Source organism: Papio anubis, chromosome 19, assembly GCF_008728515.1.
Source record: "Papio anubis isolate 15944 chromosome 19, Panubis1.0, whole genome shotgun sequence".
Classification (NCBI taxonomy): domain Eukaryota; kingdom Metazoa; phylum Chordata; class Mammalia; order Primates; family Cercopithecidae; genus Papio; species Papio anubis.
The window spans coordinates 66,204,170-66,348,348 of record NC_044994.1 but is presented as its reverse complement, the minus strand read 5'-3'; the positions used below and the strand labels follow the sequence as shown (position 1 = coordinate 66,348,348).

General features: G+C 42.6%; 2 protein-coding genes across 3 annotated transcripts; one reads left to right on the top strand and one right to left on the bottom strand.

The window, feature by feature from the left end:
- Window positions 1-38,116: 38,116 nt before the first annotated feature.
- Window positions 38,117-47,812, bottom strand: TIMM21 (translocase of inner mitochondrial membrane 21). Its single transcript, XM_003914481.3, has 6 exons — window positions 47,202-47,812; window positions 41,372-41,434; window positions 41,176-41,273; window positions 38,886-38,959; window positions 38,697-38,802; window positions 38,117-38,597 (listed from the first exon to the last, which is right to left on the bottom strand). The coding sequence occupies exons 1-6, from the start codon at window positions 47,500-47,502 to the stop codon at window positions 38,493-38,495; spliced, it is 747 nt and encodes a 248-aa protein (XP_003914530.1). The 5' UTR covers window positions 47,503-47,812; the 3' UTR covers window positions 38,117-38,492.
- Window positions 47,813-48,430: 618 nt separating this feature from the next.
- FBXO15 (F-box protein 15) lies at window positions 48,431-125,630 on the top strand. 2 transcript variants are annotated; one of them, XM_003914480.4, is made up of 10 exons: window positions 48,431-48,640; window positions 55,988-56,098; window positions 60,398-60,502; window positions 65,840-66,082; window positions 66,879-67,088; window positions 70,413-70,539; window positions 71,945-72,027; window positions 73,012-73,154; window positions 115,819-115,943; window positions 125,268-125,630. In XM_003914480.4, exons 1-10 carry the CDS (start codon window positions 48,525-48,527, stop codon window positions 125,535-125,537), a joined length of 1,533 nt encoding a protein of 510 aa, XP_003914529.1. In that variant the 5' UTR covers window positions 48,431-48,524; the 3' UTR covers window positions 125,538-125,630. The 2 variants fall into 2 exon arrangements, with proteins under 2 accessions (XP_003914529.1, XP_009191173.1); XM_009192909.3 differs by lacking the exon at window positions 66,879-67,088.
- The last annotated feature ends 18,549 nt before the right edge of the window (window positions 125,631-144,179 follow it).

Below are 144,179 nucleotides of genomic sequence, written 5' to 3'. Positions count from 1 at the left end.
CACCATGCCTATGGGGTCGCCCTGCTCTGCAAGGAGCAGGACCTCTGCTGCTGCTGTGCACGGCGGCTTCAGTAAAAGTTGCTGTCTGACACCACTGGCTTGCCCTTGAATTCTTTCCTGGGTGAAGCCTAGAACCTTCCCGGGGTAAGCCCCAACTTTGGGCTCACCTACCATGTATCACATGACTAAACTGATACAAGTGAAGAAAAATATTAAATAACTATATAATAAAAAAGGAAAATATGAAGCAATCAAAATATTCATTGCAATACAAAAGTATGAGTTGTCGTCAAAGTAGCTTTCCTGAGAGTATGGCTTTTCCAATATTTGAATTTATTCTTATAAAAATAGGAGAGTTGCCAACCCAAATTTATTATTAGCTTCCTGAAATAAGAACTCCGTATACACTAGCACCGTTCTATTTTTAGTGTCTAAATTCTTGGTTTTAGTAACCTTTAATAACTCATGTGGTGTTCCATAAAACTGAAACTCTTTAGAATATCATGTTACATACTCATAAGAAATAAGGATGAAGGTTGCATTATTAGGTCTCTTAAAGATCTCAAAGCTGGGAGCTCTTGGTCCGTAACAGATGATGGATTCCACTGTGAGGATTTACGACCTTCCTCAATAAATCTGATCATGTATTTCCTCTGTTAACAACTCCTCTGTCTCCCAAAGGGTAAAATCTGGGTGGAGGGTGGTGGAGGGGGGTGGCAGAGTAGGGGTGATGGAAGACGGGTGGTAGAGGGGGGATGATGGGGGGGTGGAGGGGACAGTAGTGCGTGTGACCTTCCTTGTCTGTGTGCCTCTTGGAGTAGCCACTGCACACTAATGCTGTTTGCCAGGCTCAGTTGGAGAATGCTTGTCCTAGATTCTCCTATATTCTTTACATGCCGGCCAACGTGGTGGGAGATTTGATGTTGCTGAAAAATAGCTTTTCAAATGCTACCCTCTACTTTTTTCATATTTATTACACACTAATTGGCATAGAATACAATGCCTGATGTGAATATAGAATATGCATTGAATGAACAGCTGTTGCTTTGCTTTTGCTACCCCCATGTGTTCATGGTTTTTTCTTGTGAAAAGCTAAAGAAAATAAAGCCTTTGATTTATTTTATGTGCTGTTAAAAGTCAAAATAATAGTAGTCCGTATGCTTTGAAGTCTACGATAATAGCACCTTTTCCAGTATTTCATGCAACTTGTGAAATTGCAGCTGACAAGGAGGTAGATGGTAGTAAATGCAACACTCTGTGTCCCTGGTGTGGTGACTGTGACATTCCGTGGAAACCTAGGAGCTTTAAGTCTGTACTCTTTTTCTGACATTTTATTTACCTCCAAGAATTTATTCAATAGTACATTTTTCCCTCATTTTCTTCTCTCATAGGTTTCAGTTTTTTAAATTTTCTAAGTTTTATTTTCTGACATCTGAGAAGTATTTTGTCTTAGAAATAGTGACATAAAAATAGGCAAGAAGCATCTAAATTTTAACAGCATCTATCATTCTGATGAAAATTATGTAACTGTAAACAATTGCTACATTTCTGCATTATTATGTAATATATCAAACTTATTTATATGCAGTTCTTACATTGTGGGTTATCATGGCAAACAAATATATTATTGCACAGTAATAATAAATGTCACAGTGAAAGAAATAGAAGGCTTAAATTGTCATCTCAGCAATACCATTCTGGTAAATACCCATAAGGAATACAATGGCAAACATTAACTTTATCAAGTGATCTAAAAGCAGTAGGAGTTCCTTTTTATTTATTTATTTTTATTTTTGAGAGATGGAGGCTTGCTCTGTTGCCCAGGCTGGAGTGCAGTGGTGCGATCTTGGCTGACTGCAACCTCTGCCTCCCAGGTTCAAGCTATTCTCCTTCCTCAGCTTCTGAAGTAGCTGGGATTACAGGCGTGTGCCACCATGCCCAGCTAATTTTTGTATTTTTTAGTGGAGACGGGGTTTCACTATATGATGGCCAGGCTGGTCTTGAACTCCTGACCTCAGGTGATCTGTCCACCTCGGCCTCCCAAAGTGCTGGGATTATAGGCATGAGCCACTGTGCCTGGCTGGGGGTTCCTTTTTAAATTTTAAAATGTTTGCTGATCAGTACATCAGCTAGAATAGCAGCTCTTGTTTAGAAACGTGGGCAATTTTAGATCTTATTATACCAATAAAACATTTTGATGATCATTAAAATATTTTGCTGATCAAATCTTTTGATTTGCCAAAGTTATCTTTTGTGACTTGAAGCAGAACTTTTCTCTTTATATATGTATGTATATATTGTATACCAATCCTTTTAGAATAATATGCTTTATTTCTATCGTCAGAAAGTTGTCATAATACATTAATTTTTTGTGAAAACAACACCTTTTACTGCCATCTGCCAGAAAACTGTTATAAATATTGTAAAATGCCATCTTTGGGGTTAACAAAATGATAATAATAATATTAAAAATTATCGTAATGACAAGGTGGCGCCTAAGAGGCATGGTGCCTCCAGGTATGGCGCCTGAGCATACAGGGCAGAGGCCACACGCCCTGCAGCCTGCGCCGCTCACTGTGTGCCTGGCACCAGCTCCCTTCCCTCCGCCTTTGGACAGGCCGCACCTCCCACCTGAAATGTCCTCTTTCTGCCACCCACATTGCCCCGCTCCTTCTCGCACACGCAGCTTGGCTGTCGGCACCCTGTCTGTGTTTACTCCCCTGCCCGCCCTGGGGAATGTGTCACACTGGGTGGTAGCTGCCAGGTGCCCAACTGTTGCCCACACTGTAACGTGCAGTTTCCTCCATGATGGAGACTGAGTCTTTCTCGGCTTCCTATTCCCTGGGCCTAACCGAAAGCCTGGTGCAAAGTAGGAACTCAAAGTTCGTGGAATGAAGGAAGGAAATTTTAGTCTATGGCATCACTAGAAAGAACTTTACTTCCTTATTGATTAATGGCTTTTATTATTAGTTATTTTCACCATTTTTGAGGGTGTTGGTGTTTAGCCTCTTAGTCTTCTCTGATTGTGAAATGTTTTCCTTGATTTTGATTGTTAGAATTGCAACTATATGTTTTTAAAATTGAGCCATCCATCGCCGGGCACAGTGGCTCACACCTGTAATCCCAGCACTTTGGGAGGCTGAGGTAGGTGGATCACCAGGTCAGGAGTTCGAGACCAGTCTGGCCAACACAGTGAAACCTCATCTCTACTAAAAATACAAAAAATTAGCCAGGCGTGGTGGCAGGTGCCTGTTGTCCCAGCTACTTAGAAGGCTGAGGCAGGAGAATGGCGTGAACCCAGGAGGTGGAGGTTGCAGTGGGCCGAGATCACCCCATTGCACTCCAGCCCAGGCAGCAGTGCGAGACTCCATCTCAAAAAAAAAAAAAAAAAAAAAAAAAAAGCCATCCATTGAGGGTGAGGAAGAGCATGGCCTGGGAGGATCAGCTAACCTGGGCTACTTGCTGAGTAACCTGGAACAGCCACTCCACCAGATCTCTGAATCTCAGCTTCCTCCTTGGACAGAGGGAGACATTAATAGCACATCTCAAAGGGCCCTGTGGTTGCACAGGGAGAGTTTAAATTAGTGGAAAAGCTCTGGCTGGTATTTCTGTTGCTGCTTCTTCTATTATGATGATGAGTTAAATAGCATAGAATGATGACTTCATAATTATTTCCACATCAAGAATTCTATGATCTTGGAAATAGAAGCATTATATTCCCCCGGCCCCATGACCCCAGTTTTGGATGATTTACAATTGACTCTTTGGAGTAGAGCATGTGTGTTTGTGTTAGATATTAGAGATGTGTGTGTGTGCGCGTGTGTGTGCATGTGTGTGTGCATGTGTGCATGTGTGTGCGTGTGTGTTTGTCTTGGGTATTAGAGATGTGTGTGTGTGCATGTGTGCATGTGTATGCGTGTGCACGCATGTGTGTGCGCACGTGTGTGCGTGTGTGCGTGCGTGTGTGCGTGTGTGTGCGCGTGTGCGTGTGTGTGCGTGCGTGTGTGCATGTGTGTGCGTGTGTATGTATGTGACAGAGACACAGAGACAAAGCATTTTTGCAGGTATACATGCTAAAATGGTTGCTGAAGCAATCAGAAGAGTCCTGAGAGGAGAGGTCATCCAAGGAAGGCACTTCTTGAAACATAGATTTGAAAGTTGGAATGAGTTTTCTGTTTAAAATGATAAGAGGGTGCTCAGTCTGGCTGGAGGCCTGGTGTTCTGGGGTGGAGAAGGCAGCTCTCTCCTGCATGGAGAAGGCGCGTGAATGTGCTGGCTGGATCGTAGCTGACTCCGAGACAGAGTATTGTGGGAAACAGACGATTATGTAGGGGAGAAGGAGTTAGAGAATGTTAGAAGTATGAGATAAAGGGTTGCAAATTGACTTTGAGAGGCAATTCGGTACCACGGCATATTTCTGAGCAGGGTAATAACGTACTCAAAAGGAAAATAAGCAAGTTGTTTGTTTTGGGAACCACTGGAAAATGCTTAAAGTTTATAGATTCGATTCTAACCATACTAAAAATTTTCAACTCCTTAAGCTCAACAAATAATGACTGTTTGAACCTGAGAGTAGTCCTTAAAGGTAACTCTCTTTTTGTAGGAAATACTTTGTTTTGTTGCATACTCAGAAGTAGGTTGAACAGTGGAAAATAACATATTGCAGAGAATTTAAACAAAATGCTTGACTTGCCAGAGACTGCATCACAAATCAGAATTGCAACTTAATTTTTACCTAACAAGAACCAATTAGGGACTCCTCACAGAAGATAAGGAGGCAAACTGTGAAATTTGCAAAGGAGGCTCTTGGACAAGTAGCTGGGCTGGTAATTAGGATGCTTCACTGTTCCTCTGAGTCATTACCCACGGGAGTCTGTCCAGGAATTTTAAATCTTTGCCGGAGGTGCAGCAGAGGGGCAGGCGGACTGTGATTTCTTTAGTAGCTTCTGTCTGACTTCATGGTTTTAAATGGGGGAATGATGGTCTAATTTACACTTTAAAAGCCTCCCTTCCAATGCTGTGTGGAGAACAGACAGAGAGGCAGGACCAGGCAGGCAGGACCAGAGGTGCCCTCTTGCTGCAGACAAAGCGTGTTGGTGGTTTGGTCCAGAGAGGTCACAGTGGAGATGCCAGAGGCATGTGAACCAGAGCAACTGCATCTTAAATAGGAGCTGGGAAAAATGAGGCCGAAATCTACTGGGCTGCATTCCCAGATGGTTAAGGCATTCTAAGTCACAGGATGAGAAGGGAGGTCAGCACAAAATACAAGTTATAAAGACCTTGCTGATAAAACAACTTGCAGTAAAGAAGCTGGCTAAAATCCACCAAAACCGAAATGGCAACGAGAGTGACCTCCGGTTGTCCTCACTGCTACACTCCCACCAGCGCCGTGACAGTTTACAAATGCCATGGCAATGTCAGGAAGTTACCCTATATGGTCTAAAAGGGGGAGACATAAAAAATCCACCCCTTGTTTAGTATATCACCGAGAAATAACCATAAAAATGGGCAACCAGCAGCCCTCGGGGCTGCTCTGTCTATGGAGTAGCCATTCTTTCATTCTTTTACTTTCTTAGTAAATTCGCTTTCACTTCACACCGTGGACTCGCCCTGAATTCTTTCTTGTGCAAGATCTAAGAAGCCTCTCTTGGGGTCTGGATTGGGACCCCTTTCCTGTAACAGAGATAATGAGACAGGAAGAGATTTGGAAGGTACAACTGGTAAAACTTGTGGAAATGTTAGATCTGAAGTAGAAACAGGGAGGATGGTGGTACCACTTCTCAAGGTGGGGAAGGCCGGAGGAGGGAAGTTCCTGAGTGAGAGAAATTCAATGTTTTGCTTTGCATGTACAAAGATTGAAGATGCCCATTAGATATCCAAGCAGAGATGTCATATAATCTGCTGTTAAAGGCAGCCTCAGTGCTGAAGGTAAGTCATATATTGATGTTATTAAAAGACACAGGACCAAAACAGAGTGTGTAGACAAAGAAGAGAGAGGGCTTTGGGCCAAGGCATGAAGTTTTTCAGCCTTTAAGGTTCAGAGAGAAGAGAATAAAGCAGCCAGAGTGATGAAGAAGGACAGTAGAGAGGTAGGAGGAGGCCGTGAGGGTAGCATCCTGGAGGCCAAGAGCATATGGCATCTCAAGAAGTTGTCACCAGCCTCTGTCACCACTAGTAGATCAAGTATAATGTGGGCAGACAGGTGATAACTGGATTTCACTACACAGAGGGTGCTGGTGACCATAACAGGAGAGTTTGGGGACAGGAATGGCAAGGAAAGAAAACTGAATGGGGCTGGACGCAGTGGCTCATGCCTGTAATTCCAGCACTTTGGGAGGCCAAGGCAGGAGGATAGCTTGAGGCCAGGAGTTCAAAATCAGCCTAGGCAACAGAGTGAGACCCCCTCTGTACAAAAACTTTTTTAAAAAAATTAGCTGAGTGTAGTGGTGCATAATAGTCCCAGCTACTTGGGAGACGGAGGCAGGAGGATTGTTTGAGCCAGGAGGTTGAGGCTGCAGTGAACCGTCATTCAGCCACCGTACTCCAGCCTGGGTGACAGAGTGAGACCCTGTCAAAAACAAACAAAAACAAACACCTAAATAGAGTGGGTCAAGAAGAGCAGGGACTGGGGAATAATTTTATTTAAGCTAGATGATAGGCACATGGGTGTTTATTATAACATTTTTATATGCCTTAAGATTTCATGATGAAATAGTTTGAAGACAAATAATGTATCACTTATTCTAAAACATTTTTAAAAAATATGTGGAATTCTAAGGGTTAAGATTAATTTAAAATGTATAATGTGAATTTTATATCAACCAGACAGTAAGAGGAGGAACAGAGGGAAAGAGGTAAAGTGGCAAGGAGGAGAGAGGAAGGGAGGCCGGGAAGTGAAGATGTGGGAAGAGCACTGTTATCTACTCTGGCAGAAGAAAAATAAGTCTGGAGCCTGGGTGGGGAGGGCCACGAGTGATTTATTTATCTATTTACTTATTTACTTAAGAGATGAGGTCTTGCTCTATTGCCCAGGCTGGAGTGCAATGCTGAGATCATGGCTCACTGTAACCTCGAACTGCTGGGCTCAAGGGATCCTCTTGCTTTGGCCTCCCAAAGTGCTGGGATTACAGGTATGAGCCACCTCACCTGGCCTGATTTTGTTAAAAAACATAAATGTGCAGAGGTGGTGCAGCTGGGATAAAGGAAAAGCGCATCGTTAAGAGTTTCAACACCCTTAATATATAACGAGATGCTCTGCCTTGAAGCTTGTGCCAATTGCGACTCTCACCTGTAGAAAATCTGCATCTGTTTCATGACTCACCGTTAACAGCCTTGAGTAAATGCTCTAAAACAATCAAAATAAGCCAAAAGAGGCAGGAAAGGAGAGACACAGGAATTAAAAACAGAGGAGGCAAATAGGAAGGCTGGAGTGGATGTATTAATGTAAGATAAAGTCCATTTCAAAGTGAAATGAATCATGAGCGACAAATAAGCACTTCATAATGAGGAAGGAAGGCATAGCAATCATAAATGTATATGTGCTCCATAACAGAGCTTCAAAATCCATGAGGCAAAAATGACAGAATTAAAGAGAGAGGTACACACTACCACCGTCATGATTTGAGGTTTTAATATTCCTCTCTCAAACAGTGATAGAGTAACTGGACCAAAGTCCAGCAGAGATGCGGCAGATCTCAACAGCATGGTCAGCACCTTGGCCTATGTAACATTTGCATCAATTGTGAAAGTGATGAGGATGGGTTCTGGCCCCCGTGGTACAGCCACAGCCTGGGCTGTGTTCTACAATCGCTGCTCTAGGACTTTGCATGGACTGCTTTCCCACTGGGTGCCTTGATTTTTCTATCTGTAAAGTAAAATGATAATGGTGCCGACATCATCTGTTTTAAAAAATATTGTATGAGATGATGCATAAAAAGCAAGTCAGCATAACAGCTGACCTGTATTAAATGTTCAACATATGCTGTTTATTGCTGTAGAATCAGTTAGACAGCATTTGGTTACCTGGCAGAATCCTGTGGAAACACAGTCTTGCCCAAGCCTCACTCCGAGTTGCTTCCAAACTTTTTCGTGTTTCCTGCTGTTTCAGTTTCCCTTCCAATCCCAGGATGAGCTCATGATCCTTCCAGTATTTGAAAGCAGCCCTAGTGATACAGGAGTTGAAAGGAAATGATTTAGGCAAATAGTGAGGTAGGAGTGTCCTCAGTAAGGTTTTCTTTTTAATGAAAAGCAGCCCTCAAATCATTTCTTTTCTACCAAAGAGCAGCCTTTAAAATCAAGCTGCAGACATAGATAAGCAAGCTGGAAGCTTGCACAGGTGAATACTGGCAGCTGTGCCAATAGGAAAAGTCTACCTGGGGGGCAGGTACGTTCAACACAGGGGCTCCATCTTCCCTTTTCTTTGTCAACCACATGTACAATAAGGAACAGACAACGTGGTGCTGGCCCGGTAGAGAACCCATCTGCATAATAAAAGATTAAGGTGGGGTGGCCAGCTTCTTTGCACACTGTGTAAATAGCATATCTGGTCCAACCAGTCTTTGGGTCCTATGTAAATCAGACACTACCTCTTCAAGGCAGTCGTAAAACCCGGTGCACTTTGCCGTGGACCAGAAGTCCCACTTGGAGGCCCGTCTCTCTCTGCAAGAGAGAGAGCTATTCTCTTTTCTCTTTCTTTCGCCTGTTAAACCTCTGCTCTAAACTCACTTCTAGTGTGTCCATGTCCTTGATTCCCTTTGCGTGACACAACGAACTTCTGGTATTTACCTCAGACAATGACGCTGCTTCACTAGGTGCCCGAGGCCAAACCTCAAAAATTCCAGTTTACCTACATTTACTGTCCCACACAGGAGGGCATGCAATTTTCACCTTTCCCACCCCCGCTTGGTTCTCATGGGCCTCAAAGGGGCCCTAAACTACAGCCCCGCTTTGAGACCCTTGGAGAATTTTCCAATGCCTTTGACAAAGGTGAGATGGCAGCTGCTCCCGGCACCACCTGGGATACCCGTCAAACCTGCATTTTCCACCTTTTGTGTTATTGGAACTTTAAAAATTAATACCTCTGTATGATTAATGCCTCTGTATGATTATTAATATTGTCCTAGAATATATAAATTATAATTAAATGTAGTTAAGGGTCTTGCTCTTGAAAAGAAACTGAGATGAATGTTTGGTGAATGGAGGAATCCTCCTGTGTCGCAAATCTTTTCTCCCTAACTGGCACATTTGTATTTTCTCCCTAATTGGCACATTCGTATTTCTTTAGAGAAGAACAGTGAATAAAAGAGGTAAATAAAGCAAAGTAAATTGCCCTTTTCAAGTCTGCCAGCTGTCAACACCCCCGAAGAGCGTTTTCTTCCTGTTGTAAGAATCAAGGCTCATAGGTATGTGCTAAAGGGTAATGAGGCAAGTTAAGATCTTCTGAAATACTGCTAGTGAAATTTAGCCCCTTGTCACCAAAGACTTACACAAACCTAAAGCCATTTCCCTTCATTAAAAAACATGAGCAGTGAAACCTACTACATTGGCTTTCTGGAAACCAAAGAAAAGGACCTTGCTAAATTTCTGTAAGACAAACAATACCTTGTAGACCGACCTTCTTAAGTCAGATGGCAGCTTTAGGGGGTGAGCCTGGAACCTTTCTCTGAAGTGGTGGTGGGCAGAGAATAATGTAGGGAAATGGAAAGGTCCTAGCCCCGAAAAACCTCCCTACCCACTGGCTTGTGTCTTCTAGATCACATTCTAAGCTCCTGTACTTTGGAGATCTGAATTTCCCAACACACACACTATGGGCTTCTTAAATGGAACTCTCAACAAACTGCAACAGAAAGATGGTTAATGAGTAAGGTGGAACTTATTAAAGAGAAAGAGGCATAATTACAGTTTGAAGACAGGTTTAAAAATTAAAGCCGATAGGTTGTAGTGGAAATAAAATAGAAATTTTAAACATTTTAATTAAATTGTTTAAATTAAATTACTTCTTTCCATTTTAATTAACTTTAATCAACATAATGTGACATTATGAGCTTTTAAAAAAAGGTTTTCCCTGATTTCCTCGGGAAACGTGGCCTAAGGAGTATGATGGCACTGCCTCTCCGGGTCCTGTGTGCTCCCACTGCCTGAGTCACGGTTCTCTCCAGCGTCATTCTCCACCCCTCCAGGCAGTGCTCTTGGAGGAAACGCATTCCTTATATCGGGCCTCTCAATGATATCACGACAAAGGAACTGGCATAAAGAAACTTTTGATGGTCTCATTGCAGTAACTTGAGCTTAAAAAGAAAATGATGCTAGTTCAGGTAAGGTCAGTTTTTGAAGACCTGTGAATTTGTAAGGATGCTTGGGAAAGAAAAGCTAATCTCAAATGTACCAAAAAGGAATGTGAATGTATTAGGGTGTGCCTACTTTTTATTGGTGTTAATAAGTAGAGGAATGTTAGTGTACACATGTGTCGGGTTCACTCTCTTAAGTTCATGTCTACTACACAGATATGCTCTTGTTTCCTCTGTGTAAGACGAGAGCAAGGAGTAGAAGGGATTGAATTGCCCAGTGAAAGGAGGATCTGTGTGTAGAATAGGAAGGGCTGGCCAAGAATGGGAGGGAGGTGGACAGGTGGAGACAGAAGGGAAGAGGTGGGGGGCAGGTTGGGGAGAGGAGGGGAGAAGTGGGGTGGAGGAGAGTTGATGATGATGCTGGCGATGACATGATGATGACCAGACATGAATGATGCGTAAAAGATGATGCAGATACACGGTCGATCATCCAAAGACCAAGGTCAATTTGCCGATGACGATGCGGCAGATCCACCAGATGATGATGATGATGCAGACCATACCGTGATGATGACATGCCGGATCATATCAGTAAAACACGATGATGATGCAAAGACCGTATACCAGACATGATGGCGATGCGTAAGGTCAATTTGTCGATGTGATGATAGCGTAAAAGACCATATCAAAGATGATGATGCAGACGTAACATTATGATAGCAAAGATCATACCAGATGATGAGATGTGATAACATGACATGCAGATGATGATGATAACCGACATTAATGAAAGATAATGAACATAAAAATCAACGTAATATGAGATGTGGAACATGATGAGGATGGGGAGAGGGAGAGGAGTGGTGGAGGACCTGTGGGGAAGATACAGGGAGAGGCAGGGGAGAGGAGCAGGGGAGTTGGAGGGAGCTGGTGCAGGGGGAGGCACAGCCTCCAGGAGCCTGGGCACTCAGGAGGATGCAGCACAGAGGCACCAGGTGAGCCTCCTGGTTGATGGACCAGCTGATTGTCTTAAGCAGAAAGTCATTGGTGCAGACCGTCTCCTGGGAGAAAACCTTTCTAAGTTATCATATTCATTGTAATGAGAGGTGAATCAGGCACGGGTTGAGGCGTGAGTGCAGCTGAACCAAGCTTAGGGGCAAATCTTTCCTGGGAGAAAGCTCCAGATGCATAAGCTAACCCTCATGTAGAGCAGCCGCTGACCCAGGCCCCAGGGCTGGAGGGTCCTGTAGAGCCCCTGCGAGTCTGCCCCCTGGAGAGCCCAGCCCGGCCCTGGGGAGGATGGCTCAGAAGCAGGTGCCAGGGTGTCTGCCCGTGGCCCTGAGCTGAGGCTCAGCAGCCCAGGAGACCCCCCTGCTTTCCTACCCTGGGTCGCCTTCCTCTCCTTTCCTGTCTTGCTTCCCAGCCCTTCCTGGCATTTTCTGGAATCACCTCCCCAGTAGCCTAAGCGTCTGCTTCTGGAGGAGCTCACATGGAGGGCCTTGGCGACTGACAGGTGATGTAGAAGAGCAGGAGGGCGTCTGGCTCGGGCTTGAAGGGCATCGCCTGGCCCGTGTGCTTGGGAGCACTGCCCAAGGTGAACCTACGAGGCCCCAAGCAGGGCTGCTGTGTGCTGGCTGGGTCTTCTGATACCTGTGCCTGTGATGATCACAGTAGCATGATTAGGTCAGATGGACCGAGGAAAGTGAGAGGCAGAAGGCCTTCAAGTGAGGTTGTGGGCAGTTCCTAGCCCAGAGCCCATGAAGAAGATGGTGATGGAGGCTCACAGACCTCCTCATGAGGTCGGCCTCCCTGCAGGGGGATCAGTCCTGCGACAGCCATCCCACCCCTGTCCAGTGGCCCCACCGGATGATAGCGTTTGCAGTGAGGCATTTTCCCTGGGTATCAGTCATGTGCAGGGGACAGAAAGGAGATTTATATGAAATTAAGAAGAGGAATGGACAGAGCCCGATAGACTGAGACTGCCGCGTCGGGGCAAGCCCTTCATCTGAAGAACGTAAAGACGCTGGCCCCGCAGGGAACGGCCGCTCTCTGATGGGCATCGCGTTCCACTTCCCACCTTCTAATTTTTCAGTCTTTTTATGACTCTCTGCCATCTGGTCTCAAAAGCTGAAGAACATTTGTGTACAGATGAGAATTTTCCTCCAGCGAGGCAGAACAGACAGCAGGCTGTAAATATTTTATACTTTCCAGGATCATTTTCTTTCAGAGTATTAAGAATTCATGCCAACATTTGAGAATGGATCGCGGGAGGAATGCCATGCTGAGTGGAACGCTTGCTGTGGACAAAGATGGAGAGAAAGAGCTCGAATACATTCAGAGCTGAGATTTCACAGCGCTGCCACAGTCTTTAATTAAATGTGGTCGACTCACCTACCCACTAACACACATTTTAACTGTCCCACACGGATTGCTTTTTTAGAAAAAACAATTTTTAAAAAACAATCTCCAACTTACAGGAAAATTGCAAGTGCAGTATAAAAACCTTTTTTCCTACATGACCTGGAAATAAACTGCTGATATGATCCTACATTACTTCCACATCCTTTAGTGTGTACTTTCTACAAACGAGGACATTCTCCTACTTGATGAGCCGAATTGGGCCTCCTCTGTGAAATTTATATGTTGAATGTTGACGTTCTCCTCACTAGTACCTCAGAATGTGGCTGTATTTACAGATAGTGCCTTAAAGAAGAAATGAAGGAAAAATGAGATCATTAGGATGTGCCCTAATCTAATCTGATGGGTGTCCTTAAAATAAGGAGATTAGAAAACAGTCATGCAGAGAGGGCCGACCATGTGTGGCCACAGTAAGAAAACGGCTTTGGTTTTATAACCTAACAAAATTTATGGTACAGTAGAGAAGCGTAAATCGATCTTTGCTCCAAGGATATAGCCATCTGAACCGACAATTCTATGAGTTTTACAATTCTTAGGGCAAGTATGTGTGACTTTTTTGCTGCCTTCAAGTATAAAAAGGTCTTGCTACCTTAAAATCCTTTTCTTGACTCTCCCAAACACTCCTGGGGTCTGTCCCTTCTGGTTCCTCCTGTTGGTTGCCTAACTTGTTGGGAAGGTGATCTTGCAGCTGATGTGGATTTTCACCCACCATCCCTCATGACGCCGCTTCGTCTGCTCCATGAACGTGCCCCTTATGGTCTCCAGGAATGCCCCCTTTGTTCTTCAATTCTGGATGCCTCTGAAGCAGAAGCCACTGCTTTCCTGTCACTGCACAATGCCACTCGTGTTTTGGTTTCTGTGTTAGTTGACTGTGGTTGCTGTAACACTTGATCGGGAGCTGGGTGGCTTAACACAGTAGACATTTATTCTCCCACAGTTCTGGAGGCCAGAAGTGCAAAATCAAGGGGTTGGCAGAGTGCTTCCCTCTGGAGGCTGCAGGCTGGGGGATCCTTCCTTGGTTCTTTCCAGTTTCTGTGGCTCCAGGCACCCTTGGTGTCCCTGGCTTGTGGCAGCATCGCTCCAGTCTCTGCCTTCATCTTCCTGTGGTTGTCTTTCATCCGTGTGTCCTTTTCTGTCTCTTCTAAGGATGCTCCTGTTGGATTTTGGGTCCCTCCAATGCAGTATGATCTCCTATCCGGCCTTACTTTGGTTACATCTGCAAAAACCCTATTTTCAATTAAGGTCACGTTCTGAGGTTTCAGGAGAACTTGAATTTGGTGGGGACAAGATTTGACTCACGGAAGCGTCTATGTGGAGGCTTGTGTCTGATGCTCCATGTATGTGGCCAGTGCTGGATTAGGGTGTCTGTCAGACTGTTGCTCTCGACCCAGTGTCACACCCTGAGTCATGCCCTTCTTCATGGCTTCCAGCACTGGATAGTCCAAGTACGTGTCTGAATGACACACAGTTCTCAGTCTCTAGTACTGAACCGCGCAGAACCCAGTACTGTCGGCCGCCGGTCCCACATGCCAGCACACCTGACCCTGGAATCAGGCACGTCTAATGCAAACGTGTGTTCACTCTGTCCCTCCAGCCTCACCAGCCAAGCCCATGTCCCAGCTTCTCACTGTGTCAGAGGCATCTTTCACTCTTGCAACTTCCAGGCTAAGCTTCTTAGTGTCATTTATGATGTGGCCACTTGAGAATTTACGGCAGTGAAAGAAACAGTGGGCCCTGTAATGGGCTGATTGAGAAAGGAAATCATGAGGAGACTTCCTTCTTAAGGTAGATTCCTTTTGGGTAAATTATGAAGATAGCTCAGAGTTACTAAAGAATGTATGCTTATAAATGATTATATTGTTCATAGCTTCAGTTAAAAATAATTTTAATTTTTGCGACTCTTCAAGTATTTAAAAACGAAGACAAATGGCTATCACCAACTTGTAGGTATGCCAATTATAGAGGGTAAATAATAAGAAAGGAAGATAGATTTTTTTAGTGGTCTTTAATAAAATAGAAGGGAAACGAAGGGCTTGCTTTTCCTTTAAAAGCAGTTAAATGCTGCATTGGTGGTGCTGAGATTCTCCTCAATTTCTCATTTTTACATTACTCTTTTGCATTTTGACATGGTGTGGGTCACATGTGTTAGGCTCTCCCTGAAAAATAACATTGAATTCTTGTTGTCACACATTTCCACTGTGTAGAAAAATGTGGCATTTAATTCTCAAAGTGCATTCTTAGTGAATGTGAATGGTTACTTTAGAGCAAGGGCTGGGTGACAGCACCACAGCTCATGTTTATTGAGCCTTGAATATTCCAGAGATCATGCTGGGCTGGGGATGAGTGTTTGCCTCTGACTCTGTCTCTGTATCACTGAGGGGTAAACTGATACTCAGAGGCTGAGCAAAATTATCCACGTCCCTCAACAAAGTCAGTGGCAGAACGAGGATTTCATTCCTGGGTCCATCTAGCTCTATAGCTATGCCCCTAACTACTTAACTATAACGATAGAAAACATTTTCAAATCATAGTGGAATACTACTGTGACTTTCAAAGTACTATTAAGATTTCTCAGGCCGGGCGCGGTGGCTCACGCCTATAATCCCAGCACTTTGGGAGGCTGAGGCGGGCGGATCATGAGATCAGGAGATTGAGACCATCCTGGCTAACACGATGAAGCCCCGTCTCTACTAAAAAAAGAAATACAAAAAAAAATTAGCTAGGCATGGTGATGGGCGCCTGTAGTCCCAGCTACTCGGGAGGCTGAGGCAGGAGAATGGCATGAACCCGGGAGGTAGAGCTTGCAGTGAGCCCAGAAAGCACCACTGCACTCCAGCCTGGGCAACAGAGCGAGACTCCGTCTCAAAAAAAAAAAAGATTTATCAGAAGACTTCTTTCCTTAAAGAGTGGAAATGTAGGTTACCTAATAATTTCTACAACGTTCCTGCAACCATGCCTAGAAGAAAAGCCACACGGAGGTGACACCTTCCTCCCTCTGCCTCCTGGTTAGCTCAGCCCTCATGGTCTCAGGTCCAGCACCCTGGACAATGAGGTGAGGTCGGAGCTGTCTGACCTCTGGCTCCACTGTGCTTCAGAGACTGGGGAGCCGATGTTCTCTCACATGGGAAGCAATCAGAGGGAAAGACGAGAAAGGACTCTGACGAGGAAAACCATAATAATGAATAAAGGTGGAGGGGCAGATAATGATAATAAAAGTTATATGCAGAGTACACTGTATGAGAAAAGATTTCCAAGCATAAAGAAACGATTTCTCCTTTCGGTGATAAATCCAGATCATAACTTTTAAAACGTAGTGAAACTCCATGACAAGGTTTTAAAACAGACATACAGAGTAGCTTTACTACTTCCCCAAATAGTTCTGCTCAATATAATTTCAAACAAGGTATTTGAATTAGATGTTTTCAAAATGCTTCAGAGCTAGGGATTTATTTCCTTTTTGCCATGGAAATTATTTTGACCCAAAGACAGAATCTAATTAAGCTAAACCGTTCAAGTACACTAAACAATTAAGTCTTCCTTTTCGTTCTGAAAATGTGTTCAAATTTGAAGACTGGTCTCCTATAAATTGTAATGAACTCTGACTTCCTATGAATACTTTTTCATGTCATAATTTCTATAAAGAACCATAGACTGTTCCAAAGTCCATTTCAGGTAAGCGGAACAATCGCATCTGAGATTTCTCTAGGGCAATAATGTCAAAAGGAGTTCACAGCAGCCTCTATAAGGGGCATTAAGGTGAACAGAGACCCAAATTATATTTTGAATAGGAAATAATCTGCACTTTCAACCTTGAGCGGGTGGTGACTGTAGCTATAACAGACTGAATCCCTTCGGTTCCTCCTAACCAAGGCTCCTAATGTCTCCTCAGATATCACAGAGCTCCATATTCATGAATATCATCATCTCTGCCTTTATAGTTTTCAGGAAGAAAAAAAAGAAATGGCTCTGCGAATGGCAAGGTTGTTTGTAGTACTTTGTTAGTTACAGCCCACTCTATTCTCAGCACTTAGCTCGCAATGGCTTTTCCACACTCAGAGCACAGCAGAGGCTGAGCTGGAGGGAGGCAGCCTGGAAACCTTGCTGTCACCTTCGCTGGCCACTGTCCTCCGGCACACACGGAGCCCAGCAGAAGCTGCATTAAGGACATCTTTCTTTGCTCTCACCGGGTAGAGTCAAATCATTTACCTCTGCAGCAGGTTAAATGTCTTCCCAAAGCGGAGCCGCCTTCTGTGTGCCCACGTTTATTAAATTACCGCAGATGTCGTGTGAACAGATGGCCGCGCCCCTGAGAGGCGAGGCTGCGAGGGAGAGGGCCCTGCAGCGGGGGCTCTGGAGAAGGAGCTGCTCACTGGCAGCCCTGGCGGCATCTTTCCCATTCTCACCGCTGCATGTTTACTGAATCCTTGCAAAGGCCCTTGTCCCCAGAAAAAGGTCAGCAGAATTAGAGAGCCGGGACCAGCAGCAGGAAACCCTCAGAGAACAAAGTGGTGGCTGAAGTCATAAGATCCGAGCGTGGAGGTGTCCTCCTAGCCAGCTGTTCCCAATCACCGTGTGACTTGAGGAATTCACTAAAAGTAATCAACTCTTGGGCCCTGTCATGGAGTAAAGGGTGCTCCCTCCCCATATGTCTATGTCCTAATATCCAGACCCTGTGAACGTGAGCTTATTTGGAAAGGGTCTTTTGAGATGTAATTAAATGGATGATCTTGAGATGGGTCATCCTGGACTATGTGGGTGGGCCCTAAATCCAATGACAGTTGTCCTTAGAAGAGAGGCGATGGTGAGACACCCAGAGAGAAGGCTCTGCAAGGAGGGAGGGAGGCCGAGATTGCAAGGAGGCACCAGAAGCTGGGAGAGGCAGGAGGGACTCTTTCCTGGAACCTGCAGAGCGAGCGCCGCCCTGAGGACACCTTGCTGTCAGACTTGTGTGCTCCGGACCCGCCAGCAATAAACCTCTTGTAAGCCAGGCTGTGGTTGGTTGTTTCAGCAGCTGCAGGAGACAAACGCAGATCCTGGCCCGGGGCCTCCTGAAATGCAGTTTTAGGAAGCTCTAAAGTGCTTCTGAGGATCAGATAGACCAAGATATACCCTCCGTGTCACTGATCAGGATTAGAGGTTTTTGACGCCTGCTGCATATCAAATTACCTGGGAAGCTTTGAAATTACTCGGGATGTTCAGGGTGTACCTGCAGAAGTCCTGACTCAGGCGACCTGGGGCGGATGATTCTAATCACAGGACGTTTGAGACCCACCTCAGATGTTAACAAGCTAAGATGTGGATCTTCTTGTCCCTCGAGTGGAGGGGTTGGTTCCTGCTGACTCCACAGCTGCTGGTGCTGGAGGCGGCCACTGTCCTTTGCCTCCAGGGCACTGCCCACATTGCACTCTCCCACTTTCCTGCCCTTTCTCCACGGGCTTCCACCTTTTCTTTTAAATGGAGGCATTATTACAGAACACCCAGATCTTAGATATACGGCCTTGAGTTGTGGCAGCTGTGTGTGTTTGTACAACTCCACGAGATGGCAGGATCTCCACCAAGGATCTTCCAAGGATTTCCACCCTGGAAGATCTCCTCCGTTTAGTTCTCCCAGCCCACAAAGCAAACAACTTTACGACTTCTATCACTGCACATGACTTCTGTTTGTTCCCTTAAGGTGACAGTTTTTTTTTTCTGACTGTTTTACGACTTCTTTATTTTGGCTTTCATCAATGGGCGCCTGACGTGCCTAGCTCTTGTTTTCTTTGTTTGTATATCTCACTGAGCTCCTTGGATTTGTGGGTTGTTGTTTTTCATCGAGTTTGGAATGGACTTTGGCCACAATGTCTTCAAGAATTGTTTTTTCTCCCCATTTTCGATTGATGCTCTCCTTCTGGGTCTCTGATATTTTTGTCTTTAAAGTATCAATTCTGGCCTGGCACGGTGGATTACCCTTGTAATCCCAGCACTTTGGGTGGCCAAGGCGGATGGATCACTTGAGGCCAGGAGTTGAAGAGCAGCCTGGTCAACATAGTGAAACTCCATCTCTATTAATAATATGGAAATTAGCCGGGCATGGTGGTGCATGCCTGTAGTCCCAGCTATTTGGGAAGCTGAGGCAGGAGAATTGCTTGAACCTGGCAGGCGGAGGTTGCAGTGAGCCGAGATTGCACTTCTGCACTCCAGCCTGGGCAATACAGTGAGACTTTATCTCAAAAAAAAAAAAAAAAAAAACCAGACAATAAATAAAGTATCAAAAGTATTAATTCTATGCTAAAAAGCCCCGAATCGGATGTCTCCATTCCTGTTCTTTCTTCTGAGTTCTAAGCTTGCTGCTGAATGCCAGTGGTCTGTGTGTTAGAAGTGTTTCAAATTCCCTAACTGAACTTGTAATTTTACTCCCCACGCCCACCCCCCTTTCTGTGTTACCAGCTTCTATTACCACTTTGAGGCCATTATTCTCCTCACATATAAAGTTGTACGCATTAAGGCAGCACTTTCCAAATGCTGTTCCTTGTGGAATTGCTTCTTGAGGTGTGAATAAATATTCTCTGTGTGTGTATCTGTGTGTTTCTGTGAGAGGAAATTCTCTCTTCAAATAACTTTGAGACCACCTTCATCCTAACTCCCCACTTAGATATTGACTGTTATAAGTTTTTTCAGTGAACTTAGACATCCTGCAGTTGAGAAGTGTTTTTAACTTAAAAGTTAAAGTGTCATTTCATATTTTTAAAAAATTATTTTACCATAAAATTGTTTCTTAAAAATAGGAAGTCTGATAAAATCCATGGAGCAAATTTTGGAAAATATTACCACAGGGCCATCTTTGGCTAACTTTTCTTCTCCATGTACATCTGGTCGGTTTCCAATCCTCCGCATCCTACTTACCAACATCTCCCAATCCTGCTTCTGCCTCATGTCCCTATTCACTTCCGCAGCCTGGCCGTTAAGCTTCCGTCACCTCTCAGGCCTAGGGCATCCTCTCTGAGCTAGCTCCTCTCTTTTTAACTTCTCACCTTTTAAATCCAGTTTTCGCCAGGTGCAGTGACTCACGTCTATAACCCCAGCACTTTGGAAGACCGAGGCAGGTGGATCATGAGGTCAGGAGTTCAAGACCAGCCTGACCAACATGGTGAAACCCCGTCTCTACTAAAAGTACAAAAATTAGCCAGACGTGGTGGTGGGTGCCTGTAATCCCAGCTACTCAGGAGACTGAGGCAGGAGAATCGCTTGAACCCAGGAGGTGGAGGTTGCAGTGAGCCGAGATCACGCCACTGTGCTCTAGCCTGGGTGACAGAGTGAGACTCGGTCTCAAAACATAAAATAAAATAAAATAAATCCAGTTTTTACTTGGCTGGCAGAGTGATCTTGAACACAAGTCAGTCTCTTAAAAACTTTCGATGGCTACCCATCACACAAGGAAGGAAACCCAGTCTCCTCAGCAAAGGATCAAGTATTTGTCACGCTCAGCGTTTCCTCACCACCCCCGCCCCGCACCCAAGGCTGTGGCACCCCAGTGGGAGCCCTCCATGAGGAAAAGGAAGCAGGAAGCCAGTTTCAGGCAGGGTGGAGTTACAGGCCGGGAGGCGAGGCTGGCAGAGGAGCATCCTTGGGACCACAGAGCTGGGCGGGGAAGAGAGATGAAAGCACCCTCCGTAGACTGGAGCCCAAGCCAGGTGCTGAGAGAAACAGTGTAGTGAGTGCAGCTGGGAGGATTGGGAGGACTGGGTGAGGAAAGGAGGAGGAACCAGGGAGGAGGACAGGGCTGAGAGCACCGAGCAGGAAGTGGACTTGGCCACAAGGAAAGGAGGGCTGGCATTGCCAGGCTTTCCCTTGAGCGGGTTCTGACCCTCTCCTCAGGATGCAGGAGGTGGTGGCCAGGTGGGACCTTCCTCACCCCATCCTCACTGCTTCCCTACAAGGTGCAGTGATGGCTTAGAGCCTGTTTCTGGGCCCCTGTGCACAGGAACACCTGAAGCCTTCCCCAGTCCTGCCCTTAGAATGAATTAGCTCCCTCTTCTCTGATCTCAGCACTCGCCTTATTTTTGGCATGTTGTCCTGTGTTGTTGATATTTTTGTTCCCCCCATGGGAGCTCGCCACAGGGCCAGGTGAGACCATTGGGATTTGCCCGGTGAGATCCTCCTCTTGCTCGCAGCGTCTTCCTGAGTGTGCGGCGTGTGCAGGCGTGGTGGGAAGATCCACGCTACGGAGTTAGTACTTTCCCCGAGGAATAGATTGCACCCTTTCCTTCACTCCAGTCTTTCTTAGAACTTTACATGCCATTAATTCTCAGAAAGAATTACAAGATCAGCACTATCATTATCCCATTTATAGATAAGGCAGTAGGCAATTTACGGAGAAGTAAAGTAAATGATCTGTCACAGTGATAGAATTCAGACTTGATACAGTTAAAGCTGTCTGAATTCTGAGCCCAAATGCTCAATTGTGAAGCTGTATTGCTCAAGAGAAGAAAAGTTGATTGAGTCTCTGGACCTGCTTACTGCAAACAAAAAAAGTGAAAATATGAGGAGCTGGTCTGAGAATGAGATGGGGTCCTGGTATTAACATTAGAAAGATCGGGGAGGGGGTGGGGAGCTCTCTGTGGGCCTGAGCTGACCTGAGGAAAGGGCACCTTTCTCACTTGATGCTTCTCCCAATCCACGAGACTCCTCCTTACCTTTAATGATCCAGTGACACCTAAAAGGTTCACTTTGCTGATTTTAAACCAAGAAGAAAGGATATCAACACCTGTCGACATGGTTGTGTTTAGGGCCTGTTTAAGGCACTAGTCTTTATTATAGCTTTTATTACAGTCTGAGAGAATATGGAGATGAGGAAACAGAGGAGTGGGGACAGCAGAGAGAGGAGGGAGGGACATCAGAGAGACAGAGAAGCACGAGAGAAAGGGCACAAATGGCCAGGCATGGTGGCTCACGCCTGTAATCCCAGCACCTTGGGAGGCCAACGTAGATGGATCACCTCAGGTCAGGAGTTCAAGACCAGCCTGGCCAACATGGTGAAATCCCTTCTCTACTAAAAATACAAAAAATTTGCTGGGCATGGTGGTGGGTGCTTGTAATCCCAGTTACTCGGGAGGCTGAGGCAGGAGAATTGCTTGAACTCGAGAGGCAGAGGTTGCAGTGAGCCGAGATCGCACCATTGGACTTCAGCCTGAGCAATAAGAGTGAGACTCTGTTTCAAAAAATAAAAAAAGAAAAGGGAAAGGGCACAAACAAGGGCTGTAACCTGGGGACACTGAGGCTTGATGGGCTTCCAATGAGAGTTAGCCAGAAGCTGAGTCCCGCCGTTTCCTTGGGACATGAGCTTCTGTGTGAGGTCACCTGGATTTTGAAGCGTTTCATGTTGTTTAACTGCTGATCAGAACTCTCCACACACTGAAACACCAGTTCTCTTGTTGAGACTCTAGAAGTCTGTGGGTGCCCTTCGCACAGGAGAAATGCAAGCTGCCCCCATGAAAAACGTCCTCAGAGTTGCAACCACAGGGGCCAAGTCAAGAACACTTCAAAGACTGGATGCAATCCAGCCAAGAGGTTGGCTCGTCCCCTCAGCCAGCTCTCCCCTGTGCTACCAGAAGGAGAGCCTCGCAGAGCTGCGGCAGGCGGCGTTGGCATGGATGAGAAACTTCTACATGGGTCTTGGTGAATGCATTGGCATTCCTGGATGAAATACATTAAAAATGAAATAAATCCATATTCATAACAAATAATGACACAGTCACCTTTGATAGGGTAAAAATGAACACTTTTGTAATCCTTTGATATGAAAAATAATGAGCCTATGAAGATTCAATTACATTATTTGCAGCTACTTGAAGCATATTCTTTTTATCTCATTTCTTGTATCTATAGGCTAAATACAAATCGATATCAATGCTGATGATGTTTAGCTTAATAAGTTTATGTCTTTTATCTGAATTATTCCTAAATAAAATTGACAGCAGTATTCACAGCTTATAACACAGAGCAGCCAGTGGCTTCCAGAAAAAGTATAGGTAATTCTCATCATCTTGTCAGAGACAAGGGGTCTGTTGGGTTCATCTAGAAATCAAGACATATTCCTTTAGAGGCTTCCCCATGGGCAGTAAGCTATTTGCCTCACTTGTCATTTATTTGTTGATAGCATTTACATGTCTTTGAAACAATGCTGACAACTTTGCCTAAATAAATGAACATTCCCATGTCCATTCTCAGGTGGCCAGAACAGTCAGTGGACATGAGCAATACGTTCTCATAAATGTGACTCATGTTTGGACTAAGTATCATCATTGACCAGATCATTTTGTCCTTCTCCCCATTTGTTGTGTCACTCTCCCATGATGTTATAATACCCATCAAATAATCGTGACTGTCAGCAATAAATGTAGCAACTGACAGCAGCTGCAAGGAATGAAATCAGGATTGTCCACGCGATGAATTTGACCTTTTCAACTAGGCTTTAATTTTGGTATGCTTTTCCCCCCTTTTTATAAATTACTCAGATCTCAAGGTAATAAGCATGTAAAGTAAAACCTGTTAAACATCTTATGCTGTATTAACCATTCCTTTAACTGTTTTTAAACAAATTCCATGTTCATCACAAATTCCAGAAAAAGCAGAGAGTGTAGAAAAAGAGGAGAGAGAGGGACATTTTATAATTTTTAGGAGATGTCGGTATTATGATTATAAACCAGAAAAGCACAGACTAATCTTTTCCTAGGCTGGATGAGAAGTCTGGAAATAGGATGTTGGTGGTAAAAGGGGAAGAGTGCCTTAGGAAGGGTCTTGGGGAAATTTGGGGAGTACCTTTCTTCCAAGCTACACACAGCCAACTGTTGGTAGCACTGTATTCCACACAGCGAGAAGCATGGTGGGGCCAAGATGCTACTCTGGAAGGTCAACAGCTAAGTGCAGAATATCTCATGCGAACGATTGAAAGCAAATGGTGACTCTCAGCTATGTAGGAGCTTCTCATGTAAATGGCTGCGCCACCCCCACTGCAGAATAAATGTGTTATCATGAAAACATTCTCTTCTAAACATGAACAAAATCTGTAGGGTCAAATCAATAGATTCCCATTAAAGCATTTACTGTGGTTCTAGTAACTATTTGATCAGAATATCCTTCTTTTTTGGCATTTTTGTTTTGTCGTATTATAAAGTAAGTGGTCTTACAAGGTGATTGTTCCATAACCATTTTTTTTTTTTTTTTTTTTTGCTGCCTTATTCCACCCTGAACAGCAGCATATGTGTTTCTCCTGCCAACCCTGCTCCTCATGGTGATTCAGCCTTCTAGAGGCATTAGATTTATGTTGCTAATGCAAGACCATTTTTGTGTGCAACGGGACACATCCGCCATTTTTGCAGCCCTTGATGTCTCATGGCTGGCCCTCCAGGAATTTGGTAGCTTTCTCAGTCACTTTTTGAATAACGCATTGCTTGGGTATTAGAACTATAGGTACTTATAAGGTTTAGATTTAACACTTTTTTTTCTTTTATTCCTGAGAACGTATTAACATTCAAATACTGTAGTAACTGGAGGTACAGGAGTTAAAATGATACCTTCTCTATGTACAATGTAAAAGGAAGGCAAGAAACACACCGACAGTTACGGGGTAACCAGGTGCCAGCTACTGCTGAAGCTCCTTCCCTACGGCCTCATATGGTCCTTACAAAATCCCTAAGAAGTAGGTATTACTGACCTCATTTAAGAGATGGGGAAACTGAAATGTAGGGAGGTAAAAAAAAACCAAAAAACAAAACAACAACAACAACAACAACAAAAAACATGAAAGGCAACATTAGGTGATGTGTAAACACTCAGGATTTGAAAATCAGACGGGCCTGGGTTTTGATCCCCGGTTCCAGGCCGTGTATGGTAAGATGACCTCGGGCCACACACTGCTGTAGCAGATGCTTTTGGTTGCCTCCCAAGGGGTGATCTCCCACAAGGTGGGTCGATATTTCAATCCTGGAACCTGCGGATATTATCTTCTATGGTACAGCATGTGCTTAAGTTAAGGATCTTGAGAGGATACATTCGTCCTGGGTTATGTGGGTGGGCCCTAAATTCTAGGGCATGTATTTTTGTAAGACAGACGCACAGAAGAGAAGACAAGTACGGAGGAGATTATGATGTGAAGATGGAGGCAGAGACTGGGGTGATGCGGCCGCAAGCCTCGGAATGCCTGGAGCCACCACATGCTCCAAGAGGCAAGAAAGGACCCTCCCCTGGAGCCTCCCTCGGGAGCCGGGTCCAGCTGACACTTTGGTTTTTGGACTTGTTACTTCCAGAGCTGTGAGATAACAAACTGTTGTCTTAAGCCACCCAGTTTGTAGAAATGTGTTATGGTAGCTGCAGAGAACGGACACACCCATTTCCCACCCGTTCCCAGCTTCTTTCTGGTCACAGGTCCTCAGTGCTCTTCATGCATCCCTCCTCAGGGAAGCTGCTGTCCTCTCCAGCCCAGACGTAGTGTCTGACTAGTCTAAGACAACCATAGACGCCTTATTTTCATCACTCGTGAGGACTGAGGGCAGAGACACTTGGCAGTGTTCTTGCTCCTGACCCTTGGGGAGAGGCCAGATGACAGGGCTGGCTTCTGGAAAAGGTTTTATCAGTCAACCTAAGGGCAATCTAAGAAGGTGCCAGGTCAAAGTCAGGCAGGTCTGCAAAGTGGGGTCCCCAGAGCAACATGGAGCAAGACAAAGGGGATGCTGGGAAGAATTGGAGCTGGGTTGGTCTGGGGAAGCCGGTGGCAGTGGGAGAGGTGGAAGACTAATATGGTTTGGGTATTTGTCCCCCAAATCTCATGCTGCAATATAATCCCCAGAGTTGGAAGTGGGGTCTGGTGGGAGGTGTTTGGGTCATGGGGGTGGATACCGCATGGCTTGGTGCTGTCCTTGTGATAGTGAGTTCGGTTGTTTAAGTGTGTGGCACCTCCCATCCTCCTCTTGTTCCTGCTCCCGTCATGTGATACGATGGCTCCCCCTACACCTTCCACCATGAGTGAAAGCTCCCTGAGGCCTTCCCAGAAGCCAAGCAGATGCTGGCACTGTGCTTCCTATAAAGCCTGCAGAACCATGAACCAATCAAACTCCTTTTCTTTATAAATTACCCAGTCTTAGGTATTTCTCTTCTTTTTTTCGATTTTTATTTTCAGTTCAGGGGTACATGTGCGGGTTTGTTACACAGGTAAACTTGTGTCATGGGGGTTTGTTTTACAGATTATTTCATCACCCAGGGATTATGCTAGTACCCATTAGTTATTTTTCCTGATCCTCTCCCTCCTCCCACCCTCCGTGATAGGCCCCAGTATGTGTTGTTTATAGCAACACAAGAAGGGCCTAAAACAGGGGCTGACCCAGGACAATATCTCATCTGAGGGTCGGGGGCCGAGGGTGGGTGTCTAAGCAGGTTTGATCTGATGAGCTCCAAATGGAAGGAGCAGCCAAGGATTTGAACCAGAACATTCATTCAAAGTAGACACAAATATGGGACTCTCAGCCCTCACGGTCCTGCACTGTGGCACCATCGTGATCCTTTTAAATAGATTCCAGCATGGAGGGTGAGGGTGAAGTTTTACTTGTCCTCCCATTTGTTATATGATAGATATTTTTTAGAAAATTCAATTATCATTCCTATAGACATATTACTTCCCAAATTTTTAAATAAATTAAATGGAGAGATCATAGAAAATCCCAAAAGGGCTTTCCATGGATGTTGATGAAAATAATGCTAAATATTATGTTAAAGTAAAGAGCTAACATTAGCTAGAGTATTTCTGAACAAGAAGAGTAGGGAGAGTAGATTCCTTTTAGTAGGTATCAGTACCTACTATGAAGCTATGTAGTAAATAGATTAGTGCAGTATTGGTATTAGCAAAAATTAACCAATAGAATGAAAGAGAGCCCAAAAGTAGACCTATACACATACAGGATTTCAGTGTATGACAGACATAGATGTCATTTCAGTAAATGCAGGTGGAATGCATGGTCATCCATACGGAAAACATAAAGTTGGATCACTACTTCATACTCTTAAAAGAAAAATAATCAGCTCCAGATGAATTAAGGACTTAATATCAAAAACAAAACTTAAAATGGTTAATAGACAATGGAGACGAATATCCTTTCAATCTTGGTTTAGATTCCTTACACAAAAACTGGAGAAAGAGTACCTACATAAGACACATTACTTTTTACTTTAAAAGAAAAGATACTCTTGATCTTGACTTTATTAGTGTTAAAAACATTTGATCATCCAAAGATACCACATATAAAGCAAAATAGCAAGTTTAAAACTTGGAGATAGTGTTTTATGCACACAACCAATGGAATATTACTATCAAATACACAAAAACCCTCTTACAAGTTAATAAGAAAATAGAGGCCAGGCACAGTGGCTTATACCTGTAATTCCAACACTTTGGGAGGCCGAGGTGGGTGGATCACTTGAGGTGGGGAGTTTGAGACCAGCCTGGCTAACATAGTGAAACCCGTCTCTACTGAAAGTACAAAAATTATCAGGGAGTGGTAGTGGGCACCTGTAATCCCAGCTACTTGGGAGGCAGAGGCAGGAGAATCGCTTGAGCCTGGGAGGAGGAGGTTGCAGTGAGCCCTGATCATGCCACTGCACTCCCGCCTGGGCAACAGAGTGAGACATGGTCTCAAAAAACCAAAAAAACACACAAACAAGAAAATGGAAAAATACCAATAAAAGGACATGCAAAAGACATGAACAGGCATTTGTCCAGAAGAAGGAACACATAAACCATATAAAAATGTTCATTAATGATTAGTGAATGGCAGTCAAGACCACAAAGAGACACCGCTTACACCATGTGGCTGGCAAATATGAACAAGACTGACAGTCACAGGGCAAGGCAGGATGCGACACCACAGGGTTTCTTACAATGCACGGCTGGAAGTCGTGTTGTTATAATCACTTACAACTTCTTAAAGCTGGCTGCCGTAACAGAATACCACAGGCTTGGGGGCTTAAACAACAGATGTTTATTTTCCCACAGTCCTGGAGGCTGAAAGTCCAAGATCAAGGTATCAGCACGGTGGGTTTCTCCTGAGATCTCTCCTCGGCTTGCAGACGTCCACCTTCTTGCAGTGTCCTCACGTGCTCTTTCCTCTGCGAACACCTCCCTGGTGTCTCTGTGGGCCCGGATTTCCTTTCATTAGAAGGACAAATCAGATTGGATGGGGGCTCTCCACCCCCGAAAGGCCTCATTTTAACTTAATCACCCTTTTAAAAGCCCTATCCTCAAATTCGGCTACATTCAGAGGTGCTGGAGTTGGGAGGCTTCATCACAGGGATTTTGGAGGCCAGAGGGAGACATAGTTCAGTCTGTAACAGGGGGCGTCAGCCTCTGCTACCCTTAGCTTTCCCATCGCTTCTTTCTGTGGTTCTGTCCTTACTTCCTTTCTGGCCTGTCCATCCGTCCAGCTGTCTACGATCTGTGCATCTCGCCTGTCCATCCCTGTCATCCACCTGTCCCTCCTCTCCTGTGCAGGCTCCTCTTCTTCTCCTTGGCCCTCGGCATCACTGTCCCTCAGCTTTCAGCCTGCTTTGCTCTCCTTCCTCATCTCACATTAGGGAGAGTCATTACCATTCACTCTCCCTAGTCACATTCTGAACAAAAGGCATTCCAGGAAACAAAGCATCCGGGTGCCACTGCACAGCGACAGTGACATTCTGCTTAGGTGCAATCCAGCTTCCCCGTTTCCTGGCTCTGTGACCAGCCTGTGCATCAGTTACTTCATAGGTAAAGCTGGACTGCTGGCAGTAGCTAGGAGTTGTCAGGAATGTGAAACCGGCTGGTATTTTTGTGGTACTTAGAACAATGACTGGCATGTTGTGAGGGTTACATGGGAGTTTGTTAAATAAATACATAAAACCGCGAGAAACTCCTTACCTCATGTTTAACTAGCAAGTTCATTTCAACCGTAGGGCTTCAGCGGAAGAGTGCCAGCTGCTTCCTTGTGCAGCCCTGAGTGCTGTGTTCTCCAGGTCCGTGCTCAATCAGTACTTGTTAACTTGGTAACAAATTACGAGATTTGTTTAAAATGCGCTTATACTCTATTAATTATCACTGATACAGAAATAAGTTGTAAGTGGGAAGACAACTATTCCACTTGGCTCATGGTTCTTTTGCGCAGTTTCTAATAAGATAAAAAAGAAAACAATCTTTCAAAAGAGCCTGGATGGGGAGTGTGGAAAGGCAACCTTGCTGCAACAGGGATGAATTGCAGGGGCTCGGGCGGCCTCCAGCCCCGCTGCCTGTGAGTTTATCCTTAAGCTCATTGATCTCATAGCTTGAGCCGAGGTGAGCACTGCCTGTTTCTGCTTTGGGTCTAGCTTGGCACCCTGATTTCATGGCAACACTCATATTTCTCTAGGCAGTGGCAGAAAGAGAGGAGCTGCTCCTCATGCCGCAGGCTCACCTTGCCAGTTCCTTTCTGTCCGTCTCTCTGTCAGCATCCCCTGCATCCCAGCAGCTGCTCACCCCTCCTAACCACAGCCAGGGTGAGGGCAATGGTAGCAGCCACCCCTTCCGGCCTCTGCTCTGCTCTTTCAGGGCCAGCGACCTCTGTCTGGCCTTGGGCCCGTACTCGCCTCCAGCAGGCAGAGGCTGGCTGCCCGCCTCGGCTCCTCCAGATCTGTCAGGCCTGCGGCTCCACCCCTCACTTTCAAGGGCAGAAAAGGGCCTGGATTTTTCTGAGGTCTGGAAGGGACAAGATTGAGGATGCTAACACTGAACATGGAGGATCCCTGCATGCTGGATCTCTGAAGACGAGGCTCCCATCCAATCAGTGGGAGGCACTACGGTCTCGAACCAGGTCACACAAATCTTTGTGCCTGATCTGATATCTGATTCCTAGGAAGAGAAGGCCACCTTCTGTAGAGGGGGCAGGAGGATGAAAGGACACTTTCTGTTTTGTCTCATAAATGGAGGCATATTTAGTGTACTTAGACTAGCATTATGGCAGAGGAACGGATGGAAATTACAGAAATTTTGAAAGAATCATAGGAGTCAAAGATTAATTGGCAATACATGTTTAAAAATACAGAAGGTTTAAAGAACAATCTAGGGATCTTAAGCCTGGGGAGGGAAGGAGTGGATGGCAATGGTGACTGCGGGCTATGGAAATCACTAAGAACCTGGGGGAGCTGGAGCTGGTTGTAGGGGGATGGTGAGTGCAGGGCTGGGTGTGTGGAAGCTGAGGTGACAGTAGGACTTGTCACATGGAGACTGAACCTGCCCAGCTGCAGAGGCAATGCTCAGAAAGCTCGAGGCTGGTAATGCAGATTTGGGTGTTACCCCAAAAACATGGCAACAGAAACTGCGACAGCCAAGAGTCAGTCACATGAGGCAGAGTTCACCTGGATGATGGTCAGTTATGGATACGGCCCCACGCTGTCATATCTGCAACTAGTACCTTTCCAAGAAACAGCACAGACACAAATAGAACTAAGTATTCCAAGGGCTATATTTATGATTACCAAGCCTTAGTTTTCTGAGAATTTGGAATTCATTTATTTATTTATATATTTATTTATTATATGGTGCCTTAGGGTTCTCCAGAGAAACAGAACTAATAGGATATAAAGAGCTGTACAGAAAGAGGCTCGGCATGGGAATTGGCTCACACAGTTATGGAGGCTGTGCATCCCAGGCTCGGTCACCTGCAAGCAGGAAAGCCGGTGGTGTTGGTTTCAGTTCCACTCTGAAGCCCTGAGAAGCGGAGGAGCCCAGTCTGAGTCGGATGTCCCAAGAACTGGGAGCACGCATGTCTGGGAGCGGGAGGAGATGAACGTCCCAGCTCCAGCAGAGCGCAACTTCTCCCCCTGCCTTTGTGCTCTATTCCAGCCGTCAAAGGACTGCACAGTGGTGAGGGTGGGTCTTCTTTACAGTCCATTGATTCAAATGCCAACCTCTTCTGGAAACGCCCTCACACACACACACCCAGAAATATTGCTTTACCAGCTCTCTGAGCACGCCTTAGCTCAGTCAGGTTAACGTATAAAATTAACCATCATCTACGGAAAGAATCTTTTGATTTTTGTCTTTTTTCAGGATTAAAACCATGTTGGGACTCTCCCAGAAATAAGGTATGGCCTCTCCTCCCACCATTGTTGTATGTAAGAACCATCTTCGAAATGCGCGTATGTTCTCAGAAGACGTTTGCAAAGGATTTCAGTACAGGTTGTTAAAGAAAGAATTATTCATGACTTTAAGGAAGACATTGTTCAAAGGGGGCCGTGATGATAGGAACAGGGACCACTTCAATGGGGTCTTGCAGTTGGGGAGAGATTGGACTCAGCTCCAACAAGAAGTGGCGATTTATGGCCAAGGACAGGATGGGAGTCAGTGGATGGAAAATCACTACGAGGAGACAGCACGGATAAGCGGGTTCTGGCTGAAATTATGACTGTTTGGGAAGGCAGGCCAGGGTGCTCAGATACCAAGAGTGGGGGATTTTTGCTAAGCTGACTTGGCAGGATTCCTGCTCACAGCGGATTCTACAAGGACAGAGGGAAGCCTAGGCTTAAGGCTAGTCAATCACAGGACTCAGAGGAATTCAGCTAAAGTTTTGGTTGAAGGAGAGTCTTCATCAAAGTAAAGCTGAGACGGCAATGATTATGGTCATGACTTGCCATTTTATGTTTCTAAACAGGGTAGTTCTGCCTTGGAATTATCACAGTAAAGGCAGTCTGTGGATTCAGCCCCTGGTGTTGACTTGGCCTGTGCTTTTCAACCTTGAAATAGCTGAGCCAAGGCCTCAGCCATGCTGGGTTCAGTGGGAGGGAGCACAGTTCAGCCCAGGGCTTTATGAATATGCTACAGAGGGCTTGTCATCAGCTTCTCTTATGTGACAGGCCAAGTGTTCCCCACCTCCATGATGGGTACTGCACATCCGGGCAGGAAGGACAGCAAGTGTCCATTTCCTTGCGGTTCTCCTACGGTCTGTAACCACTCCATTTCATTGGCAAATTGTATGTTCTATCTATGATACCAGAGGATGGGAGGTGCTGTAGGGGCTGAACTAAAATGGTATCAGGAAAGGTCCGTTCCAGACCCCTGGAATGAAGCGCCTAGCAGGCAGGAAGCCCTCGCTCTTGTTCCAGGTCAGGTGGCACTAAAAGCAGCAGGCTGAATGCATGCGTGAGAACTCGTTTCCGGTTAGTGCTTGGGATGTTTTCAAGAACCCCTGGAGTCCCAGGCTCCCCATCAGTAAAACTGGGCTGCCTGGTCAGCCCCCCAGGGCTGTGATGACAGCAGGTAAGGTCTGGTGAGCAGGGCTTTCCCACATAGATGGCCGGAGGACTGTGGGCGATGGGGCTGGCTATCTTTTGTGCTCCATAAATGTACTGTCAATAATTATGGGCTACCAAAACATGTCTCGAGGACCTAATTTTTATGTGGAAGTTTATGGAATCCTGTAGAAGACTTTTGAAAATGCAACTGAGGGACGGAGAAACCTTACCCATAAAAACACCACTTCCATCACCGCTCTGGTAAGAAAGGAATATTCAGGTGGCCCAATGTTAAACATTAAGAAAATTCCAAGTAGCTGGGAATGTCTACTACCAAAACAGACACAACAGTCTTCAAACAACCCATCACTAGAACCTCTGAAAGTAAGGGTATAGAGGAGGGAACCCAGGGAGGGGCCCCTGTCCAGAAACTGGACCGTGGTGGGAGGACCGGCAGAACGGTGGAGCCTGACTTCCCAATCAGGCCTTTGTGAACCGGATTCAGCTTTCTCAGGACCACTGGCGATCACTGAGCATCAGGGCACAATCAGCTCCTGGGCAGCGAGGAGGACAGACACGCGGGAGCGATTTGGGGCAGATGGTGATTTCGGAGATGACTCTGATTTCCTAGCCGACAGCAGCTGTGAGCAGCAGACAAAGACAGGGCGGGGGAATGGGAGTAGCAAGTGGACTAAAAACCAGTTTAAGGAGAATGGAGGAAAAAATGTGTCACCAAAATTGTGAGGTTAGAAACAATTTAGGATATAGAAAGAAAAACATGAGTGAAAGAAACAAACGTAACGATGCTATAGTAGGGAAAAAGAACAGAAAGCAGGATTTTCACAGATCTGTATATTAATGCATAGACTTTGGGAAGACTTAAGAATTTCATGTAATGAGGCTAATAAAACCTAAGGCTGTGAGCAGGCTGAAGGATACACTCAGGTTTGGAACATAAGCCTGGGATGGCAAGCAGTGTAATGTACCCATGCTAACATTTATGAAATACTTGGTGTGTATAAGGTATAACTTGTATGCAGGTGTGTAGATCCAAGTTTTCAGGGTCCAAGGGTTAGACAGGTTTTGGAGTCTTCCATAAGAAAGGAAATAATTATAAACCTGAAATTAAGTACTGGGCTTGGGAATCTGTGAAAATGAGGGGCCCCAAAACTTAAGTTTTGTGACCTTCTGGGTAACTCACCCCCCGTAGTGAAAGGTATATAGTAACAGAATGAACAGCCAGCAACCCACCACACCGCGTAAGAACTTGTCCAAGATGAACCCCTGGGAAACTCACTGTCATCCTCCTACCTCCTCACCAGAAACAAACATTCTCCGGAAGCCTCAGCTTACCTTTCCCTTGCATTTCTTCACAGGGTTTTGACACATACGTATGTATCTCCAAAGAGTAGTTATTTAGCTCCGTATTTCTGAACTCTATATAAATTCTGTCAGAATACCTATTTAATCTTGCGATCTGCCTTTTTTGCTCGAAGTGTTGGTTAGATTCATTGGTGCTGGCAAATGCAGCTATTAGCTCCTTTTCCCTTGCTTGTCGAAACAAACCACACCTGTGAAACTCACGTTAAGTCAGAACTCTCGCCTCAACTTGCACGGTCCCATGGCAACCGAAATTGGGCATCACAATTTTTTTCCACCAATCTTTTGTCAAAACTTGCCAGTTTTTGTTCTTACATATGTTATACTCGGCTCCAGGGCCACGGGCAAGAGTTCTTCTATGGTGAACACCCAGGGGAGGAAATTCTGCATCATGGAGAATCTGCAGCTTCAACTTTTCTGAATAATGCCACGTTGGCCAGCCAGGTGGTTCCACGAATATACGTCCTACCAGCAGGGGATGAGAGCTCCCTCTGCTCCATCCACTGTTTTATTGATTTAAAGTTTCTTACCAATCTGGCAGATGAAAACTAGTAACCCATTCTGCATTTTCTTGATTTTAGTGAGATTGAAAGTATTTTTGGAAGTGTATTAGCTTCACGTTTTCCTCTTTACTGAAATGGTCTTTTGCCCATTAGGGCAGCTTTTCCCCCTTTTTTGGGGGCTCCTTTGTGTGTCTGAAAGTGATGTTTTCTTGGCTTTGTGTTCTTTAAAGTTTCTCTTTCGTGGCATTTTTTTTTTTTTTTTTCTGATAAAGTTGTTGATTTTAAAAATCAAACTTTTTCTTTATGGTTTCTAATTTTGTGTCTTATTTAAGAAATCCTTTCCAAAATGTCATAAGGATCTTCTCCTGTCTAGTTTTGCAAGCGTAAAGGTTTTACTTTTCCTGGAATGGACTCTTGTGTGGTGTGGGGTAGAGACTGACTTTCATTTTCTCCCACATGGATACGTGATTGTCTCAGCACTATTTGTTGAACACTGAACCCTTTCCATGGCACTGTAACGTAACCTCTGACACATAACTAGTCTCCACAAGTGCGTAGCCTGTTCTGGGGTCTCTCTTTTGTTCCGTTTGTTCCACTGTCTCAGTTGTCTATCGATGCATGAATGCCTTGCTGCGCTGATTACTGGCGCTTTCTAGGAAGTGCAGATACCTGGTTGGGGAAGTATCTCTGCCTCGAGCTTCCATAAGGTGTGCATTCTTCAAAGAAACAGGTCAGCTCGGAGTAGCCCAGCAGGCTCACCAAGATCAGTCCAGCAACCTGCCTCACCCATTCCTACACCTGCGAGCCCTGCGTGAGCGGATGGCACAGCTATGCAGACCAGCATCATCACTCGCTTTCTGTGGTATCTCACGCTGGCCACTGTTCCCTAGTCAGTTTCCTCCCTTCTCCTTCAGGGCTTCTTCCAAGCTTTCATCTTTCTCTTTAAGTCCCAACGCCACCCTGCCTTGCCACTCAGCTGACGACACACAGAGGCTGACCAGCTGGGCTCGGCTGCCAATGCGTCATCTTTCCACAAACTCCTCTGCCTGAGCTGCTCTCCTGCCTCCGGTCAGCTCTGCTCTGAGTCGAACCTGCCAAGACCTTACTCCACTATTCTCTTTGATCTTCCATGGGTTTCCAACCTCTCCTCCATGGCCTCCCTTCCTTTAGCACATTCCCCATTTCTTTCATCTTTAACAAAAATATAAATCAAACCAATTTACAACTCAAAACAAAAAATAAAATCCTTTCCTCAGAATCTGCTAACCATTACAGGGTAAGAGGGGATTGCAAGATGGTGCTGGCCAGATGACCCCAACACACGGCAAGCCTGCCTCAACTGGCCAGCGTGCTCTCCCCGGGGAATGCCATTGCCCCCTCGGCTCCAGCTACTTCCTCTCTGCAGGCCACTCCTAATCTCCTCCAGTTCAGACAGCATCCTGAACGCCAGACTTGAGAAGCCTGTTGCTTCTAGGCCTTCACCTGGCTGACTGATGCACCTTGAGCTCAATGTACAACTGACTGTTTTCTGCTCATGACCCATTCCTGTCCTGGATTTTAAGAGTCGATCAGAGGCCTGAGTTATTCTCGACTCCTCCCCATGTGACTCTGGATTTTAACATAGTCAGAGGCCCAAGTTATTCTCAACTCCTCCCGCTGTGTGACTGGATTTTAACAATCAGAGGCCTGAGTTATTCTTAACTCCTCCCCCGTGTGACTTCCCACATGCACTTGGTCACAAAGTCCTGTCCTTCACTCAGCCCCACACATTTCTCAAATGTACCAACTCCTCTCTAGCTTTATCCTCTCTCATCTCAACGACTACGGTAACCTTTACCTGGCCTCTGCCAAATGCAAGCCATCCTGCACACAACTACCGCTTCTAAATACAGACACAACAGCTTATTCCCACTCAGATTCCTATGATGCTCTTCAGGCCTACAGGATCAAAACCTTAACCCTGTCCCATGATACACCTGGCCCCTGCATTCTACACCCCACACCCAAGCATTTCGGTGGCACTGGACGACTCTAGTCTGACATATAGCATACCCTCAAACAATATGCTGCATGAAATCTAACAGATGGAACACATGAGTGGTACTATATAAAATCAATAGTAAGTGTAACCCTGAGTGGAAATCTATGAATTAGGAATTGGGGAACTGTCTCTGGATGAGAATAAGAGAAACAGAAGTAATATTGTAGTGGCTTACCAAATGGAAATGGATAAAGTATTACTAGCATCGATCAACAACAGTTATGAAGGCAGCTTGCAAGGCAGTCAGGCTGGAAATCTCACTGGGCTAAAAGCAGAACTTCTGATAAACTCTTGCCTTCTTCATTAAGGAGGAAGAGCAAACAGTGACCGGAGAGTCTGCTCTAGAGTTAGTTGTGAAAAGAGTTCACTGATCAGGTGTGGAGGAGTGACAGAGGCCTTGGAGGAAAATGACCAGAGCATTTGCAAATTCACAAATATGACAGAAGGGGGATACCAGGCAGAGTCAGATATGTGCCCTAGAATTCAGAGCAAAAGTGGGAGTAAGCCCATGGACACAGACACCACAATCAAAGTGGATTAAAGAGGGTCTTCAAAAAAGGGAAATTGTAACATTTAGTAGGGTACATCAGAGGTAACGAAAACAGAGATCTAGAGAGTTACACATCACATTCTCCTGTGGCTATATGGAAGAATCTCTTACAGATACCGAAATTTTTCCTTTTGAAAAAGTAATTTAGTTTTATTTTTAATTATAAAAGCTGAATTTTTTCTTTTTTTTTGAGATGAAGTCTTGCTCTGTCACTCAGGCTGGAGTGCAGTGGCATGATCTCAGCTCACTGCAACCTCTGCTTCCTGGGTTCAAGCGATTCTCCTGTCTCAGTCTCCCAAGTAGATGAGATTACAGGAGTGCGTCAACATGCCCAGCTAATTTTTTTTTTTGTATTTTTAGTAGACAGGGTTTCACCATGTTGGCCAGGCTGGTCTTGAACTCCTGACCTCCAGTGATCCACCTGTCTTGGCCTCCCAAAGTGCTGGGATTACAGGCGTGAGTCACTGTGTCTGGCCAAAAGCTCAGATCTTAAAGGGGCATGAGCATATTGTAAAATGGGAGGTACATAAAAATGAATCTAGAAAAAGCAAACGGTCTTAGGCCAAATGACAGGGCCATGGAGGGTGGCTAAATCCCCACCTGACCTCAGATGCTGGGCTTCTTCAGCAAGCTACAGTTTGAGCAGGTCCTTTGAAGAGCGGGGCTGCTTTTTTGAGTTTAGGATAGCAAGTGGAACTTCTCAGCCTGTTAAATGTTGACATTTCAGTGAATACTGAAACTGAACATTCTATAGCAAAGGAAAAAATGATTAGGAGAGAAAGTCTAAGTTAAGGACTCATCCAGTCAAAGTGTGTTACATCAGGGAGACAAGAGGGTCTGCTATGATATTTTCTATACTCCTCAAATGTTGGAAATTTTTATAATTAAAAACATCTAAAACAAGCAGTCAAACCAAGAAACTAACTAAATTAAGCAGGGAGATAAAGTAAACCGGCAAGATAGATTTGCCTGGAGGTCTCTCTATCCTGAATATCCCAAAATTTCAAGAACACATCAGAAATTCCTCTACAGACAGTTCTAAGGGAGATGGAACAAACGCATCAGAGGGGATACCTCACAATGAAGCCACCGCAGGTAAACATGGTTCTAGACGCCTCCCAATGCACATAGGATTTATACAGATATGGAATTGGGATCTTGTAAGTGAAGGTCACTTTTTGCCAAATCTCCAGCAAATACTTCAAATAAAATAGAATTCCCCCCGCCTTTTTTTTTAAAGGGGGCCTCACACACATATTTGAGTGTGTCTGTCGTTCACTCCCATGCTCTTTGGCAGTCAGAAGTATCGGTGCAAGCAAGTTCTAAATGGGATGAGAGCACTTCATGGCCGCCTTCTATGGTCCAGGCTTGTACCTCCCATCACACTGCCATCCTAACAACCCACACAACGGGGACGCCTGATGAGGCTAAGGTGCCTGCGCAGGCCCACACCCTGTTAGAAAAGGTGGGATGGGTGCCCAGGTCTACCCGACTTGGGAGTGTGTACTTTTCCTGCTATGTACAAGGCCCTTAATTCACAGAGGGGGAAATATGAGACAGATTCCTAAAACTCACACAATTTTGAAGAATGTATTTACCATCTGGTTCCCTATGGTCCTCAACCATTTTCACGTTTATCTCAAGTCCGATTCCAAAGTATGTGGAAGGCAGCTGCTAATGACATATTTGTTAATTTTATTCTGCAGACATGATACAGTTCTATAATATAAAATGAATACAATACTAAAATCTATTTCCTTTATTTACATGGCGTAAAATTTTCAATAACATCTAATCATGAAAGATGGTGTTAAAGCAGAAATACTGTCATGATTGAGTCAGTAGGAGAACATAAAATATGCTGTATTTCATAATTTTTCCATAAGAAAATGTCTAGTTTGTTTAAACGCAACAAATACTGTATTAGATTCACTTTATAAACCATACACTCCTTCCTGTCTTTTGAACACATTCTGCAAGACAGCTGTGAAGAACAGAGTAGTGAGTCCACGCCATTCAACATCCGTCAGAAACCTGCTTGCTTGCTTATTTTAATCATCTTGGGATCGATTATCTTCAATGATAATGGTTCTTCTAGGATAAGATTCAATTTCTACAAATATATATCGAAAATCATATTCACCACTTTCTCGGTTCTGAAAAAAATGTAGTGTTTCCAGGTATTATTTTCCTTTTCAGAACTTAAATAACACCGCGCTCAGAACCTCTGACCCCACGACCCACAATTCCCACACCTCTTTTACTTCCGTATACACCGTTCCTTGCTTCCCTGGCTCAGAGCCCTCAATGTAGAATTTCACACGCGTGTGTTTCAGCTCATCTTTTACATATTCAGTGAAACTGTCAAGAAAACGAAAGATCAGTCTAAGTTGCTTTCATTTAAAAATTTCCCCAGAGCTTCCTCTGAATTCAAGCCACGGTACCTGACATGCTGCCGGCGACCCCGCCTTGTCACCTCCCCATAGCCTTTAAGAGGCTCACCAAAGACAGCGATTACCTGCAGAACAAGGACAGTGCTTTATTTTGTGTTATTTTTTAAGCTTACTAAAGAAATAATTTCTAACAATCCAAATTTATTTTAGGAAAAAAAAATCAGTAAGCATAGGACCTTTACAAAAATGACTACTCCTGGCTCACGCCTGTAATCCCAGCACTTTGGGAGGCCGAGGCAGGTGGATCACGAGGTCAGGAGTTCAAGACTAGCGTGGTCAACTAGGTGAAACCCCATCTCTACTAAAAAATACAAAAATCAGCCAGGCGTGGTGGTGCGCATCTATAGTCACAGCTACTCAGGAGGCTAGGGCAGGAGAATCGCTCAAACCCAGTGGGCAGAGGCTGCAGTGAGCCAAGATCATGCCACCGCACTCCAGCCTGGGTGACAGTGAGACTCCGTCTCAAAAAAAAAAAAAAAAACAAAACAAAAAACCAAACAAAAAATGACCACTCCAATAAGAAAACTGAAAAAAGGGTTATTATACAAAAATCATCCCATAAATGATTGAAACAAATATTTCATGCACACAGATTAAAATAGGTAGCTTTATGGTGTGACTTGTAGTTTCAGAACAATGTAGGTTGAAATGATGCAGTTCCTGCTCCCCTTATAGAAAACAAACATAACGACACAGAGTTCAGATGTTTCTCTACTAACCCCTTATGGTTTGAAGATAAAATATATGAACATTTTTAATGAAATTTAATTAATTAATAACATCTAACACTAAAATATGAGATAAAAAAATTTTAAAGTCACTAAACACAGTGAAGACAAAGAAAACAGATAATAATGACATTTAAAATAAATCAGAGCTACAGGTGTGAATCCATTATTTCTAACGAGAAAATCCACATGAAGTAGAAATGTAGATTTTATTGAATTCAAAATGCAAATACTGTGGAACCCCCCAAAAAAATATAAATTTGATATTGAACTAAAAAAATTTGACCCTCAACTCTATGAAATTTATCTTATTTTGTCCGTTTGTGGAGTATCTTCAGTATCACATTTTCCAGGATAAAAAGAAGTAATATGTAAGATGATATTTCAGAATTGTATAGCACAAACAGATAGAACAATTTACTTTAATCTATTAAACCTATAAATATCAACACCCATCAAGATTTTCTGTTTTTCAAGCAGACACGGTACCCAGCAAAGAGAAGGGTACCCCTTAAAAATGGTGACAAAATTGTTAAAGTTTCATTATTATTTGTAGAGCTTTTTCAGGCAGCAAATTAAGGTATGACTTTAATAGTATCTCACTATTGTATATTCTGTTTGTTCAAAATGCTGAAAAAAATCTATGAAAGGCTGAGTTTGTGAATAAAACAGCAACTCTTCATCTCTTTCCAGAGACGCGTCCTAACATTTAATAAGGTTACACCCATAGGTACTTCCGGAGTCTGTAAAGAATGTTTCTTGTCAGATATAATTTGGATTCCCAATAACTATCATGGGAACCTTCCTAATTTCCTGGTTTTCACCTCTGAGATACTTTACCCTCCCTGCCTCTTTTTCCATGGTTACCACTGACTGTCCAGAGTTCAATGAAGAGAAATCAGTGGATTTAAAAGGAAAGATGCCAGAGATCCTTAGCTTTCCTGACACGATTAGAAAAACTGGTGGAACATTCAGAGCCAGGGTCCCAGGGCAGATCAGCACTGGGCTCTATACTGAGCACACTGTGGATTCAAATCTTTCTCCTCTTCAGGGGCTGCAAATGCGAGCTAGGATGTTACCCCTTGGTCTGTGTGAAGAACACCCCTAATATTTATGATGATAATGGCAGACAGTTACCGGCTGTTATCTTTCAATGTGAATGAAGTTGGATTTCAATGAGTAATATTTTCAGTGCTGAAGCTTTCCATCAGGGAGTAAGAAATCTGGCACTTCCCAGGCCACACGACCATGAGGTCATGCATCAGGCTTTAAAAAGACTAGAAACTTACCATGAGTTTGGTATTTTGGTGTATTCTAAGAATTTAATATCTATGAACAACCAGCAAAATGACTCTCTTGTACAATTAGCATGAAAACATCTGTACACTGAGTTTTGGGTTCTCTTAAAGAACAAAGACCTAATAATGTAATGATAAGTCAACCATTATGTATTATTATGTGAATTTCACTAGCGTGAGAACTGGTTCTTGAATTCTGCCCACTTCCTCCTCCCAACTCATCAGAGTTCATGTAACTCAGTCTTGAGAACTAACCTCGGGATGTGATCTGCATTTTTCTAAGGCTCTCCCATATATCTTGCTAGGACTGGATGAAGAAAAAAGTTCTTTGAAAATCGTGTAAAACAAGCCACCTGAAATCACAGAAAACAAAGATGAAGCAAAGCAAGGACAACAGAAAAAGGCCAGCTGAAAAGACATTCAAGGGCTTATACTTGCTGTTTTTTGCAACCTGTAATGCTGATTCCAAAAAGCACCACTATTAAATAGGTAACATCTCTTCCGGCTTCTTTCACTGTAAAGAGAAAACACCAATGGGTTACGTGTGCTGGCTGGGAGCAGGCGTGCTTGTATGCTGCTTTTTGCTTCTTGTGAGAGAAAGGCAGCCTCCAGATCAAAGCAAGGGCTCTGCGTGTGCTCAGGGGCAGCTGTTCTGAAAACTCCCTGTGTGTCGGCGCCTCAGCAGAATTCTCAGAGCAGGGCTTGGGAATCTATGTTTTAATTCAGGATGAAGAAATCCTTTTAACAAGTGATCCAGTTCACAACTGCCATAGGTTAAGCAACACTGAACCAAGGTCTGCCACTCCCAGATCAGGAAGAGTGTTGGCTTCTGTCAACCGAACGGGTAAGGGACTGAATGGACCAAAATGGGTGTCAACTCTTAACAGTCAGTAACTAGCTCGAATGCCAGTCCCATCCCACACTGACTGGTGCATGAAAACAGAATTGTGTTCGGAACAGGAATTTGGTTGGCCAGAAAGATTTATGAATTGAACTTAGAAAATGAAGAATATGCACAGACCAGACATTTGTTTTCCCACACTAATAAAATACGTGCATATGGGTTAAACAGATGCTCTGAGAGCTAGAGAAACTCAATCAAGACAGTGTCAGGGGACAGCGTATATATGTATGTATAGCTATAAATAAATGTATTTGTATTATACAGAAATACATATACAAATACTCTTATTTGTCCCTATTACCCAAATCAGGTCATTGGTCCCAACACCCTAGATTCTCGATTGTCCCTCCCAACATTTCATTCCTGCCTTGCTTAGCATATCAGATGAGTCTTTCTATTTTTTCACTTACCAACAGCTACTGTATATCTACTATGTGTATCTTCATATATATGCAAAGAGCTATAACATTACACTTACACTACCTTAACATTACAATTATGACTATGCTTTTCACCGATGCTGAGAAAGTGAGTCACCTCCTGGCATTATGTTTATAGACTAATTTATTCACCACATTAGCAATTCAGACTTCAGAAATATAAATCTTTACAACATTTTTAAGAAAAATTTTAGAAGAAAATTTTAACAGAGGTTGCTGCTATTTTCTATTCTACATAAAAAGCTTCTATTACGTTTATAAAACAAAATTGTTTAAAATAAGTCTTTAGCTAATACAACGCTTGTTTAAAAGTAGTCTTTAGCGTATCACGATCCTTCAAGTTTTCAGCAAGGTTCCCAACTTAGAAGACATTATTCAAATAATAAAAAGACCTCATCTGCCAAAGTCTGTGTAATTCATGGGACTGACTCAAACAGCTGTCACAAATCCAATTTCCCTTCCGAGGTTCAGGAGTTGGGGCTCACCACTCATTCCACTCTCAGTGTGGAATTTCAATAAATATTACCTGCCAGTTATGTGCCAAGTCCCAGGTTGAGAACACAATAACAACTAATTAGTTCTCGTAAGTATCCTTATTTGTTCTTGTTACCCAAACCAGGTCACTGGCCCTAACACCTTGGATTTTTGACTGTCCGTTCCAAAAATTCACTCCTGCCTTGCTTAGGGTATCTGACAGGTCTTTTCCACTTATTTGGATAAACAACAGCTCCTGTATATCTGTTATATATAAAGCCCTGTGCTAAACATTCTCCATATTCTACATATTTAAAAAATTTCTGTTTGTTACTTTATAGCTGTCTCCAACAGAAGCTGCTCACTGTCTAACTTTCTCAACCCTATCAGCCCTAATAGTTTCATGCAAAAAACCCTCACGCCATTTATTTGCTTCTGCAATTCTCTACCCCTCCTGTAGTGGGTGCTGTGGTATGGGTGCTCCCAGCTGCAGGGAACACTGGAAGCTGACAGTTGTCAGCTGAGCTCCTCTCTGGGCATTCCATAAGACAGCTTCCTCACTTAGGTCACAGCACATCCCTGGACCAGCCCATACTCAACGCCTGGTTGATGCAGAAGCGTAAGACTCAGCCCCCACATTAGGCAGAAGGACGGTGACTGGCAAGCTCAGCTCCAGAGGTCCCCAGAGCAGCAGCTGAGGCCCCAACTGCAAATGTACTTCAGCTTCTCCCTCTCCCCAGTCCTGCTTCCCTCACCCCCAAGATGTATTCTGAGAGCACTCCCTGATAAACCTCCTTACGTAAATCCCACTTCCCTGGGAAGCCAACCCACAACGGGTGCTACTGGGAGTGGTAAGCAGCTCTCAATTTGGATTTTGGAGCTGGCTCGCTGGCCACTGGCTGGCAATGAGGACCCTGTCCCTGGTGGTAGGGGGCTACTGACAGCACCTGTCATATAGCTGTAGGGCAGCTGATGCAGCTCTCACCAATGGGGACCTGGGATGGAACACTGGTGGAAGGGAATGTACTGGCTGGTGTGTTATTCTGGGAGTTTAGGGGGAATCAGCAATTTTAAGGACTTATATCAGATGGCTGTGGCTGGGGCCATGGATAATCTGGGAGAGGGACGGTGAGATGATGTGGGTAACTAATAATCATTGAAGGTGAATGCCAAGGGCAGGAGCCTCCTCCCGGCAGAACAAGACTCAAATTACACCCAGAGGGCAGAAAATGCGGGGGTCAGGTCTGGGGCGTAAGCGCTTCAGGGAGTTTGGCATTTCAAGCACATGACACCTCCTACACCAAGGCCAGGGTCCTGATTTGGGAGGAAAGGGAACCTAAAGCTGGGTAGGGGGCCCTTGAAGTCAATGTTGTAAAAAAATCTTGAATCCTCAGATTCTCCTGACCCCTCTAGCCCTGAAGAAGCCACTCATTGTCTGGTTGACACTTCCTCCATCTTGGAAACTGGGCGAGGGGTGGGTGGGGGCTTCTGCCTAGCAAGATACGTGCTGCTCTCAGGAGGTCTCTCCACCTCCCCTCCTGGCCAAGTTACAACACAACCGGGCATGAGAAGGATGAGAAGGAACAATACTTGGAAGGAGCTGGAGGCCTCCCCAGCAGCAGCCAGGGGAACATAGACCCCACTGCTTCTTAAGGGTGGTGTGTCAAGGGACAGAACACAAAAACAGCTGAGAGTTGATCAGCATGGGGCACACTCCTGTGATGAATTTAGCAAACAGGCAAGCACTCTGGGAACGGATATGCAGCTGGCTGGGTTTGCTCCTGGAAACTTCAAGACAGTGATGGTCCACATTAAGTAAAAGTAACAGAACAGCCATGGCAAACTAGAGGAAAGGCTCAACAGCCTCCAAGAATGGGGATGCTACCACAGATATAAGATATAAAGCCCGAAAACCCACCAGCTGACGATGTTCTTAGGAGCGACAGGAGGACACTGTATACCAAAGCCACAAGGAAGCCACAGTTACATCTTTATAGAGCAGGATGCCCTGACAGAAATGGAGATGAAAGAATTCTGAAGCAGAGACCAGGTTGGGGTGTTAAACAGAAGTCAAGGTGGGTGCCACCATCATAACTAACGGCAAGGCTGGAGTAGCAGTCGGGAGTGTCTGACTTACAGAGGGCAACAGAGCTGATGACTAGAACAGTGTTCTCAAGGGGAAGACTCAAGGGCAGTGGACAAGGCTGCTTCTGAATTACACAGTCATGAGAAATTAACCTCAGATGACTCCTGAGGCTGAAGGCAGTTGCTCTAATGCAAAGCTCTGAACATTGCCCCGGTTTCTGGACCTGAACCAGTTTTCAGACCTGGAACCCATTTACTGAAGGAAAGTGTATGTGACTGACTACCCCTGTCCTTCACCAAAAGGACCTATAGTTATCAACTTGGACATAGTCTGTGCTGACAGTGATATCCAAGGACCCAAAGAGTCATGATGACCCCCCGACCACCCCCCACCCCCCTGACAGCATGTAAGAAGCTCACAGCTGGGTCCAGGGACTTATCTGGTAATAATTTCCTTGATTTCCAAATGTATAAATCAAGGGGATGTACTGAGTAATTGGCAACAATAACTCCCACTTTAGTTCCTTTGGAAGTGGGTTAAGAGCTATCAGAGTGGGAAAAATCAAATGGAAGCCTCTGAAACTGCCCCAGTGACCAAGATAATAAATTAAAAACGATATCACATCCATGGGGAATGGCAGAAAGAGTGCTATTCTTAGAGACCTTAGATACAGGCATGGTGGTCCCTATCACAGTCTCTTGTAATTTACCAGTCTTCCTTTACAAAACACAAATAGGCGCTGGAGGATGACAGTGGTTAACTGCAAACTCAACCAAGTGGCAGCCGGGGTACACATGCAATACCACACATGGTAACTTTACAGGGGAGTGCATTAACACAATCTCATGGTATTGGCCATTGATTTGAAGAATGCCTTCTATTCAGAAGCAGCAGCAGGAGTAGTGTGTAGTAACATGAAACAGATAATAACAGTGTATGTTTATGATCCTGACCAGGATTTGCTAATTCTCTCACCCTCTGTTGTTACAGTCTTAAGGGAGTGAAACTTTCTGGATCTGGGCTGTCTAATACAGTAGCCACTCGCCACTCATGGGTATTTCAGTTCAATTTTAAATTAATTAAAATTAAATCAATTCAGTTCTTCAGTAACATAATTTAGCAACATTTCAAGTGCTCAAAATAGCTACAAGTGGCCAGGAACTACCCAAATGGATAGCACAGATACAGGACATTTCTATGACTGCAAAAAGTTTTATTTGAATAATGCTGTTCTGGACATTCAGCAGAATATCACATTTGTCTACTATGTTTACACCATCGTGTTAGAGCCCAGAAGTAACAAGTGGCAAGTGTGTTAGAAGGCTTGGTCAGACAGGCTGCAAGTGTGAGAGGTGGGTCCAACAAAGATGCAGAGGCTCACCAACACATGAGCCGACCTCATGGGGCTACACTGGGGCGTGCCAGGACATGCCCTCCCAAGTAAAAGACAATTGTACCCTATACCTCCTACCACAATGTTTCTTTGAATTCTGGACACAGCATATTCCATATTTGGGAATGTTGCTCCCATCCATTCATTCAGCAACAAGGACTGTCACCTCTGAATGGGGTGCAGATCAGGGAAGGGGTCCCTAAGAAGGCCTGGCATGCAGTGCAAGCAGCAGCACTGTTGCCTGAGCCAGATAACCTGACACACATGCTGTTTGCCACTTCTATGCCTTTCACCTCTGCATACGGATTGTTCCTTCGTGCTGAACTATTACGAATGAAAAACTAGGTTTTTGGCATATTCAGCAGATTACAAAACAATTGGTAGAATATGATTCAATTTTTTGGGTTAAAAATTATTAAAAGGTATGTGTATGAAAGTGCAAAATGTTAAAAATAGTCATCTTTGTGTGGTATAATCATGGGGTCTAAATTGCTTTGTCCTTTTTTTCCTACAAATCACATGCGAAATGAAGGAATTTTAAAAAAATCTTAAAATATCTGTGAACACATCTCTGACTTTCCCTGACAAATTACATTCCATCCTCCCTAGTTTATATGTTTTTCTATTATTGCAGGTAACATACGAAAGTTTTCCCTATTGATTATGTGTCAATAATCTCTCTCTCTTTTTATCCTATCCAATTACTCTTTATTGTATGTAACAGAGCCAATACAACTTGAGAAAAATTTCCCAAACATAACGAAACAAAGTTATATCAAATTCAAGATCAACTTTCAAATCTGAGTTCCAATCTGTGAAGAAAACTGTAGGTCTATATGTTCTAGTTCTAAATTATGTTTAAACGGCTTTTAAAAATTCATGTGAATTGCTTTTTCACCTTTAGTAGTGAACTTGGTGTAAAAGAGCATTGGCAGCTCTTGTCACGTCTGTTGAAAGACCAATCATTAAAGTACTCCTTTTTACCTTTTTGTGATGTTGGGACGGCGGTTCCCTCTCTTTGACTCCTGTGCACAGACACTTGTTTGCTGCTACCCTCCTTTGCTTTCCGGGGGCTCGGTCCCTGCGTCCAGATGGTTTTCTGGGTGACTCCAAGAATACATCTAGGTCGCACTGTTTTCTTTTGATATTGAAGCCCCCATCTCAAACTGGGCTCAGTCTTCAAGCACGCTTTGTTAAGCACAATGTGGGGCAAAAGCAATCGCTTTGCCGGGGACCTGTGCAGCTTCTCCGTATACTGTATGGCTCGTAGAAAAGTACAAATCATGTTCACAGAAAATCGTTCCGCTTAGGGACGATGCTAACTACAGTTAGGAAAGTTTTTGGGTTCACTACACATGTGGCCGGACACGTAGTCAAACCTGTACGTTTACATTACATGGCGTGTTAGGCAAAAACGTTGGCTTCAGCAGCGTAAATGAAAACGAAAAATCTCCAGGGAGAACCTGATGTCTACCTTCCCTTCTGTCTTCTTTCTCTTTGAATCAACACGCTCTGATTACCTTCTGGGCTGACATTCACAGTGTCCCCGCCATGTCTTCGCAAAGTCACCTGGGAAACCCCCCCGTCTTCCTGGGAATAGTAGTTTGAAGACCTCGCTCTTAACTGGGATGCGGCAATGGGGCGCGCATAAGAGACTACATCTCCCACAATTCAAGGCGGCCAGAGCACAGCGCAGGCCGTTCCCGCGCCCCCAGGCGCTTCCGTGCCCAGCGCCTGCGCAGACGCTGCGCGTCCTTGCAGAGGCGGGAATGCGGGGAGTTGGTGGGGTAATTGGTACCACAGACACTACGTAATTCAAGCGGGACTTGCGAAAGCCAAATTAGCAGTTACACACTACGTGTTTTCCTTATCCTTCTAGAGTGGACTGTGCACAGTGGGAAGTACTCCCTCTGACTGTGGTCTTTTTCCATTCCGCGTGGGCAAATGATTTCGTTTTTGCATTTCACTGTGTTTTCAGAAAAGCCGGACAATAAAGAGCCAGCAAGTGGAGATGAACGAGGCCGCTGCAAAGCAGGCACCGGTTTCCTAAATGGTTAATCCGAGGACTTGCTTAGCGCCCTTGGTGGCAGAATGTAGGGGTGGGGAAGGAAGCCGGGGCCCGGAAGTTTCTAGAACCCCGCTTTGCGAGCGGCTGTCTGGCGCGGTGCCGTCTGCGCACGCGCCAGGCCAGCGGTACTTTGTGAACTTGCGCATGGGCGAAAGGGGGTGTGGCGACGCGCGGGCGTGGGGGCGGTGCGTGCCCTCCTCGTTTCAGCCCCTGAGCGGTCCTGTGGTGAACTCGTCTCCATGGCGACTGGACGCGGTCGGATCTTGCAGCAGCACTGGCTCGGCCTCCAGACGCTGCGCGGGCCCAGCAGGGGCGGTGGCGCGGCCCGGGGGCGCGCCAGGACCTTTGGGTTCAGGTGACTGTAGGGCCTGCGGGTGGGGTCCGCTGGCGGGAAACCCCTCACTGCGCGGCCCCACTCTCTTCACCGTGTATTTTATTCGTCCAGCTTGGCATAAGGCCCGCGGCCCTCTTCAACGTGAGAAGGGTCTGGAAGAACGACTGGAGGAAATCCTTTCTACCCTGCAATGTGGGGTTCCCTAAGTTGTGACACAAGTAGAGTAGCCTCTCGGGGAAATATTCTTTCTCGCGGCGCCTGTGGCCGGGGATACGCTCACTTGCCAGGACAGGTGCAGGTCCAAGAGGTCGCTTCTCCGGGATGCGTGCCATAGATTCACGTGTGCTCCGCCCCTGCCTTCGTATTTTCGCTCTTCTGTAACCAAGAATCTCCCTTCGTCTTTTTCATGACCTTACAACTTAGGAAAGTAGAGTCTGCTCATCAAAACCTTATAAATTTACACCCTCATCTCCCAAGCAGATACCTCTGGCAGGCAGGTTGGTCTGGCGGGCGGGGGGTCAGCACTTAGTGCACCTCCAACATCAAGGCCAAGTTGCCATCTACATCACCAGGTCTTGCTCAGCTCCTAGTGCCATTCTGCCTGTCTTCCTGTCTACATGCAGGAGCCTGTGGTATTCTTATTCTGCTCCCTAGAGGCTCATCTCTCCATTTCTCTTGGGGTTTCCTGGAACTGAAGCGTGGTCCTCTCCTACAGTGAGAGAGAAGGCAATTTTGAAGACTTAGGAAAGGAGCAGGAGGCTGCATCTGCTTTCCAGAAGCATCTTCAGCGTGAAAAAGTAAAATGATCCAGTGCATCAGAAGTGTCAGCATGCATAATGGTACCTTATGAAATCCCTCTCATTATATCATGAGCTGTTCCCTAGCTGTGGACCCATCTCTGCAGTTAGTTTACAGATGGAGGGATAATGCTAAGAATGGTTTACATTCTTGAGGATTATCTTTCTGCTTGTAAGACTCCTTGATTTATAAATATGAAAAGTCATATATATTTTGCCTTCTAATAAATCAGTGGTGTATGTTTTAAGCATACAAAGGGAGTCTGTTACATACTAGTTGAACTACTTGTTTTTTTCCCCCCGAATCTCCAGAACTATGTCCTCACTAGGTCTCCATTACTTCCACTTAACTGTTTTCAGAAGCCCATCCCTGTTACTTAGTGCTATGATAATAGTTCTTAATTGAATACCTATAATGCTAGATATACCACAAATCTTGTCACAAATAGAATGGTGACAGTGCCTGCAAAAATTATTTTATGTAGGAGAAAAAGCAGGAATTTAAATAGGAAATTTGAACTTTTAATAAATTTGCTGCTGTTACTAAAATTAGTCTTTACATAGTGCTCTATTGGAGGAAGCAGAATGATTTTTATATGATGAATCTTATCCTTTGTAAGTTGAGTGAATTTCCTGGATTGATATAATTAGAGGGCCTGTCATCATGCCTGGAATGGGAACCTGCATTTCAAGCTGATTTGGAAATGTATGCATTATTTTTGGTAAAGAAAAGTCCGCTGCTAAAAATAGAATGATTGACTATGGTCAAAGCAGGTGGTTATTTTAATGTCTTGCTGTGGAAAATTAGATGTTGTTAAGGAATCAGTGTTCCCTTTTTAACACAAAATGTGTATAAGTATAACTGTCACAAACTGTAAGAAGTGTAGCAGAAAGCATATTAAGTTGGCTTAATTTGTACCTGGTGTAATTTATTTGATTTGCCAGATATTTAAAATGAAGCACAGTCTTTAGGTTTTTAAAATATTGGACTTACTCAAAGCTATCAGACAAAACCTATCACTTGAAAGAAAGTATTTTCAAACTAAATTTATCTTGCTAAATGTATCAGTGTATGTCTGCACTTAACCTTGTAGACATACAGATCTGTATAGAAACATAAATGGAACTTGCTGATTTGTTAATTCTGTGGCCCTTAAAAATGTGCAATTGGGGCCGGGCGTGGTGGCTCACACCTGTAATCCCAGCACTTTGGGAGGCTGAGGCGGGCGGATCACGAGGTCAGGAGATCGAGACCATCCTGGCTAACACAGTGAAATCCCGTCTCTACTAAAAATACAAAAAAAATTAGCCGAGCATGGTGGCGGGCACCTGTAGTCGCAGCTACTCGGGAGGCTGAGGCAGGAGAATGGCGTGAACCTGGGAAGAGGAGCTTGCAGTGAGCCGAGATCATGCTACTGCACTTCAGCCTGGGCGACAGAGTGAGACTCTGTCTGAAAAAAAAGAAAAGTGCAGTTGGTTTATTTTATGGAGAAATAGAAATGTGTTTTCAATAGTGTTAAAAGGTACATTGATGAGATGTATGATCTTATATAAGACATGGTAAAGAGAGCTCTGACAGGACATTAAGGAGATGGGGCTCTCAGAGACTGTCTTTGCTTTTACATGGTGACCTTACGTCCCTTTAGTTGCCTTGTTAGAGCCTTAGTCTTCTAAACTGAAATGAGGGACTCAATGAGATCCATTTTAATTGTGAAAAAACAAAACAGCAAGAAATAAGCTTTGACGTTTTAACAGTGTGAAAACATGTTTGTAATAAAATAGCGTTCATATTCCAATTAAATAAAGGATGAAGTGTCTTAAAGCACTTACACATTACCTTGTGCAGTGTATGACTAAGAAGTATTTGTAGAATTGACCTAACAAAGCCCTGTTCAATGTTTTAGTCAAAGATAGAGGCATATCCATTCATTACTGAATTAGGGTTTCAGATTAGAGAAAAGGATTTGGTACTTAAAAAAATTAACTAGTACCAAACAGGATTTATTTGCTTAATCATTATTTTAAACTATCTTTGAATGGGGAGAGTTACAGCATGATTTTAAGGAAGTTACTAAGATAATTTTATTTACATATATTTTATATGCATATATACAAAACAGGTGACTTTGTTTCATTGATGTTTTCGCAGTAATCTTTCATAAATTTGGGACACACTTTACTGAAAAGTGAAGATTTTCAGTAAGAACTTGGTGGTGGATTAAGCCAGTATGTATTCTTGAAACATCTAAGCACCCTGGCACTGTGCTTTTCAAATGAGTAGTTGTAATGGGTAGGGGATATGTAGAGCATCTTCTTTGTCTGCAAAATCAACACAAAGGCTTTGGGAAAATGTTAAATAATTTAGCTGGTAAATAATATAATATATTTTTATGATAGGACAAAGACAGATAAATTATTTGGTAGAATGCAATGTTTGCTTTAATTTTTAAGATCAATTGGGAGACTTCTAAGAAGTTTTGAGTTTGCTGCAGACTCTACCTCCAGATTTCAGGAGACCTGGTTTCAATTCCTTTGCAGGGGTACTGTTGCTAGGAATGCCTTTGAGAACCACTGCTCCAATCTCAAGGATTGTGCCGTCCAACTGTGATTCCCTAGCCTTCTTGTGCATGTGACTCTTCGGTTTGAAATTAAAACAACACTCCCCATCCCCCAACTTATTACGGATTCAATATGCTAAGAAAAATTAGAAAATACACGGAGTTATGCCCCCTAAATCCTCCCCATTTGAAAAGACCTTCACCAACAACATTTGTAATCCTATGAATCAGATCTATTAAATGGCAAACCTTGGTCTCTCTAGACCTCTTTTATTTGTATGCATATATTTTCGTTTCCTCTTAGAGAAATACGAAAATAAGTTTATGTATTAGGTTGGTGCAAAAGCAATTGTGGTTTTTGCTACTGAAAGTAATGGCAAAAGCCGCAATCACTTTTGCACCAACATAATAGTATCTACTGATATAACCTGCTTTCTCAGTTAGTTATACTGTTAGTGATTCAGCCGATATTTATGAATGCTGCTTGCATGCCAGGCGTATTGTGGGTGCTGAACAATCAGCAGTGACCAAACCCATGCAGTATACCTGCCCATGTTGTTCCAGCGATAGTAAGCAAGACAGACAGGTAAAATGTATAGTGATGGATGGTGATGTGTGATAAGGAGAAAAACAGAGAAAGGGCACAAAGTGCATGTGTGTGTGACAGAGGGTGGGGTGGGGACTGGATTGCAGTTTAAATAGCCAAGGAAGGTCTCAGTGAGATGGTGACATTGTCGCCAATGGCTGAAGAAAGTGAGAGAGCAAACCATATAGACACCTGGAGGACATCAGGGACCTATTTCTAATTCAAACACTTAACCTGGGTTGAAAATCTATATTTTAATTGACTAAAGGTTGTTAACTCTGTGGAGGCCATGCAATTTAACCAATCCCTATACTGTTCTGAGTTTTTTTTTCCCCCCCCCCAGTGCAGACAACTCTGAGATGGACATTCTTGAGTGAACTATCTGTGCACATTTCTAGATGTGAAATTTTAATTCCTGGCTTAAAAGAGCGTATGTGTTTTTTAAGGATCCCGGTTTCCAATATCAGATTTGGCTTTCCATAACGTTTGTACCACTGTGTCTTGTCTTACCAGTAGTAAATGAGGATGCCTATTTCTTTGTAACATAGCCAGCATGAATCATCGTCATTTATTTGGTTTTTGCCAATTGCTAGATTAAAATTGATCCATCAGATGGATTTACTTTTCTTTGGTTCTCTTGGAAAGGCCTAGGGTAACAGTTTTTATTTTTCTGGCATTTTATTGAGAAAATACATAATGACAAAAAGCTGTTACTGATTCAATAAGGTATTTATTTAATATCTTAAATAAATTTATATTTGATGAACTGCAAGAATATTTATGTTTGAAGTATATACATATAATTATTCATATGATGCTTAGGGGATGTGTGGACTCAGACTCTAGTACAGCCAAGCCCCACACTCCCATGGGGTGAAGGGTTACAGGTTTGGAGCTCCTGATAGGAATTGTTATTATTTGATGGAGGAATGATAGAAATTCCCTTTATTCAAAGCTTAAGTGTTAGAATCCTCTGTCAATTGTAGATATTTTATCTTTGAATACGTAGCATAAGTCTATGTAGACTTTATAAGAATAATAACCATTTAAAAATGTCATGCTTTTAAATAATTTTAGAATGTATACAAATTTGTTTACTGTGTTGACTAGTGACAGTAAACAAAGTGTATTATACCTTCTAAAAGTTATCTGTGTCCACCTGGAACCCCAGGATGTGACTTTATTTGGATATAGGATCTCTGCAGGTGTAACTAGTTAAGATGAGGTCATACTGGATGAGGGAGAGTCCTAAGTGCAATATGAATGATATCCTTATAAGAAGAGGCACAGAGACAGATATGCCCAGAGGGAAGATTGCTCTGTGAAGATGGAGGCAGAGATTGGAGTTATGCCGACACAAACTAAGGGATACCAGGGATTTCTGGCAACCACCAGAAAAAGGAATGATCCTCCCTAGAGCCTTCAGAGGGAGTGCGGTCCTGTTGACAACGTGAGTTTTGGACATCTGGCTACTAAGACATGAAACAATACATTTCTGTTGTTCTGAGTCACCCAGTTCGTGAAGGCAGTCTTAGGAAACGAATGCAATTAGAAAATGATATTTTACTTCTGATTACTATTTTAGGACCACATTAATGGAGCCTAAGCTTTTCTCCTGTGGAAATCTGTGTTTAAACAAAATTTCCAACAGAAGTACAAAGATACATAACACAGGCAGAATTATCTGATTAAAGGAAGGGAGGGTATTGCAAAAATTTCCAAATTAGCATTTCTTCCTGTCATTTCTCCCTGTCTTCCTGCCCTGCAGAGCACAGATTGAAAACAATTGGCTAGAAAGTCATATAAGACCAAAAGTACATTAAGCATCTTTTACTGAAGCTGGAATGGAAAGGCATGTGGAGCCAGCATTTTTTTCCTCGGTGCATTTTTACTCTTCCAGGATCTGGAAAAGTTTACCTTACGCAACTTCTTCTTTGTTGAGATGCCAGTGGGGCAGCTGATCACTAGTATTCGTGGAGGGCCTTCCCTGTACCAACTACTGTGCTTTTTTCTAGAGAGAAAGATCTGCAAAGGGAAGAGGAATGTACTCTGCGGCTGCTCGGAAGCATGTGGGGAATTGTGCCTGTTGAGCAGGGCAGGCAGGTGCCAGTGGGTGCTTTGAGTGCCTCCTGGCGTATGCATATAATGATGCTGTCTTGCGGTAGGCTCCAGGCCGCACTATCACCTGGCCAGCTGAGGCCTGGGCAAGGGCTCCTTTTTCACCACTTGTGTCATCTAATAGGTTGTGCTTAGAGTTGAGGGTCATCCTCTGTGAAGACCAGTTGTGTGTGGATTTCATACTTCAGCTTTCTTCCAAGTTCTTAGGACACCTCTGTTTTGCTCCCAATTGTTGCCCTCCTCTATGAATGTTCTTTCAAATATATCTGGGGAATTAACGTGGTATGAAAAACTGAGGGTGGTTAAACTGTCACTGCACAGAATATGTATTTGAAGCAATGGTGTTGGTGAACTGAGCGTATGCGTAATGTACCCTCTAGGATTTAGCCACTTCTCAAATAGCACACCTAGAAGGAGGGGCGTCAATAACCAATACCTGTGTGTTTTACGTTGCTTAAAGCAGAAGCTTCCAAACCTTTCCTAGAGAAATAGTGTAACCACTCGTGACTCTCCGGGTGTGCTGTTGCCTAGACATGGAGGCTGTGAGCTGCATGATTTTCTGGTGTTTCGGATTCCCTCAAGGTGCTGTTGAGTACTACTGGTTTTGAGGACTGATCTTAATAAAATTTATTTTAGGAACCTCTGAAAAAAACTCGCTGCATAAAAATATTTACGCTATTTCATTGAATCTATAAAACCATTGATTCTAAGATGTACCACTGTTTTCTGTACCACTAAAATACAAAGATGGCCAGTGAGGTTAAAATGTAAAAGTTTGTGGATGAATATTTGGTAATTTGTCTATGACTGCAAAAACTAGAGTTGGAACCCTCAAAGATCAGAAAAGTTGTAGATTATGTTGACAGTTCTAGTTCACTAATTTCAAGTTTTTTTTTAAAAAAAAAACCTTTAATGGTTTCTGTTATATCCAAATTGGCCAATCAATACACTAACTTTATCCTTTTTGTTTCCGTTAAATGTATCTGATAGCACCTCTTTGATATGTTGAAAGCCTATAATGAGAGCATATATTTCTAAACCTTAGGGTGAAAGCACATCAGAGTAAGTACGGTCTTTGGGTTTCCTTACCAGGACACTAAAGGTTTCACTGTCTCTTCTTTCCTTCTCCCTCCCTTTCTTCCTTACTTACCATCTTTTCTTCCTCCGTTCCTTTTTTTCTTTGCAGAAATGGAGTTTTTCAATGAGTAATCTTTGGAGTTTAGGAATCCTTTGGAATTCTGTAGAAGGGAATAGATAATTCACCTCCTTTGATAATTACATAATTTGAATTTCCAACATTTACTTTCAGAAGGGGGCCAGGGGTCAAGTGTTCTGCAGGCTCTGCTGCCCTGAGGTGCCATGCCAGAGGTGGACGGCGCTGGGAGAGCCCTTTCTCCTGCCGTTCTGGGCTCCTGGATGGGTAAGTAGCAGAAGTAGACTGTCACTTTTGGGGGCCTCTCGGCATGGGGTTATTAGAGAAAGTTATGATGCTGTATATACCAAGTTGCTATTTTGAGCTTGCTAAGAATAGGATTGTGTGGGAAGACAGTACAGCATGGAGCGTTTCATGAGTCATGGGCCTGTCACCACTATCCTTATGAGATGAACTTTATGAAACGAAACTTCAAGAAGTGACAAGTAAATTGAATTTTCCTTTTACTAAAATGTTCTTCAAAAATATTCACTTTTGAGTTGATAAAGACCCTTGAAAAAGGAGAAAGAAGATTAAAGTATGTTTTCCTGAAAGCTTAAGAGCTCTGTTCATTTCTCAGCTTTCAATATCTGGGAGCCCATTTGCCATGGCAAGATTCTGTACTGTGACCCTCAGCACCAAGATCCACAGAAGCTTTAAAAAATTATTATTTGTAATTGATGCTTAGAAGTCCATAGATTTGTACTGTAGTAACATTTATGGAACACCAATTATATGCTAAGCATCGTGGGGAGCCTGAAAGCTTGAGACGATCACAGAGACATTTTACACTGCGGGAAGCTAGGCCCACGTAGTCTGCATATTGCAGAACTGTGTGATTCAGATATAAGTTGCCTGATTTCAAGTTCTGGGCTTTTAACACTGTATCATAGCTAGCTCAGCTAACAATGTATGTATTTGTATACAAATTTCAGTGTGTTTTTAAAAAGAAAAAGCAAAAAGGATTTTTAATTCAGGTCATTAATTTCAGCTTAAAACCCTAGCTCTGGGAATAGGCTGTTTTACAGTCATCTGATATGAGAAACGGAGCAAATATTCATTTGGTTAGTCCATCCTTTAAATATTTGAGGACCTGCTCTGTAGCAGATACCGTTCTTGGTACTGGGACACAAGTGGTGAGCCCCTCACATGTTCTCACGAAGCTGATGGTTAGTCGGGGAGGCAGATTTAAAATACAGTGAGTTGGGATACCTGTTGTCGAGAAAACAAATGGATCCCCAAATCCAGAATAATGGGGTGGCGTGGTGAGGAAAGACTTATTTGAGGAGGTGCATTTGAGATGAGAACTGAACATTGAGATTCGAGAGCTATGAGAGGAGCTTGCCAGTGAGGGGAGACCACAGGTGTGGTGGGGGCTCCAGATGCTACAGGAGCAGTGTGGGAGTGGGGGAGCCCATCAGGCTTGGCTACCAGGCTCTGGGGAAGACGGTGGATGTCATATAATTTCCCAGATTATCTTGTTTACTTATTTACCTCTCTTCTCTAGAAGTAGGGAAGATGCAGAGACAAGTGGCAGATGTATTTGTAGGCATAGCTGACATGGTTCGTTTATGAATTAGATGTAGATGTGAGGGGGAAACAGACAAGTAGGAATCCGAAGCTGTTGGCTGAAGCAGTAGCACAGATTGAGGTGCTGTTAGGTGAGATGGAAGAGAGGTGGGGTCGGGGCAGAAGAGAGGGCCGTGATGGTGACTTTGGACTGGTTACAGCTGAGATGTCTGGGATGCGTTCAAAGGAGGATGCCAGATGGATTATGGATGTGTCAGTCTGGCTCAGGATGAGGCCTGGTGGGGTCAGCAGTCATGGAGCTGGGTGAGGTGCTTAGGGAAAGGGTGGGGAAGGGAAGGCAAAGGTGACTCAGGAGCAAGCTTGGAAGACCCGGGGCAGTGAGAACCAACCAAGCAGGCCAGGGAAGAGCCCTGAGGTCCAAGAAATTGAGGAGAGGCTGTGTGTGAAGCAGAGGAGGAGACAGCCTGAAACAGAAGAGCAGTCAGTGACCTGCGGCCTGGGGAGGCAGGGGGAGGAGGCAGCAGGGCATGGTGGCCCCTCAGAGCTGTTGCAGGTGAATGCAAGGGAAGGGGCTGGCCACTCATTTTCATATTTGTGTATATTCTATTCCACACTGAAATGTAAAAAGCAAAAAAGGGGGCATGGAGGTGGAGGCAACAGGTGTAGACAACTGTTTTGTTTTCTTTTGTTCTTTCCCAGAGCTTGGCAGCGCGAGGGAACCTAGAAATTAGGTGGTGGCTCCAGAGAGATCAGGGTGGGGAGAAGCAAAGGAAGAGTGTGGTTTCAGGATGAGAGATTCGGGGTGATTCAGAGGCTCATATCAACAGTGTGGAAGAGGGAGGCAGGAACCAGAGACTGAGGTCCTTGTGCGGAAACCGTGAGGACCTAGAGCACAGGTGTTTGGATGCAGGGAAGTGAGCGTTCTCCATCGGAATGGGGAAGACAGTGAGGAAAACAGGAATATTGGGATAGATCCACAATATGAAGCAGGGACAAGGACATGTTCACATTTGAATTCCCACAGTACTGAAAATGAACATGCACAGATTAACATTCTCAGGGAAGCTCGTTGGTTCAAAGCAGTTTCTTTGTTCTACATTTTGAACGGTCCTGCCTCTCACCTCCCCTTTCCCTTATCTCCCTATCATCCTCTCTCCTTACCCCATACAAAGTGAAATAACTAGAATCCAACAGAAAGTAATCCAATATGGGTATAAACATTGATTGTACCAGGTTAGAAGAAATTGTTTGAACAATAATTAAGAAGGTATTCTATCTCCACTGTCTTAACTATAAAGTAGAGATATTCTCCTTTTGCTAGGACACAGGGAAACCCTCTTTTCATTAGGTTAGTCCAGTGGGGAGGAAGGTGAAGACCTGCTGAATGCCTGTCTTGAGTGGGATTTTATTCCAGTTAAATAATTCTGGTAGTTGCTGGATACTTTTCTGAAATGTCGTTAAGCCCAACTCTGTTTTTTTTTTTTTTTTTTTAATTGTACTGATTTAAAAAATAATAGATAGGAAGTTTTGGGAAGTAGTTAAATCAAAATATGAAAATTATATGCAATGAATAATCCAAATGGTCACAAAAATATTTTCTTGCAACTTTGCTGTCTCTAGCATTAGAGACTTTTTCTCATTGAAAGTATCTAATTTATTGACTCTGAATGGGAGGGGTTTGATTTGGGGGACTGATCTAAGTAATGCTTAAGCAAAGCTTTTTGTTTAAACTCTCAGAATGTCTCTGGTTAACTGTAGCTGGGGCTTTGAGCAGTGGGGACATTTACATGGTGATACATATCCAACAGGCATGGCGTTAACTGTCTTTTTTCTGAGAATCTGCTTTATTCCTTCTCAGTATTATCAGGATTATGGGACTGATAACCTGTAACCTGATTTTCTTGAAAAAGAAACAAATTTAAAATCATAACAATCACAAGTAGACAGTATGGGCAAGCCCTTTTAAATTGGACAAAAGATTTCTCCCCTTACTCCTTTATCCCTAGAACTGCCCGCCACCAACCCTTGATACAATCTGTGGTAGCTCTCTTGCTCTTGTCACCTGCCCTTTTGCTGAAGATTCGTAGAGGCACACTCCTGACTTCTTGACACTAGTGATACTTTCTAGTCACTTTCAGATTATTACTGTGTTTTATAGAATTTTGAGGTCATAGAAATAGGTGGAGTATAGAGACTACATCTCAATATCATATTTAGGCATACAAATAAAACAGACACTTCAGAAAAAATTTATGGCCCTTGGTGTCTCCTTGAAGCCCCAGAGGAAGCAGTCAAAAGTCCAAGGGTGCTCAGAAGGCGACGCCTGGGATTGGTGTGGGCGAGGTCGGAATAAGCTGGTATTTCCCATTATACTTACTTTTCTGGGGAAAGGGATTCTGTGTTTTTCTTATTAATACCTACGAATATGTTCTCTGATTCTCTTTATCTCACTAAAGAAACATACGTAGTTTAGTCCAGGTTTGGTGGTAACATGGTGAAACAAAAAATACAAAAAATTAGCCAGGCGTGGCTGCATGTGCCTATAGTCCCAGCTGCTGGGGAGGCTAAGGTGGGAGAATGGCTGGAGCCCAGGAATTCAGGACTGCAGTGAGCCCTGATCATGCCACTGCGTTCTAGCCTGAGTAACAGAGCAAGACTCTATCTCTACAAAAATAATAATAAAAAAATACATAGTTTCATGGGGGACACTGAAATTCTGCCTGTTGATTCACAGTGTGTGAACATGATTAAAATGTGAGGAAGTTAGCTCTTCCAACCTTTGACTCTATTTATGGTTTATGTTATGAGAATTAGAATAACCAGAAAATTTCAGTAAAGAAAATAATTGAAGATGAGGGTACAGTTTGCCTTTTGTACAGGAGGAGTCTGTCTATGGCCTTCTATTTACAGATGAGCAGCCAGTTGTTTTCTGGGTAATCTGTAGATTAAGCCCTGGTCCACTCTGGTGATTTGTTTTTCCTTTTTCTGTTTTTGCAGAATGCCTTCAGAAATCTTGCTGAAGATATTTTCCTACTTGGATGCTGTGAGCCTGCTGTGTGCTGGATGTGTGAGCAGGCGCTTTTACCATCTAGCCAATGACAAGTAAGCAGAAATCCAAGTCTCTGTTATGTTTTGATGACAGTTTGATGGAAGTCAGGAAGATTAGTAACTTTTTAACCATTTTTAAGAATTTAAGAGAATTCAGGAGTATTTTTGCACACGTGGAAATGTCGAATGCTTTAACTATGAAATTTTCAAATATTTGCATTTATATGCTTAAAATGAATATACTTTGCATGGAAAAAAATCAAACTTGTTATTGCTGTAGCTGTTAGAGAATGCAGCTTCAGGTCTGTTGTCAGGAGGTCTTGGCTGTATTCCCCACAGAATCAGACCTAATCACAGAGTCTCAGGCAGCACTGCAGGGACCTGCTGGCTTTGATCCTGGCGCTTCGTTTGCAGAGGAGAATGAGTGCTCTCTGCTGATGGCCAAGCAGATTCTAAAGAAAGAGAAGGAAGAGGCTAAGTTAGGTGTACTTAGCTTTTCCTCCCAAACATGCCAATCAAGTTAACTTACTCTGTGGGGAGAGCAAAGTGGACAGAGAGCGGCCAAGACTGTCCTCTCCTGGAGGCTGTACCCTTGGAAGCAGGGAGCCAAAAGTGAGGGGTTCACCTGTGGTCATCTGGGCTTGCAGGGGGCAGATCTAGGAAGGAAGGGGAGAAGCCTCTGCTTCTGTTTGTCACTGTAATCTTAGCCTGCATCTCAGAATTATATCTTGGAGGGAGAGATGGTGAAATCTGGCTTTTTAGGCCCCTCTCTCATTCAGCATCAAAAGATCAGACAAATATTGTTCCTACATAGAACCTACATGTCAGCTGGGGAAATCAGCAAGATGAGAGGGAATGCAGGTTTTAACTGGTGGTTTTGTTTACTAGGTAAGGAGATGGAGAATGGCAGAAGGAGGGCTGTCATATTAGTTAACCCTGGAACATGGTGGACAAGAATGTCATTTGGTGCAGTGGTTCTCAAATGCCATCCAGAGAAGACTACATATGAACCACCTGGGAAAGTTTAAAAAATTTCCATCCCTAGTCTGCATTTCTAGAGATTATAATTTAGTGCTTTGAAATCTGTATTTAAAAAATTCTCTGGTTGGGTGCGGTGGCTCACGCCTATAATCCCAACACTTTGGGAGGCCAAGGCGAGTGGATCATGAGGTCAGGAGATAGAGACCATCCTGGCTAACATGGTGAAACCCTGTCTCTACTAAAAATATAAAAAATTAGCTGGGCATGGTGGTGGGCGCCTGTAGTCCCAGCTACTCGGGACTTGGGAGGCTGAGGCAAGAGAATGGTGTGAACCCGGGAGGCAGAGCTTGCAGTGAGCCGAGATCGCGCCGCTGCATTCCAGCCTGAGCAACAGAGCGAGACTCCGTCTCAAAATAAATAAATAAATAAATAAAAAATTCTCCAGGTCATACTAATGAATAGTCAAGTTCTGAAATGACTACTCTAGTCCATCTTTGATGTTAGGTGTATGCCACTTAAGTGAGGAACTCAGAGTAAGCCCTCAGATCTCATTAAAGCTGTCCTCAACCACTGTCATACTCTGAAGAGGACATACACTGTTCCCTAGTTGGAAAGGTGATTTTTCTTTTAATTTAAAGAGATGTTTCCTGTGTGGAAGAATGTACGTCTGTCTATGTCAATACATGCGCACACACACACACACACGTACATATCAAAGAATGAACTAATAATGTTCTTCACAGTAGTTACACAATGAATTAGAGCATTTTCTTTTTTTTTTTTTGAGACGGAGTCTTGCTCTGTCACCCAGGCTGGAGTGCTGTGGCCAGATCTCAGCTCACTGCAAGCTCCGCCTCCCGGGTTCCTGCCATTCTCCTGCCTCAGCCTCTCGAGTAGCTGGGACTACAGGCGCCCGCCACCTCGCCCGGCTAGTTTTTTTTTTTTGTATTTTTTAGTAGAGACGGGGTTTCACCGTGTTCGCCAGCATGGTCTCGATCTCCTGACCTCGTGATCCGCCCGTCTCGGCCTCCCAAAGTGCTGGGATTACAGGCTTGAGCCACCGCGCCCGGCCGGAATTAGAGCATTTTCTACATTTCCCTTACTTAATGATTGTTGTAGTTTACGTAGTTGAGATTTATTTGTTTTACCAAGCCTCATGTGGAAATTTGATCCCCAGTGTTGGAACTGGGGCCTAATGGGAGCCGTTTGGGTCATGGGAGCAGATCCCTCCTGAATGGCTTGGTGCCTTCCTTGTAGTTCCTGCTCTAGAGCTGGTTGTTTAAAAGAGCCTGGCAGACCTCCCTTCCTTCTCTCTTGCTCACTCACTCTATTTCTCTCTCTCTGCCATGTGATCTCTGCACAGTTGGCTTGCCTTGGTTTTCTGCCATGTGTAGAGGCTTCCTGAGGCTTCACCAGAGGCAGATGCTGGTGTCGTGCTCCTTGTACAGCCTGCAGAACTATGAGCCAAATAAACCTCTTTGCTTTACAGATTACCCAGCCTCAAGTATTCCTTTGTAGCAACACAAAGAGACTAAGACAATGATCTAATAAGAGATGAAGGTGGTCACTAAAAGAAAGCACAGCAAGGCATTTTTCAAGGAAGGAGTCAACCAAATGTCTAAAACTGTAGCATTCTGGGGGGTTCTCACTTTATTTAACGGTAGAATTCAGACTCTTCAGATAAGCTAATAAATTGTATGTTTCTTTACTGTCTCCACTCTTCACTTCACCTGCATGGTGAAGAAACCAGCCCTGGAATCAGATTTGGAGCACAGCTGTAGTGATGTTTTTTGCATACTTTTAGTATTACTCGTGTGCCCTCCTCACTTTCTTGGAAGTTGCCGTTTGGAAATATGAGCTTCTGATGAAATTGCACTCACATTTCTTTTCTTTTTCAAAGGACATATTTAATTGTGCTAAGTTGAGTTGCACTTTTTAGGTCCTGCTAAAGGACCTAAAGAGGCATAGTCTGACTCTTAAAGTCAACGTCTGATCATGAAGTCAGACTACAGAAAAGGATGTGTGATAACTGAACGAGTAATCAATACGTGTTTTTGAAAAGTTTACAGTGTATTCTAAGCGTTGCTTCTGAAGAGAGGGCAAGCACACATAGTGTAGCAAGTTACGCTCTGATGACTTGTGGGCAGACATGCTTGAAGGGCAGGGGGCTCCCCGGTGCCCCATCCCGGTGGGGCTACTCTCTTCTGCATGAGCGCTAGTCTCTGCATGGGAATAACAAGGATGTGTGGATGAGGTGGCATCTGGTTTATCACAAGGGGGTTTTATTTGCCATGTACTCTGGCAAACACTATTTATCTGAACATTAAATTGGCCCCATTTTCTAAACAACTTGGTTGAGTTTCCCTGAGCCTGTTGGTAGTTATATTGGATAAATATGCTCTTGTCCTTGAATCTGACTAGGCCTTCTAACAGGATGGAGCATTTGGGGATCAAGAAGTAAATATATTTGGGTTTTTGAGACTGTGAAAGGCATCTGAACCTTAACATTTGTGTATTATAAAAAATCAAGGGGAACCATCTGCAATATAAAATGTTTTTACTTAGGTTCATTTACAGTAAGTAATATATGATCGTGTGTGAACATAGTTTATCATAGGAATGTTAGGTGTGGTTATTGTTACTAGCTTCATGTGGAGTTTATGCTGTGATTCCCATCTCTGCAACAGTGTTTGTTTTTGCAGTTGGTAAGTGCTAACACATGTAAAAATAGTATCAGAGGTTGTTTAGATAGTGCTGATGTGAGGAATTCAAGGCTCCATAAAGGTCCTGCTAAAGGAATACTTACATAGAGTGAAATGCTGAGTAAAATAAATGTGAAGAAAACACAAGCAAGCTTTTATGCAAAGGAAGTTTTAAAAGTGTCTATTCAAAGGATTTTGGTGAAACAGTTTCAGCTTTACTTAAATGTACTCAACTCATCATCACATTGCATCTATCTGCTTACATAGGAAAGTCTAGAAATTTCTGAATTGAAAACACTGACACTTTAATATAAAAGCTGGGCATGAAGTGATTTTTCGGATTTTTCAGAGTGAGAAATGACTTGAGAAACCCACACTAGGAAGAGAATTCAACCAGGGTCTGACTATGTGTGAGCTTGCATTTGTTGGGAAGTCCCTGTAATGTCTGAGTCAAGGAGGTGGCGTTCTGAAGTCATGTGTTTGAGAAATGGTCCTTTTCTGCTGCAGTTAAGGCAATAGTTCTGCCTCCCCAGAGCACGCAGGCTTATCCCCAGGGGTCCTGCTGCAGTTCAGGACCACCGCTCTGTGGGAGAATCGCTTTCTCCCTGCAGCCTCCAGGCCATTGACTGCTTCATCCCATACTGCTCTGAGTAGTAATGTGGAGACATAAATGAGCAAATCATTCATGTTTAAAATACAAAGTTTGCCTTTCAGGTAAGGAATTGATTTTAATCCCTGACTCAGTTTTCCCCGTGTCTTCCTTCTCTTTCCTGGTGGTGGTGGAGAGTACTGGCTGAGAGGGAGGAGCCCTCAGGCCAGCTCACTGCCACCACTCGTGGGGCTTCTCCCGGCCTCTTAGAAGAGATGAGTGGAAGGAACAGACTTTGAGCCAGAGCTGAGTTTGAATTCCCAGATTGAGGCTTATTGACTGTCTGAATTTGGCGAGCTTATTCAGTTTCTTTGACCCATTTCTTTGTGATTGAAGAGGCAGTGAAACCCAGGTGATAACAGTGTGAGCTATGGTTCAGATCCCAGCTTCACTATACACTTGAGTGCACATACCTGGGCCAGCTCACCTTGCATCTGAGCCTCAGTGACAGCATCTGTGCAGTGGGAACAGGAATACCAGCACCTCCTGGTTTCTTTGTGAGGAATAAATGAGTAATGTATAATACATAAAGTGGTTAAACAATGCTTGACACATAGTAAGTGTTGAAAAAACTTAATGTTAACTATTGTTTAGTTGTTACCATTAAAAATCTTCACTTTTTTTTCTCTTTGTGAAAGCCTATTCCTTGTTGAAAGTTAAAAAATAGCAAAAAGAATGTACAATTCCAATGTTCCCTATTGAAATTTCTTGGTGTGTGTACATACATCCTTTCTGATTTTTTAAAAAGCATGTATATATTTAAAAACAAGAATCATATTACATATACTTTCTGTTACTTTTAAAATACTAGATTTCCTATTCCATTACTGATATAAGAGGCAGTGGTTTTTGGTGGTGTTTTTGGTGGTGTTGAATTTAAAACACTAAATCTGAAACTGCAACTCACTTTAACAGATGAACGTTCAACTGTAAATATTCAGCTTGACTTATTCATAGAATTGGATTATTTGAGAATATTATGCATCTCTAATTTGATATATTATGACTAAGGTAGGTGACAGTGTCTCTTAGTTAACATATTTCCTCTTTTCCCTCCAGTTTTATTTGGATCAGAATCTACTCAACCGCATTTTCACCTACAAGATCAAATTGGAAAGTTAATTCAGTAGAGAAGATAGCTGTGTCTGTGAGCTTTCTGTCAGTTCAGGATAAAGAAGCTGGTTATTGGAAGAAAGAATATATCACAAAACAAATAGCATCTGTAAAAGCCGCACTAGCTGACATTCTCAAACCTGTCAACCCTTACACAGGCCTTCCAGTTAAGACCAAAGAGGCCCTCAGGTACGCAGTGTGTTCCAAAAGAGAATGATGGCATCAGCTCAAAGTATCATGTACATAGGACATATGTGCAATTTAGATTGTGTGGGACCATCTCTAGTATTTTTGTGTGTTTTGTGCATCTATAAAATATGTAGCATTTTCCTATTCCACATAGCCTTCTGCATCGCCAGTTCAACCAATTGCAGATCATAAGTATTGGTAGGGGCGGGGGGAACCTGAAACAATAATATCAGTGTAAAATACAAATAAAACCAGTACATTATACATAGTAACAGTTTGCACAGCATTTACATTGTATTAGGTATTATCAGTAATCTCAACATGATTTAAAGAATACGGGAGGAGGTGCTTAGGTTATATGCAGATACTATGCCATTTATATAAGGGATTTGAACGTCCACAGATTTTGGTATCACGGGGGTCCTAGAACCAATTTCCTGTGGAGACAGAGGGATAACTAGTAAATAGCCTAAAGTTTTAATGAAAAGCAGAAGTAACCGACTTATCTGCTGTAGTACAGTGAGAATGTTCAAGGTCTCTTTTCCGGGCAGAATCTTTGTCTTATTTATATATTGCCAGTACCTGGAAGATCATGGATGTTCAGTGGGTGTTAGGTGAGGAGAGAAAGTCTGAAGAGAGTACTATTGTTGAAATGAAAATTGAACTGGGCATGTTCTGAGAATTTTGACTTTGGATTTTGAGGAACTAGATGCTTTAGAGAAGATATGTGAAATTGCCTTTAGCATTTTTTTTTTTCCAATGAGGCAAACATTGTTAGTTTTTTTTCTTTCTCCAGAATGTTTGGTTTAGGTTGGGCAATTATACTGAAAGAAAAAAGTGGAAAAGAATATATCATGGAGCATGTTGATCTTTCCGTAAATGACACATCAGTTACTGTTATATGGTATGGCAAAAACTGGCCGTGCCTAGCGTCATTGTCAACCTTAGATTTATGTGGTGTGACGCCAGTTTTTATGGACTGGTATAAAACTCCCACCAAACATAGGTAAGTACCAATCAGCAGAACTGTTGAGTGAGAGCATCTTATGTGTAAATATTACTTGGCATTACTTTTGTAATTAAAAAATAAGAGCAGTGTTTTTTAATTTTATCACATATTAAATGTACATTCTGCATTACTGTAGAAGAGGAAAATAATGCATTTTATCACATTTCTGATTAGGTCTAAATTTAAGTTCCTCATATCTTGGTTGTCTTTAATGGTAGAGAATGATATTCTAGTTAACAACACTTCCTGGATGATTGATGGCTAACCTTTGAGGTTTTTCATTTTAACCATCTTAACAGAAAGATATGTGGTATCTTCCTTCTTTAGTAAATGGAATACTAATCGTAGTCTAAATATGAGGAAACCAAGTCATAATGATCAGTTATTTTGTCTGCCTTCTGTTGAACTTACTAGATATGTGATCTTGTGCAAGTAACTTACTCTTTTTATGTCTCCATTCTCTCCTCTCTGAAATAAGATGATCATTATACTGGCATAGTATTTAGCATATATGACTGCAGTGAATAAGACTGATCAAAAGATATCACTGTAGAATGTGTAGATCAGCTAAGTGTGCAGCACATGGGTAATGCTTAGTGAGCCCTTTACTATTCTGTTGTCAGGTGGCTTTGCACTGAGTCCATATTCACTATGAGGCTGGCATCTGCCTTTGAGCAGCTCTCTCAGGCTCTCTTTTTCATCATTGATTGCTTCCTCCTGAGAGCTGGATTATGGCATGCATAGCATCCTCATCTCTGGAGCAAGCTAGCATAGCTTTATATAAGATATATTGCAAATATAAAGGTAATACCTGCCTTCTTCCACATTGGTTTCCTGCCCTCCCAATTCCTTCACTGTCTCAGTATTCTTTGACTTTTCAGGAATATTTACCATGTCGTTTTCTTACCATCCTTGCATGCTGCAGTTGCACCCACTGGTTTCTCTCCTGTCTGTCCTTGCTGTGGAGGATGCTGTGATATCTGACATTAGTGCCTGCCGTCTCCATGGAGGGACAGCGTTCTTTCATGGTTTCCCTGGATACAGGCACTTTTTTTTCCTTTTTTCTTTTCTTTTTTTTTTTTTTTGCAGCTCTGTAACTGGGGACCCTGTTTTTGGCTCCTCTCCATGGCGCCTGCTCTTTGAGCATTGTTTTAGTGATTACTGAGCTCTCTTTCCATGCTCTGAATGTAAGACTATTCAGACCTCTTGGTGCTGGCAAATCCAGGTTTTATTGTACTCTAAAAATATTCTTGATATTATGACAAAAAATGAATTATTTTTCCTGAATATATTATGGAGAATACTTTGGAAACAGTTACCTTTTTAAAAAATTGTACTTTTATTTGGATAAATCTTTGAAATTTCTTGTGGTATCATGAAGGAAGTCAGCTTTTTCTAATGTGGTAATTAGACTTTATGCATTTCAAAATTACGTTTGGAGAATAAGTCCACAAACTGTACTAGTTTTGCTAAACAGTATGTTACTTGGCATATCATGAAATGTTATTTACAGATATTAGGACAAAATGGCTAACACTAATTCAAATGATCCTGAAGAATTAAGTTAAATGAATAATGTTGAGTTATAAAGCTCAGTTAAAGACAGTATTTCCCTAAAATGGTCATCAAGGTCAAAAGTAATAGATACTGTAGACTGCCAAATGCTAGAGTTCATTGGGAAAATTCATTTGATGTAATTTATTTCCATGGGACTTCAATGGGCTTCAGCCAGCCTTTGATAAACTGCGATAAACAAAACTAAAAGTGTTTTTTAGGAATTTGTTTTGATCGGCACTTTTATTGCAAGTTTGTAACTGAATGCTTTCATCATGCAGGAATATAAATCCTTGTATGCATCTGTGTGACAGCCCAGAAGAGACTCTGTGGTTTTTATCTGGGTCTTTCTTGTTTCCTCTATGAGAAGTTTTTCAACAACAGTGAAAGCCTTATTGATGTAATTTGGATTCCCCTGTAATTTATACCTTTCTAGTCAGATTCTCAATTTTCTTCCTTGCCAGCATTTTCTGCTCTGCAGCGTGTGCTATCCCACCCTAAATTTGTGAGAACTGCTGGGGAAACGTCAGCCTTAGTTTCTGTGTCTGTGGCTGTGAGGCCAAGCACATGAGGACTCAGCACATTCTCAGAGTCTATTTAATAAGTACCTCTACAGCCAGATTTTCAGAGAAGAAGGTTTCTCACATCCCCACCCAGCTGCCTCTGTCCACACTAATGATACTAGCAGGGACTGCAATTTATTGAGCACCTGCCCCACGCCCTGTGCTCTCTTCCCCACTGAGCAGGCTGGTGATTTCATACACGAAGAACCAGCCTGTGATAGTCACAAAGTCACTGTAGGTTGAAGCTAAGGTTTTACCTCAGGTTTCCCTGACTCCATGGTGAGGTTCCTGACCCTGCATTTATCCTCCTCCAAGTGTATTCTGCATTTTTGCTGGGTTTATTTCTAATTTCTACATCACACACGCTCACCGACCATCTCTCCTTACCCAGTTGTGGTTCTCTGCACAAGAAGTTATTTTGAAAAGTTGAACATGGGACTAGGGTCATGTGGTAGCTGCAGATCTGGTTTTGATGCCTCACAGTCCCTTCCACTTTGAAACAGGACTGCAGCTGGTGTCCTTTTTAACTCGCTTATTTAATGTACCTTTGAATACCTATTGCCTGCTGACTGTGCTTAAGGTGCTGGGCACCACCTGTTGAATGAGATGTGACCCCAGCTCCTTAGGAATTTCAGTTTAATGCTGTATTAGTGTCTCCTTTATGAAAACACTGGTGATTTAGTTTCAGTTTATTTCTGATGTGTCAACTTTCACCTTCTCTGAGTTATCCTTGATAATAACTGTAAAAGGCCCATCTGCTTTCCAACCACCTCCTGAGACCACCCATTCTTATGTCACTTGAAATAGTGTATCTTTGCTTCTGTGTCGTTTCACTCACTTGACTAGGAATACACAGTGAGAGTCTGCTTTAGATTGTATTGTGCTGGGTTTTGAGGGAATAGAACAGGAGACAGTTCTACCACTTCACCACTTTCCTGATACTTCAGCTTCCTCCTGGCTGGGTCATTGAGTTGACAGTAAGAGCAAGATGGAGGGGAAGAAAAACCGATTTGGGTTGGAAATCTGAATGTATCCATTTTGCCTTTTATTCATTTGTGTCCCCACCCTGCCAACGTGCCACTTAGTTTGAGCACATCATTAACATGCTCTTCAAACACATTTGTGATACGCTAAAGAGAACTGGCAACACTATAGACAGGAAAGCTCACTTCTCTCTCTCCTTTCCTTGGCATAACGTTCAAAGACTCCGATGGCATTCTTTAATTGCAAAGTACAATCTGAGTCATTTGACTGTATCTACCATGATTGGCTGTGACAGACTCATTCGGATCTTCTGCCTGCACCCTGGCCTCCTGGTGGGAGTGTGGAAGGTAAGACTTGAGTGCCTGTATGTACTGTGTCATTTCCCCATCACAATACCACGTTTACTTACCATTGTGTGTGACATCAAATGTAAAATGCTTTAAGTCTTTTCACTAACTGCAATCCGTTTTACATCTCACCAACCTCATTTTTCCAAACTAACCTGGCCCTCTGTTCCACCGAGGCTGTTCTGCTATTCTGGTATCATAGACAACTGTGCTATCTGTTGTTCTGCTGGTCAGCTGTCATAGACAACAACCTCTTCCTGCCTTCATGTTTGCCTTCGTGTTACTCCTTTAATGTCATGTGGCTTTCCCACTTCCAATCAGTCCATGTTCCTTCTCTTCCTTTCATGCCCTTTCTTTGACAACGTCTCCCCTTACTATGTGTTCAGCACGCTCGTCTCCCAAGCACGTTTCTGATCCTGTAGGTGCGGCTTTGAGTGAAATCTGCTCTTCAGGGTCAGGTATCTAAGATGTTATCCTTTCTCTCTGCATAAGATTTCTTGTTTCCCCACGTCTGGCTGATATTTTAAGATAGTAGTTCACAAATCTGATTCTGCATTGGCATTATGCATTAGTTTACAATGACTAGATGGAATTAAGACCCCAGCTTCAGACAACACAATCCTCTAGTCCCTTTTCCTTTCCTCAGCCGACTGTGGCCGTCAGTTTTTCTTTCCCTTCTCCCCTTTCTGTGTGAAGGTGGCTTGTGGGTGAGACTGCAGCTTGCCTGCTCTGCATTCTGTGACTCGCATGCATTCAGCTGTGTCGGGTGCAGAGTTGTGAGCACTCTGGTGGCTTCGATTGTCCTCTGCCTGGCTACTGGAGAGTGGCACCTTCAGCTTTACCATTTGGGGTCACCTATGCCCATCAGTGTCAGCTGTGAATCTGGGGAGAAATGGAGGTCAGTCCCCAAATAGTCGCATTTTCTGCTATTCAACCTGATGGACAAGTGAAGAAGTTGAATCTAATCATTCCCACCACGTTGGCCAAATCAGGCAGTTACTTGCAAGAGGAATGTTGTGTCAGTGAAGTTCAGTATTTGTGAAATTAATATGGTATCTGTGAAGGTCTTTGAAAAGAGTTTGAAACAGCCTGGAACTAACTACGTAGTTTCACAACTGTCATATATATCTTTTGATATTTCGCAAGCTCTGGGCTGTGAGTTCTTTTGGTCCTGTGTGCTCTGCATATTTGGGTGAATTGTGGTCCTGCTGTCAATATGAAATGTAAGTCTTATTAGATAGTAATAACATATTAGCAGTAATAATGCATTAGCACTGTGGTGATCTTATGGTTGGAAGAAACTGCATCTATCTGCAAGATGAATGTGCTGTGATCTTCACAATGACCTTGTGAAAAATTTAAACATTTTGGTTGAAATATATATTCTTCTTAATTAACTTTTCAGAAGGAGGAAGAACTGGCTTTTGTTATGGCAAATCTTCATTTTCATCACCTTGTGGAGAGAAGCACATTAGGCTCGGCCACTATGTATGTATTTATATGTGGGTGTGTTGAATTTTTGTACAGTAAATATAAAGTATTAGAAGTTGATGCCATCTTAATATCCTGAGAATAGCTGCAGAGATATTCTGTTTTTAATCAGTAAACACAAACCAACAGGCATAATTATTTGGCTGTTGCTAAAATAATTGGATTATTCACAAGTACATATTTGCTGTATTTATTCTGGGTTAAGGAATTTATACCTAGTAGGATGTTATTTATATGGGTAGGACAGCTTCATTACTTTAAGATGCCACTACTCTCCTTCAAGTTCTTGCTGTCATGTGAATTTTCACATCTCGTGAGGCACGTAGACTCATGGCCCTTGGGCTGACCCTGGCCTGCGGATGATTCTGTCTGGTGTGGACAGTGTGTGTCTTTCAGTGAACTGTGTCTTTAGGTGGGGCACAGGCTTCCCATTTCACTACAGCTCTCACCCTTTTCCTGTGGACTTAGACTCTTCCTTACTCACTGTTGTTTTTTTTTATTACCTGAGAAGCTCCTGAATATTTTTGAATTTGTCACCTTATGTAGTCATGTTTTTCTTGTTGAATAGAACTTTGTGTTGGCTTTGGGTCTGCCTGGATGTCTGTCTGTCCTGCAGATCGGTGTTCAGTGCCTTTTCCTGCTGAGTGCTTCTGTCCACTGGACACTGAGAACAACATGGGGGCAGAGTGGCCTTTGTAGAGTGGCCATCCTGGGACCAGCTGCAGAAACACGTGCACCCGTGCTGGGCTGTGGCTGCCTACAGAACTCACATCATTGCCTGTTTTTATAGAAGTTGGTAAAAGGAACATTGAGCAGTCTTTTAAGTTCCTGGTATTGAAGATTATAGGGAATCCTATGGTGTTTCATTTGTAGGAGGTAGTGCTTTCGTATGGATGGTAATTTTTTAAAAAGTGTTTTCAAACCAAGAATTTTGTCCCTAGCACTGACAAATTTGCATGTTTCTTTTGTTTTGCTTTTCAGTCCCTATGAACTACCTCCACATAGCCCGTTTTTGGATGATAGCCCCGAGTATGGACTGCACGGCTACCAACTCCATGTTGATCTGCACAGTGGTGGAGTTTTCTACCTGTGTGGTACATTTCGCAATCTCTTCACCAAGAAAGGTGACATTAATTGAGTTTTTATTTCATTATGAAATTAAAGGTTGAGATGAGGGAACCAATTTTTATGTCTGAGTTAAGAATTGCCCTCACTGGTCACTTTATAATTTTTTGGCACCAGTGTCCTCCTAGACCCGTGTGTCATCCCAGGGCTTGTGAAAGTCCTCACCGGACCAAGTCTCTTCAGCACTGGCTCTGTCTCCTTCACCACCATCACTCTCAATGCCACCTCCTGGGGGTAGCCCCTACTCATCTTCTCTACCGATGTGTCATTATTTTTCCATGCAGTCTGCTTTCCCCAGACTTCTTCCCTTCTTTCTCAAAGGAATGTGGTAAATTTGCCAGCAGGGCCCTTGCCACTCCAGGATGAGAGTAAAGAGAAACCAGCCTTTCTCCTCTACATACTGCATTGGTGTTTGCCAAGCCTGCCAAAGCCAGGACAGAGGCTGGGCAGACAGAGAAAAGGAGGGGGCTTAGGCCAAGCAGGAAAAAAGTCAGAATGCCCCATTCTGACTTGTCTGATTATTTCCTTTTGGTTTCATTCATCTGTAGCCAAGTTTCTTACACGAAACTTAGAGTTTCGTGTGCTTAATTCTTTCCTTTTAACTGCCAATTTTCAGATGAAGAAATTGATGTTACAGAGCAAAAGGGGCTTGCTGCCCGATGTGCTAGAACCCAATGCTGTGACACCAGGTTTTTGAGAAAAGAAAAGCTTTTTATGGCTGGTCCACTAACAAGGAGACAGGAGTCCAGCTGAAACCTATCTCCTCATGCTGGCTTTAACGCAGGAATTTTTTTAGAAAAGGTTTAGGGAGTGGATTCTGGGATTAGTAGGTGATTTGTGGAAGGAAAGGGGAGGTCCAGAAGGTCCTCAGGCATGGTGCAGTTATCTCTTCATGCCCTCATGGGTCACTTGCAAATTCAGGAGGAGTTAATATGAAACGTGGTGGGAATTTGGGCTGTGATGTCAGAAAGCTCCATCTGTGAAAACTCCAGTTGGCCATATTGGTTCCGACGGATTTCAGCTAGTTTTGTCTTACAAGTGGAGGGAGTTTTAGTATTTCAGTAAGTCGCTTTTTTTTCTTATCTGCTATCTTGCAAACTCAAGCATTTCTGTTAGTTTCTTTAACTCTGTGGAACATGGTTTCATTGATGCAGTAGTCATCTCCTGTGGTAGAAAAAATTTGAGCTCTTCTTTCCTCCTCGGCCCCACCCTTGTTTAGTGTCACTTTGGACTCTGGGATATTTACTTATTCAATAATTTATAGTCAGTTATAGACATTTCTTTTTGAAGTTAAAACTGTCCCCAGCTTTTTGGGTGGGGTCTGCTTCAGGCTGCTCCTGTGTCCTATAGATAACCCATTTGCCTTTGAGTCTTCCTTGCTTTTTGGCTCAGGAAGATTTCTAGGTTTTCTTGTGTTTGTTGGCATTTTTATCAGAATTGTTCAATTCCATATATTAACCTGAGGTGTATTAACATCTTTGTTGTTGAATTGTTCCATCCAAGAATGTGGAACGTCTTTCAGTTTGTTTAAAAATACTTTTATGTCTTTTAGGAGTGTTTCAGAATTTTCTTCATACTAGTTTTGTACATTTCTTGTTAAGATATTTATGAAGTATTTAATTCTTGTTACTTCTCTTTTGTTTTATCTTCCAGTTGTTTTGTAATTTCTTTGTTAGGTTTTGGTCTCATAGAATGAGTTAGGAAGTATTCTTTCCTCTTGGATTTTTTGGAGGATTTTTGCATAGAATTGGTAGTATTTCTTCCTTGTTTGGTAGAATTCATCTATGAAGTCATCAAAGCCTGGACCTTTCTTTATGGAAAGATGTTTAATTACAGTTTCCTTTTCTTTCAAAGAGATAGAGCTATTTAGGTTATTCATTTCTTCTTGAGTGAGCTTTGGTATTTTTTTGTCATTTAAGGAATTTGTCCATTTTATCTAAGTTGCTGAATTTATTGGCATAAAGTTCTTCATAATAGTCCCTTATTATCTTTTTCATGTCTATAGAATCTGTAGTGACATGACGTGATTCCTGATATTGGTAATTCGTGTATTCTTTCTTTTTTTCCTGATCAGTGTGATTGGAAGTTTATCAATTTTATTGATCTTCTCAGAGACCTAACTTTTGGTTTTATTGACTTTTTTCCTGTATTCTGTTTTGTATTTCATTGAATTGCATGTTGATTTTTATTCTTTCTACTTTTTTTCTGCTTATGTTTTAATTTGCTCTGTTTTTCATTTCTTGAGGGAGAAGTGGAAATTATTGATTTGGGAACTTTCGTATTATATTAGGATGTTTGATGCTATGAACTTCCACCTAAGTACTGCTTTAGTGGCATCCCACAAATTCTGATATGTTTTATTTCATTTTTATTCACTTTAAAATACTTTCTAATTTCCCTTTTATTTCTTCTTTGATCTATGGGTTAGATAGAAGTGTGTAATCTAGTTTCCAAATATTTGGGGATTTTCTGGAGATCTTTCTCTTACTGAGTTCTAATTTAATTTGATTGTGGTCAGGAAGTATGCTTTGTATTGCTTGAATTTTTTAAAGTGACTGAAATCTGTTGTATGTTCCAGAATATGATCTCTTTTGGTCTATGTTCTGTGTGTACTTGAGAAGAATGTGTTCTGCTATTGTCAAGTAGCGTGTTCTACCATATTAATCAGGTCAGATCGGTTGAGAGAGTTGATTTTTTTTTTTTTTTTTTTTTTGCCTATCAATTACTGAGAGAGGGGTGTTGAAATCTCCAACTCTAATAGTGAATTGTTTGCTGTTTTATCAGTTTTTGCCATGTGTATTTTGAAGCTCTGTTATATTCATGAACATTGGAGACTATGATATCCCTTTGACTAAGTACACACTGTGTACACTGTTGAGGGTGTCGCCAGTGTGCCCCAATGCATGCCAAGGGTACAAACGCTGTGCCTTATATGCCAGTATTAGCTGAGGACTGAGTCTCTGCTCTCCATGTCTGCAACCCTCATAGAGTGTTGAATTGGGCATCTAGCCTGACCTGTGCCACCACTGTGAGCAGCTGTCCTGGGAAATGGGGGAACAAGATGCGATTTCCACAGCGATGAGGTGAGATGGCTGGCTGGTCCCAGCCACAGCTGCTCCTCAGAGCTCTCCTTCCCCTTTAAACCTTGTGAACCATTATGGAGCCCTGTGTGTCCCCACTTTGCCTCCCCCGCCTCAGCCCACACTGCTGCTGTTCCCTCTCTGGCCTTATCCCTTTCTGTCCTCACCACTCTAGCTCTGCTGCAGCTTTAATGAGTTCCTCTCTGTTCCTTGACTGTGTCAGGCCTGCTGTGGCCTCAGATTCTTGGTGTGCCCCTCTCGCCTGCAGTGTTACTGCCCTGGATCTCAGCATGGGTCCCTGGGGTCGTGTTTCTCTGAGCCTGATTCACTGACTGCTTCTCAGTGAGGCTTTACCCACTTTGCTACACCTAGAAGCCCTCAGTTTCCCCATTTCTTACCTGCCCGGCTCAATTTTTCTCCATAGCACTATCTAACACACAGAGTTTACTTATTTAGGTAGTTTGTATGTTTAAGAGAAGTAACTTGAACAAGGCAGTATTTTGGTTTATTTTGTTCAGGACTGTCATGGCACATAGTAGGCATGCACATAAATATCACAGAGAATGGGTGGCTCCCAAAGGCCACGCAGTTGAGGGGCTCTTAGATAGACTCTTCTGGGCCTACTACCTTAAAGCTCTTAGCTCTTTCTGTTTCTTTGGCTAAAGGATTCTCAGCTGCATTGGCCAGGATCTTTTTGGTCAAAGCTCTTGCAGTTCTCTGTTGCCTCTAGAGGAAAAGATGCAGCTTCAGGATGCTGCAGAGCAGAGCTGCAAGCTGGCCCTCCTTGTAGGACCAAAGCAAGGTCAGCGAGGGCCTGAGCCTCTCCACCAGGAGAGAGAAGCCCTGCCTCATCCTGCCTCTCAGGGTCTGGGGAGGCCCCAGGAGGCTGGTGGGGTCTAGTTCCTAGGCTGCTGTGTGGTTCCAGAGCTGCCACTGCTGGTCTTCCTCCACTGCCTTAATTCCTTTTCTTTTACAACCCAGAGGAAAGGCATCAGAATTCCCCTTCTAAAGTACGTGACTGTGTACTTCTCTCTGTAAAGAAAAAGCCTCACAAATTCAAGGTCTGGCAGAATACTTTCTACCTTTGTACCTATGGTAGGTTACTTGGCTAGACAAATAAAAATGAAATTTGTGTTTAGGTACTTAGTGTCTGTATCATCCTCTCATTACAAGGCAAACATCAGGAACTTGTGCTGTTTCTCATCTGAGATGGTTTATAAGACATAGCTTTTGCAGTACACCAACTATTCTATAAAAATTGCTTCCAAGATACTAGTTATATTACTTTCAATTTTTAAAATGTTTATTTTGAAATAATTTTACATTGTACAAATACAGAGAACTCCTGTACAGTCTTTATACAGAATTTACCAAATTACAACATTATTTGCCATTAAAAATCATTTTTTCTTTCTCTTTCTCTCTCTCTCTCCCTTTCTCTGGGTGTGTGTGTATAATGTTAATAGACCCCTTGATGTTTATATGACTTGTGTGTATATACATATATATACACATACACACATATATACACATATATACACACATATATACACATATATATAAACACACACATATATACACATACACGTACATACACGCACACAGGTCATAAAATCATCAAGGGGAATATTAGCATTATTAACATTACGAATCTCAAAGTGCTGGGATTACAAGGATGAGCCACCACACCCTGGCCTACCTTTATGTGGTGTGGTGTGGTGGCTCATGTTTGTAATCCTAGCAATTTGAGAGGCTGAGGCAGGCAGATCACTTGAGCCCAGAAGTTCCAGACCAGCCTGGGCATCATGGTGAAACCCTGTCTCTACAAAAAAATTCAAAAGTTAGCTGAGCATGATTACATGCACCTGAAGTCTCAGCTACTTGAGAGGTTGAGGGTGGGAGGATCTAGAGTTCCAGGGTGCAGTGAGACATGATTGTGCCCCTACACTCCAGCCTGGGCAACAGAGCAAGACCCTGTCTCAAAAAAAAGAAATATATATGTAGAAGTTGTATGTTAGAATCCATATACATGTAGAATTATCCCATCACTCTATTATTGAGGAGTTAGGCTGGTTAGGTGCTAGGTCTGTCTCAGGGGAATATGTAGAACTGCAGAGAAGAGGACCCGCCATTCATTATTGCATACAAATACAGCATAACATTGATTAATTTTTATATTGCATTCCTCATACCTAAAATATGCCCGTAATAATGATGAATATGATAGTAATAGGGAACATTTATGAGCACTCATTATAGGTTTCTGCTAAATGTTTCGTGTAAAGTATTTCACTTCCTCTTCATAGCAAGCCTGAGCCGTGGGTACTCTTACCTCCCCATGTTATTGATGAGGAGTCAGAAGCTGGTAGTGAGTCAGGTCTCTGTTCCGTAAAGCTAGCAGGTGGCACAGTCTGCACTCAGGTCTGTGCGACTCCAGAGCTGGGTACGTCCTGCTTCCTGCAATATACTTCCTGTATATTTTTGCCTTTTAAATGATGTACTTTTAGAGTATATCTTCTTGTGTGTGTGTGACTGTCAGTGTATTTCCAAAGTTTTGGCATTGTAAGTGTGGTCAGGGTAGGCTGCTGACTTGCTGGAGTAATATTTAAGCCAATTTTGTGTTAACGTGAATAAACCCCTTGATGGTTATATGATTGTTATAACGCATAAGAGGTTAAGTTAAATGAAGGAGAATGGGAAACTGAGATAGCAATAATTAGCCTTTTATGATTTCCCCCCAAGAAAAAGATGACAAAGTAGGATTTCCAAGGTGGGCTCAACTATATTTCCAGTTCCCATGGTTGCACTACTAGAAGTCAGCAGAGGGCGCTGTTGTCATCAGAGTGTCTTTGTAACATTTTAAAAAGTATTATACAAATAGAATGTCCTCTGTAGTTTTTGAGAAACTCTCTTGTGGTACCATGTGGTATATTTAGTAAATTTCAGCTATGTCATTGCATTTGGGGATAAAGCACTTTGCCCCCATTTAAAAAAAAATACTTTCTCCCTATCAAGGATAAAATGTTCTATCATCACGTCTCTGGAATGTGGGTGGCTCTCTGCTCTGTTCATCCTCCGTGAGACCTGAGAAGCCTGGCTGGACGCTAACCAGGCAGGCTGTAGGGAGCTGCGGGAAGTAAAGGGATGCGGCTGGGTGGTTTGGGGTTCATTCATTAACAGTTACTGAATGCAGGAGATGGGCCACACAGAGGGAAGCCCCGCCTTCATGTGATCCCTGCCTGATAGGGTTAGGGGCAGAGAGAGGCTTGGGAATCCAGGCACAGACATGAGCAGGGAGGGGTGGCATAAAGGATTCCTGGAAGGTTCTGAGGAAGGGCACACCAGGAGGAGGTGGGGTGGGGATGAAGTGACCAGTTGCAGTGTCCAGACAGGTTACTGGGGAGGGGTCCAGGCCTGGGTAGTAGGGTCGTGTGGTAGTGGAAAGGATAAAACTTCAACTATGGGCCGGGCGCGTGTGGCTCAAGCCTGTAATCCCAGCACTTTGGGAGGCCGAGACGGGCGGATCACGAGGTCAGGAGATCGAGACCATCCTGGTTAATATGGTGAAACCCCGTCTCTACTAAAAAGTACAAAAAACTAGCCGGGCAAGGTGGCGGGCGCCTGTAGTCCCAGCTACTTGGGAGGCTGAGACAGGAGAATGGCGTGAACCTGGGAGGCGGAGCTTGTAGTGAGCTGAGATCTGGCCACTGCACTCTAGCCTGGGCGACAGAGCGAAACTCCGTCTCAAAAAAAAAAAAAAAAAAAAAAACTTCAACTATGACATAATTTATTAATAGAGCCAGAATTTGGTCATTCTGTATGGACATTTCCAGGATTCTGTTTTTGAATAAGGGATTTTATGACTGCTCCAATTTAGTCCACCAAGTCATCGCAATCCTATTAAAAACCCCAATGGAAATTTATTAGCAAACTTGCAAAGTAGAATCTAAAATCACTTTGGAAATGCACATATGCATATTAAATGGCTGAGAAATTTTGTTTTAAATTTTTAATTATGAGAAAGTATAATCTTTTCTATGTATACAGGCTACAGAAAAATAATACAATAAAAAACCATGTAGCCACCAGTTTAGAAATAGGCCAGCACCACAGACTTTGAAGCCACCTGCGTGTCCCCAACCTCCTCTCATCTGCTTCTTTTCCTGCCAGAGGGAACCACCATTCTGACTGTTAATTGTTCCCTTGCTTTTCCTTTTTTTGTTTTGGTAATTAAACATCTTTGTATTGTGAAAAGACACACAGAGATATGCGTAAGACATTATTGTAAAGAAAACACCTGTGTGATCACCATCCAGGTCTTAAGTTTTGAAAATGAATTGAGAGGGGGCTGGCTTAGCAGATGTTAACCACTCTGAAACTACAGTAACCAAGAAAGTGCAGTATCACTAAAGAAATAGATTCCCGGGGGAGTGGAGCAAAATGTCTTTCACATCTTTTGCAGTTCCAGATTTTTCTGTCAAATTATTTTTGTATACATAAATGCTTTATTCACATTTTAATTAATATTAGACTCATAAAAAAAGCAATGAGTATCTATTTTGATTATACATTATGCATTATGATATATCTACATACCAGTGTTTATCTTCATCCTTTAAAAGATACATATGTATTTCTTTAGAAAGTATAGAATGCACTGTGTAGAATAATTTGCCTTATACTGGCTAAAAGGATCTCTAGAGTTGTATATGTAGAGAATGCAAATAATCAAAGGATTTGTGTGTGTTTTCAGACAGAACAATCCCATTGAAGCATTCAGAGTGAGTTCTGGCAGTTTAATGTCGTCTACCTCTTGGTCACGATATTTTCTCTGAACAAAATATCCCTTTGTTCTATTTTCTTAACTCTGTCCCATGAACTTTGGTACAAGGTCCTTTGAGTTTTTTTCAATATCTGTTACTAAAAACAAACCAGAAGAAGCCCGTTAACTCTTGGTGCCTGGGATTAGGTTCTCAAGTCACAGAGTGGGAAGAGTATTTCCAAACTGACTCAGTGGTAAATGCTCAGAAATGAGGGTCACCTCATTGGCTGACCAGCAACATCTCCCAGCTCAGCCAGCGCTGCAGTCATCCATTTTGAGGCAACAGCTTATGTCTCTTAGCTTTGAGTTCTGACCTGTCTCCAGTGGGCTCAGCTCCCAGGCCAGTGGACACTGAGTCTTGCTCTAGTTTTCTTCCTCTGTGGTCCTTTCAGATCTGAGGATGTTCTATTTTGGCGTGGTTAGGAGGACCCTAGGTCCTCTAATTCCATAAAATATTGCTCCTGCTTCTAGGCATTATTTTCCCTCAGTAAGAAGCTGTGTCTAGGGAAAGGCTTTTTGACCTGTCTGCACTACCCGAGAGTGAATAAAAAGGATTTGTGTCCTTTCTTTTTTCCTTATAGGTTTATGTGACTGCTTCTCCTTGGAACTTTGTCATACTCCTCCCCCAAGGAACTGGGAAGTGTCCTTTCTTTGTATTTTTATGTGTTCTGCGACTTTGTCAAGTCATGGCTATATCGAAAATTTTTAAAAGGATCCATCTAATTTCTTCTCAAAGAAAAATGTATAATCCCCGGACTTGCACATATTGTTACCTGCTTCTTTGTGTATTGCCACTAAAATTAAGCTAAAAGGAAGTTTAGATGAAGAAATATTTTGCTATCTGAATTGGATTTATGAGGGGAAAGAAGGAATGTGCGTAAATAGTGAAGGAAATACTGAAAGAGTAATTTGTAAATGAAAAGTTAAGGTGAGCTTTTAACAGTGCCTGTAGGTTTTTCTGTATAACTTTTGTTTTCTGTTCTTTTGGGAATGTAAATAGGTGACATTGGCTCCCTAATTTCAGTGCTTCACTAGGAGGACTCCCAGGACTCAGGATATGGTTGCATTATCAGCTAAGATTTATGACAGTGAAAGGATACAGAACAAAGTCAGCAAAGATAGAAAGGGCATGGGGTGAAGTCTGCAGGAAACCAGTGCAAGCTCAGACTCCTTCCCCATGGGGTCGACACAAAGTGCTCTTAATTCCTCCAAGAATGAGTTGTGACCAGACGTGTGAAATGTCTATCATTAGACAGCTCTAATGAGAGCTCATTAGAGACTCAGCACCCAGGGTTTTTACTGGGGGCTTGTCACATTGGCAGTCTCTGCCTGGCACTGGCGGAATTCCAGACTCTCAGAAGCAAAGAGGATGTTCAGCATTAACCACGTTATACAGATTGTTTAGGTACGGGAACCACCCCTTCTGGTTAGGGAATGGTGGGTGAGAACACTTCTGAAATCCAAATGCTTAGACCACATCCAAGGGCCAGGCTTGCAAGCAGATCTTCCTAAGAATTGACAGTGTGAGGCCTGCTGTGTGAACTCTTTTCAGCATAGCTGTCCATGAGCACTTTGATGAGGTGATGGTGCCACCACGTGAAAGAGAAGACAGGAAATAGTCCAGTTGTGTCTTTGAAGTGTAAATAGAGCTTGCCAAAGGGGCCTGATCAGCAAGGCAAAGTATGAAGAAGTGTATATTTATTTGATTTTTGTATCAGGCTAATTATTACCAATTTTCAGAAACTGAAGGAAAAAGGTTTTGCATGGTACAGTATATTGTAGTATTTTTATCAGTATTGAGAGGAAGAGGAATACTAAAGAATCTAAGGGAGGTAAATCTTAAATAACAAAGTATGCTGCTTCTGTCATTTGAGTTTTTCTACAAATAGACTGTACTTTTTAGAGCAGTTTTAGGTTCACAGCAAAACTGGGAGGAAGGTACAGAGATTTCCCATATAGCTTCTGCCCCACAAAACCATAACCTCTTTCATGATTAATATCCCACACTAGAGTGGACAATGTTGGCATATCATAATCACCCAAGGTCCTACTGTAGTTTATGGCAGGGTTTACTCTTGGTGTTATACATTTAATGAGTTTGGACAAATATTAATGGTCCGTTTTCACTATTATGGTAGTATACAGAGCAGTTTCACTACCCTAAAAATCCTCTGAGCTTCACCTTTCATCCATCCCTTCTTCCTAATTCCTAGCAACCACTAGCCTTTTTGCTGTCTCTATCCTTTTTCCTTTTTTAGAATATCATATGATTGGAATCTTACAGTATTAAGCTTTTCAGACCAGCTTCTTTCACTTAGTAGTATGCATTTAAGTTTTCTCCATGTCTTTTCATGGCTTGATAGTTCATTTCTTTTCAGTGCTGGATAATATCACATTGTCTGGATGTACCACAGTTTATTCATCTACTGAAAGACATCTTGGTTGCTTCCAAGTTTTAGCAAGTATGCATAAAGTTGGTATACGCATCCATGTGCAGGTTTTTATGGACACAAGTTTTTAACTCCTTTCAGTAAATACCAAGGAGTGTGATTGCTGGATCATGTGGTACGAGTGTGTTTAATTTTGTAAGAAATGGCCAAACTGTCTTCCAGAGTGACTGTAGTATTTTGCATTGCTATCAGCCATAAATGAAAGTTACTATTGCTCCGCATTCTTACCAGCATTTGGTGTTGTCAGTGTCCTGGATTTTGGCCATTCTTTTAGATTCTTTTGGATTTTCTACCGAGATGGTTATGTCGTCTCTGAATAAAGAGTTTTATTTCTTCCTTCCCAATCACGATACCTTCTATTTCCTTTTCTTGTCTTATTGCATTAGCTAGGACTTCCAGTATGATGTGGAAAAGCACTGACGAGAGGAGTCATCCTTGCTGTGTTCCTGATCTTAATGAGAAAGTGTCGAGTTTCTCACCATAAAGCACAATATTAACTACAGCATTTATGTAGCTATTCTTTATTAAGTTGAGAAAGTTCCCCTGTATTCCTTTTTTTTCCTGGATTTTGTTGAATGCTGTTTCTGTATGTGTTATGATCATGTGATTTTTCTTCTTAAGCCTGTTGTGTGATGGATTACATTAATTGATTTTCAATGTTGAACCAGCTATGTTGACCTTGGAGAAATTCTACTTGATCATAATATATAATTATTTTTCTACATTGTTGAATTTGACTTGCTGATATTTTGTTGAGGATTGTTGTATCTTTATTCATGAGAGTTACTTGTCTATAGTTTTCTTCTCTTGCAATGTTTTTGGTTTTGAAATTAGAGCAAAGCTGGCCTTATAGAATGAGTTAGCAAGTATTCCCTTTACTTCTATCTTTTGAAAGAGATTTTAGAGAATTGATATAATTTCTTCCTTAAATATTTGGTAGAATTTACCAGTGAACTCATTTGGGCCTGGTGCTTTCTGTTTTACAAGGTTATTAATTATTGATTCAATTTCTTTAATAGCTATAGACCTATTTAGATTATCTATTTCTTCTTGTGTAAATTTTGGCAGATGGTGTCTTTCAAGGAATTGGCCCATTTCATCTAGATTATCAAATGTGTGGGCATTGCTTTGTTCATAGTATTCTCCTATTATCTTTTTAATATCCATGGGAGCTACACTGATGTTCCCATTTTTCATTTCTGATATTAACAATTTGTATTCTCTCTTTTTTTCTTAGTTTACCTTGCTAGATGCTTATTGATTTTATTCTTATTTCCAAAAAACCAGCTTTCGGTTTCATAGATTTTTCTACATTGATCTTCTGTTTTTAATTTTACTGATTCTTCCTTTAATTTTTATTCTTTTTTTCTTATTAGTCTGGATTTAATTTGCTCATATTTTTCTAGTTTCTTAAGATGTGAAAGCTTAGATTGTTGATTTTAGATCTTTCTTCTTTTCTAATATATGAATTTAATGCCGTAAATTTCCATTTAAGCACCGCTTTTACTGCCTCCCACAAAATTTGTTAAGTTGTGTTTTCATTCTCATTTACTTCAGAACATTTTTAACTTTTTCTTGGAATTTCTTTTTTGACTCATGTGTTATTTAGAAATCTGTTATTCAGTCTCCAAGTACTTTGGAATTTTCCAGCTAACTTTCTGTTATTGATACCTAGTTTAATTGTATCAATTTGCAGACATTGTATGATTTCCAGTCTTGTAAATTTGTTAAGGTAAGTTTTATGTTTTGTTTTTTTGTTTTTCTGAGACAGAGCCTCAGGTGATCCACCTGCCTCAGCCTCCCAAGTGCTGGGATTACAGGTGTGAGCCACCGCGCCTGGCCAAGGTGTGTTTTATGGTTTTATGGCCCATAATGTGGTCTATCTTTGTAAATGTTCCACGTGAGCTTGAGAAGAATGTGCATTCTGCTCTTATTGTATGATGTAGTCTATAAATATCCATTATACCCAGTTAATTTATGACATTGTTGAGTTCACTTACGTCCTTACTGATTTTCTGCCTGCTGGATCTGTCAATTTCTGATAGGTGTTGATGTCTCCAACTATAATAGTGGGTTAGTTTATTTCTCTTTGCTGTTCTATTAGTTTTTGCTGCAGATATTTTGATGTTCTGTTGCTAATCACATACACATTAAGAATTGTTATAGCATTTTGGAAAATTGATCTCTTTATCAGTATCAGATGGCCCCTCTTTATCCCTGGTAAGTTTCCTTGCTCTGAAGCATGCTGTGTCTGACATGTAGCTACTTACGTTTTCTTTTGATTGGTGTTAGCATGGTTTATTTTTTTCTTTCCACTTAATTTGTATGTATCTTTACATTTAAAGTGAGTTTCTTATTGGCCATATATAGTTAGGTCTTGTTTTTTTCTACCAACTCTGAGAATCTCTGTCTCTTAATTGGTATATTTAGACCACTGGTGTTTAAAGTTATTATCAATACAGTTGGAGAGGTATATACTGTATTCGTTATTGTTTTCTATTTGTTACTTTTGTTCTTTATTCCTATTTATGTATTCTATGCTTTTTCTGCATTTTGTAGTTTTAATTGAGCATTTTATATGATTCCATTTTGTCTTCTTTTTAGCATATCACTTATACTTGTTTTTAAACTTTTATAGTGGTTGCTCTACAATTTACCACATTTACCACAAATCCATTCACTTTCACATAACACTGCCACTTCACAGGTATTGCAAATACCTTACAATAACAAAATAATCCAAATTCCTCCCTCCCAATCTTTGTATCATTGCTGTTTCTCCTTTTGCTTATACATAAGCATATATATATATATATATATATATATATATGCACACATATGTATATGTATTTGAATATATTATTACTATTATTGTTTTGGGCAAACTGTTATTTGTTAGGTCAATTATGAATAAGGAAGTGAAAGCTTTTATTTTTTCGCTTATTCCTTCAGTGCTCTTTATTTCTTATGTAGATCCAAGTTTCTGACCTTTATCATTTTCCTTTTTTTTTTTTTTAATTATTATACTTCAGGTTCTAGGGTACATGTGCACAACATGCAGGTTTGTTATATAGGTATACATGTGCCATGTTGGTTTGCTGCACCCATCAACTTGTCATCTACATTAGGTATTTCTCCTAATGCTATCCCTCCCCCAGCCCCCCATCCCCAAACAGACCCCGGTGTGTGATGTTCCCTGCACTGTGTCCGTGTGTTCTCATTGTTCACCTCCCACCTATGAGTGAGAACATGTGGTGTTTGGTTTTCTGTCCTTGTGATAGTTTGCTGAGAATGATGGTTTCCAGCTTCATCTGTGTCCCTGCAAAGGACATGAACTCATCCTTTTTTATGGCTGCATAGTATTCCATGGTGTATATGTGCCACATTTTCTTAATCCAGTCTATCACTGGACATTTGGGTTGGTTCCAAGTCTTCGCTATTGTAAATAGTGCCACAATAAACATGTGTGTATGTGTCTTTATAGCAGCATGATTTATAATCCTTTGGGTATATACCCGGTAATGGGATCACTGGGTCAAGTGGTATTTCTTGTTCTAGATCCTTGAGGAATCACCACATTGTCTTCCACAATGATTGCACTAATTTACACTCCCACCAACAGTGTAAAAAGCATTTCTATTTCTCCATATCTTCTCAAGCATTTGTTGTTTCCTGCCTTTTTAATGATCACCCATTCTAACTGGCATGAGATGGTATCTCATTGTGGTTTTGATTTGCATTTCTCTGATGACCACTGATGATGAGCATTTTTTCATGTGTCTGTTGGCTGCATAAATGTCTTCTTTTGAGAAGTGTCTGTTCATATCCTTCACCCACTTTTTGATGGGGTTGGTTTTTTCTTGTAAATTTGTTTAAGTTCTTTGTAGATTCTGGATATTGGCTCTTTGTCAGATGATCATTTTCCTTTTCTTTTACAAGGCAGGTCTAGAGGCAACAAATTCCTTCAATATTTGTTTTTCTTTTCTTTTTTTTTTTGAGACGGAGTCTCGCTCTGTTGCCCAGGCTGGAGTGTAGTGGCGCAATCTTGGCTCACTGTAAGCTCCGCCTCCCGGGTTCCCGCCATTCTCCTGCCTCAGCCTCCTGAGTAGCTGGGATTACAGGCGCCCGCCACCACGCCCAGCTAATTTTTTGTATTTTTAGTAGAGACAGAGTTTCACCGTGTTAGCCAGGATGGTCTTGATCTCCTGACCTCATGATCTGCCCGCCTCAGCCTCCCAAAGTGCTGGGATTACAGGCGTGAGCCACCACTCCTGGCCAATATTTGTTTTCTAAGAAAGTCTTTATTTCCTTTGCACTTTTGATAGAGAATTTTGCAGGGTAGAGAATTCTACGTTGGTGGATTTTTTCTCTCAACACTTAATACTTTAAATGTTTTACTCTATTCTCTTCTTGCTTGCCTGGTTTCTGAGGAAAAGTCAGATGTAATTCTTATCTTTGCTCCTCTATAGGTAATGTGTTCTTTTCCTCTAGTTTCTTTCAGGATCTTAAAATTTTTGATTTTCTGTAGTTTGAAGATTATACACCTAGGTGTAGTTTTGGGGAGCATTTATCCTGCTTGGTGTTCTCTGAGCTTCCTGTATCTATGGTTTGATGTCTGACCTTAACTTGGGGACATCTTCAGTCATTATTGTTTCAAGTATTTCTTCTGTTTCCTTCTCTTTCTTCTCATTATGGTATTTCCATTGCATGTAAATTACACCTTTTGTGGTTTTCTTGTAGTTGTTGGATATTCTGTTCTGGTTTTTTTTTTCTTTTTTTTTTTTCTCTTTGCTTTTCAGTTTTCGAGGTTTATATCAAAGTATCCTTAAGTTCAGAAATTATTTACTCAGCTCTAGCTTACTAATAAGCCCAACAAAGGTATTCTTCATCTCTGTTACTGGGCTTTTAATCTCTGGCATTTATTTTGGTTCTTAGAGTTTCTACTTTTCTGTTTACATTGTTTACCTATTCTTGCATGCTGTCTTTTTAAAAAAAATTTTTTTTATCCCTTACAGTCCTTAGTCTGTTAATCTTAATTGATTTAAACTCCCAGTCTGATAATTCCAACATCCCTGCCACAGCTGAGTGTGGTTCTGTTGCTTGCTCTGTCTCTTCATACTGTGTGTTTTGCTTTTTAGTATGCCTTGTAATTTTTTCTTGATAGCTGGACATGATGTCCTGGGTAAAAGGAACTACAAAAAACAGTAATGTGGTGGTAAGGTGTGTGTGTGTGGTAAGCATTTTCTAGTCCTTTGGTTAGATCTCAGTCTTTGAGTGAGCCTGTGACCCCAGATTGTGAACTTCACAGGCGCTGCTCTGGTCCCCCACTTTACAACATCCAGAATGGCTGGAGGGATGGGGCTGCGGTTTGGTGTTTCTCTTCCTTCGGGTAGGTTAGGCTCGATAACTCCCCTAGTAGGTTATTGTCTAGTTAGTTTCTCCTGAGGAAAAGCCTCGTTAAGTAGCATAGAATGCTCTGGTATATTTCGGTGTTTCCTTTCCCCTTCATTTTCCAGGGGAGTGGAGGAATATTTTTCTGATACTCACTGTGAGAACCAGGTGAAGCTCCTAGAGGTAAAACTCACATAAATGTGCCCACACCCCTTGACTGGGTTCCCCTTAAGTTTTTAACTCTCAGACTTGCCCACACTGAGTCTCTAGCAGCTTATCATTTACAGCTCAGGTTTCCCTTTTTTTTGGTACTGGTTCCTATGGAGGTTTTGGCTCAATGGAGCTATGACTCTCTGTATTCTCCTGTCTGTCTCTCTAATTTTGGGACAGTGGTTTGCCCTATGACTTTACTTTTCTTACAGATCTAACAAGACTTGATTTTTACTTGTTGTTAGGATGGAGTGGTGACTTCCAACGTTTTTAAAAATGAACTGGCAACCAGTCACATTTTACTTTTTATCTGAGTTGCTATTAAAATACTAAGAAAATGTGGTACATATACACCATGGAATACTATGCAGCCATAAAAAATGATGAGTTCATGTCCTTTGTAGGGACATGGATGAAGCTGGAAAACATCATTCTCAGCAAACTATTGCAAGGACAAAAAAACCAAATACAGCATGTTCTCACTCATAGGTGGGAATTGAATGATGAGAACACTTGGACACGGGAAGGGGAGCATCACACACTGGGGCCTGTCATGGGGTAGGGGGAGGGGGGAGGGGTAGCATTAGGAGATATACCTAATGTAAATGACAAGTTAATGGGTGCAGCACACCAACATGGCACATGTATACATATGTAACAAACCTGCACGTTGTGCACATGTACCCTAGAACTTAAAGTATAATAATAAAAAAAAACTAATGTCTTCTTTGACTTCAGCTTTTGAAATTCCACATATAAGTGGGGATCATGCAGTATTTGTTTCTCTGTTCTTTGGTTATTTCACTGAACATAATGTCTTCTGGATTCATCCATATTATTATAAATGATAGACTTTCTTGGTTTTTTTTTTTTTACAGAATATCACTGTGTACCCCATAAATATGTTTAATTATTGTCAATCAAAAGTAAAATAAAACAAAAAACAATTATCTTTTTGATTATGAGATTTGAAAATTCAGAATATATAGAATTTATAAAGAAGCAAATAAAAATCATTCAAGGACAACTATTGTTTATGTTTTGGTTCATTTTCAAATATATAGCTCTCTTTATATCCTTAGAGAACATTATGTGAACAATATTACATTCTTTTTCCTTTTAAATTACATTGTGAGTGTTTTTCAAATGCCACTAAATAGTTCTTGAAAACTTGATTTTGAAAAATTGTATAATATTCCATTGTTTGGCTTTTTTTATGATTTACTGACCCATTCTCCTAATGCTGTACATTTAGTATCCACTTTTCATGATTATAGCACTGTTATCATGACCATTATTTTGAAAAATATCTATTGATTTGAGAGGTGAAAAGGACATCTGATTGTTTTAAATTTGCATTGCCTGAATGTTAGGTTGACTATTTTAAAAATTGACTATCACAGAGGTTTATGGTTTTTATAGCAACCATATTGCAGGCTGTTTAAGGGGCTTCTTCTTAGGATCTGACTTTAGTACCACCTTTTACTATGTGTGTAACCTTAATCAATTACCACAGTGTCCTTGCTCACAAAATAAGGAAAACATTAGTATCTCCCTTATGAGGTACTAAAGAATGCTTCAAATGTGCTTGGTGCTGTTATTGTTGTTCATTATCATATTTCTTTTCTAATTGAATATTCATTATTCATATTCAATTGGTTCCATTGTTTTAAATGTTTATAAGATTCATATGCATTACATTTGTTGAAAATCTTTTCCCATTTTGTCTTTTGCTTTCTAATTTTGTACATATTGTTTTGAATCTCAGAGGTTTTTAATTGCATGTCAATAATTAATGTTGCATCTTTCAAATTTTTGTAGATATGGTAAGTTCTGCTCTTGAATAAAAGGCAAATACTCAACTATATTTTCTTTAGATTGAGTATTTCTCCTTTTTCAACCTATGCTTCCTTTTGATTAACATAAAAATTACACATAGCTTACAGATTCCTGTACCCTTACCTGTTAGGATTATTCTTGTCTGTTAAGAATAAGTACACCTTCTTTTATCTCTACTGGGCAAGAAGATACTTCAAGCTTTCCTTGTTCAATTTGTTGTGAAAATATGTTCCCTACCCCATTATAAAATTTTTTACTAGTGAACTTTGTCAAAGATTTCTTGATTATTTTTATCCATTTATGCTTTTAGATGTTTTTAATATTCACCTGGCCAGATTTTAAAATATCTTCTTTGTATTTTGAGCAGATTCATATGAAATCTGTGTATTTATTTGGAGTGGATTGATATATTTTTATTTGGAATTTTCATCTATCCCTCCAACTACAGACATACCTTGCTTTTTTGTGTTTTGTTTTATTATGCTCATACATACTGCATTTAAAAATCTTTTGAGGGTCAGGCACAGTGGCTCATGCCTGTAATCCCAGCACTTTGGGAGGCTGAGGTGGGCAGATCATGAGGTCAAGAGTTTGAGACTGACCAACATGGTGAAACCCCACCTCTCCTAAAAATACAAAAAAAAAAAAAATATGAACTGGGTATGGTGGCATGTGCCTGTAATCCCAGCTACTCAGGAGGCTGAGGCAGGAAAATCACTTGAACCCAGGAGGCTGAGATTGCAGCGAGCCACGATCACACCACTGCACTCCAACCTGGGTGACAGGGTGAGACTCTGTCTCAAAAAAAAAAAAGTCTTTTGGGAAATAATTTTTAAAAATTGATGCCTAATAGATGTACATATTTTCAGGATACATGTGATAATACATTTATATAACTTTTGCAGATCAAATAATATACTTGTGATGTTCACCATTTTAAGGGTTTTTATGTTAGAAACATTTGAATTCTTTAATTCTAACTATTTTGAAATATATAATAGACAATCATAAACTGTAGTCACTCTACTGGCCTAACACTAGGTTTTATCTCTTCTCTCAAACTATATATTTGTACTCATTAACTTCTCCTCATCTCTGTCCTTCCTTACCTCCAGTAATGACTAATCTACTCTCTGTCTTCATGAGATACACATTTTAAGCTCCCACATAAAAGTGAGAACATGCAATATTTGTTTTCCTGTTCTTAGATTATTTTACTTAATATAATTACCTCCAGTTTCATCTATGTTGCTGCAGATGGCAGGATTGCATTCTTCTTAGTGGCTGAATTATATTTCATTTTGTATATATTTCACATTTTCTTTATTCATTCATCCATAGATTTACACTTAGATTAATTCCATATTTTGGTTATTGTGAATAGTGCTGCAGTAGACATGGTTTGGTGCAGACATGTTAAAGCACCCCTACTATTATTGTATTATATCCTGTCCCTTCCCTTAGATCTATTAATATTTGATTTATATAATTGGAAGCTCTGCTGTTGGTTGCACAGGTATTTATAATTGTTATATCCTTTTGCCAGACTGACCCCTTTATCATTATTTAGTGACCTTCTTTCTCCATTATTACAGTCTATTTTATCTTGATCTGTAGTTTATTTTACCTGGTAGAAGTACAGCTGCACTTTTTCTTTTTTGGTTTGCAATTGTATGGAATATCTTTTTTTAACCCTTTTATTTCAGTGGATGTGTGTCTTCATAGGTGAAGTGGGTCTCCTGTAGGCAGCATATAGTTAGGTTCTGTTTCTTTATCCATTCAGCCACTCTGCCTTTTAATTGGAGAGTTGAGTCAATTTACATTCAGTGTTGTTACTGATAAGGAAACATTTACCACTGCCACTTTGTTGCTTGTTTTCTGGTTGTTTTGTAACCCTTCTATCCTTTTCTTCCTGTCTTTTTTATTGTTATATTATCTGGTAGAATATTTTAATTTGTTGCTTTTTATTTTTAATCTATTAATAGGTTTTTTCATTCTTGTACCATGAGGCTTATAAAAACATCTTATAGATATAACAAGTTATTTTAAAGAGATGAAAACCTAGAACACAAACTAAAGAATAGACACAAATAAAGAAATGAGAAAAAAATTACATACTTTAATTACCACTCCCCACCTTATGTTTTGACCTTTAGTTGTCTCAGTTTACATGTTTTTAGGTTACCTATCTCCTAACACGTTGCTGTAGCTATTATTGCTGATAGATTTGTCTTTTGGGCTTCATAGTAGAGTTATGAATGGATTGCATACCACAGTTACAGTGTTAGAATATTCTGAGTTTGTGTGCTTAATTTTACCAGTAGGTTTTCTATCTCCCAATGTTTTTTTTCACATATTAGTATTTATTTCTTCCAGACTGAAGAACTTCTTTTAGCATTTCTTGTAAGATAGGTCTGGTGTTGGTGAATTCTTTCAGCTTTTGTTTGTCTGGAAGATACTTTATCTCTCCTTCATATTTGAAAGACAGATTTTCCAGATACAGTATTCTTGGATGGCAGTTTTCTTTTTCTTCCAGCACTTTGAAAGTGTCATTTCACTCCCTCCTGGCCCATGTGGTTTCTATTAAGAAATCTATTGCCAGATGAATTTGTGCTCTTTTATGTTATTTGCTTCTTTTCTCTTGCTGCTTTTAGGATCCTGTCTTTGTGCTTGGCCTTTGAGTATTTGATTATTATATGTCCTGGAGTAGTCTTATTTGAATCAAATCTGTTTGGTGTTGTCTAGTATTCTTGTACCTGGATCTATCTTTCTCAAGTTTTGGAAAGTTTTCTGTTTTTATTTGAGTAAGTTTTCTACTACTTGTTCTTGCTCAACTTTGAATCGAACACCAATAATTATTAGATTTGGCCTTTTGAGGTAATTTTCTATATCTTATAGTCAGTCTTCATTCCTTTTTCATTCTTTTTTCTTTTTTCCTCTGAATAGGTATTTTCAAATAGCCTGCCTTCTACCTCACTGATACTTTCCTTTGCTTGATCCATTCTGGTTTTGAGAGCCTTCTATGAATTTTTCAGTTCAGCAAATGTATTCATTAGTTCCAAGATTTCTGTTTGACTTTTTACAGTTATTTCAATATATTTGCTAAATTTCTCTGATAAATTTCTGAATTGCTTTTCTTTAGATATTTTTGTATTTCCACAGGTTTTTTGGGGAACAGGTGGTATCTGGTTACATAAGTTATTTAGTGGTGATTTGTGAAATTTTGGTGCACCCATCTCCTGAGCAGTATACAATGAACCCAATTTGTAGTCTTTTATCCGTCATCGCCTTCCCACCCTTTCCCCTTGAGTCCCCAAAGTTCATTGTGTCATTACACCTTTGCATCCTCATAACTTAGTTCCCACTTATGAGTGAAAAATACAATGTTTGATTTTCCATTCGTGAGTTACTTCATTTAGAATAATAGTCTCCAATCCCATCCAGGTTGCTGCACATGCCATTAATTCGTCCCTTTTTATGCTGAGTAGTATTCCATTGTTTACATATACACCACAGTTTCTTTATCCATTTGTTGATTGATGGGCATTTGGACGAGTTCCACATTTTTGCAGTTGTGAACTGTGCTGCTATAAAAATGCATGAACAAGTATCTTTTTTGTATAATGACTTATTTTCCTCTGGGTAGATACCCAGTAGTGGACTTGCTGGATCAAATGGTAGTTCTACTTTCAGTTCTTTAAGGAATCTCCACACTACTTTCCATAGTGGTTGTACTAGTTTACATTCCCTTCAGCAGTATAGAAATGTTTCCTTTGTGCCACATCTGTTATGTTTTGATTTTTTGGTTATGGCCATTCTTGCAGGAGTAAGGTGTTATCGCATTGTGGTTTTGATTTGCACTACCCTGATCATTAGTGATGCTGAACATTTTTTTGTGTTTGTTGGCCGTTTGTATATCTTCTTTTGAGAATTGTCTATTCATATTCTTAGCCAACTTTTTGATGGGGTTTTTTTTCTTGCTAATTTGTTTGATTTTTTTGTAGATTCTGGATGTTAGTCCTTTGTCAGATGTATAGATGGTGAAGATTTTCTCCCACTCTGTAGTTTGTTGGTTTACTAACTGTTCTTTTGCCATGAAAAAGCTCTTTAGTTTAATTGAGTCCCAGCTATTTATCTTTGTGTTTTGCATTTCCTTTTGGGTTCTTGGTCATGAAATCCTTGCCTAAACCAATATCTAGAAGGGTTTTTCCAATGTTATCTTCTAGAATTTTTATAGTTTCAGGCCTTAGGTTTAAGTCTTTGAATCGTCTTGAGTTGATTTTTGTATAAGGCAGGAGATGATGATCCAGTTTCATTCTCCTATATGACTTGCCAATTATCCCAGCACATTTGTTGAATAGGGTGCCCTTTCCCCACTGTATGTTTTTGTTTGCTTTGTTCAAGATCGATTGGCTGTAAGTATTTGGGTTTGTTTCTGGATTCTCTATTCTGTTCCATTGGTCTATGTGTCTATTTTTATACCAGTACCAGCTGTTTTGGTGACTATGGCCTTATAGTATAGTTTGAAATCAGGTTAATGTGTTGTCACCAGATTTGTTCTTTTTACTTAGTCTTGCTTTGGCTATGTGGGCTCTTTTTTGTTTCCATATGAATTTTAGGATTGTTTTTTCTAGTTATGTGAAGAATTACGGTGGTATTTTGATGGGAATTGTATTGAATTTTTAGATTGCTTTTGGCAATATGGTCATTTTCACAATATTGATTCTACCCATCCATGAGCATGGGATGTGTTTTCACTTGTTTGTGTCATATATGATTTCTTTCAGTAGTGTTTTATAGTTTTCCTTGTAGATTTTTGTTGCATTGAGGTATGTCCCTTGTATGCTGATTTTGCTGAGAGCTCTAATCATAAAGCAATGCTACATTTTGTCAAATGCTTTTACAGCATCTATTGAGATGATCATGTGATTTTTGTTTGTAATTCTGTTTATGTGGTGTATCACATTTATTGACTTGCATTATGTAAAACCATCCTTGCATCTCTGGTATGAAACCCACTTGATTGTGGTGGATTATGTTTTTGATATGTTGTTGGATTCAGTTAGTATTTTGTTAAGGATTTTTGCATTTGTATTCATCAGGGATATTGGTCTTTAGTTTTCTTTTTTGGTTATGTCCTATGCTGGTTTTAGTATGAGGGTGATACTGGCTTCATAGAATGGTGTGGGGAGGATTCTTTCTTTCTCTATCTTGTGGAATAGTGTCAATAGGATTGGTACCAATTCTTTGAATGTCTGGTAGAATTCAGCTGTGAATCCATCTGGCCCTGGACTTTTTTGTTGGTGGTAATTTTTATGTTACCATTTCCATCTCACTGCTTGTTATTGGTCTGTTCAGGGTCTCAAATTCTTCCTTATTTAAGCTAGCAGGGTTGTATATTTCCAGGAATTTATCCATCTCCCCTAGGTTTTCTAGTTTATGTGCATAAAGGTGTTCATAGTAGCCTTGAATGATCTTTTCTATTTCTGTGGTGTCAGTTGTAATATCTCCAATTTCATTTCTAATTGTGCTTATTTGGATTTTCTCTCTTCTTTTCTTGATTAATCTTGCTAATGGTCTATCAATTTTATTTATTTTTTCAAAGAACCACCATTTTGTTCTTTCGTATTTTTTTTTTTTTGTTCAATTTCATTTAGTTCTGTTCTGATCTTGGTTATTTCCTTTATTCTGCTGGGTTTGGGTTTGGTTTGTTCTTGTTTCTCTAGTTCCTTGAGGTATGACCTTAGATTATCTATTTGTGCTTTTTCAGACTTTTTGATGTAGGGATTTAGGGCTGTGAACTTTCTTCTTACCACCGCTTTTGCTGTGTCCTAGAGGTTTGATAGGTTGTCTCATTTTGTCATTCAGCTCAAATAATTTTTATATTTCCATCTTGATTTTATTGTTGACCCGGTGCTCACTCAGGAGCAGGTTATTTAATTTCCATGTATTTGTGTGGTTTTGAAGGTTCCTTTTGGAGTTGATTTCCAGTTTTATTCCACTGTAGTCTGAGAGAGTACTTCATATAATTGCAGTTTTCTTAAATTCATTGAGACTTGTTTTGTGGCCTATCATGTGGCCTATCTTGGAGAAAGTTCCATGCACCGATGAATAGAATGTATATTCTGTGGTTGTTGGGTAGAATGTTCTGTAAATATCTGTTATGTCCATTTGTTCCAGGGTATAGTTTAAATCCATTGTTTGTTTGTTGACTTTCTGTCTTGATGACCTGTCTAGAGCTGTCAGTGGAGTATTGAAGTTTCCCACTGTTACTGTATTGCTGTGTATCTCATTTCTTACATGTAGTAGTAATTGTTTTATAAATTTGGGAGCTCCAGTGTTAGGTGCATATATATTTAGGGCTGTGATATTTTCCTGTTGGACAAAGCCTTTTATCATTACATAATGTCCCCCTGTGTCTTTTTAAACTGCTGTTGCTGTAAAGTTTGTTTTGTATGATATAAGAATAGCTACTCTTGCTCGCTGTTGGTGTCCATTTGCATGGAATATATTTTCCCACCCCTTTACCTTAAGTTTATGTGAGTCCTTAATGTGTTAGGTGAGTTTCTTGAAAGCAGCAAATAGTTGGTGAATTATCCATTCTGCCATTCTGTATCTTTTAAATGGAGCATTTAGGCCACATTCAATGTTAGTATTGGGACTTAAGGTACTATTCCATTCATTGTGCTGTTTGTTGCTTGTATACCTTTTTTTAAAATTGTATTTTTGTTTTATAGGTCCTGTGAGATTTATGCTTTTAGAGGTTTTGTTTTGATATGTTTCCAGGATTTGTTTCAAGATTTAGCACTCCTTTTGGCAGTTCTTGTAGTGCTGGCTTGATAGTAGCAAACTCTCTCAGCGTTTGTTTATCTGAAGAAGACTGTATCTTTCTTTCATTTATGAAGCTTAGTTTTGCTGGATACAAAATTTTTGGCTGATAGTTGTTTTGTTTAAGGAGGCTTAACATAGGGCCCCAATCCCTTCTAGCTTGTAGGGTTTCTGCTGAGAAATCTGCTGTTAATCTGATAGGTTTTTATAGGTTTCCTGGTGCTTTTGCCTCACAGCTCTTAAGATTCTTTCCTTTGTCTTAACTTTTGTCTTTTTTTTCTTTGAGATGAAGTCTCGCTCTTTGCCCATACTGGAGTGCAGTGGCGTAATCTTGTGCAACCTTCACCTCCTGGGTTCAAGTGATTCTCCTGCCTCAGCGTCCTGAATAGCTGGGACTAAAGGCATGTGCCACCACACCCAGCTAATTTTTGTATTTTTAGTGTAGATGGGGTTCTGCTATGTTGGCCAAGCTAGTCTTGAACTCCTGGCCTCAATTGATCTGCCCGCCTCGGCCTCCCAAAGTGCTGAGATTACAAGTGTGAGCCACGGTGCCTGGCCTACTTTTTCTTAACTTTAGATAACCTGATGACAGTGTGCCTAGATGATGATCTTTTTGCGATGAGTTTCCCAGGTGTTCTTTGAGCTTCTTATATTTGGATGTCTAGGTCTCTAGCAAGGCCCTTGAAGTTTCCCAATTATTCCCCCAAATATGTTTTCCAAACTTTTAGATTTCTCTTCTTCCCCAGAAATGCCAATTATTCTTAGGTTTGTTCATTTAACATAACTTCAAACTTCTTGGAGGCTTTGTTCATTTTTTCTTATTCTTTTTTCTGTGTCTTTGTTAGATTGGGTTAATTCAAAAACCTTGTCTTCGAGCTCTGAAGTTCTTTCTTCTGCCATGTTCAATTATATTGCTGAGGCTTTCCTGAGCATTTTGCATTTCTCTAAGTGCACTCATTACTTCCTGAAGTTTTGATTGTTTTTTATTTATGCTCTCAATTTCACTGAAGATTTTTCTCCTCATTTCTTGTATCTTTTTTTGGTTTCCTTAAATTGGGCTTTACCTTTCTCTGGTGCCTCCTTGATTAGCTTAATAACTGACCTTTTGCATTCTTTTTCAGGCAAATCAAGGATTTCATCTTGGTTTGGATTTATTGCTGGTGAGCTAGTGTGATTTTTTGGGGGGATATTAGCCTTGTTTTGTCATATTTCCAGGATTGTTTTTCTGGTTCTTTCTCATTTGGGTAGGCTATGTTAGAAGGAAGGTCTAGGGTTCAAGGCTGCTCTTCAGGTCTTTTGTCCCATGGGGTGTTTGTTGTACTCTCCCAATTTTCCTAGGGATGTGGCTTCCTGAGGGCCAAGCTGTAGTGATTGTTATCTCTCTTCTGGATCTAGCCACCCAGCAGGCCTACCTGCTCTGGGCTGCTACTCGCAGGACAGGGGGGCTGTCTGCACAGAGTCCTGTGATGTGAACTGTCTGCAGGTCTCTCAGCTGTGGATACCAGCTCCTGTTCCAGTGGAGGTGGCAAGGGAGTGAAGTGGACTCTGCAAGGGCTCTTAGTTGTAATTTTGTGTATTGCACTATTTTTGTGCTGGTTGGCCTCCTGCCAGGAGGTTGTGTTTTTAAGAGAGCATCAGCTGTGGTAGTACAGGGAGGATCAGGTGGTAGGTGGGGCCCTAGAACTCCCAAGAGTATATGCCCTTTGTCTTCACCTACCAGGGCGGGTAGGGAAGGACCATCAGGTGGAGACAGGGCTAGGCATGTCTGAGCTCAGACTCTCTCCTTGGGTGGGTCTTGCTGTGGCTGCTGTGGGGGATGGAGATGTGGTTCCCACATCAATGGAGCTATGTTCCCAGGAAGATTATGGCTGCCTCTGCTGTGTCATGCAGGTTGTCAGGGAAGTGGGGCAAAGCCAACAGTCACAGGCCTCACCCAGCTCCCATGCAACCTAAAAGGCTGGTCTCACTTACACCACACCCCCCACCCCTCTAATAGCACCAAGTCTGTTTCCAGGCAATGGCTGTGCAGGGCTGAGAACTTGCCCCAGTCTACCTGCCTCTCAACTGTGAAAGCAAGGAGGCCTTTCGTGCCTCCCACCTGTGGAGTCTGCACACTGGATTCACACCCTCCCCCAAGTTCTGGCCAGGAGACATGGCGTTCAGTTGGAGTTGTTACAAAGTTTAGCTGGAGGTGTCCTTTTCCTTTTGGTCTTTTCCCAGTTCCTCTGGCAGCCCTCCCCAAGGATCCTTCCTAGGCAAGACAGAAATGACTTCCTTGTGGACCCAGAGAGCCCGCGGGGCTTTTCCCGCTGCTTCCTCTGCCCCCGTATTTCACTCGGCTCTCTAAATTGACTCAGCTCCAGGTAAGGACCCATGAATCTTCTCCCGTGATCTAGACCTTCAGGTTCTCCAATGAGGGTGTGTTTTCGGGGTGGGTGATTCCCCTTTCCTACTTCCATAGCTTGGGTACTCACAGTATTTGGAGTGTGTCCTGTGTCCTGCGGGAGTAATCTGCTTCCTTCGGAGGGTCTGTGGCTTTTCTGTTTATCGACATGTTTATTTTCCCGAATTGCTTTTCTGTGTTATCTTGGAGATCACCGAGTTTCCTTAAAACTGCTATTTTGAATTCTTGGTCAGAAAGCTCTTGTTAGGGTAACATATCGCCATCTTGTTAGAGTCAGTTACTGGTTTTTTGTTTGTGTGTTTTTTTTTAACTTTGGGAGATTATGGTTCCCTGTTTGCTCTTCTTTCTTGTGGATGTATGGCTGTGTCTTTCCATTGAATGATTATTTATTCTAGTCTTCTCTGTCTGGTTTCTTTTTTTTTTTTTTTTATGGGATATATTTGCTTAGCGATTCTTTACTGCCAGGTTGCCGGCTCCTTTTTGGCTCTAGGTGGTGCCTTAAGCCCATTTTCACCTTGGCTGTAGGAACTAATTGGAGTACTGCTTGTCTCAGATGCAGGAGGCCCCAAAGAGTATATCCTGGCAGTATGAGAAGGCTGGCTGGGGGTTTGTGCCCAGGAGTCAGCGGAACATCCATCCTGTGGTGTGGTGCTACTGAACAGCCACAGTGATTTGGCATCTCCTTTGGCTGAGTTACTGAGCTGCATTTCCAGGGCTGGGGATGATAGTCTCACCTCCCCCTTTTGACTTTGCCTGTCCTCAAGGATATTTCTCTCTTCAGGCACTCGCAATACTTCCCATGGGTTAAAGTAGGGACAGGTCTCCTGCCAGGGAACCCAAGATGGTGGGGAAGCTGGTTGTCCACCTTAATCTCACGTTTCCATTGTGGATACCATGAGTTGCAGGGAAATTTTCTACGCCCTTGGTTATGGGTAGAGTGGGGGAGGGGTGTCACAGATGTGAAATCCAATTCCATTACCATCTGCTCAGGGTCTTTCACTTCTCTATGGCCTCAGGAACTGCCTCATTCTCGTATTTGAGTTCTGGAATATTTCTGGTGATAATCTTAGCATTGTGCATTTGTTTTGGTTTTCTGTTGAGGGAAGTGAATCCAGCTTGCTTGTATGCTACCATGTTGGATCTGGAAGTCTAAGATACTGTAGTTTTTACAACTTGAAAGTTTGTGGCACCTCTGCATGGAGCACGTCTGTTGGTGCCGGTTTTCCAATAACGTGTTTTCACTTCGAATTTCTGTGTCACATCTTGGTAATTCCCAGTATTTTAAACTTTTTCATTATTATTATTATATCTGCTCTGGTGATTTGTAATCAGAGATCTTTGATGTTACTATTGCAACTGTTTTGGGGCACCTCAGACAGTGCCCATGTAAGATGGCAAACCTGATAGATAACTGTTGTATGTGTTCTGACTGCTCCACTGGCCAGGGATGTTCACCCATCCCTCTCCCTCTCCTCAGGCGCTTCTATTCCCTGAGAAACAAGAATGTTGAAATGAGGCCAGTTAATAATCCTACAGTGGCTTCTAACCATTCAAGTGAAAGGAAGAGTTGCATGTCTCTCACTTTACATCAAAAGCTAGAAATGATTAAGTTTAGTGAGGAAGGCATGTTAAAAGCCAAGAGAGGTTGAAAGTTAGGCCTCTTGCACCAAACAACCAAGTCATTAATACAAAGGAAAAGTTTTGAAGGAAATTAAAGTGCTACTCCAGTGAACATACAAATGATAAATCAAAACAGTCTTATGGCTGATATGAAGAAAGTTTCTGTTGTCTGGGTGGAAGATCCAGCTGGCCACAGTATTCCCTTAAGCCAACACCTAATCCAGAGCAAGGACCTAACTCCCTTTTATTCTGTGAATGCTGATAAAAGGTAGGAAGCTGCAGAAGAAAAGTTTGAAGCTAGCAGAGGTTGGATTATGAGGTTTAAGAAAACAAGAAATATCCATAGCATAAAAGTGCCAGGTACAGCAGCAAGTGCTGAGGGGAAGTTGCAGCAGGTTCTCTGGAAGATCGAGTTAAGAACATTGATGAAGGGGGCTCCACTAAACAACGGATTCTCAGTTTAGATGAGACAGTCTTCTATGGGAAGGAGCTGCTATCGAGGACTTTCATAGCTGGAGAAGAGAAGTCACTGCCTGGCTCAAAGGACAGGTTGACTTTCTTGTTCGTGGCTAATGCAGCTGTTTAAGTGCAAACCAATCCTCTTCTACCATTCTGAAATCCTAGGGATCTTAAGAAGGCTGCTAAATCTACTTTGTCTCTGCTATATAAATGGGACAACACAGCCTAGATGATAACATATCTGTTTATAGCATGGTTTACTGAATAAGTCCACTATTGAGACCCACTTCTCAGAAAGCAAGATTCCTGTATTAGTCTGTTCTCACATTGCTATAAAGAAATACTCAGGATTAGGTAATTTATAAAGAAAAGAGATTTTATTGGCTCGAGGTTCTGTAGGCTGTACAGGATATAGAGTGGCATCAGCTTTTAAGGAGGCCTCAGGAAGCTTACAGTCATGGTGGAAGGCGAAGTGGGGAGTAGGCACATCACATAACAAAAGCTGGAGCAAGAGAAAGGAGGGGAGAGGCCACATACTTTTAAAGAAAACCAGATTTTGCAAGAATTCACTCACTATCATGAGAATAGTACCAAGAGGGTAGCACTAAAGCATTAATGAGAAATCTGCCCCCTGATACAATCAGCTCCCACCAGGCCCTACCTCCAACATTGGAGATTACATTTCATCATAAGATTTTAGCAGAGGTACATATCTAGACTATATCAATTTCTTTCAAGGTATTACTGCTCATTGAGAATACATCTAGTCATGCAAGAGCTCTGATGGAGATGTACAAAAAGATCAATGTTGTTTTCATGCCTGCTAATGCAGCATCCATTCTGTAATCCACAGATAAAGGGTAATTTCATCCATTAAGTCTCATTTAAGCAATACATTTTATAAGTCTATTGTCTTATAAGTCTTTTTACAAGTCTATAGTTTTATAAGTCTATAGTTTCCATAGATGGTGATTCATTTGATGGATGTGGGCAAAGTCAATTGAAAAACTTTCAGAAAGGATTCGCTATTCTAGATGCCATTAAGAACACACATGATTCAAGGGAGGAGGTCAAAATATCAACATTAACAAGAGTTTGGAAGAAGTTGATTCTAACCCTCATGGATGACTTTGAGAGGTTTAAGACTTCACTTGAAGAAGAAACTGCAGATGTGGTCGAAATAGCAAGAGAACTACAGTTAGAAGTGGGGCCTGCTGTGACTAAATTGCTTTAATCTTATGATAAAACTTGAGTGGATGAGGAATTGCTTCTTACAGATGAGCAGGGAAAGTGTTTTCCTGAGATGGAATCTATTCCGGGTGAAGATGCTGTGAACGTTGTTGAAATGACAACAAAAGATTTAGAATATTCCATAAACTTAGTTGATAAAGCAATGTCAAGGTTTCAGAGGCTTGATTCTAATTTTGAAAGAAGTTCTACTATGGGTAAAATGCTATAAAACAGCTTCACATACTATAGATAAATGTTTCATGAAAGGAAGAGTCAATTGATACTGCAAACCTTATTGTTCTCTTAAGAAATTGTTGCAGCTAGGCTGATTAGATGCAGCCAGGAGGAACATCCGCCACCAAGGGACTGGGACGTGGGGAAGACAGGGAAGACTGGTACACTCTGAGCAGATCTTTGGAAGGAAGACATTGAGAGTGGATGGAGAGAGGATACACATGCTGGGCTGCAGGGGAAGGGAGCTGGGGACCCTGCATGGGGCTACTGCACACCATGACATGTTGATCCTGGCTCCCAACAACTCCTGGGGAAGGGATGAGTTGAGCAGATGAGGAGTGACCTACGCTTTCCATGGGCCTCTGGAATCCTGGCAGCAGGAGACCTCATGACACCCACAGACACTTGATCTGGCAGGGAGAGCTGCTTAGAGGGATGATAGGGGCAGGACACTAGCCTGTGTGGAGCTGAGAAGGTTTGGTGTGAGAATGGCTGAGGTTTGGTGTGAGAACATCTGCAGGGGAGCATGGCCAGGGACACCTACTCCCCAAGGCTTGCCAAGATTCTCTAGGAGACTCTAGCCTTAGGGGAACTACTGGACCGGAATGGAGCAGGGTGATCTTGCCCATGAATTGAGGCCAGTCTCACCTGAGCACCTTTCTGTCTGCTGGCCTCTCCCAGGGCACCAGCTTGGCTGTGCCTGCTTGCAGTGCTGCCTTGGAAACCCAACCATGGCTTAGACCCACATCGTAGCTCCTGCGCTGGCAGACCACACCTGACCATCAGAGAGCTCCAGCAGAGTGGCCCTCGCTGACACGCACCAGCCCACATGCATTCATTCCTCATTGCAGACTACCCTATGCCACTTTGCTAGCATGCACTTGTCTGTGGCCGCCCCCTCATTGCTTTGCCGGCACACATGTGTGAGTGAACCTTGCATTACCTTTCTTTCCAGCATGTGGGTGTATGTGCACTCCACCATGCTATTGCTGCTGGCATGAGCACACCCCCCACCTGTTGTCCATGTGCATTGCTGGCACAAACATGTGCATGGACAACAGCAGGCCGGCCCCCACCCTGTGTTGCCACTTCTGCTGGTATGAACACATGCATGGAGGTCGCCAGCTCTGCGCCTGCCAGCACCCTGCCCCTGTGCCAACACAGCTGTGGGTGTGAATGTGTGTATGGACCCCAGCAGCCTGCCCCCTTCTCTGCCCCACCACCCACTTCTCTGGGCCCACCAGCCCTGTGTCTCAGGTGACAAGCATGCACCCTGCTGTGCTGCTGCTGCTCGCCCATGCAAACAAGCATGGATCCTGCTGCCTCCACATGATGCTTTATCTGGCACCACCCATTAGAGTGTTGTGACCAGCATTCTGGGAACACTGGCTCCTCTCACACAGCAGGTTTCCATCCTCAGGGGGGGTCAAAGAACAAAGCTGGGGTCCTGATATCAGTCTTCCTGAGTTAAAACATGCGGCCTAGGGGTGCTGAGCTGAGCATTGGCCCCCACAAAATCTACCAGAAATGAAACCAGTCAACTCAATCTACCTTATGTCACAATCAAACCCCCAGGGACATCAAAGATAAAAGGAAAAACATACACCTATCCAAAGGACAGCAACTTCAAAGATTGAATAAATATCCGCCCACACAGATGAGAAGGAACTCGTGCAAGAACTCTGGCAACTCCGGAAGCCAGAGTGTCTTCTTACCTCCAAACGACGACCCTAGTTCCCCCACAATGGTTCTTAACCGGGATGAAATGACTAAAATGACAGAAATATTATTCAGAATATGGATAAGAGCAAAAACCATGAACATTCAGAAGAATGTCAAAACCCAATCGAAGAAATCTAAGAACTACAATAAAATGATACAGAAGATGGAAAATGAAATGGTCATTTAAGGAAGAACTAAACTGAGCTGGTGTAGCTGAAAAACTCACTTCGAGAATTTCAGAATACAATCACAAGTAATAACAGAATCGATCAAGCTTGAGGAAGGAATCTGAGCTTAAAGACCAGCTCTACTGAAGAACTCAGTCAGACAAAAATAAAGAAAAAACAATGAAGAAGAATGAAAAAAATCTCCAAGAAGTATGGGATCAAAGAGACCAAATCTACGATGCATGAGCATCCCTGAAAGACATGAAGAGAAAGCAAACAACTTGAAAAACATATTTTATGATAAGGTCTGTGAAAACCTCTCTAGAGAGGCCAACATTCAAATTCAGGAAGTGCAGAGAACACTTGTGAAACACTACACAAGAAGACCATCCCCAAGACACATAGTCGTCAGATTCTCCAAGGTCAGAATGAAAGAAAAAAACATTAAAGGCAGCTAGGGGGAAGGGGCATGTTACCTACAAAGGGAACTTCATCAAACTAACAGTGGACCTTTCAGCAGAAACCCTACAAGCCAGAAAAGAATGGGGGCCTTTAGTCAGCATTCTTAAAGAAAATAATTTTCAACTAAGAATTTGATATCCAGTCAAATGAAGCTTCGTAAGTGAAAGAGAAAGATCCTTTTCAGACAAACAAATGCTAAGAGATTCTGATGCCACCAGACCTGCCTTCCAAGAGGTCCTCAAGGTAGTTGTAAACATGAAAGACTATTACCGTCCACTACAAAAACACACTAAGTGCATAGACCAGTGACACCGTAAAGCAACCACGCAAACAAATCTACATAGTAACTGCTAACAACATGACAGCAACAAATCTAGACACATCAACACAAATCTTGAATATAATCAGGCTAAATGGCACAATTAAAAGGCACAGAGTGGCAAGTGGATTTAGAGAGGCAAGACCCAATGGTTTGCTGTCTTCAGGACACCCATCTCACATGCAGTGACACCCATAGATTCAAGGGATGTAGAATGACAAAAATCTACCAAGCAAACAGAAAAGAGAAAAAAGCAGGGATTACTATTCCAATTTCAGACAAAACAGACTTTAAATCAACAAAAATCAAAATAGAGAAAGAAGGACATTACATAATGATAAAGGGCTCAATTCAACAAGAAGGCCTAACTGTCCTAAATATGGATGCACCCAACACAGGAGCACCCAGATTCATACAGCAAGTTCTTAGAGACCTATGAAGAGACTTAGATAACCAAACAATAATAGTGGGAGACTTCAGTACCCCACTAACAGTATTAGATCATCAAGGCAGAAAACTAACAAAGATATTCAGGACCTGAACTTGACACTTGACCAAATGGACCTAATAGCCATGTACAGAACACTTCACCTCCAAACAGCAGAATATATGTTCTTCTCATCTGTGCATGGCACATACTCCAAAATCAACCACACAACCAGACATAAAACAGTCCTCAGCAAATGAAAATAAAGGAAACCAAAATCATACCAACCATGCTCTTGGACCACACAGCACAATAAAAATAGAAATCAATATTAAGAAACTATAACTCAAAACCATACAATTACATGGAAATTGAACAACTTGTTCCTGAGTGACTTTTTGGGAAATGATTGAGGCAGAAATAAAGAAATTATTTGAAACTAATAAGAACAAAGATACGACATATCAAAATCTCTGTGACAAAGCTAAGGCAGCATTATGAAGGAAGTTTATAGCACTAAACACACACATCAAAAAGTTATAAAGATCTCAGATTAACAATACAACACCACAACTAGAGGAACTAGAAAACCAAGAGCAAATCAACCCCAAAGTTAGCAGAAGACAAGAAATAACCAAAATCAGAGCTGAACTAAAGGAAATTGAGACGTGAAAAATTGTACTAAATATTAATGAATTCAGGAGTTGTTTTTTTGAAAAAATTAAGATAGACTGCTAGCTAGAGTTATAAAAAATAGAAAAGATACAAATAAATACAATCGGAAATGACAAAGGGAACATTACCACTGACCCCAGAGGAATACAAAAACCCTGAGACTATTATGAACAACTCTATGCACATAAAGCTAGAAAATATAGAAGAAACGGATAAATTCTTGGACTCATACACCCTCCCAAGACTGAACCAGGAAGAAATTGACTCCCTGAACAGATCAGTAATGAGTTCAAAAATCGAATCAATAATAAAAAGCCTGCCAACCAAAAGAAAGCTCCAGACCAGAAGGACTCACAGCCAAATTCTACCAGCTGTATAAAGAAGAGCTGGTACTATTCCTAAGGAAACTATTCCAAAAAATTGAAGTGGAGGGACTCCTCCCTAAGTCATTCTGTGAGGCCAGCGTCATCCTGATACCAAAACCTGGCAGAGACACAATTAAAAAGAAAACTGCAGGCCAATATCCTTGATAAACATAGATGCCAAAATCCTCAACAAAATACTAGCAAACTGAATACAGCAGCACATCAAAAAGCTAATCCACCATGATCAAGTAGGTTTTATCCCCAGGATGCAAGGTTGGTTCAACATATGCAAATCGATAAATGTGACTCATAACAAATAAAACTAAAAACAAAAACCACATGATTATCTCAATAGATGAAGGAAAAGCTTTTGATAAAATTCAACATCACTTCATGATAAAAACCTTCAACAAACTAGGCATTGAAGGAACGTACTTCAAAATAATAAGAGCCATCTATTTCAAATCCAACATTATACTGAATGGGCAAAAACTGGAAGCATTCCCCTTGAAAACTGGAACAAGACAAGGATGCCCTCTCTCACCACTCCAACATAGTACTGGAAGTCCTGTCTAGAGCAATCAGACAATACAAAGACATAAAGGCATCCAAATAGGAAGTCAAACTATCCCTGTTTGCAGGCTAAATGATTATATGACTAAAAACCCCCATAGTCTCTGCTCAAAAACTTGATCTGATGAACAACTTCACCAAAGTTTCAGGATACAAAATTAATGTACAAAAATCAGTAGCATTTCTGTACACCAACAACATCCAAGCTGACAGCCAAATCAAGAACACATTACCATCCACAAACGCCACAAAAAGAATAAAATACCTAGGGGAACAAAACACATTGGGGCCTGTCGAGGGGTGTGTGTGTGGAAAGAGAGAGCATCAGGATAAATAGGTAAGGCATGTGGGGCTTAATACCTAAGTGATAGGTTGATAGGTGCAGCAAACCACCATGACGCATGTTTACCTATGTAACAAACCCGTACGCCCTGCACATGTATCCCAGAACTTAAGAGAAAAAGAATAAAATACCTATGAATAGGAATACAGCTGACCAGGGAGGTGAAAGACCTCTGTGAGATTTATTTTGTAATTCTCTGAGAATTACAAAACACTCCTCAGTGAAATTAAAGATGACACAAATGGAAAAACATTCCATGCTGATGGATAGGAAGAATCAATATTGTTAAAATAGCCAGACTGCCCAAAATAATTTATAGATTCAATGTTATTCCTATCAAACTACCAGTGAAATTCTCCACAGAATTAGAAAAAACTATTTAAAAATTCATATGGAACAAAAAAAGAGCCCAAATAGTCAAGGCAATCTTAAGCAAAAAGAACAAAGCTGGAGGCATCACACTTCCTGACTTCAAACTATATTACAAGGCTACAGTAGCCAAAACAGCATGGTGCTTGCATAAAAACAGACACATAGATCAATGGAACAGAATAGAGAGCCCAGAAATAATGCCACATACCTACAACCATCTGATCTTCAACAAAGAGACAAAAGCAATGGGGAAAGGACTTCCTATTCAATAAATGATGGAGGGATAACTGGCTAGCCCTATGCAGATGATTGAAGCTGGACCAATTCCTTACACCACATATAAAAATCAACTCAAGATGTATTAAAGACTTAAATGTAAAAACTAAAACTATAAAAACCCTGGAAGATAACCTAATAAATACCATTCTGGATATAGGACTGGCAAAGATTTCATGACGAAGACACCAAAAATAATTGCAACAAAAACAAAAATTGACAAATGGGACTTAAATTAAAGAACTTCTGTACAACAAAAGAAACTATCAGCCAAGTAAACAGACAACCTATTCAATGGGATAAAACATTTGCAAACTCTGCATTTGACAAAGATCTAATATCCAGCATCTGTAAGGAACTTACAAGCAAAAAAAAAAAAAAAAAAAAAAAACATTAAAAAGTGGGCAAAGGACATGAACAGACAATTTTCAAAAGAAGACATACATGCTGCCAACAAGCATATGATAAAATGCTCAACATCACTGATCATTAGAGAAGTGCAAATCAAAGCCACAGTGAGATACCACCTTACACCAGTCAGAATGGCTATTATTAAAAATTCAGAAAAGTGACACAGGCTCACAAGGTTGTGGAGAAAAGGGAACACTTATACACTGCTGGTGTGAATGTAAATTAGTTCAGCCATTGTGGAAAGCAGTTTGACAATTTCTCAGAGAATTGCAAAGAGAATTACCATTTGACCCAGGAATCCCATTATTGGGTATGTTCCCAAAGGAATATAAGTTATTCTACCATAAAGACACATGCATGTATGTGTTCACTACATCACTATTCACAACAGCAAAGACATAGAATCAGCTTAAATGCCCATCAGTAGTAGACTGGAGAAAATGTGGTACATGTACACCATGGAATATTATGCAGCCATGTCCTTTACACCAACATAGATGGAGCTAGAGGCCATTATCTTAAGTGAACTGATGAACAGAAAACAAAATACGGTATGTTCTCACTTATAAGTGAAAGCTAAACATGGAGTACATATGAACACAAAGAAGGGAACAACGGATACGACCAGGTCCTCTTTGAGGGTGGAGGGTTGGAGGAAGGTGAGGATCCAAAAACTACCTATCGAGTACTATGTTTATTACCTGGGTGATGAAATAATCTGTACAAACCCCTGCAACATGCAGTTTACCTATATAACAAACCTCCACATATACTCCTGAACCAAAATAAAAGTTTAAAAAAATGCCACAGCCGCATTCAGCAACCACCATCCTGATCAGTCATCGGTCATCAACATCGAGGCAAGACCTTCCACCAGCAAAAAGATATTGCTTTGCTGAAGACTCAGATGGTCATTAGCATTTTTTAGCAATAAAGTATTTTTGAATTAAAATATATATATTATTTTTTAGACATAATGCTATTGCACAGTTAAAAGAGTATAGTATAAACATAACTTTTATATGCGCTGGGGAACCAGAACATTTATGTGACTTGCTTTTTTTGTGATATTTGCTTTATTCCTGTGGTCAAGAACCAAATCTGCAGTACATCTGAGATATACTTGTTTTTAAGTTTCCCTCTAGTACCCTGGAGAAATGCTTTTATGTAGATCCTGCATCTTTCTCCATTTATTAATACTTATTTTTGTGTTGCCTTTGTGAACAAATTCTTATTTATTATGTTTCCATATTTTGTTAGATTTGCTCTATATCCTATAGACTTTCTGTAATATACTTTCTATTAAAATACCAGTTAAAAACTATTCAGTGCTGGCTGGGTGCAGTGGCTCACGCCTGTAATCCCAGCACTTTGGGAGGCTGAGGTGGGCAGATCACGAGATCAGGAGATCGAGACCATTCTGACTGACATGGTGAAACCCCATCTCTACTAAAAATACAAAAAATTAGCGGGGCATGGTGGTGGGTGCTTGTAGTCCCAGCTACTTGGGAGACTGAGGCAGGAGAATGGCGTGAACCCAGGAGGCGGAGCTTGCAGTGAGCCAAGATCGTGCCACTGCACTCCAGCCTGAACAATGGAGCAAGAATCTGCCTCAAAAAACAAAAAACAAAAACAAAAACAAAAACTGTTCAGTGCTTACTCTGTAAGACACAATAGAAAATGTCAAGGGTATGAAAATAAGGTTATGGGCCTTAGAGGTATGAAATTGTTCAGCTCTTTAGCAGCAGAACCTGATATGTGCAGGTGATCTCATGATGAAATTCTTTTTTAATGTTTTTGGGTTTTTCTTCAGTTATTTTTGTATATCTCATGTTATCTTTTTATTGTTGTAATTCCAAAAATAGGTGACTTTTTGTTCTTTCTTGATATTAACAAGTTTCTTGATATTAATTTTTTTTCTGTGTCTAGTTCAGGTTATACTCCCCAAGAATTTATAATAGGTAAAGCATTAGAAACAGTATACTCCTTTCTGAGTGGTAATTACCTAGAAAACTCAGAGCAGATAATTCATTATAGCGTATTTATTAGTACTTGTTAGTACATGTTTTCTTGGTTTGTACATCTGATGACTTATTATGAAAGTAAGTGTTACAAATTAGTGTTTCTCATTTGATGAAATCTAATCAATTTTAAATTTCCTGGTTGTTTTTTCCTGTTTTAAAACTTTTTCTATCCCAGGTTATAAAGATATTCTTCTTTGTTTTTCCTACCATTGTTATGGTTTCAGCTTTTGCATTTTGGTTTGTTATCTGTCCTTAACTGGTTTTGTGTAAATTAGAAGATAGGTTGATGTTCTTTCCCAGTGTGGATGTCCAGTTGTTTTTGTACCATTTGTGAAAAGACTTTCTTTGCTCATCGAATCATTTTGATGACTTTGTCAAAAATCAATTGCTTGTAAAAGTGTGGGTCTATTTCTGAACCCATCTATTCCATTTTATTGATCTATGTGTCTTTTTTTGTTGTTGTTTTGAGACGGAGTCTTGCTCTGTCACTCAGGCTGGAGTGCAGTGGTGCGATCTTGGCTCACTGCAACTTCTGCCTCCTGGGTTCAAGCGATTCTCCCACCTCAGCCTCCTGAGTAGCTGGGATTACAGATGCCTGCCACTGTATTTTTAGTAGGATGGTGTTTCACCATGTTGGCCAGGTGGGTCTCAGACTCCTGCCCTCAGGTGATACGCCTACCTCGGCCTCCCAAAGTGCTGGGATTACAGGTGTGAGCGACCACGCCCAGCCAATCTGTGTGTCTTTATAAACACAGTCCCACACTGTCTTGATTTCTGTAGCTCTATAGTAAGTCTTGAAGTCAACTTTTTTTTTCCTTTCCTAGATTGTTTTGGCTATTTTAGGTCCGTAGCATTTTCATATGGAGTTTAGAATCATCTTGCCAATATCATTATTTATGTAAGTATTAATTATTTGTAAACAATTTTCTCAAGTACCTGTTGGGATTATGCTTGTGATTGTGTGAAACTATAATAGATAAGTTTGGGTAATTGTACATCTTCACTATATTGGGTCTTCTGGTCTACAAACGTGGCACATCTCCACATTCTGCTTGACAATGCACTTGGCAGTCTTTAGATAGAATATTATTATTGAGATAAAGCATAGAGGGTACTTAACACACTTAGCTTGGCGTACATAATCAACTACTGTATAATGTTAATATTTATTACCAGTTCCATTCATCCTCACAAAGCCTTATCAAGTGCTATTTGTATCCGTATTTTACTGAGTTTGGAACTTGACCATGGTTATACAGTTAGTAAATGGCTGAGCAGGGTTTGGAATGGGTCTTTATGAGTCTAAAGGCCATGCTTACAGGTACAGTGTCACTGGAAACCAAGGATGGTGAGCCTCAAATTGTATTTTGCTGAATTTTGCAGATGGTCTTGTGTATTGGTAAGTTAAGATTAGAGTCTCCAAGAACAGAATTTATTCTGAATGACTTAAGGAGCACGGGAATTTAATAAAGGATATACTTGCTTATAGTCGGTCTAGGAGAGCCACACTCTGTTTATAGATGCAAAGCCGTGCTCTGTGGTTTGTCTTGTGAAACTGTCACCAGTATAGTAACCACTAGCAGCCTCTGGACCTCTGCCCCTGCCAGCATGAGGAGCAGGCCGCTGCCACTGCCTCTGCCAGCAGACGGCTCTTCCCATTCTGTGCCTCCTCTCAATGCTCATTTCCGACCCCAGGTTTGCAGGAACACATGTGTCTCATGGAAGGAGCCTGCATCACCAGTGACCTGCTTCTAAGGAGGGCTGGGAGCGGAGGCTGAGCGTGGTGCTCACAGGCTGAGCCATTACCTCGAGTATCGGGAAGCCGTGGCGATTCCACGGTGCATTCTGCTTGCTGATTTCTAACAGGCGTTTCTCTTGGGAGTAATATGAAAACAAACATGACCATCTGAATCTACATTATAAATTCCTGGCTAGTAGATAATTACTTAGTGTATGTTTCACATATTTCTTACTCTGTTGTAACATAGACTCTGGACACAGAACAGGGTTTGGATCATGTTTCTGCCATTGACCTTGGGCAAGTTACTGTTAATCTCCCTGCATCAGTTTTATCACCTGTGAATTCAGAAAATTATAATGCCCAATTAATATTATTATTTGAGGTGTTAACGTATTCTTCTAAGCTATTAAGTGTCTAACTCTGTGGTTGGTATACAGTAAGTACTCAAAAACACACCTATTTTATATACACACACTTTCACACATCTGTTCCATGTGCAGGTTGTTTAAATGTAGGAAGAGCTTAACCTTTCTCTGTCTTGTAAGTGGTTGCAGAGGGTTGGCGGAAAGAGCTCTGACCTTTGGAGACACCACAGTGTTATAATTGTTCTGAAGTGGGAGAATACCTGGTAATAACAAAATAACAGTCTCTGCTTCCTACAGGGATTTGATGTTTATTAGCTCAGACAGTTGCCATTGAGACGTTATTGGCAGCTATACTTTGGAGTGCATTTTCTGCCGTGTCCTGGGGACAAGCTGTGTGGAAGATGAGCTCCTGGTTTTCTGTAGGCACCGTCGGCTGCCTGCCTTTGCTGCACCAGTCGGAGGCCTCCCTTGATTTTGCACATGGCTGCAGTAGTGCAGGACAGAGCAGAGTCACATCTGGTCCATTCAGAATGTGATTACTGTGCCTCCACTGAGGCCTCGCTTTTCATATACTTCCTCCCTGCTTCCGTCAAGCCCTGCTGAGGTGACGAGGTGATGAGGTGACGGTAGAGCTGTTACCTGGGAATGGTCCGTGTCATTTGGCATTTCTTCCTATGCCTGGGGAGAGTGGAAGGGAAGCTACACAGTTCTTGCTAATTACTCAGCAGTAGAGAGGAAAATGTGGGCTGCCTCTGTCCTTGGAACAGAAATAAGACGAGGAGAAACCAGCAGCGTGGCATCTGGGCGAGGAGCTCCCCTTTGCGGGGCTGGAAACCCTGCCTCTGTGTCGTCTCTCACTTAAAGGCCCCTGGCAAAGCGTGGGCTATAACCTGGTGACACTGAAGTTGGAGAACACTGTATAACATTTCTAGAACAGAGCCTTGGCTCCCAAGACAGCTTGGCTTTGGTTTTATTTTGTCTCGTGAAATAATCAGGCCAGGGCTGGAGAACACTTGCCCTTTTCCATGATTTTTCCGTCTGCTTTGCCCGGTGACTTGCACCTTCCCTTTGTTCAGACTTCCATCTCTGGAGAACTCTCGGGTATGAGTTGTGTTGCTGTGCCTGACGGTCGCTTCTCGGGGTGCATTCAGACAGAACCAGGAAGCTTGTGTCTGTGTGAAGCCGAGTGGTGCCGCGGCTCTCCCTGCCACAGGAGGCCTAGGGCATCAGGGCTAGCGTGCTGCGTGGATGCGAGGGCTCCTCCACGTGGCCAGGCTGCCGTAGCTGGCTTGGAGCTGGCAGCAGAGGGCCACAGGGTTTGGCCTCCAACTAGGTGGGCATGTGCACGGACTCTCACTCAGTTACAAGCCTGTGCAGAGGTGTTTTCGTGTGAGTTTTTTATTTCATATGAGTTTCTTCCATTCCTCTTCATGTTCGGCTGCTCTCCAGCCCCCTTGTTTCTTTGCCATTTCTCCACCTGCTTTCTTGAGCTCTGTAATTATAGATACCGGTTTCCAGCACTGTTGGCTTACCCATATCAGAAGAACCCTTTCTTCCTTCAGCAACCGCCTTCCCATCAGCGACAGGTGGCTATCCAGGCTCACCTCAGCTGGCTTCCCCTGACTCACCTTTGACATCACCTTTCTGGGTACTTGTTAATGTTGCTGTCTCTGGGACACAGACGCATCGCTCTGGCCTCAAGCCAGAGGCTGGGGTTGCTGTGCCCATGGTGTCCCCGTCGAGAGGCCAGGACTTACCAGGGTGAGGTATCCTCATGAAGTCACTGAGTGAACGTGCTTGGCTTGTTGTCCTGCATTGGAAGACAGTGATTGAAACAATCTTATGTCTTTTCAGGAAATATTGAAAATGGACATGTGAAGCTCATTGTTATACATTTAAAAAATAACAGAGAACACCTACCTCTTATTGGAAAAGTTGGCCTCTCGTGGAAAACTGATATTTTGGATGGCTGTATAAAGGTAAAAAACAGAACCGTTTTCTTTTCTTCAAGTAACTTGATTTCTATATAATAAAAAGTCTGTTTATATGTGTAGATGATATAATCATATACGTATGATGTTTCTTTTATAGTTCTGGATTTATTGTTCTAGTTTCTGAAGGTTGGTGCACATTCTGTTAGCCATTGACACCAGTGGATTCACTCATGAGATGCTTATTGAGGACCTTTCATGTGTCACTGAGAGTTGGAGGGGCAGATAGTCTGCAGCAGCATTTCAGAACACTGTTGATTACAGCCCCCTACTCCCTCAAAGCTCCTCTGTTTTGTGGAAAGAGAGTGGAACTGAAGGTTGGACCAGGCAGGCAGCATCCACTCAAAACATCTTGATCATCCATGTACCAATTTAAAACCTTTTGCAGTTATAAATTCATAGTCCAGGATATAGGGATTTCCTGGAACTGTTATATAAAAGATTAGCCACATGGGTGGGAGAGTTGATTTAGTGGTTGGGAAGTGGCAGGGAAGGAGGGAGGAGGAGGAACAGGAGAAAGATGTTCTCACAGTTTTGCTCTCTTCTGTCCTGTGCCCATGGCTGCTCCTGGTTCTTGGCACTCTCCGTCTTTATTTTGTGGGATGAACAAGATTTTCATGGTCCCGGGGACCAGTGGGATCAATCTCCTGTGACTGCGGGGCCTTCCTGTAACATGGCTTTATTCTGCGTTGCGCGTGGGCACCTTGTTAGAACTGTTCGTGATGACGACCGGGACCAAGAGTGGTGTTATCCTCAAGCGCTGTCCCTTGAGCCACTTGATATTTGATACAATGAGATATTTTACAAATCCTATTTATTCATAGCAAATGTTTAAATTTTGGTAAAAATTATGTTTATCACACACCATATTGTTTCATGCCTTTAAGAGAACAGACCTACCTTCTTTCTTTGTCTTCAGATTTCGATAAAGCTTATAATAAAAATAGGTACTAAGATAAAATATTCACATCAAATAGACCTTGAGGATCAAGAAAGGCTGAATATGAATGTGACGGTCTTTGAAAGGGTCAGCATAATTTTAAAAAATAAATTTGTTCTGTGTTTTCTGGTAGTCCAGAGCGAGATGAGAGCAGTCGTTTAGTTCTCATTGGGAAAAAAAGGGGAAATGTAGTAATTATACAAAGAAAGCTTTATCCCACTTCTGATCATTAAAAACAAAATCTCCAATGGGACTTTATGTAGGGCAGACTAAGCTACATAATGGACTAACCCTAAATAGCATCTTAGCAGCAGATGCACTCACAGATTTCTCATAGAAGTTCTCAGAGAAGCTGAAGATACAGCTTCAAAATTGGACTTTTACATGAGCTCCAAGCAGTGATTCTGTAGGTTGCTAAACCAGTGTGACTCAGGTGCACAGGTTTTTAGCAAAACAGCTTGATCTGAAAGCAGGATTTTGAGTTTTTAAGGTAGGGAATGGATTGAATGTCCCTGGACAGTTTTCCCCATAAATTCCTCCTCTCAGATGGGCTTTGGGAAAAGATAGCGAATAGCTCAAAGGCTTGTACCTTCTCCCTTGGGCCTGGAGGGAAGATGTGGTTTATTTTCTGTTTGCCTTTTATGCTCTTGGGTTCAGTATTAAGACTAAGCTGTCCTCAGAATTCCCAAAAGAATAAAAAGTCAGATCAGTGATGTCATATTCCTTGTATTTGCTGTGCAGCTCAGATATTTCTCTCCAGGCGTCTGATCACCCTAAGAATAGTGAAATGATAACATATATTTTAAGAAATTGCTTGGAAGGAGTCAAAAACTTTTTTTAAAGCATGGACAAGCTTAGAAAGTTTCTTAGGTACATATGACTTTTAAAAAAATGTAAAATAAAAACCCTACTCCTTCTGGAAATTGTAGACACAACCTCTGGTGAGGAGCTTCTACTACATAGTTTACGATGCCTGTCAGAGCATAGGCTACTGAAAAAGTGCATCACCCAAATATGATGCTGGTGGAAGGACAGAGAAGTGAGAACGTATTAACGATAATGACAGAGGATGCTGCCTGGTTGGGTCGTGTTGTTTGAAGTGATGTGCAGTCATGAAAGGACTTCTGATGTCCTTGGGACCTACTGTTCCCATGAGAATCTCCGCCTTCCTCCAACCTCAGAGTTGAGTGACCTCCAACACTTAGTGCTGTGGAGGTAATTCAGGTGGAAAGTATCTTTAGCTTGAGTTTCTGGAGCAAAAACTCAACAGATCATACGTTTATGTGGTAAATTATTAAACTTTAACATTTTTTAAAAATCACATTATAAGTAGGTGAGTTTTTTATTCATTTTTTAAAAAAGTCAAGCTATGATATCAAATATACTTTAAAGATGCTTTCAGTGGCCATGTGTTAGTACTGAATCCATGCAGGACACTTGCTCTATAAGTGGTTACCATGCTGTTTTACAAAGTCATGTTGAACAGCTAGGCTATCCTCTCAAGGTAACCTTGCTGCGGTCTTCAGTATAAGTCAGGTAATCAAAGTGAAATACTCTCCTACTCTGTCTCCTCCCAGTACCTATAGAATTTCAGACGGATGGATTTTCTTTTGGTGAGGTTTTCCCGTATGTTTCTTTTATGTTTTTCTTTCACTCCTTGGCATCTTTGATGTTATTTTAATGTTACTTCTAAATCCGTATGGAGATTGGCATCAATTTTTATTTAGACTAGATATTTCAGTGGAGTTCTGTGGTTCTGCTTTGTGTAAGAACAGTTGAGTTCAGTAGAGCCTGCTATGGGCACATCGTGGCTCAGCATGTTGCGGGTGGCCGTGACCCATGAGAAAGCACCCTGGCCACTTTGCTTGACAAGTACTGCAGCTGCATGGGTGATTAGGGCTGCTAGTGCTGATACAACTGAACAGCTCAGGAAGAACAGGACAGTCCCACATGTGCAAGTGCTGCCCTCTCCCCAGACGCTGAGTTTTGAGCCTGGCATAGTTCACTGGTCCATGGGGGTGCAGGTGAGCCCCAGACGCTGAGTTTTGAGCCTGGCGTAGGTCACTGGTCCATAGGGGCGCCGGGGAGGAGAGATTTCCTCCTGCAAGGAGGGTGAGGTCTGCCGACTGCTCAGATGTGTGCCTCCTGGACTTTCAGGGTGCGAGGGACTGATTTAGGAGAGGACTGAAAACAAGCTCTGTGAGGAGAAAGAGGAAAAGGCCAGTGGGAGGAAGGCTCGTGGGAGGTTCTGACATGCATCCGCCTCCAGAAGATTGGGAGTGATTTATTCTAGAGAAGGAACCCAGTGGAGAAAGAGATGCTTCGGACAGGATGGGAAATAAGGAGCGAGGTTCTAGAGGTGAGGGGCAGCTGGCCCGGGGAGGGGTGCGAGACCCATTGTGCTGCTGCAGCTGGTGCTGAGGTGGGCCTCTTCCTAGCTGGCTGTCCTGCCTGGGGTGGGCTAGTGCCCAGGGACAGGAGTGAGAGTGATTGGGGGGCATTGGAAAGGCTGCTGGGGCAGGTCAGGAGGGGCCTTGAAACCCTCAGGAAAGAATTTGGATTTTGGTGTATCTATGGATGTTGTTAAAGAGTTTGATGTGCCTATCGTGTGCTAGGCCATGTTTTAGGTTAGGAGGGAATTGGAGAACGCTGGACTTTGAGAACTAGGAGGGCTTCAGAAGAGAATCAGCTCCCAGCTCTTGATCTGGCAGCAGAGGGATTGGGAGAGCAGAAAGACTGAGACACCCACTGACGGCTTAGGGCTGTGAGCTGCGTCCTCACCAAGGAGCCCATGTGCCCCACCGGCCGCTCCTTCCTGAGTTCTGCCAGCGTTTCTCCTCCGCAACCTTCTTGCAGGTGATGGGACCCAGGGCTCCACCTCCTTCCTCCCATGGGATCTAACCACCATCTCTATGCTGGTGGGTTTGGTGAGGTTGTAAGTAACACAGTCAAGTGACTGCTAGCCCAGTGGCTAAGGTCGTGCAGGGTGGTGGGGTGTGGAAGATGGGTGCACCATGCAGTCCCACCTGCTGTGTTATCTCAGAGGTGCTTAGGCCTCAGAGCCTTCTCTCTAACATGGCCACAGTGGTAATGCCCATTCCAGGAGGGCTCCCACTGCCTGCCAAGGACAGAGCCATCTGCTGGCCCTCAGTATTGGCTTCGACTCCCCCGTTCTCAGCCTCAGTGAGGCTGCAGCGTAGGGTGTTTTTTCTTCTTCCCCACCTGCTCCCCACTCTGGTGTTCTCCTCGCAGCCCAGGCTCTGTGTGTGGTGGTCCCGTCATGCAGGAAGCAGTGGGTGCTGTGGAACAGGCTGTGTGGGGCTAGGCACTGCTGTTCCAGGATCACTGCAGCTGATCGCCTGGGAAAGGCATCAGGGAGCAAGGTCAGGTGTCTGAGGGGTTCCTGGGTGGTCTCACTGTGTAGCTTATCTGATGTGAGGGGCCTTAGGCTCTGGCATGCACTCTCCCATCAGGGATTAGGATGTTTCATGCTGGCTGGTGCTTCACTCGGGTCTCCTGCGCAGATAGCAGCCAGTTCATGCCAGTCACTTATTAAACCATCTCATTTTTTCAATGTTTGGAATGTCTTTTTTTCCTTAAATTTCTCTAAGATATACATTTATTGAGTCAAGACCCTTTGACCTGATCATACTGAGATCTGAATGGTCAGCATTTTTGGCCACATCTGATTAGTTATAACTTATGAAAGTAGTGGTATATAGTTGCTCAGTTTTTGCTGATATCTAAGAGTAGCATTTATATTACAATTAATAAAACACGAATATGGGGCAGAAGTCATGGCATATAATGAGCCATCCTGAAAAGATAAACGTTAGAAGATTTTATCCTTGACGTTACTTCTTAGCTTCCTTAGAATTAAATAAAATAGTGAATGTACACTACTATTTTTCTAGAACATACAACACGTTAAAAACATGGCTCACACCATCTACCCTCATTGATAGAGGCATTAATCACAGTAGCCAAAAGGTAGAAGAAAACCAAGTGTCCATTTGCAGATAAGTGGATGAACAGACTGTAGTCTATCCATGCAATCAAGTATTATTTGGCCTTAGGAAGGAAGGAAATTCTGACGCATGCTACAGTATGGAAGAACTTTGAAGACATGATGCTAAGGGAAATAAGCCAGTCACGAAAGGACAAATACTGTATGACTCCATTATATGAGGTTCCTAGAGTTGTCAAATTCATAGAGACGGGAAGTAGAATGGTGGGTGCCAGAGGCTGGAGGAGGGGAAGTGGGGAGTTAGGGTTTAATGGGGACAGAGTTTTAGTTCTACAAAATGAAGAGTTCTGGAGATGAGATAGTAGTGATGGTTATACAACAATGAGAAGGTATGTAAGCCACTGAAATATAGAAGACAAGTGGTGAAGGTGGTAAATTTTATGTTTATTTTACCACAATTAAAAGATAGCTCATTCATAATATTATTGTAATAATTATCAGTATCTCCAACTGTGCCTCCTCCCCTGACTCAAGACCCCACCTAGCTATATCTGTTCACTTGGTGGATTTAGTGGCTTGGGTTCCTCATGGACATTGTGGATTCAACATGTCTAAAATTTGCACGTTTGTTCTTCCTCATATCATCTGCTTCTGTAATGGATAAGCAAATGATTAGGAGACAAAACCTCCGTTCCTGTTACTCCCCCATTCAGATGTGAGATTCTGCTCTGCTTACCTCGTCAGTGTCTCTTCCATTTCTTCTTTCCTGGTGTTTGCTGCCCCTGATGCATTAGGGCTCCTGCTGTCCTACCTTAGTGTTTAATAACAACCAGCATCTCTATCACTACTCTTACCGCCTCCCTCCCATTTTATCACACTCATTCGTTCATTCGGCACATAGTGGCTGAGCTTCAGTGACTGTGTGCATATGCAGGTGGCCAGGGACACGATGCTGAGCTGAGCTGGCCTAAGTCCTGCCCTCATGGTGCTTAGCATCCATCTCTACCTGCACTGGCCGGGCCGAGTCGGTTTCAGCACTGCAGCTGCATCAAGTTCTGCATTCAACACACTGGTGTTTCTGCCCAATGGGTACATGGTCAGTTGAGATGAGAGTGTCAGGGAAACTTCCCCAAGGGACTGGTATTTGAACTGAATGCTGAGATGGACAAAGAGAAGATGGGGAGAGGAGCTCTCAGCAGGGGAGTCTGGGTGGCTCTTTGTCAGCTGGGGGCATGGTGTGTTCAAGGGTGAAGGGTCAGTGTGGCTGGAGCACAGATGGCAAGAGGTGGCATTGTGTGCAATGAGGTGGGATGGGCAGATGAGGCCAGGCCAGGCCTTAGTGGTAGCCGGAAGGCATTTGGTTCTTTCTTGAGAGCCATGGAAAGTTGTCTCAGGGTTTTAAGCTGTGGGTGGCATGCTCAGACTCATGTTTTGTGAAGGTGTGTCTTCTGAATGTGGAGAATGAGTGGGGGATGAGCTGGATGGCTGCCTTCTTAAAGGAAGAGCAGTCACTTGGTGTCTTAGTCGGCCTGGCCTGAGGTCACAAACCACCGTCAGCTGGGTGGCTTTTAGCACTAGAAACTTATTTCTTACCGTTGTGGAGGCTGAAAGCACCAAGGTCAAAGCATCAGCAGATGGGTGTCTGGTGAGGGCCCGCTCCCTAGTTCCTGGAGGCACCTTCTAGCAGTGTCCTCACCTGGGGGAAGGAGCAAGACAGCTCTGTGGGCCTCTTGTATAAGGACCTCTGTCCTATTCATGAGAGCTCTGCTCCCGTGACCTAATCACCTCCCAGAGGCCCCACCTCCTAAAAAGAGTCACATTGGTGATCAGATTTTAAGACACAGGGTTTGAGGGGCACAGACATTCAGACCATAGCACTTGGATTAGGGCAGTGGCAATGGAGACAGACAGAAGTAAAGCTGTTGGAAAGAGAGGTAAGAACTAACAGGACTGGGTGAGGGTTGGTGCGTCAGGGCTACGAGGGAGGCCCCTAGAGTGACGCCCACATTTCAGGCGTGCACAGCCAGATGACTGATGATGGTTTCACCAATCCCTGGGATGAGGAGCACCAGGAGAGCTTTGCTGGGAGGGTCCTGAGTTTGGATGTAGTCCTGCTGGACTTGAGGGTCCCTTGAAAGATCCAGAAGTTGAGTATGCACTTGAATATTTAGGTCTTGAACTTGGAAAAGAAGTTCGGCTGGAGATAAACTTTTGGGAATCACAGGCACGTTGGTGATAGCTTAGGATGTGGATGTAGATGGGTTCCACTTACGGGGAGAGATTCCATAGGGTAAAAATAGGGCCTAGGACCAAGCTGTAGAAACCTCAGCAATGGGAGTGGGTAGAGAGCTACAGGGCTTGTGGGTTCCGGATGCATTTGGGGAGGTGGAATTACTCTTCATGTTTTCTTGAAAAACTAAACACTGCTGAGAGGCAGACTGACAGATGGTCACTAGATTTAGTGGCCTTATCAAGAGATGTTCGGTCAGATGATGGAGAAAGGATACCAGGCCAGAGTGGTTTGAGGAGTGAACGGGTATTAATGGACAAATCCAGCTGAGACAGCTCTTTGGAGAGGGCTGTCTGGGAAGCGAGCAAAGAACAGGCGTCTATGGGGCCCAGGGAGGCTGTTTCTCTCTCTCTGTCTCTCTAAGATGGGAGTTACTTGAATGTGTTGAAGGCTGAAGGCTGATGGGAGGACAGAAGTAGTCACTTGAGAGAGGGACGTCGTGCCTTTGCGAGATGGGCTGTGCTGCAGCAGGAGGTTACTGGGCCACACCCGGGAGGAGCAGATGAGAAACACATGCGAGGAGAGGTGGGTGCAGAGGAGCTGGGCTGTGGATCTGCGGTGGGAAGTTGAGGAAAACATCCTTCTCCCCTCTCTGTGAAGGCCAAGGTCCTCTGCAGAGAGCACCCTCCTAGCAGGATGTGGAGGGCTGAGGGAGGAGATGAGGCATTGTTCCATGAGGCGGAGAAGGAGCCACCAGAGAGCCAGGGTGGGACCCTCAGGCCATGCTGAGGATGGTGCGGCTGCATGGGCACCCAGCAGCTCTGTATGCAGCCCTCCCGCTGTGCTTGGTGCTCAGGTCCAGACAGGTAGAAAATAACTGGGCTCCTCCAGGGCTGGGGTTTTGCTGGACCTGGTCCTCAGTTGTGTTGCAAGGGGAACGAGGGAGGTATGTGCATTGGCAAGAGTGTTATTCCAGCGAAGGCCAGTGAAATCTAAAGTGGAAAGGAAGAAGCGGGAGAAGGAAGGGCTGGCCGGCGGGTGGGCTAGGTCCATGGGCAGTGCTCTTCAGGCCTTTTTACATATCCACTGCGTTATGGGGATTACAAACCACACATTCATGTGCAATGAAAACAGCATTCATGAAATGACGTTTATGCTTACTCTGTGCGATGCATGCTGACTCTGTTCTCTTTCATCTTGTTTCATTTTATTTTGACAAACAGTTGTGTCCTGCTAAGTGTAATTCAGGATGCATTAATAGGTCGTGGCTTGCAGGGTGAAAACACTGGATGAATCTGAAGTACAGTTGTAGTGGAAATCGTCCGGTGAGTCAGCTGGAAGACGAAGGTGGCAGTTAGAAGACAGGGTGCCTGAGGTGTTGACAGTGGTAGTGGACCACTTCTGGGAAGTGATGTGTCAGCGGTGTGACTGTGGGAGTGAGTAACTGAGGTCAAGTTGAGGAGGAGGTCATGGAGTTGAACAGCTCAGGAGTTGAGAGTCCAGGATACTGGAGGCTCCACCAGGGTCCCCACGGATGTTGGGATCACTTGGGATGACAGTGAGACTTGGAAGACTTGGGAGAGAGTGAGAGGGAGAGGCAGGCAGCAGGACTGGCACCAGAGTCCTGGAAATGAGAGTGGGCAGACAGGAGGCTGGCACATGTCGGAGATGCGCATGGAGCAGGGGTGCCGAGCTGAAGTTCAGAGCCTCGGAGAAGCAGGAGGCTTCTCAGAAGAGGGGAGGGGACGGCCTGGTGGTGGCAGTGAAGACCCGGGCACACAGCCACACTGCTTTTCAGAGTGATGCCGCCTCACGCTCGGAAGCACTGACTGGTTGTTGGTGTGATTTGTGTCACATCTGTAGCCTCTGTACTTTAAGTTCCATGAGGACAGGGACAATATCTGTGACACATTTCTCTGAGCTCCCAGTGCTAAGTAAGTCCTAAACTGAGCCCTGTGAGTGCTCCTGTGTATATTTGAGAATGAATATTAAGTGATGAGACACAAGCCCAAGTATTGTCTAGGTTATGAAGTAGGCCATGGAAAACCAATGATAGTATTCTGGATTTTGATGCCACATGCAGCATTTCTAGTCAGTTTTACAGAGTCACGATTTTCTGTGAAAATCAGGTCTGATTGACCTTTTTATCCTCGTCAATCTGTGTTTATTTTGCAGAGTTGTTCCATGATGGACGTAACTCTTTTGGATGAACATGGGAAACCCTTTTGGTGTTTCAGTTCCCCGGTGTGCATGAGATCGCCTGCCACACCCGCTGATGGCCCTAGCTTCTTGGGACAGACGTACAGCGTGGACTACGTCGATGCGGAAGGAAGAGTGCACGTGGAGCTGGTGTGGATCAGAGAGACCGAAGAATACCTTATTGTCAACCTGGTCCTTTACCTTAGTATCGCAAAAATCAACCGTTGGTTTGGGACTGAATATTAGCAGTAGGTGGCAATTTATTGTTGTTATCTAGTTGCTTATTTTTGACTGGCTTTGTTCTTCGTGTTGAAAGTTAAAATAAAGCAAATCTGCAGAGTGCTGTGTGATGCCTTTCATCTCACATTAGAAATTACGATTTATGGGTCATTTTTAAGTTAATGTTTGAAAGATTCAGTTAAATTTTAAAAATAAAAATAACAGTGAAACTTCATATAAAAAGAAAAAAAGGTATTTACTTCTCTTCCGCCCTGCATTAAAATCTAAGAACTTTTGCTTAAGCAAATGATCATGTGATCACTGTGTGTGTGTGTAGGGGTATGTTCTTATAACGGTTTTTCTTTTTCTTTATTGGTAAGAAACTCAAATGAGAAAATATACATAAATATTAATATAAACTTCGTTGTATTCACTAGAATTAGAAAGTGCTACATTCATGACAGTCAGCAGCCATATTGGTATTTAATAAAGTGAAATAGACCAGTGGCCTCATTCACAAGGAAAGATGTATCCGAGATCGTAAGGAAGTTATAGCTTAAAAGAGCAAGGCACGGTACAAGTCCAGTGGGGACACCAGCTCTGTGTGAGTGGGGATGGAGACGGATGAGTTACCGAAACTTCCTCTGCAGAAATATTTTAAGAAAATTGACAGATGATCAGGATTCAAGTAGGGGTGATAAGTATCTAAGCCTATGTTATTTTAGGGCATTTGGTTCTACGTTTGTTTTAGATTGCATTGGTTGCTTTGATTATATTTTTATTCCCCACTTGAAAGTTCCCCTCCAAGGTGGTTTTCGACATCCCGCCATGTTCCTTCTCTTCAGGCGTGCATGAGCACATGGCCCCTCTCTGTGTTTCATTCTTCTCCTGTTTAGTGACCCGGCCACTTTCTCTCTGGAGGTGTGTGTATGATGGTGAGCGTGTGAGAGTATAGAATAAAGAGCCTGAAGACAGCAATCAAGTGAAGATGGGGAACAGATATTATGTTCTTGCCCCAAAAAACGTGAGAGTAAAAAGGATTTCTGCTGCTGACACCGTCCTCTGCACTCCTGTTCTCCATGACCTTGGGCCAAAGTCCTGGGGAAGACAGGAGTCTGAAATGCGGTCAGATGTTGTGAGCACTGGGCTGTGTTATTTCATGGTGTCACCAGTGAGGGAATGTGGAGTGTCTGCCCCAGCTAAGTGAGCATCAGGGGAGGGAGGAGCCACTGGCCTGAGCACTGAGCCCAGATGAGGACCAGGAGTCAGGAGAGGCCAGGGATGCCGAGTGCCACTTACAGAACTGCGTTGGAATACAACTACGAGAAAATGCTGGAGGCCCCCTGAGCCCCCTGGGTTAAATTGTGAGGGACTAGGTGTCCTGACAGTACTGGAAACATAGTAGAACCAGAGAAGGAGCCCTGTTCTCTACCTCCTGTTTAATGATGTTTGGATGGAGGAGGGAAGCCAGGACCTCCAGGGATGGCAGAGTGGAGCTCTGTGGACGTGAGCGCCTGCCTTCCCCGCCAGACTGCTAGTCCTGTGAGAAGGGACAATGACCACTCTGGTTCACTGCTTCATCCCCAGCACCTAGGAGCATGCCGGGTGCTCCATAATTGATACTCAATAATGACTTGTCGAATCAATGGAAACTGTTATAGGGATATACCAGCAGCTATGGGAGCACAAAGGAAGCAGGGAGCAATTTGGACTCCGATGATTCTGGGAGTCCCTTACATCTCAGGTGACATCTGAGTTCACCCTGGAAGGGAGGTTTACTGGGCAGCAGTGGGGAAGGGTGAGGCGGAGGAGGCAGTGCTCATAAAGCCTTGGTGCTTTTAAAAGTCTCATCGAAACAGGTGTGCATGCCACACACAACCAAAAGATGCCAGCAGATACCCCTGTCCCAACGTAACTTACACATGTCTGAGATATTAATATTCAGCTTTTAAATCTGTCTCGTATTTGCCTCTGTATTTCTACATATATTTAAACGTATCAGATTATGAATTCCACTTTTTGTTTCTCCCAGGACACTTCAGCCCTGGAATTCCATCTCTTTGCTGTGAACTGCCTGTTCTCCAGCCTTGCTGGGCAGCTGTCATTCTGGGGTTCCCCGCATGCATCCTCCATTTTATGGAATCCCGTCTTCCTCTTTCCTGGTTCATATCCTTTTTTTCAGTGGTGCACATTCTCCTGCGGCTTTCTAAGAAAGATGACCGGAAGATACATTTTGAATCTATGAATTTCTGAAAAATGTCTGATGGATCGTTTAATTGGGTGCCAAACTGTAGGAAGAAAAATGTTTCCACTGGGGACTTTGAAGACAGGTGTTATCATTGGTGCTGTGTCTCATGCCACTTTGCCTTTTCTTCCTCTCTATGTGGTCTTCTCTCTTTCTCTGGTCGCTGGAAGCTTCTAGGATTTACTCTTCTCTCCTGATATCTTAAAATCTCAAGATGATGTGCCTTGGAATAGGTTTTTGCGTTCATTATGGGTCATTTTAATCTGTGAACTTGTGTACTTAAGTCTTGGATTTTAAAAAAATCTGACAGTACTTTCTTTGCTTCTTTCAGTTTTGTTAATGAACTGTGATCCTTTCTGGATTGATTCTCTCAAATGCCTTATCTTTTCCATCTGATTTTCTGTCTTTTAGTCTTTTGTTCTGCTTTATGGAATATTGCATCATTTTTGTATTTTATTTTTTATTTTGATGGTCAGAGTTTTACTTTGTAAGAACTCTGTTTTCTAATTCCTTCTAAAGCATTTGTGTCTGTTTTATAAATGTGATATTTTCTCTAAGGCAGGTGTTGGCAAACTTTTTCTGCCCAGGACCAGATAATAATTGAGGCTTTGTGGGCCATATGGTGTCTGCTGCAACTCCTCAACTGTGCCATTGTAGTGTGAAGTCAGCTATAGATGGGACACAAATGGGCATGGTTGTGTTCCAAAAGGACTTTATTTATAAAAACAGCAGCTGAATTTGGCCTTCAGGCTGTAGTTTGCCAAGTGTAGTTCTGCACACATCTCTAGGTTATTGATTTCAGTTTTCAATAAAGTTTTTATCTTAACCATTTGGCAAAACCATAGTAGTAATAATAGTCTTAGGCAAGAATCTTCAGTAGATACTAAAATATGTGGGTAAAAGTATGATGAGAAAGGAGATATTGACATAGTCTCAAAGATTTTGCCCCAAAATAATATTAGTTTACAAAGGAAAAAATAGGAAGTTCACAGTGAAGGAGCCTAGGACAGCACCTTAACCAGTGCTTAGCGGCGTCAGCAGTGGGCAGATGTTGCCTCCTGATCATGCCATGAGAAAGACACCTTATCATTTTGTGGCATTTTATCAAAAATGTGTAACAAGGATGATACATGGGGAAACATCAGACAAATACAGGTTGAAGGAAACTCTGCACTTATATTTGCACTTGTAGTCCACATTCCCCTATAAAAGTATCGGGGTGGTAAAAGGCAATGTCTCCTCGACTGGAGGGGGCAGATGAAAGCAACACGTGATCTCAGATGGGACCCTGGATCAGAAGATGGCACTAATGGAACCACAGGTGAAATGTCAAGAGGGCCTGTAGATTATAGCATGTCAATGTTCATTTCCTGACTTTAATATCAAAATGTGACGTCAACATTTGGCAAGTCTGAATGAAGGGCATATGGGAAGGCTTTGTTATATTTTTGCAACTGTTAAATAAACCTGAAATTGTTTCAGAGTAAAAAGTTAACATAAAAAAATAAAGGTTTTCACATCTTCCCATGCCCTTTGTTTTGTGGAATTCAGGCTGTCTTTGTCAGTCTATTTGCCTTGCTCTCAGGCTTGCCTGTTGGAACCTCTGCTGTCTGCTCTTATTTAAGACTGAAGCCCTCAGAAACGCAGCAGGAGGTCTGCCGAGGGGACCCACTTGTCAGTTGATGGCTACACTGGAGTAATTGGACCTTGCACTGCGTTTGGTACTGGGACCTCCAAATATGAGTATTAGGAAGCCTGTCCTTTAGGGCTGCCAGTTTCTTCACAGAGTTCTCCCATTTCACAAGAGCCCAGGGTTGCGCAAGTGTCCCCCGTGTAAAGGACATGGAGAGGGGCTTGCTGTGGTCACAGCCTGGGGAAGGTAAACCTGACACAGCTTGGGCCGTGCTGAGAAGGGAACAGCATGTCCAGATAGAGTTGGACTTGATTCTTTACATGATAGGAAGTTTTTAAATGTTTTGCTTTGTTTTCATATACAGAGGTAATACATTCAAACAATAGGAAGATATAAATCAGAATATAAACAAAAATTTTGTTTCTAAACTACTCCGCCTCCATCTGGCCAAAGTGAATTGTCATTGGTTGGACATGTGGTTTCCACACAGATGGGAAAGAATGGACTGGAGCAGGAGAACATGAAGGCAGGGATAACAGGTGGGAGGTCATGGTGGGAATCTGAGCAGAAGTAACGTTTGTGTGCTGTTGGCCTCCTATAATTAAGGGTGTGAGAAAGGGAAGTGAACCAGGACACGGAGCAAAGGATCTTAGGGGAAAATAGTTTACCCTAGTAGTATTTAGGTGGTCAGAGCTTTCCAAACATTAGCAATTCGAAAACAACAGGTAAATCTACTTTGGGATACACTTAAAAATGTCTTTCTCCAGGTTCCTAAATGACAAGACAATATATTTTTTTTTAAATCAAGGGGTTCAGTTTGATATTTATGTTTAGTATTTTTCTTTTGAAGCACTCTCAAACTTACACAACTGTTAAAAGTGCAGTTCAAATAACTCTTTTTCTTTTTTAAATGACTGAATCATTTGCGAGTAAATTCCTAACAGGTTGCACCATCACCTCTCAGTACTTTAATGTATATTTGCTACAAACAAGGATAGTCTCCTAATAACATAATCACAGCCACTACAAATCAGGAAATCAACACAACTGATTCTGATGATCTCATACTTAGACGCCCCCATTCACGTTTCCCGAGTTGTCCCAATAATGACCTCATAGCAGAAGGTCCAGTTCAGGATCAGGTGCTGTGTTTGGTTGGCCCGTGGCTCTCCTCCCTTCATTCTGGAGTGGCTCCCTAGGCTTGCTGACTATTAACAACCTTGACACTTTTGAATGTCACAGGTCAGTTATTTAATAGAATGTCCCTCAATATGAGCTTGTCTCATGTTACGTATTTGATATTGTTTGGCTGTGTCCCCACCCAAATCTCATAATGAATTGTAGTTTCCATAATCCCCACGTGTCGTGGGAGGGGCCTGGAGGGAGGTAATTGAACCATAGGGGCGGTTACCTCCATGCTGTTCTCACGATAGTGAGTTCTCATGAGATCTGATGGTTTTATAAGGGGCTTCTCCCCGACTTCGTTCTGCACTCTCCTTGCTGCTGCCGTGTGAAGAACGACATGTTTGCTTCCTCTTCCACCATGAAGGTAAGTTTCCTGAGGCCTCCCCAGCCATGCAGAACTGTGAGTCAATTAAACCTCTTTTCTTTATAAATTACCCAGTCTCAGGTATTTCTTCAGAGCAGCATGAGAACGGACTAATACAGCATCTTTGTCAGAAATATTGCAGAAGGGGTGCTGTATTCTCACTGTGTCCTATCAGGACCATAGGATTTCAATTTGTCCCCTTACCAAACTGTTCCCTGCAGCCGCTGGATGACAATGGTATCTGGCAGCTTCTCTGAAGTTACTTTTCCCACCTTTGTGATAATTATTTTGTGGGAGGTACTTTGAAACTAGGTAACTCTCCTATTCATCAGCAAACTTTTAACATATTTGTTTCTATCAGTGTGGAATCATGGTTTTCTTTTTTTCTCATTGGGTTGTAATCAGTTACCATTATTATTTATTTCTGTGCTCAAATTTTCTCAGGTCTGGCTGGCAGAAGCCCTGGTGAGCTGGCTTCTGTGTTCTCTGATATGTCCCCCACCACTCTCCGGACACTTCCTTTCTGGAATAAGGTGGTTCAGACTCATCCTGTACTTTCCCTGCCACAGCCCTGGAATCAGCCTTTCTTCAAAGAGTGTGCCTTCCTTCTAGTGGAGAGTATTTGGAAACAGAGATCTGGGTGCCAGGCATGCTCATTTCTACTGAGGTGTCACTGCCTCAGTTCCTCTCCAAGAACAGCGTCAGGAATGTTAAGTATTCCCCCTCATACGTACGCTACACGTTCACTTATATCCTTTCTATTAGGTTGGTGCAAAAGTAATTGCGGTTTTGACATTACTTTTAATAGCGAAAACCGCAGTTACTTTTGCACCAACTTAATATATCCGCAGATACTGAAAAGCATGAATTCACCCCTATATCTTCAGTTTCAATACAGCACCACAAGTTCATTCTTGTTTTCTCCTTTGGATGCTTGGCGCTCCCATGCCCACCTGACTCCCATCATCCTGAATCTCTTTCCTCCTCGGGGCATCCCATCCCATCTCCCATCACCCCTCTCCTGCAGACGCCTCGCTTCCTCTCCTGGGCTCTGACAGATGGTGATGAGAGGCTCAGGCACAAGAAGACCCTCCGCACTACGCCAGAGCCCCCACCCCTCATGCCTCAGGGCACCCACTCCTGTTTGTGCAGCCCTCGCACCCACTCAGGCTCAGAAATGTCACACTCAACCACTGACCTGTAGGATTAAAGATTCTTTTTCATGCCCACAACATCCTGGCATTCGGATGGATGATGAGCAGAACTCTGGGTTACTTACAGCTCTAAATAAGGGAAGGCTGCCAGTTAGGGCCACTTGGGGGTTGCTCCTGGGGACAGGGTGACAGCAAGCTGGCATTGCAGGGGCAGCCTATTAATGGTGAGCTGGGTGTGGAGGGAGGCTAGCTAGGTCTCGCAGCCTCCCTGTGGATTGGCTAATTTGAATAATTCTGTGGTCATATCCTAGTTGTCTGGTACCTGGCCCCAGAGCTATTAAGGCTGGTATATAGTGGACATTGACGATGAGAGCCTGATAAGGGAATTGGTTGGGGTGTGGACTTAATGGTTGGGGTGTGCTCAGGAAGGGAACTGACCAGCCTCTATCCTCAAAATCAGGTCAAGCATTAAATGGATACAGCGTTAAAAAAAACTGATATGGTTTGGATTTGTGTCCCCACACAAATCTCATTTCAAATTGTAATCCCCATATGTCTGGGGAAGGTTCTGATGGGAGGTGATTGGATTATGGGGCCAGTTTCCCCCATGCTGTTCTCGTGATAGTGAGTGAGTTCTCACGAGATCGGATGGTTTAAAAGCGTGTGGCACTTAACCCCCCTCACTTTCTCGCTCTGACCACGATGTGAAGAAGGTCCTTGCCTCCCCTTCATATTCTGGGAGGCCTCCCAGTCATGCTTCCTGTTAAACCTGCAGAACTGTGAGTTAATTACACCTCTTTTCTTCATAAATTACCCAGCCAGTCTCACGTAATTCTTTATAGCAATGTGAAAACGAACTAATACAATAACAAACCAGTTTCCAGCCACTCCTTCTAAGCCCTGCCTCCTCTACCACACACCCCAGTCACTCCACCTGGGCCTTAAGGATTGCTTATTCCACCAGCTTCAGGTGCTGCCTTGCTCTGCTCCACTTAATGTCTTTAGGAATCAACAGTGGGTGAAGGGGAGATATTTCTGAAGGATTAAATATGCTAACATCATGTAAGTTCTGTGTGTCATAAACGTTCACAGATTATACTCAGTAGAAATACTAGCTTTTTGCGGGGACTGACCATCTTAATACTGGGTGTGTTGAAATGCAGTTGTCAGACACATGAAAAGAAAGCATTTACTAATCATACTCCTTTGTCAGAGAAAGCTTTTTGTTTGCAAAGCAAGAGGAATTATTGTGCTGGGGTATCTTGACTACAAAGAAAAAATCACGAGGCAGGGCTTGTTGAGCTGAATCAATTCAAGAAAAGTAACAGGTGCAAACTCTTAATCATGCAGTTGGCAAAGAAAATAAGTTTGAGTTACAAGAAAGCATACCTACCACTAGTGTGGGAAAAAAAGGACATGTTTTTTATTTCAAGTAAACTCCAGATGCAAAATCTTGTCTGATTCAAAATTGGGTCAGAGATCTGACCATCCTTTGGAAAGTTGACTTTTATATGTAACTTCATAGTTGTCTCTTATTTTCATGAACATCCACCTAAGTCTAATCATAACTTCTTCAGAAACAAAATGTTCTCATGGGAAAATCTATGGAAACTATTTTCCGATGCTTGTAATGGAAAGAGGTTGTGCCTTTAACACACTGGATGGTTTCAGGCACCTGTGAACCTTTGGTGCATGGAATATCATGGCATTTACCTGCAGGCTAGGGAGTGTTGTGGTCTTCTGTGGCTGCAAGGAATAACCCCAGGTTCCTGTGAGCTATGGGGAATATGAGCCAGGGCACTGCCAGGTACCTCTCGAGCTGCAAAAGCCCCTGGGGCTGCGAGGCGGGCTCACTAGTCACCGCTCTGGGAATTCAACACAAGGCAAGAAAGGAGGGGGGTGCGTAGGACACTCAAAGAAATGAGGGCTGCTATGGGGAAATGAAAGACATGTTCGAGAGTAGCTGAATGGCGGCTCTCCTTTGCCCACTGCAGCCATGGAGGTCCACCAGGCTCCCAAGGAAGAGCTTAGCAGAAAAGGCTGGGCTGCGGGCAAAGCGGGTTAAAGGTGCAGCCACAGACCATGTCAGGTCCCCTGCCACCAGCACAACATGCAAGCCCCAGCAGGGATGCAGGATGCTTGCTCACACACCCATCACTGCAGCTGTGCAGGACGTTGTGGGTGTCAGTTTGTTCCTGAAAATGACGTGCAGAGATGAGTGCATGCCCTGAGAAATGTGTAAACACTGGGGATTTGTCAGGTTTTAGAGTCACATGGGGTGGGGCACACAGGTCATCAGCCTCTTTCTCCTGCCTCAGCCTGGACAGCTGGTCTGTGCCAACCCCCTCACTTTACCTTCTGGCCTCCTGGCGATGATAAAAATGAACTCTGAGAGGTGCTCCTTGGGAAAATGTGTGTTTACCGCTTGACATACAGTCACATGATTGAGTTAGTGAAATGGCTATAAGAAATACATGAATCTTTAGGTGTTTGGTTCAGAAAAGTGCCCAGAGATGCAAGATGAAACACCTGTGATTTCTCACTGACTTAATCTTGGGAAAGGAGAAAGTGAAAAATTCACCATGAAATAATAATAGTAGCTTTCATTTTTAAAAGTTGGAACCTTATTGTGTGCCAGGCATTATGCAACAAGCTTCACCTATATTTTTTAAAATCGTCCCAAAACACTATGGGCGGTTGGTATGAAAAGCGGCATTTACAATGAGGAACTGAGCAGAGAGGTTAAATACCCAGAGGTACATATCTGGTACTGGACAAAGCTAGGATTGGCCTGATTCTAAAGCCCACGGCCTGTTGTCCCATATCTCCACCTGTGCACCCATGGTGCTGGGCGGTGGATGATGGATTATGAACATTTGACACAAGAAAAGGTCGTCATGTAGGTATTTAGCAGAGCTTAAATAAACACATGCAGTAAAGCTCATTCTGTCTAACAGGGATAAGGCTGTTTGAAAGAACTATGTCTTAAATCAGTGAAACTGGTATATACTAACACAAAGAACTGAGAATAACCAAGTCACTTTGAAGACGTGGAAGGTGGCAGGGCTTGCTCTACCACATGGGAAGGCTTTCTGTAACGCCACAGGAAATTAGAGTGCCCTTTGGTGCAAGAAAAGAGTAAACAGACAAATGGGGCAGAACACAGAGCTCAGAAACAGACGCACACCGAAGGACAGCTGTCTTATGGCAAAGGTGGCATCTCAGAGCAGTGGGGGAAGAATGGACATTTTCATAATGATGCTGGGACAATTATATAGCCATCTGGAGGAAAGAAAAGTGGACCTACTTATACCAAGCCCTAAATGTGGAAAGCAAAGTAAGGAAGTTTCAGGAAGACAATATGGGCAGTATTTCCACGTTTCGTCATCTCTGACGGGCACTCAAGTTGGGAACCATTCTTTTACTTTTTTAGAAATAGGACTCTCACTTTTCTTAGGAAACATACTCTCTCGATAACTCTTGCTGGAATATTCCTCTCCAAGTTGAATCAGCCCAGAGGCGACACCTGTCCGTAAGTAACTTTCAGAAAAGTATGACTCATTGGTCTTATTTCCCCCCACTGGGGGTTCGTAGAAGTCTAACCCTGACTGGCCTCACCTGAGTTGTTTTGAAAGGGGAAGAGGAGATGGGCCTCAAAGCATCAACTAAAAAAGCTGGAGGAACAATCTACGTTGCATCTAAGCAGACAGTGCTCTATCTTCTTAGTTAGGGCTGTAAGGTACATCTTAGTCATCTACAATCAACTCTGTGAAAAACAAAAGGAAAGTTTTATTATATGATGTATATGTAAAGAGAGCAGGGTATTTGACTCTGCCATTTTAGCCACAATGATGTTTGTTGGGTGCATTATTTTAACAAACTAGACTTGGTGGAAATAACAAGTCTAAAATAAAACTCAGAGTAGTTAAAACTTCACATAAGAACATTAGCCTGGGAAGAAATAATGGTCATTTCAGAAAATGCTCAGGGGCAGACATGGTGATTGGTAAAATTTGATAGGGATCAAAAAAATCAATGAATCAAATTTCTACTGTGAAATTTACGTGGACGAGAATTGGTCCCAATGAGAAGGAAAAACTGAAAACAGTTCACTTACGCAGTCTTGGTAATTAATCAAATGATCAAGTTGCTTTAATGGCATTTAATCTTGCTATAATTCTGAGAAAAATATTTTATTGATAAATAGAGCCTAAACATCGTCAGGGTAAAATAGTAAGGTTAAAACATTCTAAACATTCTATATGGATTTGAAATATCAAGTACTTCTTAACTGCACCGTTCTTTAAGCAAAAGTTAGATATTTTAATAACAGAGACTAGAAGTAATAATGGACAAATAAATGCAATTTGATTTGTCAAAGTCCTGAGATTCTAAGTACATTTTATTTGTAATTTTATTAATGTTGCTATAGTAAAATATTTTAAAATGAGAAATTTAGTTCATGGTTACATTAATTCCACTATTAAACTCTGATGTAGCTAGACTCTGGAGCCAGCAATAAAAATGATTGAATCTTTTATTTACATGTAACCTACATCCCAGCAGTCTTATATTGGCCCCAATTCTTGTGTTTGTGCAATGCACGCTGATCTTTGCACTATTAGGGCAAGAATTGCTGTTGTCTTGGAATAAGATACTAAGTGACTGTCCGCTTGCTTACAGATTTACAGACCCCATCTACCCATTTTCCCAGAACAAGATACTTTCTTTCCATAATAAGATTCCGTTGGCCACTGTTTTGCAGCTAAATTGCGAATTTGTCCTATTATTGGTTTTGCTTAAGTGGAATGAATGGCCATGCCGGAGAAATGTGCTTCTGTGGCAGCCCTGTAAAATGACTATGCTGATGTATCTGTTTAGTAAGGGCTCCATGGACAGCTGAAATAGACCTGTGTGATGCCTGACCTGAAATTGTAGGCGTTTGCTCTTCTCTTTCACAAGGAGATAATTATGGTACATCTATAACTGTTGTAAAAAGAGATTCTCAAAGCGATATTGTATAAAAAAGTCCCCAGTCCCCAGATGGTAAAACTTTGTTTCACGGAGGGGCAAAAACGGAAAACCTGCCACACTGGCATTAGGAAAATGTTGAAAGTTTTATTCTGGAGGCAGATAATGCATTATAGTCTCACGGTTTATATTCCCATCACTTTTATTCCTCAAGGGTGTTATTAAATTAGGAAGTATAACCATTTTAATCACTATGATTTAAGAAAACTCTAATAGCAACAGTGAATATTACTTCTGTGTACAGAATCTCCCCTGTCCCCATCTGTGGATGTGAGAAAATCGTTCCCTTAGTTGTGAATATGGGTTTGAAACTTGTTCCTGTATCAGGAGTTAAATATGGCTTCTCGGACAGACTACTTAGGATTGCCTTCAATTATTTTAAATACTCTAGTCTCCCCATGAAAATGGTGAGAGGATCGTGTAGCACATGAATGTGAGCCCTTTGTTTCAGATTTCAGCATGAGCTCCGGATTTTAGATGTACGCATTCTCTGTGAGCCACAGCTGATACTTCACACTTAAGTAGCAGGCTCTTGCTCACACTTCATGCCACTCATTCTAAAACGCAGGCAAGGCAACTGTTCTTCCCCTAACAATAACAAGGGACCCTCAGAAGGAAAGCCAGCAGGCATTTATTTTGTGCTTCTTCAGCACAAGGCAACACCCTGGCTACTTTGGATTCCAAGAGGAAAGCACATGGACAACCAGAGAAGCAGACCATGACGTGTGCCATGTCCCAGTTCTGTGCTCTGTGCAGGGAAGAAGGGGAGATGAGGTCTGAGGAGGGAATGAAAAAGTCACCATGGACCTTTGATGCAGGGCAGGTGAGCCCCAACTTGGGGCCTAACCCAGGAGGGTTCCTGGCTTCAGCTAGGAAAGAATTTAAGGGTAAGCTGGTGGTAGAAGAAAACAGCTTTATTAAGGTGGCAAGTTACAGCTCCGTGACTGCACCTGCAGAGCAGGGCTACCCACAGGTGGTGCGCTGAGAGTAGCTGCTCAAAGGCCCTTCTGCAGCCGTATTTATACCCACTTTAAATTACATGCAAACTAAGGGGCAGATTGTGCAGACATTTCTAGAAAAAGGGTGGTAACATTTGGGTCACCAGGTTGTTGCCATGGAAAGGGGCAGTGGCGTCTGCATGTTACTATGGCAATGGTAAACTGACATCCACACTGGTGGGCGTGTCTTAGGAGAGGTGTATCTGCCTCTTCCTTGTTTTAGCTAGTCCTCAATTTGCTTTGGTGTCCAAACTCCACCTCTGGAGTCAAATTGTGCTTCCTACCTCATCTTGAAATACGGGTTGATTTTTGTTTTGTAAAACTGAGGTTATCCAGGTAGGGAGACAAGCATAAGAAAAAAGAAAAGGGAAGAACATGTGGGGAAAATGCAGCTTCCTTTTCAGTGTTCAATAGACCCAATTTTTAAACTAAGTATTGAGTATAACAGTTGATCTCAAAGTACAGCAAGTGCTCAACAAGTGTGTGGAAAGGAGAAGGTAGGAGATAAATCACAGGACCGGGAGAGAGGTAGGCAGAGGAGGAGGAGAACTGGAGAAAAAGAAAGAGCTGGGGTCGGGCTTTGGGTAGAGGCCAAAAAGACACCAGGCAAGGTGGCCTGGAGCTGAGGAGGGCCCAGGGGAAAGTGGAATGGGCAGGCTGCTTTCTCCCAAGGCCCAGTGTTTTCCTCTTCTTTGCCTACATAATCCAAATATTTTAATATTCTTGTTACAAAGTCTTTTACTCATAGATATTTTTGATATGGGTATAACATTTTAACTTTGTTGTTTGTCAGTGTTTGTCAGTAATCCCAGTATGATTCTTTATTTTTTCAATCCATGCATGCTGCTTACATACATAGTCTATACATTATCTACTGGCACTCTTTTTTTTTTTTCTGAGACAGTCTTGCTCTGTCACAGTACAGTGGTTCGATCACGGCTCACTGCAGCCTCAACCTCCTCAGCTCAAGTGATCTTCGCACCTCAGCTTCCTGAGTCGCTGAGACTACAGGTGGATGTCACCACCTGCAGCTAATTTTTCTATTTTTGTAGAGATGGGAGTCTCCCTATGTTGCCCAGGATAGTTTTGAACTCCTGAGCTCAAGCAGTGCTCTTGCCTTGGTCTTCCATAGTGTTGGGATTATATGCATGTGCCTCCACACCTGGCTACTGGCACTCTTTAGTTAGACATTTTCATAGATGCCATAAATACTTGGTGTATGTTGCCAGAGGCGATGACGCATTTCTGAGTTCTATACAACAGGCAGAAAGGTTCATGTCCACCATTTCAGGAGCACAATTTTGGGAAAAAATATTAAAATACTATATATTTTATATAGTTTGCTATAATTTCTTTTTCTAAATAAATACATGACCACATCCAGCTTAATTGATTTCACACATGAATCACCTCAAACCTTCAAGTTTTCCCTTTTTAGATGACCTCAAATATGTACCCTTCATGCTATATAGGCCACACAGCAGCCTCTGTAAAAATAGAGTGGAAACATGTTTTTGTGCAAAATTCAAATGCTCCGTCTTCTCTGTTAGGGCTGGTCCAGGAGATATTCATGGTCTGGGAGGCTTCCTGTCTCAAACTCTGGCTTAGAGGTCAAGGCTGCCACTGACTGTCTGGGCCAAGCTAGGCTCTGCCTTTCTTTGGCCCTGTGACGTCAGGTGGGTTCCTTCAATTTTCTGTGTCCCAGTTTGCTTGTAAGTGAAGTTGGCGTGGCAGAAGAACCTCATGGGGTGTGAGAGGAATAATGGGGCCAAGCACCTACACCAGTAACTGACTCCCATGTCCATCTGGGAGGCCAGCTGACCAGATGTTGAGGTGAGGGAAGGAAATCACTGCCTTTGCAGTACTGAGAACCTGTCAGCTGAAGCTGTTGGTCTCAGAGTGCGAAGCGTTGTTCCCTGTACCTTGGAGGACGTCTGTGAAAGGGCCGCTTGGGAGAGCTGTGGTGGGAGAAGCAGAGGGAGAATGTTCCCGGGGCCCCACAGCAAGAGAGCATCGCGCCTTGCCCACAGGTCAGTGGCAGACACCCTCATCTGGGCCGCAGCCTGCGCTCGTCACCCACTCTGATCTGCCAAGCCTCGGTTCCTGCATGGCACACTGCGGGCACCGGCAGTCCCAGGCTGTTCCCCAGCCTCCTGAACGCAGCTTAGCGAAGGATCCTGGGGCTGGTCAGAGTGACTAAGTGGGTCCCCAGACGATCCCTTGTCATTTGGTTCAACCCCAAAGCTTAGAGCCAAAGGGAAGCCCAGGATAAAACAGCGAGGGAGGGACATTTAAGTGTTTAACAGCTAAGCGATGAATGATCAAGATCCAAGGAGGAGCCACGTCCTCAGGAAGGCCCCCCTCCTCTCCCACCCAGAGCCACTGCACTGTGGTCGGCGCTGTCTGTCATAGCCACAGGCCATCCATTGGCCACAGCGTCAGCAGTCTCTTCTGCTCTGGTGTGATGGAGAAACCAAGGCACTGACTCTGCAGATAGATTGCGGATGCAGCCAGTGGGGAGGTGGCTGTGCCACTGACTCATGCCAGACACAGTAATGGGCAGTCACCGCAGGTCACGAGGCCGCTGGCAGTCATCCTAGCAGTGCATCCTCATCTGCTGGGACACAAGGGCCAGCAGGGTGTGTGGCTGATGGGGCTGAGGCTTTGCTTTCATTACTCAGATGAGATTTCACCTCATCTGTGCCTGTCATATTTCCTACCTGGTACTTCTGTCTTTGTGTTTGTCTCTATATTCTATTTCTCTCTTCTTCTGTCCCTGTGTCTCTGATTCTGTATCTGTCTCTCTGCCCCCCACCTTTTTGCCTTTGTCTTTGTTTTAGTCCCTGTCTCTCCATTTCTGTTTTTCTCTCTTGTTTTCTCTGTCTCTTCCCCCATCCTCATCGGGGACACAGAATTCTGGCTGACCACACTGATCTTAGGGGTGGGTTTTAGGTGGAATCTGCTGTATGTTGAGAGGCCTCTTCTGTGCAGTGCAAACACCAGGATGAGTGGAGAGCTCATTTCTTACCCCTGTCTGGGTCTAGGAGGCTAAGTGCGGAATGTGCGGTGAAACCAAACCAGCACAACCCTGTGGAAGTGGCTGTTAGAGGATTGTTAGCTGATTAAACACCAAGACCTTCGATTAACTTAATAATGCCCATGTTTTGATAGACTTCAGAGATGTTTGAAGGCAACAGCTCAACTGATCCCAGGAAGAAGATGAAGGGTGATGGAAAATATTAGTGGAGGACCTCATGAGAGCATCAGGATGCCCCGATCTGCTGAGGCTCTCCTCTGTCAGCCCGGCCACCACTTTTAGGCTGATTGTTTTAGGCTTGATGGTTTAAGAGATTAAAAAAGAAAGGGGGGTGTTGAGAAAGACCTGATCCTGCTCCTCTCCCATCCCAGCCTTATCTTAGCCACCTGCTAGTATTTACCTTTGGTGAGCGTGGGAGTCAGTCACCTGCTGAGCTTGTTACAGCACAGCTGTGGATTCAGCAGGGCTGGGCTGGGCTGGGGCTGGGATTCTGCAGTTCCAAGAAGCTCCCAGGAGGTGCTGACTGTGGGTCTGTCCAGGGACTGCGCTTCCAGCAGCAAGGCCAGGAAGTAGAGAAGAAGCTATTCCTGTTACCCAGAGCGAAGGACATTGGCTGACACTCATTTTACTCAAAGTCAAGATTACGGTGCCTTAAAATTCAGAGCCCGGGGTTGGGACCTCTTTTCTTTTGTGCTGCCTGCCTCAGAAACAGACGAGATGTGGCTTTTGGGAAAAGTCGGACCCTGCATCCTCTCCTTTTTTTAGGAGACTCTGCACAGACAGTTGAGCCGGTAAGTAGGACAGGAAATATTTCAGAGCTGGTGTTTTGTATCCCTGAACTTGATCTCAAGCCTGGGGGGGAGGCAGCAGATCCCACGCCCAAGCCACATCCTGCAGCTGAGCACACACACCTCTCAACTGCCACATGGTCGCGTTGTATCTTCAGACAGTTTTGCTATCTAATTGAACTTTGTAGCAAGAGCATTTGTTTTATTTTTCAGATTTTTCCAGGAATTTCAGGAAAGGGAATTTCCCCCAATGTAATTCAACTATTTTTGGGGTGGGAGAGATTCATGTAATTAATTAAACTATTAGGCATATTAATAAAAAATAAAATATATTAATAAATATCAAACTTAGATTTAGCTAATAATTAGACAAATGACCTTCAAGTCAGAGATTCTGCCTTATTCACTGAATATCCCCAGTGCCTAATTTAGCGTCTAATAGCTGCTCAAGAAACACTGACTTCAATTCCTAGTGCAGGTGTTGCTGTGGACTGAATGTCTGTGTTTCCCCAACCCAGGTTCATACGTAGGAGCTCAAATCCACAGCATGATGTGATTTGGAGATGGGGCCTTTAGGAGGTGAATAGGTTGTGGGACTGGAGCCCCCGATGGGGTTAGTGCCCTTATATGAAGAGACACCAGAGAGATTCTCGCGCTCTCTCTCTCTCTCTGCCATGTCAAGACACAGAGAAAAGGTGGCTGTCTGCAAGCCAGGGAGAGAGTTCTCATCAGAAACAGTCAGTGGGCACCTTGGTCAGGCATGGCAAGCTTTCAGAAGTGCAAGAAATAAATGTCTGTTGTTTAAGCCACCCAGCCCCTGGATTTTTTTCTACTGCAGCCCAAGCTAAGGCAGGTAGCAAAATGGATTGATTTCATGTGAGCTTCTAGCCAGGTGTTCCTGGGGTGAGACCTTATGAAGAAGCATCATACTTCTGCCTTTGTGGAGGTCTTGACAGTCAGTATCCAAGGACTTGGGTGTCCTGGAAATTGCAATCTTAGTTGAACTGTTTTATCTAATGCTGGTCCCCGGAGAACTTTTGCATAAGGGAAATCTGTCTTTGTTGTGTGCGATGGGTAGCTTTATGTGTCCACTTAGCCAAGCCATCGTACTCAGTGAAGTTATCAAACATGAATGTAGGTGCTGCTGCTGCGAAGGCGTTGTGTGGATGTAGTCACAGTCAGCTGACTCAGCAAAGGAGATGCCCCTCTGTAATCTGGGCTGCGTCCAGTCACTTGAGGGCCTCAAGGGCACAGATGGAGGTTTCTGGGAGGAGAAGGAATTCTGCCTCAAAACTGCAGCATCCGTTCCTGCCCGAGTCTCCATTCGGCAGCCTGCCCTATGGATTGTGGCCTTCCTACCCCACAAACATGTGAGCCAACTCCTTCAGGTCCCTCTCCTGTTGGATCTGTTTCTCTGGAGAAGGTCGATGGACACCATGCGCTCTATATTGTTTGCTGAGCCCCCGCCTCTGGCGTCCTTCCTTCCTCTCTATGCGCAGTGGCCTCTCGCTGTCACCTGCTGTGGATCCCCCCCACTCAGATGCACTCCTCCAGTAGGCCCACTCCGTGCTCCAGAACTGACCTTGTTGCTCAGGACCATGTGTCTCGACCCAGGGAGCTCTTGGGAGGTTGTCAGGAGAGAGACAGTGGATTAGGGCAGTGGTCCCCCAAGTCCAGCTCCCTGCGAGTCCCTGAAGTCAGTTAACATGCAACTCGCTGGGCCCCACCCCCAGAGTTTCTGGCTCAGAGCATCTGGGTTGGGGCCACGGAATCCGAATTTCTTTTTAAAAAAATTTTTAAAATTATACTTTAGGTTCTGGGATACATGTGCAGAACATGCAGGTTTGTTGCATAGGTATACATGTGCAGTGGTGGTTTGCTGCACCCATCAACCCGTCATCTATGTCATCTACATTAGGTGTTTCTCCTAATGCTATCCTTCCCCTAGCTCCCCACCCCCAGCATCACACTCATGGGGCCCTGTGGTGTGTGATGTTCACCTCCCTGTGCCCATATATTCTCATTGTTCAACTCCCACTTATGAGTGAGAACATGCCGTGTTTGGTTTGCTGTTCCTGTGTTAGTTTGCTGAGAATGATGGTTTCCAGTTTCATCCATGTCCCTGCAAAGGACATGAACTCATCCTTTTCTATGACTGCATAGTATTCCATGGGATATATGTGCCACATTTTCTTTACCCAGTTTATCATTGATGGGCATTTGGGTTGGTTCCA

Coding starts and splice junctions, on each gene's coding strand:
- FBXO15 (XM_003914480.4), top strand. CDS start 48,525: ATGGCGACTGGACGCGGTCGGATCTTGCAGCAGCACTGGCTCGGCCTC. Junction 56,099..60,397: donor CGTTCTGGGCTCCTGGATGG/GTAAGTAGCAGA, acceptor CTGTTTTTGCAG/AATGCCTTCAGAAATCTTGC. Junction 66,083..66,878: donor AAGACCAAAGAGGCCCTCAG/GTACGCAGTGTG, acceptor TTCTTTCTCCAG/AATGTTTGGTTTAGGTTGGG.
- TIMM21 (XM_003914481.3), bottom strand. CDS start 47,502: ATGATTTGTACTTTTCTACGAGCCATACAGTATACGGAGAAGCTGCAC. Junction 38,960..41,175: donor AATGCAGATCACATCCCGAG/GTTAGTTCTCAA, acceptor CTTGTTCTGCAG/GTAATCGCTGTCTTTGGTGA. Junction 38,803..38,885: donor GGTCGCCGGCAGCATGTCAG/GTACCGTGGCTT, acceptor TTTTCTTGACAG/TTTCACTGAATATGTAAAAG.